The sequence below is a fragment of the Neolamprologus multifasciatus genome, chromosome 5 (genome assembly GCF_963576455.1).
Source record: "Neolamprologus multifasciatus chromosome 5, fNeoMul1.2, whole genome shotgun sequence".
NCBI classification, from domain to species: Eukaryota; Metazoa; Chordata; class Actinopteri; order Cichliformes; family Cichlidae; genus Neolamprologus; species Neolamprologus multifasciatus.
This window is the reverse complement of record NC_140443.1, coordinates 35,135,051-35,250,622: the sequence shown is the minus strand read 5'-3', so window position 1 is coordinate 35,250,622 and position 115,572 is coordinate 35,135,051. Positions and strand designations below refer to the sequence as shown.

The 115,572-nt window shown below is 40.5% G+C and overlaps 3 protein-coding genes across 5 annotated transcripts; 2 read left to right on the top strand and 1 right to left on the bottom strand.

Annotated features, from left to right (window-relative positions):
• The first annotated feature begins 22,279 nt into the window (after positions 1-22,279).
• On the top strand, positions 22,280-100,853 carry wnt7aa (wingless-type MMTV integration site family, member 7Aa). Its single transcript, XM_085161104.1, has 5 exons — positions 22,280-22,901; positions 81,053-83,865; positions 84,141-84,367; positions 87,771-88,042; positions 97,184-100,853. Exons 2-5 carry the CDS (start codon positions 83,795-83,797, stop codon positions 97,661-97,663), a joined length of 1,050 nt encoding a protein of 349 aa, XP_085017230.1. The 5' UTR covers positions 22,280-22,901; positions 81,053-83,794; the 3' UTR covers positions 97,664-100,853.
• barx1 (BARX homeobox 1) lies at positions 36,591-40,659 on the bottom strand. Its single transcript, XM_085161115.1, has 4 exons — positions 39,696-40,659; positions 38,329-38,608; positions 37,776-37,860; positions 36,591-37,540 (listed from the first exon to the last, which is right to left on the bottom strand). Exons 1-4 carry the CDS (start codon positions 39,895-39,897, stop codon positions 37,376-37,378), a joined length of 732 nt encoding a protein of 243 aa, XP_085017241.1. The 5' UTR covers positions 39,898-40,659; the 3' UTR covers positions 36,591-37,375.
• On the top strand, positions 44,130-72,865 carry ptpdc1a (protein tyrosine phosphatase domain containing 1a). 3 transcript variants are annotated; one of them, XM_085161083.1, is made up of 10 exons: positions 44,130-44,749; positions 51,988-52,083; positions 54,745-54,916; positions 55,309-55,389; positions 55,510-55,628; positions 63,643-63,780; positions 63,872-64,971; positions 66,606-66,791; positions 71,344-71,454; positions 71,536-72,865. In XM_085161083.1, exons 2-10 carry the CDS (start codon positions 51,996-51,998, stop codon positions 71,647-71,649), a joined length of 2,109 nt encoding a protein of 702 aa, XP_085017209.1. In that variant the 5' UTR covers positions 44,130-44,749; positions 51,988-51,995; the 3' UTR covers positions 71,650-72,865. The 3 variants fall into 3 exon arrangements, with proteins under 3 accessions (XP_085017209.1, XP_085017210.1, XP_085017211.1); XM_085161084.1 differs by lacking the exon at positions 44,130-44,749 and adding an exon at positions 44,756-44,926; XM_085161085.1 differs by lacking the exon at positions 44,130-44,749 and having other exon boundaries at positions 51,988-52,079.
• Positions 100,854-115,572: the final 14,719 nt, after the last annotated feature.

Sequence of the window (115,572 nt, the reverse complement as noted above, 5' to 3'; positions counted from 1 at the left end):
CGTTAGCCAAAAGTAACTCGGCTGCTAGAGAAACCCTGGGAGGGCACACAGTGTCGTAAGGCCTATGGTGAAAATTGTTTTGTTTTTTTCCGTGGGTATCAGTAGGTTAAACATGGGTTACTACAAAAACCAAAATAAGTTTGACGAGGCACATCTCTGATGCGGGACGTAGCCGGGATTTTGGAGTGAATTTTTCTCCAGCGCAGTCTCACACCGGGCACATTTCAAGTTGTATTAATAACTCATTTAACTGCTACACTTTTACAAATGTTGTTTGCAAGAATTCTGATTATTGTGAGAATCTCAACACAGAAATTTTGCTGTTTTAATGAAGGTTACAGTGAGCTGGTTGGTCTAACTGTGCTTTCTGTCAGTTGTAATGAATGGAGTCAAATGATGGAAACATAGCGTACCATAAACATAAATACCAGTTGATATTGAGCCTGCTTCCAAACTTTCCCTGGCCACACCCTATTCTGGCTGTGTTTGGGGAAGAAAGACTGTATATAAAAGATGACACATGACATGGCTCATTGGTTTGCAAAGCTGGAGTTTTTGAGTTTTGAGTTGAAGTTATTCTTAGATTTTTAAAACTATGCCCCGCTAGCATGAGGAAGATCTGACAGTGGAGGTTGTCTCCACCCTAAATCATACCATTATTAATCATCCTTTTTTTGCTGATAGGTTCCATAATTCATAAAAATGTAACAATATTTTTAACTAGAAACTGATAAAAGACATCATAAAGTTATCAGATAGTTGCTTACGGACGCTAGATCAAGGAAGGTGAGTAGTATTTTTTTACACATAGCGACAAGAGTCGCCCCCTGTTGATCATGATGAAGAATGCAAGTTGAAGGCACTTTCATGTTGGCTTTATTTTTCAGACCCAGATACTAGCTCTTCTAGCTTTTTAGGTTTTCAGTTACAGTTCATGGTTCAGACACAAACATCTGAAGTAAACTCACTTCCTGCAGGCTGCTCATGTTGTACACACAATCTGTGTAAACAAAAATCTAATTAAAAAATTGCAATTTATAAATGGATTGGATCATTGAACCTAATATCTGTACATCCGTGCAACAATGAACCATTCAGGCCATGAGTGCATGTACTAGTCTTTAAATAGAGCTATGGAAATGGTGCAAATAAGTCAGGTAAATAACATAAATACTTAATTATTTAAATTTTTATTGCATTTATCTTGGTTTCTATTTATTAATTAAAATAAGTCAATATATAAGTTCAATATTCATATTTTTGAATGTATTTATTTGCAATTTATGATCCAAAAGTAGTTACACAATATTTAAAGTTGGTACTGGATTTGTAACCAGTACTGACAGATCCTCTAATCCTAGTGAAAATTCACACAGTTTCTGTTGCTGTTAAAATGTGTCCATACATGAAAATCAGTAAGTGTGATTTGGTACGTTTGACCACAGCTCGCTTGTTTTTGCCCCGGGTGATAACATGTGGAGAGTGGTGCAGATGTGACATTCACTGTGTCAGGCTGAAACGATCCCCATTATAAAGACAGCAACGGGCAGGATGTCATTATTGAAAAAAGCAGCAACTGGAACGTGTCGCTTCATGATGCTCGAGTCACCTTTCCTTTTGAACTTTACCTGGACAACATATTTTCATGTCAAGTTTTCAGCCATTTAAAATGAATTTAACAGTTGATAGCGGGCTGCTGATTCTGATCCAGTTCAAGGCTAAAGCTGCTGGGAGTAGATCCTCAGGTACTCAGTCCAAAAGTGGACTTCTACACCCACTCTTGCTGTCACTTTAAGTGCACTTGAAGCCACATTTATTGCAGAGTAATTGTAAACATTCACATTTCCCAATTTTAAAAAAGAAAAAAGACGAGGATGTTAAGTGTAGTTTTCCATTTATCACCAGCTGGGGAGCAGTCAAGCAGATGTACGAGAGAGCGCTCCCATCCCTGAGAATTTCAGCGATGCGGTTAATTGCTAATCTGCTTACCATTTCCAATGATTCTGCCTTGGGATGGTTCCGGATTTTGAGCATTTTACGTAAACCTCCGGAAACAAGTGGAGCATGCAGGAGAAGGCTAAGCTCAGCGACAACCTAAAAATGTGATAAAGACCACATTATTCCTAAAATATCATCGCACGGCTTTGGCTTTCACTTTGAGGGCATATAACCACAGGTTTCCAGTGTTGTGACGATCAACATCGCCGACCGTTTTCCCAAGAATTAGCATTGTAGGTTACGTTTGATTTAAATACCTGTGGTTAGCCGTAATGAAGTGCTAGCAGATAGGTGAGAGGGACAGGGCGAGGCGAGAGAAGCACATAGTCCCTCCTTTCAGGGAGAGAGAACACATGGATTTGCGTCTGCTATATGTCAACACGAGTAAGTCATGTATCACTTTGTTTCCATGATTTCTGCACAATTAAATCATTAAGTGTCATTAAGGGACTTGTGTAATAGCCCCTGCGGTACAGGCGGAGGGCTGGAGAGAGACGGAGCTCAGTCTGCTGCAGGCAAACTCTGCCAAAGTTTAACCTGCAGATTACTACAACATATTATCTCTATATAAATGCATTAAAGCTGCATGCTCACTTCCACCAAGAGAGAATCTGACCTTGATGCAGTCACTTGGGAAGTATGAAGTTTTACTGTAAATGTTGTGACGAGCGGGGGGAGGGAAAAGGAGTTTAATGTTCTGCATCCACTTTGGCAAAAAAAAAAGCTCGACTGCTGCCGAGCCAGGTCAACGTTCTGGAAAATGAAAGAGTCATTATGAGTGGAAACAGTTGTATTTAGATCATTACTTCACACAGTAATTATTACATAAAGAGCGTAATGAGTCATTGCGAGAAGATTAGCTTGTTAATCTCCAGGAAACAAAGGGCCTGGAGGGCACCTAGCGTGCAGAACAACATCCAGAATTATCAAATAATGTTTCTTTCTTGCTTTTGTAAACACGCAGTAACCGATACCTGTTTTCTTTAGAGAGCACAAAGCGTTGTGGAGACGAAGGCCTCGCCCTGACTGTGCCAAAGCTCTGGAGAGTATTCGCTTTAGAGGAAATATAAGCTGTGTTACGTTCCTAGCTCATTTTGACATTAAAGACACTAACTGGAACCATTACAAGCTGAGCAACACACTGGAGTGTTACCCCTCAAACCTCTCTAATGAATAGATGCACAATAACTGCAACGCTGAGTTTTGAGTTACATCCGACTGGAAACAAACGGCCTTTATTCCTTGAAATACCACTTCGCCATTATACATCTCCATGCAAATACCTTGTGTACTTGCTGCTTGGGTAACAAATTGCCATATCATGTGTTACAATTACCTCTTCACTTTGGCCAGCCAATACATCTTCCCAATGAAATGGCTTGAAAGCTATGAATTATGGCCATATTTCAGTCTAAAAGAAACAAACCACTAATTGCGAAGTGGCCTCTCGGTAATTTCAACAGAGAACCCAGAAAGGCACTCCAGCATTGGGGAAATCATTTACTGCTGCTCCTGCTTTATTTTGGTTTCAAATAACAGACACTACTAATTTGGTGTGGGCCTGACCCCTGCCACCACCGCCCCCACCCCGCCATCGTCCTCCCTCCACCCCCTTCCTCACGCCCCTTGGGGAAAACTCCAATCAGTCCACATCTCTACCGACTTTTTTCCCCCTTCCCTCCCTGCTTTTTTGCGAGCCCTCTCCACTACCAGCGAACTGGAGACCGCCTTTCTGAAATGTTTCTGCTAATTCCCATTTCCTTTATAATCACAAGCTTTCATGTGAGTGGCTGGCCGGGGCCGGGTGGGGAGGGGAGTGGTAATTACTTTGGGGTCCTGGGCATTAACCCGACCAGGTGTCACTGGATGGCCTGTTTACCTCAGTGATTAATGAATGGACTGCTGGTCTCTCGCTGCCCCCACTCACTGCTCTTTTTATTCAGCGCGGAGCGTGCCACTGAATCAATTTGCTGAGCAGCGCAGGTTTGAGCCACATCACGTCTCTGAGGGCAGCCGGTCCATCCGGGGCCTTCTCCTCTTACCGGCCCAGTTCGTCTGCTAGTGGTGCTAAGCTAATTAGCGTATCATGAATGGCAATCCAGGCAGTGCGTGTGGCTGAGATCACATTTGTGCAGCAGTTTGCTGCACTGACACATGACCTACTGATTCTTTCTGATAGGAATGACTACTTTCAGAGTATGCTAGAAGAATCTTTTTATCTTTATGCTATGAATACGTCACAAGCTTGCTAAATACATTGTCATAACACAATGCTATTAGTGGATATCACAGAGTATTATAATGTCCACTCCTTACCAGTGTTGGTCAAGTTACTTTTAAATAGTAATTAGTTACTAATTACTGATTACTTCACCAAGAAAGTAATCCAGTTACTTTACTGATTACTTATTTTCAAAAGTAATTACTTACTTTTTAAAAACATGATACACAACCTGAATACATGCAAAGCAAAAGACCTTTCAGCCCAATTATATTTTTTCTGCATAATCCATCATATAAAATTCGATCAAATGAAAAAGTCTGTTTTAAAAACTTGTTTTATTAGTTTTAATCTTTTAACTTTATGCACATTGGATCAACTAAAAATTAGATTATATGCAAGAAGAAATGTGTTTAACCCTTTAAAGCCCGTCGGAGCGGGCACGCTCCTTTTTACGTAACTATTTTTAAATCCCTGTAGAACTGCAACCACGTAAGCTAGCGCAATATTTTTTTTTGCATATGAAACTGGAGGAGTTACATCTTAGGTCACCGTTTCCTTCCACATATGGCTTTGCAAAAATTACATAAAAGCACTTGCAGCGACAAAACATAATATTCCAGAAACACGCTTTGCCGATCCGATCAGCTGTCCGTAACGCTTCCTACATTGCAATAGACGTCAGCACGAACTATCGCATGTCCACCATTACCTGCCCGAAACAGGAAGTGATGTAATTTTCACGGAAAATGTAGTTTGTTTGTTTTTTTTACCTTTAGGGCCTTATAAGCCTACCGTTAGTATAAGCCTACTGTTTTTAAAAGTCATGTTTGACGTCATGCTTTTCTATATTGTTTCTGGGATGTTTAGAACTCAAGTTGCACTGCTGGAAAAAGTTTATTTTGATGCACATGCTGTTTTTTTGCAAACTTGTATTATAATATTTTCCATGGTTGGAAACTATTTTGTGCAACTTTTTTGTATTTACAGTTTTGAGGGATAAGCCTCTGAAGTTTCTCTAACTAGAAATATATGTAAAAAAATAACTAAAATTTGTAATTTATTACACTTTTTTGCAATTTGTGTGGTTACTATGGACTTAATGCATACATATTATAAAAAATTGGGCTATAATGGTTGTATTGATGTATAGCAACTTGAAATACTCCCAAAAATGGCTCCACAGCATGTAAAAATATAAAGATAAGCTCTGGCGCACTTGGTTCTATGGTAGGTCTTAAAGGGTAAACATTTAAACCTATTTTCTGCAGATTCCAGCTTATAAAATAAAATAAAGTTTTGTGTTTACACTCTTTCAAATAGATGCAAGTAAAACACAGCAAAAAATAAATAAAAGCAAAGATTCAGCAGCACTGAGTCCTGTGACTCTTAAATCTGTTGTCACCTGTTTAGCAGGAGTGGGGCGGGTGGAGGTTTGCCCGGTGCCACAGCGGTCATGTCTGTGGGAGGATCCGGGGGTTTCTCTGTGAATGTCACATTCCCGTGGCAGCGTGCTCAGAGCTCGCTCAGATTTGAAGTTTAAGTTTTCGCTGTAGAAAGATGTTTTCTTCCCACACAAAGTGAACAGCAGACGCTAATGTTTTTGTAATTTTTTACAGAATCAAACTCAAATGCGAGTACTTCCAAGCTTTAAACGCTGCACGGTCGTACTCTGTCCTGCACTCCATATTATCCATTGTTGATCTGCACACGTCTGTTGCTGCCACGGACGTCGCACACTCGTATGTCATCGTCATGAGACACTCTTGCAAACAAAATCATGGTTTAGTAACGCAGTAATGCAGCGTGCTTACGGGAAAGTAACAGTAATATAATTACTTTTTTGCCATAGTAATCCCTTACTTTACTCGTTATTTGAAAAAGTAATTGGATTACAGCACGTTGCTGCCCATCTCTGCTCCTTACATTGTAATTACACATTATTTTTAACTGGTGGCTGTTATATATATTACAGAGCTTTGGTGTGGCCTTTAGTTCACAGGACACTACACAAAACACACATTTGTTTAAGACCTGAAAATGTTTGTGTAGTCATGTCTTGGCGTTTCTTTAACATACCCTAAAGGTTCTCATTACCTGTCTTTTTGGCTTGGTTGACTTGTTATTTGTCTACTTTCTTTTAAAATCTTCAGTTTCACTATGTATTTCTTCACTAAATACTGGAAAATACACTCAAAATAAACAAAAATTACATGGTTAATATTGGGAAACGTTACCACATAAGTTGAAGGCTGCATTATGAAAGGACTAACCAGAAAACATCTTCATAAAATATAATAACCTGCTTTGTAGCAACAGAGGTAAGCCAATAATTAGCTTCTCTGTGGCCTACATTAAAAGATTAACTTTTCATCATTTCCTTTATTCCCCACGCACGGACAATGGGCCAGGCCAGACCTCACCTGGTGGGTCTCTGTTCAGACAGTAAATATGTTTTACCATCTAGCAGGCTGCAGCCAAGCTGTTATCTGCGCTGTGATGAAAAGGGGTGTGAAAGCAGAACTGTGTCGTCCCTTCATGCCTGTCAAAGAGGATATGGAGGGAAAGGAGTACGCGGGCTTTGTGTACACAGGTGATTACCTAATCAGCATGTCCTCTTTAAGAGGGGCCAGCAAAGGTTCACGTCACTCAGCCACCATGACTGAACCACCCAAAGCCAAATACAGCCTCATTGCTATGATACTGGCAAAAAAAAAAACCCACACATGGGAGGGCAAGCATGATGAGCGCTTCTCAAACAAGCACACATCAGTGGAAGCAACAAATTAAACTGTGTTCACCCTTATTACTTCAACATGGTCAGTGATGTCACTCATTTTCATATATCTATAACTCCTGCTAAGCATAGAGCAGAGGTGGTCAGCATTAATGAAGATATACCACAATAGAAAAATACTTTAATTATCAGAGAAGCATAAAATTATTGGATTACTGTTGCCCAGAGGTGTACATGGCTAATTTGAACCATCATATAGCATTGTTCATTTAGTGCTTAACAGTGATGGGAAAGGCCAGCAGAGACGATTTGCCTTCATACTGACTGTGCTGTCGGCGTTGCTTCCACTCTCCATCATCGTCACAGCTTTTCTTGCTAATATATTAAAGGATTAATTAACACAAGACTTTTAACTGGTACAAATAAGAGGTCACACATTACTCCAGTTTTGGCTTCTCTTCATTGGTTGCCTGTAAATTTTAGGGTTCATTTTAAAATTTTAGTTGTAACTTTTAGAGCTCTGCACGGTGAAGCTCCCCAGTATATCTCTGACCTGTTGAAACCTCATGCTTCATCCCGAGCACTTAGGTCTTCAGGTCAGAGGCTACTGGTGGTCCCACGTAGGTTTAAAACACGTGGGGATCGAGCTTTTCAGGCACCGAGGCTGTGGGACTCTCTGCTGTTGTCTTTACGCTGTCTAGACTCTACTGACTCCTTTAAAAAGCAGCTGAAGACATTTTTATACAAACGGGCTTTTAATTAATTAATTTTAACTTGTATGTCTGATCTTATTGTGAAGCACTTTGTGATTTTTATCTGTGAAATGTGCTATATAAATAAATTTTACTTACTTACATTTTTCCAGTTTCTTCTTTTCTGCATCACACGTGTTGGTTAAGGTGGATAACACGATGAAACTTCTATCACGATGCTGAATCACTGAAGCTTGTTTTCTCGCTAATGCTAGATGTGTTTCCATACAAAGTATAGATTGTAAACGATCTGCGAGCAGTGAAAGCAGACCAGCTCGCCTCTCACTCTGGTCTCCTCTCAGTTTACCGTCAAAGACCAGAGATTCATCCACGAGCAACAGATCAAAGCTGCTGGCCTCTTAACAGGAGACAGAAACAGCCTCAGAGACAGAGAGCACTACTTTGCTATGAGATTGAAATAACCACAGCTGACTATGGCCACAACGTTGCAGTAACAAGAAGGCAGATGTTTAATATATTTCTTCAGCTGCTATAAACAAACAGTTCCCACTGACCTTAGACTTGCAGGTTTGGCAAACAATGGATTATAGTTATAGTTAGCTTGGATGTTTCTGATGTCACAGCAAGGCAGAAACAACTGAACTATGTAGAAGAACAGGGAATACAGCAGCTGACTGACTGCGTTTTATGGACATGTACAAGAGGAAGATATACTGCTGCACCTGTAGTTTTATTTAAAGATGCTAAATTGGTTAATAGATTGATATAAATATAAATATATTAATATCAAGCATTCTTTATTGTTATGCTAATGTTTGTAGTATTGTAACAGACTATGAAGATGTGTAAGGATTTACAACACTGCTTCAGTTCATTGAGGTTTGCAGATATTTGTTTATGCACAGCTCTCCTAAGGTTTGAATCAGCGTTTGAATCAGGCTGAGGTCTGGACTGGGCTGTGTCCCTGCAACACTTTGATTCTTTTTCCAGCCTTTCTGTTGTAGATTTGTTGGTAAGCTTGCAGCAGTTTTCCTGTTGTTGTTGATCTGTCTGTTGGACAGATGGCCTCAGATTTGCTTCTATAAGAAGGAGCTGTGACTTCAAACGCTCAGGTCCTGTGGCTGCAAAGCAATGCAAATCAGCAGCCCTCCACCACCTTACTTCACAGTCAGTATATGGTGTTTGTGCTGACATGTGACATATACGGCAGAGACAGACGAGACAAGAGGCTTTCTTCTTGCAACCCTTTGTATCGTCATGAACTTCAACATTTAACAGATTAAGACCTGTAGAGTCTGATGTAGCTTTGGTTTGAGCTTGGAATGAATTTGCTGTGACATCCTGAAAAGATTGTAGCACTATGTAAACACACACCTGAATCCTCCAGATCAGGAAACTGCCACTTGTGTTTTATTAGGCGTGCTCACACTTGCTGATGAACAGTTAATCAAATGTGTTTGATTAGCAGCACCTTGCTTATCCTCTTAATTTCTATGGAAGCAGTAAGGGTATCATTTGACACAGGGCTGCGTAGAAACAAACTGGGTTCATGTCATGCATGAGAAAGTGACAAAAGGTAAGTTATAGGTAGCCTACCTACTGCTAAGACAAAGATTAGCAAACTCTTTACTTCAAAGGACGCAGAAGTGATCAGTAATAGTTAAGTAACTAAGTTGTGGATACTTTAAAACACAAACTGCATGATTCAGTGATCAGTGTTGGGGAATACATGTACGCCGTTACGTATTTAAAATACAAAATATGAGTAACTGTATTCCGTTACAGTTACCGTTTAAAAAGGTGGTATTTAGAATACAGTTACTTTAAAATGGTTAAAATAAATGGATTACACGGCGGTACTTCCCTGTTTCATATTGTGGCGGGTCAGGCCTGTTTGGGTTTTGTTTGACAGCTACGTTCTGTTGTTCCAGGCGGCAGCAGTGTTGCCAACTCCTCAGTAAGGAAAATCGCTATTGGTTGTCCTAAAAGTCGCTAGAAGTCGCTAAATGACGTCATCACCTAATTTGCATAATTGGTCATGCTAATGTAATTGTAACCTACGCTGCTGGAGAGAGAAATAACATCGTGGACGAGACATAAAGTGAGCAAAAAACGTCCTAAATGCATTTAGAATTTATTTAGAACTACGAATTAAATTTCTTTTAGCAATTATTGTTTTTTGTAATGTCTTTCACATCTTTTTTTAGTCTGAAAACTCGCTAAATATAGCGACAAAGTCGCTAAGTTGGCAACACTGGGCGGCAGCGTTACGGTTGCCATGGTTACAGGGTGACGTTCTCTCTCTCTCTGCGTGTTTCCTGGGTGAGAGAGGCCTTTTTGTTGTTATTGTGCTAAGCTAATAGGCAGAATGCTCTAAAGAATGTAGCATCATGGGCAGTGTAGTCCGTGCTGCAGGGAGAATGGACTGCCATACCCGTTATGTGTCTGTGAGCGAGGAGGGAGAAAAAGGAAAACGAGCTGTCATCGAGCAGAAACGGGAGCTGGAAGCATGTAAATATAATAATAACCACTGCAGCCAAGAAGAGAGCCTGACGAGCCCAGTTGTAAGTAAGCTATTAAGACTCGACTGTACACCGTGTTCGTGTTTTCCTCCAAAAACAATAAGTTCCGTTGGAGCAGCCTTTCAACGCCTCTCTCTGTCTCTCGCTAGCAAAGTGACCCAGACAACAAAGTAAAGCTAGTTTTCAGCTACGAGCCGACACAGAACCCACCGTATTAGTCAGAGGTCCCTTTACTACGGTTCGGAGCCGCGGACCTTCAGTAACAGTAATAAATCACAGCAATAGTACATTCATGTAGTTGTAAACAGCATGATAATATATTAAGTAATCCAAAGTATTCAGAATATGTTACTCTCATTGAGTAACGTAACGGAATACGTTACAGAATACATTTTGGGGCATGTATTCTGTAATCTGTAATGGAATACATTTTAAAAGTAACCTTCCCAACACTGTCAGTGATATCGTGAGGCCATGTGGTGGTTTAGAAACCTCTAGTATTACTGGATTGCATGTAACCTGTAGCTTAGCAAGCTAGACTTATAACTGGAAACGTTTAGGACTTGTCGATATTTTCTGTTTTGCTATGTCAAAGAATGAATAATGAGTTACATTTCAATTTTTTTTTATAAAATTCAGCAAAAACCCTTGTGGTTTCATATTCCTTTTCCTCATCCTCAATCACCTGGCCACAAATCTGAATCAGAGACAACCTTCTGCTTTTTCAATTGCATTTTTTTTCTGTGCATATTTCATATTTTCTTTTTAGTTAGTAGAGTAATTAAATATCTTAGAGTGCCTACACTAGAAGCACCTCCTGTTTATCCAGATTGTCACTTCACACCTCGAGGCACCTTCGAGTGAGTCACTGAGACATGATCATAAAACGATCCCGTTCGCTGTAAGTGCTGCGTGTCACGACAGAACACATTCCGACTTATGTATTCAGACTCGACTGGCGTGCCATGACATCAGCTAACAGTGAACATTAAGACAGGCCATTAACAAAGCTGATGAGTTACAAACTGCTGCTGCTATCATCCCCGAGCTCTTAATGGATTGCAATTTGATTGTGTCAGCCAACATTCAGGCGACCTCTTACATGATGCTTGACACGTTGAGCTACGCCTCCAGCAGCTGTCTTTTAAACACAGTCTGTCAAAACAACATCTCTGGGAGATTGGTGTTGGGATGGAGAAACGTGTGTGTGTCTGAGGGGTACATTGTTGTGACTACCACAGGTGGGGACATGGAGAAAGAGCGCCGTGACATGTCAAGCTGTCACTGAAGAATGCCGTAGTATTGAGGGAAATCTCTCTGTTCACAGTGCAGGTGTACTGGACGCTCAGATGAATTAATACAGCGTTAATGAAACAAAAACATGTCAAAATTACCCGCTGCTCAATGGAGTGTTTTAACACCTGCGGCTTGCTCGGCTGTTTGCATCTGTATGTCAGTTTATGCTGTGTTTCACATGCTGAGGGGCAGACCCAGGGAATTAGGCTATCATAACAGTATGGTGAAATAATACATTTGTTTCCCGATGACTGCAAAGCACAGAATTACAACTACAATGGGATCATAGTGATTAGAATGGAAGACAAAACATATTGTCCCAGGCACTGGGTGAGCATCATATCTGTGTGTGGTCTCATTGTTTGTTTAATAAACCATTTATTTTATTACTAAATGCCAGTGTGATTAACAATGAGGCATGCTGAAAAAAACTACCCATGCATGAGCATTGTCTTGATTAAATATAAATCAAATGGACATTATAATAAATGTTCTTCCAGAGTCCAGACTTCACCATAAGCCTGAAGCGTTCCTGTCATCTCTTTAGGTAGTCTTCAGAAATACTTCTCCAGGCTTTGCAAAGGACATTTCAAAAAGCTCCCGGCTGCCTTTTATTCTGTTCTCAGTCAAGATCCCACACCACCTGGGGCATCCTTCCTTCAATCGATCAATTTAGGACCCTGTGCCAGCAGTCGTAGTGTGATGGATAGTGTGGCCAATTTAAAATCAGCAGTTCTGGATTGTCTTTGGAAGCCAGTGTGCAAAGTGAGACCCAACGCATTCAGCCTCCACACAGAAAGGCCTCAGCCAGCCTGGTAGGTTCAAAGCCAGGGTCCTCTTGTCGTGAGCCAATGGTGCTACCCGCTGCAGTCACAAGTCACTAAATGAGAATTTAGTGACTTTGGACATCGTAAGATTAGCAATAGTTTGGCAATGGTATTGGACTGGTGTGGCAATCACATATAGTGGAGTTCGTGTGCTAGCCTAACCCCCTGCCTCTACAGGCTGGGGGGCTAATGTTCTATAAAATAGCCATAGACTCTGCAAAGTCTTAATCTCCGATACAAAAGTTTACAGTAGCGGTTGTAAGTTGTAAGCTCGGTTTTGTACTGCAGTAGATTACATTTGTTTAAATGGCCTGCTTTATTCGAGCAAACTAGCGTTAATGTTCATCCATGAGGTGGTCAGGCTGAAGACATGGAAAATGGCTCAGTCTATGACTTTGACAGATGGTGACAAATGTCTTATTGAAAGGTATGAATTCATGATGAATTATGGCGCGATCCATTCAAACCTGAAACCTCATGACTCCGATCCGAGGCTGACTGGATTTATTCATCTCATGGAGTTGCTGCTTTGGCATCTTGAAGAAACATTAACAACTTTTAACAATGACGTGAACGCTGCCGTCTTCCTGCAGTGGGTATAGTACAGGCACAAAGATGTCTTCTGGTGTCTTTAGTGATTCTCCTGATTCACAGATGAATGAAGCACAAAAATTGACTGACTGTATCAGCAGGCTGTTTCTTGTCAACACAAAACAGAACTGCTCTGTCTGCAGTGACTGAGAAGCAGTCGAGCATTAAATACGAATCAGCAGTTATTAATTCCAGCATGACGGGAGGTGTGGAATGTTTTCAGAGCTGTCCAAACGTGTGAGATTACACTGATAGCTAACTGTCACTGCTATTCTTCAAAGGTGTGGAGAGCAAATGCAATATCAGAGATATAGTCTTCAAATTCAAAGTTATTATTCAGTAAGTGTAACAGTATGTGCTTCGGCCTACAACCAGGTAAATGTTCTTTCTAAAGTACAATGAAAATAAGTAGCTGGTCATGATGAATATATCATAATAGTGGTTTGCAGTGCATGTAGCAAGCTTTAATAATGGCTAACTGGCGTTATTGTGGCTGAAACATTCAACAGTGGTCCACTCCTCTCAGTTTAGTATGAGCGATGTTTTTAAAAATTGCTTGTTTGAAAAATTAAGAAGGTTGCTGGTTGAAACGCTGGCTGTGCTTACATAGGCTTCCTCCTACATCCATGGATGTGAGGTGAGAACAAAGCGTGGGCAATGTGGCTGTTAGTGTAACGCACTGGGAGTGGATTGCGCTCACTTGAGTCAAACTCTGGCGGCGCACTTAACTGTTTTGCTCTTCGTTACTTTGATCTGGGGAAAAAATGGCCAAAGTTTTTATCACAAATGAGTTTTGTCTTTCTTATTGTCGTCGTTTTACAACCTAAAAACATTATGAAAAATGTTCCTGTTTTCAGAGACGTCACAGCATGTTGCGTCCATCAGCTGTAAGCTAACATTAGTGAAACGCGCAGGTGAACTGATGCTAAGTTATGCTAACTAACGAAAGATGCTTAATACAATACTGTGTTATGTGTCTTATATTTACATCTGTGTGAAACCATGAGGAAAATTCAACAGGACGTGTAACTATCACACGACACTGTAGTGATGTAATTAAAAACAGATTTGTAAAGCCACTTCCTGCTCGGTTGTTATGAAGGAGAAGAAGATGTTATTGCACCAGGCTAAAAACAGGGCTTGACATTATAGCACAGGAGCCTGTGATGACCGGCAATCTCAGGTCCTTGTTTAAAGAACTTTTTAAAGCACTTCCACCCAGGCTAGTGTTTGTGAAACTGACCAACCACAAGACTGCACATGTAACACCAAGCTTTGTTACTAAATGCAGTAATTAATATCTACTAATTAATAACATATTTTTTACTTCTTTATTTTTTCTATGTATCACTTTATGTTGCTAAAGGAACAGGAAATTTAAAACTTTGATATAACGTTAACATGCAGTTGAACTGGTGTACCTAACAAATATCTCATGCATGTGCATTTAGACATATAGACACGATCAAGAAGTTCAAACCTTGCATCATAAAGTGGAAGAAAGCTGCCCTCCTGAAATCCTCAGAGAATGGTCTGAAAAAGAAAATATTCAGCGAGCAGCAGATCTTCAGATGTTTCTTTATGTCAAAGGTCAAAGAAGAATGGACAGACTGTTTGAGCTGATAAGGAGGGGGTAGTAATTTACAAAACTACTCGTTACAACCAAGGTATTCAGAAGAGCATGTCTGGATGCACAACAGGAACCAGAAAACCACACTGGGTGCTTCTTCTGTCAGCTAACAACAGCAAACTGAGCCTGCTGTTCACACAGGCTCACAAACACTGGACAACAGAAGATTAGAAAAAAGTTGCCTGATCAGACAAGTCTCGATTTCTGCTGAAATGCATTTGGGGTAAACAAATTCATGCATGGATGCATGCTGCCTTGTGATGATTAAGGCCTGTTAGTACTAGCTGAGGACTGCTGCTGACCATGCCCATCCCCTTTTGTCCAGTGTGCCCATCTTCTGACGGCTACCTCAAGGAGGATAACATGCCATATTTCAAAACTCAAAAATGAGCTCACTGCACTCAAATGGTCTCCACAGTCCCCTGATCTCAATCCAGTAGAGTACCTCGGATGTGGTGTAATGATTCACATCATGGATGTGCAGCCACTGTGTGACGTCATCATGCCAATGTGAAAGAAACATCCCTGAGGAATGTTTCCAGCACCTTAAATAAAAACAAATCAGGAAGCTCTGAAAGCAAAAGGACATCCAGCCTGGTGTACTTAACAAACCTGTAGCTGAGTGTATATTCAGTCCCATAACATTAAGTAGGCTAGTGTGTTACCACCATGTTGGTATAGCTCTATCAGCAGTAATAAAATCTACAAGAGAAAAGAGTTCAAATCTTTTTTTTTAATTTGAAATGTACTTTACGCTAACTGTGTAAAAAAATTGTAAAAGCAGTAAAAGCACACGTCATCAACGTTCTTTTAACTTCAGTGGTTGAAAAATGGATGCCCTTAAAACCCTAAGAAGGAAGTTGCTGTATACTGAGGAGACAAGAAGTGCTGGGAAATGACTATTCTTATATACAAACATGCAAAAAGAGTAATCTCGAACTGCCATCCATCAGAGGCTTCCTTTGTAGGTGCAGCATGTCTGGCAGGAGGGTCATCGGTCAGCATCTGGTTTACACCTCTCTCCCTCTCGCTCTGTTCCAGGCAGACTGCTGGGGTCACAGTATTGATCAGAGCCACGGATGGGAGCCCTTGACCTGCACCTCGATTTAAGAACTATAAAGGAAGCCCTGCCCCAATCTAATGTTTTCCACCGAGTTGCCAGAGGAGGCTGCGGACACCTGCACTTTGTCAGAGTGTTTAGATTGGGAGCCGAGGCTGATACCGCCAACCAGGCCTCTCTATCATTAGATCCAGTAACGCTTACAATAACAGAGAAGAAGGCAACAGAGAAACACATTAGGTTTCACCTTATTTATGGCCTTTGATGACAAGAGTACAGCTCAAGATCCAACTTGGACATTACAAGGCTAAATTGATGCAAGGCACTTACGGAGCTCATCCACGCAGTCTAGTGTCTAGTGTGAAGATGCTTGTCTGCTGTAAATATTATGTTTGAGGAATATTTCAGCTTGTCAAAACAAAGGCTCGCAATTGCTTTTAACGTCCTTAATCTTTGGATGATTGTTCAAAACAGATTCCTGAGTCACTCTGCCTTACATCTGTTCAAACAGCTGCACTCACGGTTGTCTAAAATGGCACGGCGCTAGCAGCTAGCTTCAGTTAGCGTTTTCTTGCCTTTTTTAGTGCAAAAACACAACAAGCGTGTCCTCCGAAGGAAAATACAGAGTTTAGTGAGCCTTTATGAGCTTGTTTCTGACAGTCTTCTGGGGAAAGTCGACTCCTAAACGCCGCATGCAAAGTAAAAACATCACGTGACTGAGGTTTCTAAGGATGATTTTTCCTTCTTTGCATTTCCTGAAACAATTGACTTGTTAACATCTTAATTTCACTGTAGGACCTCCAAAATTGTCTGATGAGTGATCCTAATGATGAGCATAATTATAGAGCTTTAGATAAATGCAGGGGCAGGACATTTTTAGGCAACGTTCACCATCATTTTGGCCTGCACTGAAAAAGCGTCCAATTATTACAAATAATTTTAGTACTGAAAGAGTTTAACCAAACAGCACAGACTTCACATATTTGCTGACTATGTGAGATTAGATGTTTTCTGAGGTTGCCATTAATGCTGTATAGAAATTCACCTAAAGACTGGTTAAATTATACTTATTACTAATATTTACTTATTTTCCTTTTGTCGGCAAATCCTCCCAGGACTAAGAACGTTTGAAGATTGATTATTAATCTGCATTTCAATGTCTTACTATTATTATTATTAAACTATCCTAATAGTATCAGATCTGTTCTTGTGGTTATGCGATAATAAATTGTTTTATTGAGTGTATTATCTGCATATTTTTCTTTTATTTCACATGTTTCTTTTTTTAAGGACCCCCTAGTTGTATTCAGTTCAGCTTTTTTGTATAGTACCATTTTCACAGCAACAGTTGCCTGTTAGGCCGAATCCCCCTGTGAGGAAGAATAGCCTCTAACTAAACCAGTTTCAGGGAGGGCAGCTTTAAGCTTTGTCAAAAATAAACTTTTTAGCTTAATCTTAAATGCCGGTAATGTCTGTGTCCCAAATCCAAACTGGGAGCTAGATCCATATCAGAGGGACCTGAAAGCCGAAGGCTCTGTAGTAGCTCAGCTGTAGTAACCACAAGTGAGCCAGCAGTCTGATAGTGAAATGTTTGTTAGGAGAATAAAGTCTGTAAGTGTCATGATCGCCTGGTCTTGGATATCTGGGGTTTTCTGATTTTGTATTTTTGATAATCGTGCGTTTTGGGTTTGCATTCTGTATTATTTAGTATTGTGGTTATAGTGTTATATTTATGTTCCTGGGCTTATGATGATCCTGTTGTCTGTGCTGTTAGTATCCCTATTGCTTAGTTGACAGGTTTATTAATCCTGTTCTGTTTTTCCAGTCTAGTCTTTGTATTTATTTTCTGTCTTTGTCTCAAGTTCATATGTATTAGTCCTGGTCTCAGTGTTAGTGATTTCCTGCTTTTTTTTCCTGCTAATTTCGGCTTTATTTTGATAGTCGCTTGTCCAGCTTTACTTTCCCTGTCTAATTAGTTAGATTCTGTTCAGCTGTGTTCCCCGGGTGGCCTTTATGTCTTTAAGACATGCATGTAGGTTGACCAGTTGATTTGCATAAACTGGCTTCAAACTTGGGTAGCATCTGCATAGCAATGAAAATGTATGCAGTGTTATCTATAATATTGCCTACGGGAAGCATGTATAAAGTAAAAAGTACTGGTCCCAGCACCGAACCCCAGTGGAACTCCATGAATAACTTCTGTGTGAAGAAGACTCACAAATTGGAATCTGTCAGATACAGTCAAGGAAAAAATATTTGAACCTCAGCTGATTTTGTAAGTTTGACCACAAACAGAGAAATAATCAGTCTCTAATTTCAAGGTTTATTTGAGCAGTGAGAGAACAATAACAACAAAATCCAGAAAGATGCATTTCAAAAAAGTTAATTAATTAAATTAATTCACATTTTCATGAAGGAAATAAGTATTTGATCCCCTATCAGTCAGCAAGATTTCTGGCTCCCAGATGTATTTATACAGGTAACGACCTGACATTATAAAAGACAGCTGTCCATCAAAACAATCAATCTATGCAGATTCCAAACTCTGCACCACGGCCCAGACCAGAGCTTTCCGGGATGTCAGGGAGAAGATTGTGGACCTCCAAAAGGCTGGACTGGTCTACAAGACCATCTGCAAGCCATCAGGTGAGACGGTGACAACATAGAAGAACCATAAAATAACTCCCTTGGTCTGCAGCTCCACGCCAGATCTAACCTCGAGTTTCAATGACAATGAGAACGGTGAGGAACAGCCCAGAACTTCTCAGGAGGAACTTGTCAGTGATCTCAAGGCAGCTGGGACCATAGTCACCATCACTTCTTTGCAATGCATTTTTCTGGATTTTTTGTTCTGTCTGTTGTTCTCTCACTGCTCAAAATATTACCATTGAAATTATAGACCGATTATTTCTTTGTTGGTGGGCGAACTTACAAAATCAACAGGGGTTTGAATAATTTTTCCATTAATGTAGATATGATTCAAACCACTGCAACACAGTTCCTTTAATAGCACCAGTGTTTTCTAATCGCTAAAGTAAAATATTGTGGTCAAGGATATCAAAAGCTAGGCTGTGGTCTAACACTTGCCTCAAGGCACTATAGTCGTACTGTAAACCTTATAATATTAGAGAGCGAATCCCAATGATTATGGCCTTTTAAGTATGCCTTGGCAATTGAGAGGGAGACCTCTTTTTAAATTGTGGGCTGCTGTGGCTCAAGAACAAGAGACGATTGTCTACTAAGCAAAGGGTCAGTGGTTCAGTCCCTGGTTCTCTCAACCTACATGTCAAAATATCCTTTGGGGATGATACTGAACTCTGAGTTCAGTATCGTTAGCCTAACACTGAGTATTAGCAGAGGAAAAAAGCACACGTATCAACAAGTGAATGAGGATTTGAATTGAGTAGAGAAGAGCAAGTAGAACAAAATGCACATATATCACAATGTGATTATGTGAGAAATAAAGTTTTCAAAGAGTCCTCTGAATAACTAAGTACACCCGATGACACCACCATAGTAGGAATAACTTAACTGATTTCATTCAGGTTGAGTTCTGGACACTGGTCTATACCAGCAGTCCCACGGACCGGTTTATGTCCGACAATATTTTCATGGACCGACCTTTAACCTCCTAGGACCTGGCGTCCACATATGTGGACATCACATTTTGGGTTATTTAGACCAAAATACTCAATTTTGCTCTACAAGGGCCTGATATCCTTTTACGAGGACATTATACTACTACTACTATAATACTACTGTTCTATCAAAATTTTAAACGAATTATTTTTATTTTTCTTAAAAACAAAAATAAGGTAAAAAAAATCTCGTAATTCTTTGTTTTTACATTCATTGGGCCCCAATATGCCCAAATATCAAAGATAAATTAAAAATGCATGTCGTGGAAGAGTTGGGGTCTTAGGAGGTTAAGGTGTCGCGGGTAAGTACAACAAAATAATGATAAAAACCCCTGGAAACCATAAATTTCACACCCGAGCCTCAACGCTCGCAGCCCAGTACCAAATGACCCAAGGACCAGTAGCGGTCCGTGGCCCGGGGGTTGGGGGCCGCTGGTCTATACCACTGCAACACCTCGACTCTTTGTTTTTTTTTAAGCCATTCTGCTGTTGATTTTCTGGGGTGCTTTGGGTCATTATACCATTGAACAACACAGTTTTTTGGAGTGTTTTAGCTGCCAAACAGGTCTCATGTCTGACTGTAGAATACTTTGGTATACAGAAGTGCTCGAGGTTGAAACGAGCCCAGATCATAACCCCTCCATCGCTGTGCTTTAGAGTGATTATGTGCTGGACTTGCTCTGTTTGTTTTTGCCAAACATCACATTGTCCATAATGGTTTTGTCTGTCCAAAGGACAGATGACAATCTGCAAATTTAACCTGTGCTGCATTGTTCTGTTTAGAGAGAAGAGAACAGGAAGTAATCATGCAAGTAATACTTTGCATGATGTGACCTTGGGGAGACTTTGCTTGTAAATCCATGGCATTGTGTTAACACACACCTAAATGCTCCAGAAGCTGCCAAAACTTCAGCTTTCATGGTCAAACTTGCTGGAAATCAGTTAATTGAGTACATTTGAATTGCAGCAGGCTGAGAGGGGAGGGGGGTGTGTGTCAAGATCTCTGTCTAAATAAATAAATAAATCTGGGTAAATTCCCAGATGATTAAACATGGAACTATTTTGCTGGTAATACCTGAAATGAGTAAAGAAAATCAACAGCCTATGTTGCAAGATAATTCATAATTTTTATTGGGGGTCTGATTATTGGGGGGGGGGGCATAACGCCCCTGGAAATTACGCCTCTGGACTGCCAGTTGCCAATGCAACATTTGAAATACATTTGAGAATTCACCTCACCGTTCACTCTTCACCTACACTTGATTGTGTAGGTTTATAGCAGGACAACGTGCTTGCACGATTGATGCACGTTTCCTGTAACCAGACGTTTGCTGTGTTGTCTTGTCAGCTTCTCTGCAGCTATCACGGGGGGACCTAAACCTTCGCATGTAGGCAGCATACGCTTCCATTTAAAAGGAAATTTGAGTCAGCATAGTGTTTTTGTGCTCTGGATGCAGGAGAGAAGTTGTGCGGCTGAACAGCCTTGGGCAGGGTTAGCAGAAAGGCACCCATCTGGGGCTGTGAGGTTTGACTGGCATATGGTTAAACAGTGATGCAGTCTGACAAATTTCAAACAAAGCTTATGAAAAGATAACATAAACACAATAGTCACTCTGGGCTCAGCGTCCACCTGTGTGTATGTCATCCTGGAGTGTGAGTTAAAGGCCACTACTAATGAGCAGAGCTGCTCTGTGCTCTTGGATTAAGGTCTTTATAAAGTAAATCCCCGTCAGATAAAGGCACAGTGTTTATAAGGGACCATTAATATTTTGATCAGTATGTTTAAGAGAACCAGCTCCTTAATGCACACCCTGCCTGGGTTTAATAGGATGCACTGGCATATCGGACTGTGCCCCCCACTGTGTTAACAGGTCATGAATCTTTTGCGAGTTTAAGCACCGTATCATTTTAATCTATTTTTTCCCTTTACAGACATGTCCGTGTAAGACTTAAAGGTGAAGGTGGTAAAGCAGCAGGGACACAGGCTTGACTAAGAATCCATGCTGATTTAACAGCAACAATAAAATTGTCTCAATGTTAGCCTGTGTCGCAGGCTGCCTTAAAGCTATTCAAATGTGCTTTAACCCATAATTTTCAACCTCAGTCTACCAGAAGCAGGAAGTTTCTTCAGGAGTCACCCTGGAGCTAGAACCACTCGAACTATTCATGGCTGGTTTCTATTTAAAATATTTAAAAAGGTCTATATGTAGATCAAAACCAATAAAAAGGTTTTATTGCCACCATAAACTGCTTGAGCACAGTGTGATAATGATAATTCCAATTTATTATATCTTGTGTTTATAATTTCAATTGGTTATTTTTATTTGTTAGGACCTGTAAATGTGTTCACAAAACATCAACACGAGCAGTGAGACATCAGCTCAGCCCGTTTTCAAAATAAAGTTTGAAGAAGAAAAAATGTTGCTAGTCTCATAATTTCACATGAAAACTGAACAGCTGTAACATCTGTGATAACTGTAAACTGTGATGTATGTTTTGGATATTAATATTAACAATAAGAGTTGGTATGTTGTGACCAGAATATTGATTCAAGCTGAACTTGCTGCATGTATTACTCCTGAAAAAGTGCCGTTTGTTACCCAAATGTTTTATTTCTGTTTACCGAAATTTTGTGGTAGTTAATTGCGCTGAACTACAAGTCGCTTACCGGTCAAATATTATATTATAATACTACTATTATGGTTATTGTGACATCTGAAAATTCAACATTAGTCTTCCCAGTCTTGCAGTGTAATCTTTTTTGAGAGTTGCATATTTGAACAAGAGGTTGGAATGCTAAGTTATCTACAAATACCAGCACGCTTGTTTAGCAAGCTGTCACATTGATTATGTGGGGGTGGGAGGGGTGGGGGGCTCCCAATTATGTGACATGAGCTACAATGAAGAGCCAGTGAAGGGGGTGACCATCCATAAAGAAAAAAAAACTTTTTTGTATTTGTCTGTAAATATTCTTTTGGGTATTTCAACATAAAAGCCTGTGGAGACTGAGTCACTTCTAATGCCCCACTGTGGCTGTGCTCAGTGGGGCATTAGAACAACTGCAGGTTTGCTTGGAAGTTCAATTCAATTCAATTTTATTTATATAGCGCCAAATCACAACAAAAGTCGCCTCAAGGCGCTTCATAGATACAGAGAAAAACCCAACAATCATATGACCCCCTATGAGCAAGCACTTTGGCGACAGTGGGAAGGAAAAACTCCCTTTTAACAGGAAGAAACCTCCGACAGAACCAGGCTCAGGGAGGGGCGGGGCCATCTGCTGCAACCGGTTGGGGTGAGAGAAGGAAGACAGGATAAAGACATGCTGTGGAAGAGAGACAGAGGTTAATAACAGATATGATTCAATGCAGAGAGGTCTGTTAATACATAGTGAGTGAGAAAGGTGACTGGAAAGGAAAAACTCAATGCATCATGGGAATCACCCGGCAGCCTACGTCTATTGCAGCATAACTAAGGGAGGATTCAGGGTCACCTGGTCCAGCCCTAACTATATGCTTTAGCAAAAAGGAAAGTTTGAAGCCTAATCTTGAAAGTAGAGATAGTGTCTGTCTCCTGAATCCAAACTGGAAGCTGGTTCCACAGAAGAGGGGCCTGAAAACTGAAGGCTCTCCCTCCCATTCTACTTTTAAATACTCTAGGAACAACAAGTAGGCCTGCAGAGCGAGAGCGAAGTGCTCTAATAGGGTGATATGGTACTACAAGGTCAAGTTGCTGCTCGGAAAGGAGTTGTGGGTCCAAATAGGTCTACTAGCCTGTAATGTATCTACTGCATATTATTTACATGAGCATATCCCATTAGTAGGAAAATTAACAAGCTTCAGCCTTCTAATGATTAGAAAACTAGAGAAGCGAGTGAGTGCAACCATGAGTCCAAACCGACATGTTACCAACTGTCTCACCTGTTACTAAACAGATATGCAAACATATCTACAATATGTACAGCTGGTTAGACTGCACCACAAAATACTTGGTCATGATGGTTTCACTGGTTACCACAGAGTTAGAACAGGGAATAACCAGACTGCGATAAATACAATAAACCAGCACAGATTATAGTGCAACGTTTTACCGACCCTCCATCTACCCCAACCTCCTCCTTTGTTGTTGTGCTACATCACACTATTCTCCTTTATCCTTTCAACAAAAAGACAAGGCTTGTAATTACTGAGGTCATTAAAGGGCTTTTTAATATGAACATAAACAGATGTCGTTTTGAAGGGTAGTTGTTTCAAATTAGAAGCACTGATGAACAGATCATAAAGCCATGCCTGGAGATTAGATCCATCACTTATATTCAAGTCATATCTAACATGTTTTCCATACAGCTCTTCTACATCTATGTTAAGGAATCTCTTTCACGTATCTCGCCACTAGTCACGGCTATACAATGCTGATTATAACTGTCACCTCTCGTTACCGTCTCCAAGGCCATCATTGAATTACTTACAGTTCCTGTGCCAGGAGTTTCTGATTGTTTTCTCTGAAATCCAAAAAAGGCCTGCAAGGAAACTTCCCCACTGATTCCAGAGCCATGTGAGGCACATCTGGAAGATTACTACGGTTGTGTCTTCCAGTCGACAACCACCCAAGCCCCTCTGCTATTTTAATCTGTGCTGAATATTCCAACAGGCTGCAATCAAACCAAATAAAAGAGGATTGGACACAGAACAGAAGGCTGGAAAATTAAAAACAATTGCCGGATATTGGAGAATAAGATTGTTTTGTGCATGTTTTTTTTTCAACTTCTTGTAGCGCTGTGGAAACCATTTAATGTTCAGAAACCAGTTGTTGTGACATGTTGTAATGCTGCAGCCTGAAAGCCTTAACAATAAATCTTGATTGTGACCAATGCCAGATCTGCATTTTCTTCCTTATATCTTTGACATTAGTTTACAGAATTACTCATAATTGCAATAATAAGATGCAGCTGCAGTCAAGCTGTCAGTATTGTACATTATGCATTTCTTGCACTTATAATAGGTGTAAAGGGAGTAATTTGTTCACTCACAGACATGTTTGCACCCATGTATAAATCATCACTGTCTTCCTGTCAGAAAGGAAAAACATGTTTCATGTTGATTTCACTGTTAAAGTCTTTCAGAGGACTTTTCTCTGAATGTTGAGCCATTTTGGTCCACATAAGATAGTATATCAGCTTTAATCTGTGTTGTTATTAGTGTTGCCTTTAGTTATTATTAGCATGCATTCAAACAAAAAGCGTAAGCAGCAGTAGCCAGTGGTTCTCCAAGTGGTTTATCAGATTTTATTTTGTCACTGTGGGTTTCAGACTCAGGACCATTTCTGCTTTTAAAGTCAAAAATATGCTTTTCCAAAGGCACACATTCATATACTTTGTAATATTTCATTGCAGTTATTTAAAGCTCTTGGCAGCAAAGAAACTTTTGCGACAGAAGGCACAATAAGGAGTTTCTGCTCATAATGTAGGATTTGATTTACTGTAAATGACTAAAAGCAAGAAAAAAACATGAATTCTTTCTTACTACTGAAGTTAATGTTGGATAAGCAACTTCAATTTTAATATAATTGTTGTACACGTTCTTGTTGTTGTTGCTTTTATGTTGCGAGGAAATTATATCAGCAAAATCATGAAAAACAGCTTTTAAACTTCCCGAAGAAACAAAATCACCTCATGAGTTGTCAACAGCTCTTTTCTGTCATTTTTCCTCTTTATTCAATGTAAATAAACAAATAAATAAATGTCCCAATTATTATAAAAATGGAAATGTTACATACACGTGGTTGCTGTTAAATGTAGTAAACCAATATGCCAAATACAGTTTGGTTCTTGGAATGTAGCATGGTCATTGTTATCAAATTTTTCATAAAATTAAACCAACTGCGATGTTTTGTTTCAGTGTTCTGTCAAATGCCATTTTATATTCCTGAATATGAATTTTCTGCCCTCAGTTTTATATAGATAGATAGATAGATGCTGGGCAAAGGCTTACTATTCCCATTAGTCCATCCTCACTTCCTACTTTGCTCCAATCATAATTAATGCAGGTGTTAAGCAGGTGAATTTGAATCATTTGTGTGGTCTGTAAGTGAAGCAGGTCTGTAACGTTACCTATGAACCAATGTGTTTTGAATACATATAATAACTGCATAAAGGTGATTATACATTTAAAACAGTTGTGATGACTTTAAAGTTGAGACTCCAATATGTTGACAGTTTTGGAGACAGTGTTGGACGCACACAGATGGTTTTTACTCCACAAGAAAACAACCCATCAGAGAATGAAGTGTTCAGAGGAGCTTCTTCTTCAGACCCACCTGTTTGCACTGAGTACACGAACCTCGACTAAACTACTTAAGATAACAATATAACTCAAGATAATACTTTCTCAGCTGAACACATTGTGCTCAGCTTTGCCACCACTACAGTTCTACTGAATGATAAGAATCAAAAGTCTAAAGCGCAGTAGTGTTAGAGGCTCTAATGTTTTCTCACAGTGTTTCTTTGCTATTCAAACTAAGTTTCCGCTTCTTGGGTTTCATCTGTTTTCATAATCTGTATTACTTAAGTCACAGAGGGCTTTTGCACGGCCGCTGCTTTCAGCCTGAGAAGAAATTCTTAAGACTATCAGCTTCATCTAAATGAAGCTCACCATATGAACACACGACATATAATGAATTATTGAAAGCTTTAATGAGGAGTGAAGCTGTTTCCACACAGCCATGCTGTGATAATATGCTCGCAGTGAAGAATCTGTCCAAACAGCTCTTGGGAAGAAATGACAAACTTCCAGGGCATTTGTAATTTGTATACTTTATGGGGGAGAGGGCCTCAAAAGGAAAACAGTCCAACCTTTGAAACCATTAAACATTTAACTATTTATCATTTAACGAGTGCAGATATTTGAGGAAAAAGATAAAAGATGTGGTGATTGTGAAGGACAAACGTATTAGGAGGCTCAGCCCCTTCCGTGTCTGTAAGTCTTGAAGCTGTACCAAAGTTAAATTGCTGCCCTGTCATGTCTTACTTTTGGAAAGTGGGATTGACTTTCAAGCTGGATTTTAAAAGGAAAGGGGGTTTTGTGCTGTAATTGCTATATAATGAGGGTTTCACTGACCTTCTGCCACAACTCGGACATGTTTTTTTATTTACTCATCTCGCAAAAGGCATTGACTCCATTAAACAGATGGAAAATTCCTCCAGCTCCTGCAGGAATTTGATTTCTCCCAACAGCTGTCTTGCTTTATACAAGCATGAAGTCAGGGAATCGCCCATCTCCAATCAATCACGCCGGCTGACGTTTCCTACAAACTGTGCTCGCAGAGCTGAGAGCAGGAGGGGCAGCGTGGGCTGAGAACGGAGCATCGTCATGGCGGGTGAGACGGCGCGCTGATGGGGTCTTGTTTATGTCCTTTAATGCCTCCTCGCCTTAGCTGCGTGGCTGAGCTGCGAGCTGAGCCACAGGAAATCACCTGACACCTGCAGGAGGAAGCTATACTTTAGCACATCGCCATTAGTTCTGAAATATACTGTGGGTGGTGGTGATGACATTACACTTGGCTCTTTTTAAGCATATCTGAACGGCCCTTTATCAACATAGCGTAGTTTTTTCCCCCCAAGAAGAGCACAGATTTAAAGTCATGCATTAAAAATAACAGCCAGAATCTATTTATAGAAGTTTGCCCATTAGTCCTTTGCTCCTTTTCTAATTACTACCTAGTGGTAATGATGACAGGAGAAAATGTGAGTTATTATTTATGGAAGGACCGACAAGTCAAAATGTGATTAAATGATCTTTGGACTCTCAGCTGCAGTCGGGTGTAAACGCTTTGACTTGTTTCAATGAGTTTTCTTGGATCTGAAATTGAACTGAACCAATTATTCCAATAAATCCAGTCACACGCACAACACCATAAACTCTGTTAGACGAGCATATGGTGATACTAACACAGCCGCGATTAACTCACACCGGCCAGTAAGAGCTCTATAAAATATTCCGCACTGTTGCTTACTTGCTTATTAGTTATATTATTACTTCTCATCCGCATTTTCTGATTGAGTGGAAGTAAAATAAATGATATTCCCAGAAAAATAATTTCCCCTCTGATGGATGTGGAAGCCAGAATGTTCCGAGTGGTCATTCTGAATTATGGGAACGTGACTCTGAAGTCTGGGTGCGCACAGAAAATAGCATTTATTTTTGCCTGCAGCCCTGAGTGAGTGCCTGTTCACTGGCACGAGTCGAATACTGGAGGGCGGAACACTGACGACTTTATTCCCCCGTCACTTTAAACTGCAAATGTTGCCCCACAGTTCTCTTCATGTTCCCGCCTCAGAGTGTTGACAGTTCAGCTTCATAATGAATGGAGGTCTCTGAGCTATTTTGTACAGCTGAGAGTCTGTGAGCGCACCATGTGTTAATGTGACTGCAGCTCGTCGCCAGGATAAGTGAGAACAGCGTAGGAAATAAATCATCAAATTATTATTATTTTTTTTAATTTACAGTGTATGTTTACACTGTGACGGCTGGATCAGTCACGTTACTAAGAGAAATGCAGGTAAATAATACCTTTCTGTGACATATGAGGAATCTAATTGCTGGAAAGCTAAGCCATCGTCTGTAATACTTACAGTTTCTTCACCTCAACCAGAGATGGGCAGTAACGCGCTACTTGTAACGCGTTACTGTAATCTGATTACTTTTTTCAAGTAACGAGTAAAGTAAGGGATTACTATTGCAAAAACGGTAATTAGATTACTGTTACTTTCCCGTAGGAACGCTGCGTTACTGCGTTACTAAAACCGTGATTTTTTTGCGAGAATGTCTCATGACAGTGACGTAAGCGAGTGCGACGTTCGTGACAACAGCTGTGTGCAGATCAACAATGGATCATATATGGAGTGCGGGAGAGAGTATGAGCGTGCAGCGTTTAAAGCGTGGAAGTACTGACCTTACTTTGAGTTTGATTCCATAAAAAGTGACAAAAACATTAGTGTCCGTTGTGCGTGGGAAGAAAACTTCTTTTTACAGCGAAAAAAACCCCTAAACTTCCGAGCAAGCACCGAGTAGCTACGACGTAATGGGAAACTCACAGAGAAACTCGCGGATTCTTCCACTGACCGCAGCACACCTGCACCAGGGTAAACCTCCGCCTACCCCACTCCTGCTTTACAGGTGAAAATAGAGCAACAGGACCGCTAGTCTTTGACTTTATTTATTTTCTGCTGTGTTTTACTTGCATCTATTTGAAAGACTGAGTGTAAACACACAAAAAAATTATTTCATGTGCTGGAATGTGCAGAAAATAGGTTTAAATATTAAACTAATTTCTTCCAGTCAGAGAATGTTGCATATAATTTAATTTTTGCTTGATGCATAAAATTAAAAGATTAAAACTAATAAAACAAGTTTAAAAAAGAGACTTTTCCATTTGATTACATTTTGTATGATGATTATGCAGAAAAAGTAGAATTGGGCTGAAAGATCTATCACTTTATCACCTATTCAGGTTGTAAATCGGGTTTTTAAAAAGTAACTAAGTAACTAAGTAATTAATTACTTTTGAAAATAAGTAATCAGTAAAGTAACGGGATTACTTTTTGGGGGAAGTAATCAGTAATTAGTTACTGTTTACTTTTTTCAAGTAACTTGACCAACACTGCTCTCAACATCCAACTAGTTACCAGCAGCCTGTCTAACATTAGGCTTAAACTTTAAAAATAAATTTGTGGACATTAATTTCGTCGTCACAGTTTTTCTGTTAAATTGATTTAAATTGTATAAAAGTGGGGGACATTGCAACCCTATTTGGGCTGCCGGTGACGTTGGTTCAGAGGTTAATGGAGAGGAAATTATAAAGCGATGTGACTTCTTACCTGTTTCTAGTGGGATTAGCTCTGATTTCTCTTAAGTGAATTTAACATAAACGGTATTTACAAAAGGGTAATCCAGCTACGTGGGAATACTGTTTCTGACGCAGGATTTTTACAAGTTAAAAGGATATTTGGGTAAAACAGCCATGATCACAGGGTACAACGTTCATCACAGCACCGACAAAATATCACTATATAAGGTGGGAAACTTAACCATCAGAAACTATATATAACAGATATACAGAATATAACAGAAATAACATCATTTGGAGTCTTCTGACCATCCTTTTAGCTCGGTTTTGAGCTCCTGCTAAATGCTTGTTTTTTATAGGGTCAAGCAAACCAACAATTCTCCCATAAGTCAGCACAAGGAAGGAATAACTCTGGACAGAAGCAGGCATGGGGTGGGCTGCCACCTGCCTCCACCCACTGGGATTAGAGGAAAACTTTGGCTGTCATTTGCAGTTGGACAGTCAAGTTTTAGAGCTTTTCCACCAAAAATAGCTGCCGTGTGCTGCAGTAAATGAGGCTGATGAGAGAGGTGAGACTGATCCAAAGCAGTGAAGTTACGGGTCGAGGTGGAAAACTTGGCCCGTCAATAAAAACGGGCGAGGGAAACAGACTAAATAACAATACACCTTAAGAATGAGACTTCAGGGTCTACTGAAAATGAAAAATAGCAGTGGACCAAAAAATCAGATGTGTGTGCAGTGATGACAACAACAGCCGTCCTCAAACTAAGACATGGAAAAAACAGAAATAGAAACATTGTGTTTCATTGTTACATTGTTCACTTCACTTACATCACTTACACAACCTCTTCTTCTGTGGTTTTATGGCAGATGACAGGAGAGTTAGCTCCACCACCAAGCACCAACATACAATGTGGACGGAAGAAAAAGGTTCTTCTTGCTGGAAGGAAACTTAGCTACGACTCGAAGGTAAGGTAGTGTGTATCCTGATAGCAGACATAGCCTTCAACTCATGTCTGGAATCAGCGAAGCGGAAAAAGGGAAGGAGACTCATAGTGACATAAAGGAGAAGATTAAGAGTGAGAACAGTTATTTCAAAGCATTGCAGAACGGCAGAATGAAGACATTCCTTTGCAGGGAAGGACCCGCACATGCTCAAATGAACCTACATCTATGCTACACATTATTTATTAACCAAAACCTTCGAAAGCTTTCTAATCACTATTTCTGCTTTCCAGATAATCTTCGTAGATTCAATTCAATTCAATTTTATTTATATAGCGCCAAATCACAACAAAAGTCGCCTCAAGGCGCTTCATAGATACAGAGAAAAACCCAACAATCATATGAACCCCTATGAGCAGCACTTTGGCGACAGTGGGAAGGAAAAACTCCCTTTTAACAGGAAGAAACCTCCAGCAGAACCAGGCTCAGGGAGGGGCGGGGCCATCTGCTGTGATTGGTTGGGGTGAGAGAAGCAAGAGAGGATAAAAGACATGCTGTGGAAGAGAGACAGAGGTTAATAACAGATATGATTCAATACAGAGAGGTCTGTTAATACATAGTGAGTGAGAAAGGTGACTGGAAAGGAAAAACTCAATGCATCATGGGAATCCCCCGGCAGCCTACATCTATTGCAGCATAACTAAGGGAGGATTCAGGGTCACCTGGTCCAGCCCTAACTATATGCTTTAGCAAAAAGGAAAGTTTGAAGCCTAATCTTAAAAGTAGAGATAGTGTCTGTCTCCTGAATCCAAACTGGAAGCTGGTTCCACAGAAGAGGGGCCTGAAAACTGAAGGCTCTGCCTCCCATTCTACTTTTAAATACTCTAGGAACAACAAGTAGGCCTGCAGAGCGAGAGCGAAGTGCTCTAATAGGATGGTTTGAAAATAATAATTAACCCCTTGGTCAATTATTATGACTTAATGTCACTGTTAGACAGAGAAGAGCTATTAAAGCGTATCATTTACTGTTGTTAAATCACGCTTGGGCCTGCTGGTGAGGACACCAAATTCTTCCCAGAAGGTTGTTTATTTTGACTTCACCACTATCTAACCAAGCGGTTAAGAGGTAAAAACCTCTGTATCAACTGATGCTGTACTTCTGCAGTGCACGTCTAGATTCTCAACACAGAAAACTGAGAGGAAAAAAAACAAACAATTTAATTTGCTTCCACTGTGGTCGTGGTGTTATCTTACAAACTTTTTCAATTTGCCTTTTTTAATTTACTAATCATTTCCAAGTGTAATTTGAATGCTGGCTCGTTAACTGTCAGATCCTCTGGCGACCGACAGCAGCATGTTGCAATTACTTCATTTCATATTTAGGACATTATGCCTAATGACTATGAGAGTATCTGTAAAAAATGGCAGTCCTGTCACAGAGTGGAGTCATGTTGGCTTCTTCACTGTTTACCATCCGCTCGCATTTCTATCAGTCCATATATTGACTGATACAACAACATATCTTGCCATCAATATCAACATCCTTCGGTTAGAATTGTCTCAGCAGATGTAATGTGGAACAGGCATGTTGTCAGGGAGCGTCCAGTGAAAACAAAGAGAAGAATGGCAGAGCTAATGTGGAGCTGGGCCTGCACAGAGTTGGGTTTCAGGCTAATTGGGATCATACGCCGCATGTGCAGTTTTGGCACATACGTTAGATTAATCAGGGGCTCTTTAATCGTGGAGAATTTCTCCTGTGCGTGGTTGGGGCGGCTACTTCCCCCTACCCCCTCGGTCCAAGACCCCCAAGCCTGTGCTGCGTCTAAGCACGGACCTTTTGACTCCATAAACACCCGCTCGATAAAAATTGGGGTCAACCTCTCATTGCTTGCATCGGAGCGTTATCGTGCCACCACAAAGGGTCCCTTTAATGATTAAATTATATGGATGTTCCGAATTTGCAGATTCTTGGCACCCGACTCTTCCTCCTGATTGTAATTTATGTCGGAAGTCATTGCTGTCCAACGCTCGGCCCCCTCTCAAAGCCCAGGAGAGAGGAACGTGCACGTGGACGAGGCCTGCGTCGTCCAGCCCGCTCTGGGTCTTATCTGCACCGTGGAGCCGAGGCGACCTCACACATTCACCTTGCAGCGTGTGCAAATTAACAAATGCATTTCTAAAATGTGCTTTTGTTTTTCTTTCCTTTTTTTTCTGGGACCTTTTTGCCAACCTCAGCTCTGCTGTTTAGGTTAACCTGTCATTAATCTGCATATGATTAGGCCCTGACATAAATTTGACATCCCGGGTAAGGACTGATTAGCCATTTGCTTTGGTGATGATGATGACTGTGGTGGCGGTGTGTGTGTGTGTGTCTGTGCGATGGCGGAGGGGGGATTGCAGATGTCCATGTCAGCTGTGGATCTTTGGGTGAAACTGAAAACTGAGACTACAGTGTAAAGGAAAGGTGCCCTTTGGAAAAAAAAACATCCCAGATGATTAGCAGGATTCCCGAGAATCTGGATTCCATCTCTTTCAAAGAAAAACGAATAAAGAGAGTTTATTAAGCCTTAGAGGCATCAACTGAGTGAAACTAATACACTAACTAATAATATTAAGAACAAGCTTTCATAGGTTACACTTGCACAGTTATTTCATCCATCCATAAATTCAGTATTTTTCAATGTAATGAGACTCCCATAGAAATGGGCTTGCCTACATAACAATGGCACTTGGGTTACTGATTAATATATCCTCTCATTAATAACACAAGGCCTTTGAAATGTAAAGCAATGGCAAGTTTATATTGAAGGGAGGATTCAAAAAATTCCTCACTGTGAGAGTGAGAGCTCCACAGCGAACAAGTCTGCACTCTGTGAATAAAAGCCCTCACAATAAGTCTTCCTCCTCCTCGTCACCAGGCCAGCGGAGATTTGAAAAGTTTGACTTTCTTGCTCTACGTTGTCACATCGATGAGTTACAGAGTAAATAAATGTGTCTGTAAACAGTGGCACCCTTCTAAAAATTCTCCACTGCAACTCCAGGAGGACCGACGGCTGCGCCACGCTGCGTAAACTTACAGAAACAAAGGCAGGCTCGGAGGGGTGGCCAGGAGAGCGTTAAGTGTAATGTGTGTTGATATGAGCTCTGGGGATTCTGCTAAACATGTTCGTGTTTTTTATCTTAACTGGGAGATTCAGACCTTTAATTTTCACATTGACGACAGGGTGTAAGACACATTTGCTTTGAAGTAAACGAGCTCGACTTTTGGGCTTTGTTCTTCTGTTTACAGCAATTTCTACACACACACACACACACACACACACACACGAACACTGGTGTTTGCAACATTATGATCCAGCTGCTTATTGATCCCACGCTCTTCCAAGGGCAACATTTCAAGGTCATCAGGCCCAGAGAGTTTTTGTGGAAGTTGGCTTCAAAACAGGAGCAGGTATATAAAAATAGGTCAAATTGCAAACTTGACCTATTTTTATACATTTTTATAAATATTTGTATAAATGTTTATAAATTGAACTTTTATTCCGGTTGTTTGAACTGCTTTTGTTGTTGTTGCTTTTTGTTTTTTAACTGTTTGATCAAGTTGCAGTTTTGCTTTCTGATGCAAGCCACACTTTTAGACAGTGGTTTAAACTGTCCATGTGGGGGCTGATGAGTTGTGATTGGCTGATTTTGATCTGTATTTGTATTAAAAAAACATTTTTTTTTCAAATGGTGTCAGTGTCTCTCTAATATACCTTATTTTAAAAATATATGTTGCTACAGTACATTGTGTGTTGTCTTTGCTTAATGAGTTTCAAAAGAAGGAAAAGTGTTGCACGTCCAGGCGCACTGACACTGCTTCATCATGACAGTAATTTATCTCACTGCATTTGATTCTTGACAAATGTCTTAAACTCAAGACTGGAGAACAAACAGATGTGCATCTAATCTAATGAAATAAAACACTTACCCAGCATAAAATATTATTGTGCTGTGGAGTGACTTGTTAGGCACCAGTAAAACCTGCAGCTGTATCTATTTTGCTCATTTACACACTCAATTGACCGTTTTATAGCCTAATAAAAAGCATGAATAAAAGCGTAATAAATTCAGCTAAAGTGTGAGCTGTTGTCCCATCAAATTCATGCCATCTATTATTTTTAATGTTATTTTAGACCTCTTTTAGTGCGCACGGTATTATTTGCTTTTACCATAAAAATAAATGCTACCGTTTATGCTCCAATGATAAGCCACGTCGACAAATATTTCTTCTACTTCTTTGTTTTAAAGTTTTGAATAGAATTGAAAAACAGACACCTTATAAACGCACACTTTCACTATCTGTGTCTCAGATCTGTCCCTCTGGCAAAAGATGTGAGACCCAGAATATGTAAAATACTAAAAGTTTTAAAAGTCATTTTCCAGCATTTTCAGTGTAAATGCTGGAAAGCATTTACACTGAAAATGTAAACGCATGAAACGCACACACACTTTCAAGAGTGTGTGTGCGTTTCATGTCTGTAATGTATGTTTATATAAAGTGCTAAAAGTGTATTCTTCTATTTAAGTCATTAACTACTGTTTTGTGATAATTACATGGGAAGTTGTTAAGCAAATTAAAATGAGTTAAAAAAAGATATTGTAGCTGCAATGGTCTCTGAAGAAACCAGACATTTTATCCTGTTTAATGGTATTGTTTAAATAACTGGGCCTGGAGTATTCCTGCTGCATACTAATGGAATTATGAGTGTGAGTCTAGACAGTGCTGGATTTTCCAAGGATAAATGTGAGCTTCCCTGTGAGATACTATTAGAATATTTCCAGAAACTAAAAATATGATACACCCTAACAGCGTTATCATAACACTCACAAACACAGATCAAATAAAGTACCCTTTCATCCACGCTATCAGGCAAATCTGAATAGGATTTTTTAAAATCCATTTAATAACATCAGAGCAAACAGTGTTGTGTATTTTTCCATTCCAGAGTAGATTATTTAATATCCACTGTTTATGGTGCAAAAGAAGTTACAATTATTTATGCAGATATATAGATATGGATATAGATACACAGATATAAGCTTACTGTAGGATTTATTCAGTAGTATTTATATATTTAACTCCTAAACCAGTAATGTTTGTTATTTCTATTTGCTATTTCAGCTAGGCCACATTTCTACCACTCTTCTTTGTTTCTTTATCCATTACTTTTACCTGTTCATCTACTACATTTAGCTGTTTCCTACAGTATTTAAATGTTATTTGGTCTATTACAGTTAGCCATTTTTATGCTATTTGACTGGTTGCTTAACTATTAAACGTTGCTTAGCTGCTTTTGTATCGATTTTAGCTTTTTATCCACTTATTGTAGTTTGTTACAGGATATGCTTTTGTAAAAATATTTTTGTCTTTTGACTACTTTTAGTTATTTTAGATCTATGTGAACTGCATATTTCATCAATAACCAATTTCGCTATCTCACCCTTCACTGCTTTGGTTAGTTCAACTTTTTATCTGTTATTTTACACTGATTACTTTTAGCTAACCACCCAGCTAATAGTATTACTTAAATGTGCCTGTTGTGCTTTTTTCCACATTCGCTTTTCATTTTAAATTAGTCTTTTTTCTATTTAGGAAACCTTTGAACTATAACTTTGAGTCAAAAAAAATTGAACCTGATTTATTATTAATAATAATATGAAAATACTGTTTTTTATACTCATGTAGCATTTGTAGCTTTGAGCGCGCAGACTCCACAGTTCTAATGATGAGAGTGATGACAGAGCCCGTGTTTGTGATGATGCACCGATGCTTGAGTGTTTAATGCGAGGAGCCCGACGGATTTCCGGCGGAATTCTCAATTCCAACTCACCATTTATTTTTTATTAAAGACGCGATTCAGCGTTTGTTTTTCTCAACTTGATCAGCTGAAAAAGCTAGAAATGCATAGAAATGTATGGCTTTAATGAACAGGGAGCCCATTTAGAAAATACGGGATTAGGCGACGTGACAGCAACACAACAAAGAAGAAAAGAAGAAAAACGTATTCGAAATAGTTCGCCGATCAGCTACGCGCTAAAGTAATAATGTGTTCAGCAGGACAGCTTTTTAATGAAAGCTATCCTCATATATATATATATATATATATATATATATATATATATATATATATATATATATATATATATATATATATATATATATATATATATATATATATATATAGATAGATAGATAGATAGATAGATAGATATAGATATATAGATATATATGAGGTCTGCGAGTAAAGAGAGTAACAGAAGACATATTCCGGCATTTTTATTTGATGTATTTACTTTTTACTTGTAGTAAACCTTTATCTCTTCAGTGTTATCGTTCAGCTTTGGTTTACTGAGATCAGAATTTCGTTTTATTGCCACAGAGGCGTTAAGGGAAAACTGTCTTTAATAACAAGCTAAAGAAATAATCTTCTCACCTCAGGTTTTCATTATTATTATAATTATTATTATAATTATTATTATAACTATTATAATTATTATTGTTGTTATTATTTCGCAGTGGTTCTTCCTGTGCAGTCCAGATCTGTCAAGTTATTACCTTTTATATATTCTGATTAACATGTTCACGATAAATTCAAGCTAACGATACTGTAACATATTCTCCTGCATTCGCATTCACCTAAATGGCCCTGATACTCTTCATGTGAAAGGAGACCTATTTTGTATTCTCACCCCCCAAAAACTCCTCATTAAATAAATCCATATTTTTATTTCGATTACGAAAGAGAAGCCCCGATGCTGCTACATGGAATCGTGACATTACCACAGCAGGACACGCAGGTCAAGAGCAACTAGTCCTAAACCTGAGCGCCTTTACGCGCCCGTGTCTCTGTTATCTTTGAGGAATCGCTGCGAACTTGTGTGCAGATGTGTATCCATGTTAGGCGCGTGTGAACAGGGCCGCGCGGGGCCGGTGACGACACGCTTATCTTTAACCATGCCCCCTTTGCAATAAACGGAGAAGAGCCTTAGTGAAAATATATTTAATAATTAATCAAATGCAAAGTTACACAAAGGGAATGCAGGACAGATAAGTGAGAGCTGATCCTTAGAATATAAAGAGTTAGACCTACTGCAAATATTTGAGTCCCCTCCTCAACAGCAGCATCACGAGGGAATGCCACAAAAACGCCGGAGGATGTCGCCTCGTGCACGTTACGTTTCTGTAGGGCTTTTTTTTCTTTTGCTTTTTTTCTTTGCTTTTTTTGCACCAGGAGGCCGTACGGTCCAGCAAAAAATCCCCCTTTTTTCAGGCACTCTGAGCGTCCCACAGGTTCATAGATAAAGAGGCCGGTCATTCCTCCTGAGCGCTCTCTAAGTGGGAGCTGGAGCCATCGGGCCGGTCAGCCTCTGCGGTGGATCGCTCCTGCTCAGAGAGCTGCTCGCTGCTGGGGATGGAGTTCTTCTTAGGGCGACCTTTGGGCTTGGTCGGGGACTCCAGGCCGCCGCCCTGCAGCACCTGCGGGAGAAGCTCGGTTTTAGCCTCAGAGTACAGACGGTGACTCATACCTGTGATTTGGCGTCCTTAACAAAGTTGCACACCAACATATTCAATACCCCCCAAAAATACTGCTGAACTTATTCCGCTGAACTGCATTTCCCATGAGGATAAGTTGAAAGAATGGAAAGCAGAAGTATCTCTTTACTTTTGCCTTGAGCTTGCATGTTAAACAGACTCTCGCCAGCCAACTTACAATTTTCTTCCATTTCATCCTCCTGTTCTGGTACCATGTTTTCACTTGGAGCTGACTCAGACCGAGAGACTCTGCGAGATCTATTCTGTAAGACACAAAATCAAACATATCATTAGAAGAAGAAAAAAGCAGCGTGGACCACACTTCCAAAGACCTCATCAAGTCACCACAGAAGGATAATAATGAGGTTTTATTGCTACCTGTTGCAGCTTGTAATTGCCTCATTTCGCTTTAGCTTTCTAAAGGTGGAACGACCCAGATCAAATGGAAGCTCTCACCACTACCGGCCACCGTGAAAGCGCTCAGGTGTGGTTTGAGCAGCCAGGTTAACGCAGCAGTTTAGGATTAAAAACTGGACGAGGTTCGTTTAAACACTAAATCAGTGTTTCAATGCAAATAGCAAACAGATAATAAAGGCATGAATTAGTGATTTGAGAGAGGTTTTGCAGTGCTGTGAAGCAGTCTGCAGGTTACAGGCTGGAATAAATCCTACAGTGAGTCCCGGGAAAGCAGCTGTCTTTATCTCCATTATCCTCGGCGGTTTCCTGCGCACCTGTCGGGTGTAGAAAGGTACTTCTGCTTCTCGAATCGTTTCTCCAGGCCCATCAGCTGCAGCTCGGTGAACACGGTGCGGCTGCGGCGGCCCTTCTTGGTCTTGCTGCCTGCGTCGGCTCCGTGCTCCAGCTTCCCGCGGAGGTGGAGGTCCAGCGGCAGGTGGTGGGACGCCGCGCCTACCTGCAGGCCCGGGGCCGCGGACAGGAGCGGGGAGCCCAGCGAGCAGGACAGCGGGGACATGGGGAACTTTAGGAGGCTCGTCTGGTCGGCTTTAAGCACTGTGAACATGCCGGGGAAAGGAAACAACATATTACCCACGGCAATGAGGAGCAGATTTCAAAACGAGTTGGTTTTATTTACTCGATGTTTTCGAGGAGTGGGGACCCAAGGGGAACGACGGCGTAAACTACAAATGGACCTTTAAAATCCCTGATCGTTTAAGATGGGCAGCTCTCGGAGGCTAAACGAGTTCCCCGCAAACGAAAAGTCGTTTTAATATTGTGTGTTTTCTGCAGAGGACGCGTGTGACAGCACGCACACGCTGGAGCAGATTTCAAAGCGCTGCCGCCACACGGACAGAAAAGCATGAATGACGTAGATACGATTAAGTTCTACTTATTTCTGATGCCAAACATTATAAGCGTGGAAGGTTAGAATAAGGCGTCAGTATTATTGTGTTATTGTCGTTAGACATGTTTGGCCGGCCCCCTTAAAACTATATTCTTTTTCAAAGGTTAAAGGTCACATGATGTGAACATTAAACTAAACAAAGCACAGCTTCAAGCTTTAAAAATTGGAGTAGCTCCTGTGAATATTAAAGAGGCCTGAAATTATTATTAATAATCGGGGAAGGAAATTAGTCTTTCTCGTTCTGGGACTCGAATAGGAAAAAAGACAAAAGCAGTTCTACCCTAAACTATTATTATTATTATTATTATTATTATTATTATTATTATTATTATTATTATTATTATTATTATTATTATTATTTTAGATACCGTCACCGAGCGCTCATCAAAAGAAGAGCGAAGATTAACATGAATCTCATCAGGTAATCCACACTTTAACTAATTTAAGCTTCTAATATGTTTTTGTTTCTTATGTTATATTCTGTTTCTTAATCAGATAAAATCCATTATTTAAAAACGTTACAGTAATTCATTTTCATAATGCGCCTGCCCTTTTTCTTGTTTACAGTGTTACTTAAAAAGATAGGAAAGGAAACATTTCCCCCATGCCTACATTTGTAATTAAATGTGAAATCCCCTTTGAATATTTCGTTATTGTATAAAATATTAATGCGTGTATTATCCCGGTGTGTTTTTTCCACACCGCTATGAAAGACTCGTCCATCTTTTGCCTTACCCAGTTGGTTATGGAAAGGCCGCGCGGAGAGTAGCGCTTGTACTCCGAATTTAAGCAGCTCCCCGGCCGGAGCCGAAACTTTGTGCTCCGGGTGATCTGTGAGGATCTCCTCTATCATGAAACTCCTGTAGCGATGAGTTCTGTGGTCTGCATGAACATCCGGAGGATAGTAATGCGCCCCCATGTCCAAAGGATGCTGCATAATCTGGCTGTCGGTCACCGGAGCGCGTTTAGCGATTATCACTCCCTTTCAGTGGCCCAAGCCGGAACTCATATTCCCTCTGTTGCGCTGCTGTAGTCCGAAGATCAACGCTGTGGGCAAAGTTATCCTCAGATTTAGGATCAAGGCAAGTATTGTTACAGGTTGCCGACTTTTTCTGCGCGCCTGCGGCTCCTGGTTTCTTTTTCCTCTTTTCTTTCTTTGTGTTTGTTTGTTTGTTTTTTCTTACGCTCTACTTCTGTCCAGATTTGATCCCATGTGGAGCAGAAATCTGGAATCGAAAGCAAACGTTTGACCCAAAACTCCCAAATCCTGCCGCGTTCATGCCCGGTCCCTGCGTGTGAAGCGCGGAGCTCGGAGCTATTTGTCAGGAGCGGAGCTCGTCACCTTGGCAGTGAGTTGAGGAATAAGCTTCGGATTTTAAGAGTCTCGTCATAGCTCCACCTCTTCTCGGGGTTTGTGTGCTGTCTGCCTTCGCTGACCCAAAGTTACATGCAAAGCCACACTTGTCCTGCATGGATTTATGCAAAAGGGAAGAAAATAAGGAGCTGAGAGGACAGGCCTGCAAGTGACTTTTATGTCATTAAAGTCACGAGCCTGAGACTTGGAGCAGTTAGTGTGATGCTGCAAAATGGAACACAGGGAACTCTCAAATGTTTGATATGTGATGCTTTTTCAGAATGTGATATACGTTTTTATTCATAAGCAATCTGTCGTTGGTTATTACCCATATTAGGCCATTGCATTAAAATGCATTCATTTCGCCAATAAATAATCAATAAATGAAACCCATCCCCTTCTCTACTGCTGTGTTCCTTAATATGGTGCAATGAATGTAAAAAAAAAAAATATTACGCACATATGATTCAAAAGCATTGCTGTCTCACCACTGAGGTAGTTCCCTGCTTTAGGTGAAACATCTCCGGCATCTTCACTTTTCACTATTTTTTCTCTGAAATTGTGAAAACCCTCACAGCACAGCTTCAGCGGCTTTTAAAGGCGCTTGGTCGCACTGTGTTTTAATCTATAGAGCGGTAGAAGTAAAGGACAGTGTTTCACACAATATTTGTTTTGAGTTAAAGAGCAGTGGATAGTAGCTAATGGATCGTACCACTGTGAGGCATGGGAAGGGGAGTTTTCCAAAACGTAAAAATGTGTTTTTATTATTATTATTATTAATAATAATAATAATTCATTTATATTTATTATATATTTTAACATGATATAATTCTATTTACTCTGATGCCTAAAGATGAGGAGAACAAAAGGATGATTTTTATATCTGGAAAGTTTTTAAGTGAAACGGCTATGAAAATTATTTTTACAGATTTTATTTCTCTCTCTCTTTAAAAAAATACGTAAACAGCTCTAAACAGAAAATCTAAACATCCACCACAACAAAAGAAATGATCAGGAAGTAACAATAAGTGCAGGTTGAATATCCAATAATCTGCAAAAGGTTTTAACCACTTGTTGGTTTCAGTTCGCATTCTTAAATCCACAGTCAATTGCATTAAGCACTTTGTGCAGCCACATGGCTGTGAATGATAATTCCTGAGAGCTCTGCTCGATGTGCAAGAAGACACCGGGTCAGAAGAATAGCGCTCTGTGTTCTCACAGATCCTTGTACCTGTTAAATAGACTCTGTGTGGCAGCGTACAGATGAGAGCTGATGCTATTTCAAAGGTGAAGTATGATAATGATTCAGCTCTGGTTGTTGGGTAACAACCTCCCCCTGGTGGTCATTTTGGAGATTGCAGATTATGCTCCCTGATAACGTTTCTGCAGTAAAAATCAAGAAAAAATACATATACGTGCCTTTAGATGCTTCTACTGCTGCCCTCCATAGTCACGTACACAGGTTTTGCTTTCCTCACCTTGTATGTTTTCTTAACATACATATTTCTCACCAAAAATAACAAAACAAAAAAACAAACAAACAGAATGTGAATATTTTGTTCTTTTCTGATGCATAGTTTTCACTGTTTTTCATTTTCAGAGAACGACACAGTCAACGGTCATTTATTAAAGGAAAAACTAAATACAGATTATGTTTTCTGAACAATATTAGTTACAGTGCACAAAGTAATCTAAACCATATTGTTCTGGCTCATTATTTACAACGTGAAGATACGAGTGTTTCTTGAATCTTTACAGAGTCAAACTAATAAATTGTATTTAGGAAAAACAAGGCGAGTTCCAACAAACAATATGCTACCACTAAATGAGAAGAAACATTAACATTTTTTGAGACAAAAACATTTAATAATGTCACTCATCTCAGACAATGAAGCAGTTTCTTCACAGTTGATCACACTGACCTTGATTTTCTATACACAAAACTTAAAAGAACATCAGAATACAGTCGCTATTCAGTATACACACCTTATCCTATGTATTGTACCAAAACAATGTCGATTTATTTTTCAAATATAGAAAGAGCATCATCATCTTTTTCAAATTTTTCCTTCGCTGACACTGATACAAAACCCAACGTCTTACAGGGTATAAGTGAGTTCAGCTACAGAAATGTTCAGATTGATGTGTGTGGTAGCTCATAGTCACTGTCAAATATCACTCATGACAACTTTTTGCTGGTTTGTATGCTTGTGTTTGCTGTTCTTACCTTCCTTTACCATGCAGCCTACCTGCACCACTATAATAAACAGCCACTAGGAAGCACCAGTGGATCAGCTTTCTGTTATCCCGCAGAAGCAGCAGTGTGGCCTGTCGAATGAGCTCTGTACAAAGAAAAGAAATCTGACTTCTGCTCTCCTAACCTTTACCATATCATTTTTCTGAATTCAGGGGGTCATTTCAACAGCTAAAAACAATCGTTGGTACCCAGTGGTGCTTTACATTGTAGGTATAGTGGAACAGGGGAGTAAAAAATAGACAAAAGCAGTTAAGCACTACAGCTAAATATTGTTTTGTGTTTGTTTTTTTCTCTTCTTCTCTTTTGCCTACATTTTAAGCACCATTAGTTGCTAAGTTCTTTATATCAAGGGCGTAGATTTGGTTTAGGCATTGGTGGGGACGGATGATTCAACCACCGAACGCTGCCCTGTTTCTTTTTTTATTTCTTTTTGTCTTTGCTTCTTGATAAAAGCAGAAATATACTTGCCTACATATGCTATTCTACCTGCTTTTAAACCATTTAAAATTACAATTCGTTTCGTACAATAGTTTTATATGTGAATTATATAAAGTTAAATTACTATTAAGCAAATGACTGACTAAGTATTTTAGGCTTTAGTTTACTTCAGCCATATTCCATATAAATCAGGTATCATACAAAAATAAAAATAGCTTCAAATACAGTTAAGACAATAAATAATATGACTTCAAGGACTTCACAACATTAGTTCAGTTATAGTACACCAACATCTCTTATACATTAGCACTAAGGGAACACTGAATGACCTGGTGGCTTTTGTCCATAAAACTACTCGTCTAAGATTACCACAAAATTATCAATTTCACCTGTGATCTTGCATCACGATTGACCTCTGAGCTTTGTGTTGGTTCTTCTGTCACCTGACAAATAGGACAAACATGACAATAAGAATAAAATGTGCAGCTGCTTCAGTGTTTCTGTCAGTTTGTGCAGATCTTGACTCATCAGTAATGTTTGTAGTGTGAGTGCATTTTAAAAACAATTTGTGCAAACTGCACTACAAGGTGGAATATTTGCAAAATCATGACTACCTCATGATATTTTGTCTCAAAAATTAACCCTATGAAAATATCATTACCATTAGGATGAAATTATTGTGTCTCCAACATTTTAACGTTAGACATATAATTTTAACAGCCTCTGTAAACTAATATCCTGGCTTACTCGAGGCTGCCGTTTTCTCTGACACTTTCAATCAAAATTAGAAATGCTGCTCTGAGACTGAGAGAACTAATAGTGCTGCATGTTGTGCAGTTAGTTTCCAAAACACGTTATTCGTGGTTACATACAATTTTAGACTGATGTGGGCCAAAGCCTAGCATAGCCTGTAACGTTATTGTGACGGACACATTTTATGAGTGAGCTTGACTTTAAGTGACTTACAGGTTTCTTTGAAAAACACTTTCTTATATCCAGGTTCTTCCTTTTTGCTGCCATCCTCCTCTCCTCCTTGCAGCGCAGGCTTACCGCTACTAAAACTAAACAGAGCTCCCTGAGAGGCACAGCCAATCACATTGGCCATATTTGTCACATGAGGTAGGGCTCCAGTAGAGGACGTAATTTAACTCTTTCTGCACCGCTGGGTGAATGAGACGTTGACAGATCGTTTTTTTTACTTTCTATCCGGTTTGATTTTCTTTACTCGAAGAGATCAAATTATTGGTGGGGACATGTCCCTTCTGTCCATGCCAAATCTACGCCCTTGCTTTATATACTGAAAATGATATCTTAAATTTAGATGAATAATTGTGAAATTACACCACAGGTGAAATTCTTTACAGCTTTACATCGGTTGTACAGTTCCATTGTTTTGTTTTGTTTTTTAAATTCTATCGCAATAGAGCCCAAATGCCTTTGTTTTCACTTTGGGGACAGTGGCTCTGTAGCTTCTGGATAAACAAACGACCAGACTTCAAAATGCAAATTGAGGGGTGCTCGTGGTCACGTGACGCAATTGGACCGTTCCCCACGACCAACGGGTCAGGTTGCAAAGTTAGCTAGTAAGCTAGCTGCACTTAGCTGACCAAATGATGTGGCTCGAAGAAGAAGATGCCGCTTTGCGACGTGCCAGCGACAAGACTGTTAGCTGGAAGAGATGAATCGACTATGTCAAAAATTGTAAAGACAGCTACGTACTCGGACGACAGGCAAACAACGGTAAGCTGGGCCTTTTCTAGTCACTGTGCTGGCTTCAGCTAATACAGCAGAGTAAGCTAATCAGCTAGCGGTAAGTCCTCATCTTGCATCATCAGCACCACCGGGCCAGCGTTACCCAACGCTCCGGAGTCCGTCCTGGCCAAAACAACAGTGTGTCTCACACAAATTCTGATACATGTAAGATAGTGCTTGTGATGTTTAAGCCAATCGCATCGTTCATAACTATAATATTAATGTAACCATTAAGACTTTTAGCCAAGTGTTAATTGTTAACGCTGATTGCGGGACCGAGGAAATCAGAGCTATAACCTCAGCAACCGCTGACAGCACGCTGTTTGTACAGGGACAAATCTGCGTTTTATATCAGGGTGCTAACAGCAATGGGGGCAGGAGGTAGATGATGAGCTCTGCAGGTCAGCGTAAAGATTCTCTTGAAAGCTTAGGAAGGCAACATGTTCACGTTGGTGTGAAAAAAGAAACTTGTCAGTGTGCTGCTGTGTTTGCTCAGACGGTTATTATTATTACAGAATGTAGTTCTCTGTTTAAATGTGCTCACTCCGGTAACTCTTTCTTCATTTTAATGCCAGGCTCATCTAATAGCCGGTATTTCTTCAGTGTTAAAAGAGTGAAATGTATGTTATTATTATAATATATTTAATATTGTAAGAATTTGACCGGCCACTTATCGCACATGACGATTTGAAAGCTTACTCAAAATGCAGTTTGATGATATGACAGCCAAAGCTTCCTGAAGAAACATTACTCTACAGACATGTGACATTGCCCACTTATTCTTCCAAACAATATAATTTGAACACAGATATTATGTGCACCTTACTGAGGCAAATGTGGGAGTTAATGATATTGATACTACTGAATTGTTTTGCCTGATTCTGTTTTTTTTAAGCAAGAAATAGTCACTTCCTATTGTGCACATCAAATACGTGAATGTTATGAGGCTCAGTGCTTAATCTGACCAAGCAGCACCTTCAAAGGTGGTGTTTTTGGGATCTGATGATCATTGTTTTCCCATTATGCCACATTTGTTTATTTAAAAAACAAACAAAAAAACAAGCAGAATAATCAGCAGTGGAAATGCTAGTACATCGCCTTACTAATTGTTGCTCAGAACATTTAAGACCTCACTGTTTTTAGAGGTGGGAATCACCATACATCCCACGATACAATATTATCACAATACTTAACGCACGATACGATGTTATTGCAATTTTTTAAAATATTTTGCGATATTCAGATTCTGTACATAAAGGTAAACTTTATCAATATTCATTTTATCTAATATCAAAGTCTCACACTCAGTCTTTCTCTCATTTCAGTTTTATTGTTGACAAACTGAACGGTTTGTATTACAGTCTAGTCCAACTTAACTGAATCAACCATCTGGTACAATTATAGCTATTCTGAACTATGCAGTTTATGAAAACTATGCAGCCCCTTCAGCAACTGAAGAATTTGAAAGTAAATTAAAACAAAATATAATTTTACATTAAATAAAAAAGGTTTAAACTTAATTAAAATAAAACATGTCTTAAATTAAAATAAGTAAACTGTCATGTTTATTGCTGCCAAAAAAAAAGTTAAACACATTTGGACAGTGAAGGAATGTCAGGATTCTTGCTCAGAAAAAGGATCAACATGCTCTGAAGTCAGAGCACAAAAACATTTTTTGTAACAAAATATCGATTTCTGCTGTCCCTGTATCGATACATTATTAGCAAACAAAATATCACCATACTACACAGTATCCATTTTTCCCCCACCCCTAACTGTTTTACAGACTTGCCCTCAAGAAAGATCATCCCATGGCTCTAATTGTGTTATTTATGACTCTCACTCATAAGGGTTGTCGGTGGTTAGGGGTCATTCATAATTCTCCTGTCAGACTTTTCCCTGTGTTGTGTGATTCTGCCAGACAGAAGAGACTGGGTGTGTGAAGTGATTAGTAAAATGTCCCACTGGGGTTCTGTTGCTCTCTGGTTTAGCTCGTTAATGAGTGACAGGTGAAAAAGGATGAACACCGGCTCTTAGCCTGACAGTAAATTGAGCATTGTGCTCTTTGGCACATCATCCAGGTTTGTGATCACACAGTCCAAAAACATTGGTCTCTTGTTTTTCCCTAATCACTTTTCTTGACTTTGATGGAAAATTTTATGAGGTGAAGGAAAAGAGTATAACTCACACACACTAGTCTACCTAATAATGTGACAGTGGATGTTGTTGACATAGATCTGCTCTGTTGAAACGAATGTCCTGAAGGTGGATTACGAAAAGCTTATCTTAGGTACTTAAGTGTCATGCTATGTTCTTAGTGTGTTTTTCATGCAGGTTATTTAAATGAAAAATCTCACTTATCAGGTTGTATTTTCTTAAAGGAATGTATACAAAGTGAATTGAGATGTTTGTCATCCTGAGGTTAGTTGTGCACTCTGTTTACTCGTATGTTCTCTTCCTGTTGGAGAGAGATGAGAGATGATTTCATTAAACAAAGGTCTGAAATATCATCGAACCTCGTGCATTTTAATTCAGTGAAATGGATTTTGAAGTAGCCGTAACAGTTGTATTAGTGTCTGTAAATAATGGCTGTCAAATAACAGAAAGTACAATTTAACAGTATTTCAACAATGCTTATAATTATTTTTTTTAAATGAACTGGAGGAACTCTAATAATTGGGTGGCTGTAGCTCAGGAGGTGGAGTAGGTGGTGGTTCGGTCCTTGGCTCCCCCAGTCTGCATGCCAAATATCCTTGGGCAAGATACTAACTCAAGTTGCCCTGTGATGCGTCTATCGGAGTATGAATGTATGTGAATGTTAGCTAGAAAGCACTTAAGTTGTTTTAAGTTAACTGTTACTTTAGGAGTGTTTGCATTCATAAATAATAAAACAAAAATAGAGCTTTTGAAAAGGTTTCCCGGTTTCTTCTTTTTCCTTACCTACATCTTACATATAAACCATCTCAGCAGGAGATTTTTGACCATTCTTCCCAAAGCACATCTGTGAGGTCTGACAGTGATTTTGGATGAGAAGGTCACCTCTGTAGTTCATGCCAAAGGTGTCCTGTGTGGTTGAGGTAGGGCTCTGTGCAGGCCAGTTCAGTTGTTCCACACCAAACTAACCTATCATGTCTTTATGGCCCTTGTTTTGTTCACTGGTGCACAGGAAAAGGAAAAGTTTCACATGTTAAAATATAAATGGTCATTCAAAATCTAGCGATAGGTCTGGGTCGCTAAAGAATGACATCTGGTCCACATCTGGATCTGGAACAATGTCTGCCTACTCTAGAGTTGGCCTGTGTTCTAAAGTAACATCTGTGACTAAAATTAATAAATGATAATAATAATAATAATTCATAATAAGTCAAAGGAGCTTGCAAAGAAAAGCGTCTGGACTTCTTTAAGTTGCTTGAAGATGTTTCACCTTCATCCGAGAACCTTCTTCAGTTCTAAGGTCAAATGGTGGAGAGGTGAAACGTCTTCAAGCAACTTAAAGAAGTCCAGACGCTTTTCTTTGCAAGCTCCTTTGACTACGATGACCTGGATGACTGAGAACCTTCACAGACAATTCATAATAATCCTTAAAACAGATAATACAGCAGCACTTAAGTTGAGGCTACAAAAATTGCAAACTGGATAATAGCAAACCATCGATTTACTCTGCTCATTTACTTTATTGAAGATCTTTTTCTAAATCTGTGCCACATAATGGTTCATTCCTGTGAACAACTTTATAACAAGCACATTCACATCAGCAGCGTGGTGCTGAGCTGTAATTTCATGCATGATATGGTCCATCCTATCACAGCTGACAGGGTAAAATGCAGGTTACACCCTTGCCAGTCAGTCGCGTGGCTAACAGATGGGCAGCCATTCACATTCACACTCACACCTACAGACAGTTTCAAATCACCAGTTAGCCTACATTATAATGCCAAAAGTATTCACTTGTCTGCCTTCACACAGATATGAGCTTGACTGCCATCCCACTCTTAATCCATAGGGTTTAATATGTGTTGGTCCGCCCATTGCAGCTGTAACAACTGGTAAGGCATTCCTCACCAGAAGAGTTGAAGCTGTGTTTACGTGTGCGTTTATGGGAATTTTTGACTATTGTTCCCGAAGCACATTTGTGAGGTCTGACAGTGACTTTAGATGAGAAAGTCACCTCTGTAGTTCATGCCAAAGGTGTCCTGTCGGCTCTGTGCAGGCCAGTTTAGTTGTTCCACACCAAACTAACCTATCATGTCTTTATGGCCCTTGTTTTGTTCACTGGTGCACAGTAATGTTGGAACAAGAAGGAGCCATTCCCAAACTGCTCTCACAAATATCATCCAAAATGTCTTGCTACAGCATTAATAGATTATTTTCACTAGAACTAAGCTGAGCCCAACTTCTGAAAAACACCGTAATCCCCCTTCCAAACTTAGCACTTGGCTGTCAGACAAGTACTGTTCTCCTGGCAACCATCAAATCCAGATTCATCCATTGAATTTGTTACTCCAGAGAAAACATCCCCACTCTTCTAGAGTCCAGCTTGGTGTACACCACAGCATCTGATGCTTTGCATCGTGGTTGGTGATGTAAAGCATGGATGCAGCTGCTCAGCCATGGAAACCTATTCCATGAAGCCCTCTAAGCACTGTTCTCGAGCTAATCTGAAGGCCACATAAAGTTTGGAGGTCTTAGGTCTATTGACTCAGCAGAAGGCTGTGGACCCGTGCACACTATGTGACTCAGCATCTGCTGACCCCACGCTGTGATTTTACATGGCCTACTGCTTTGTGGCTGGGTTGTTGTCGTTCCCAGTCACTTCCATAATGCCAATAACAGCAGACTGTAGACTATTTAGTAGTGAGGAAATTTCAAAGCTGGTTCATCCTGTCACAGTACCATGCTGAAGTTCACTGAGCTCATGAGAGTGACATATTCTTTCACAAATGTTTGTAGAAGCAGCCTGCATCCATAGATGCTTGATTTTATGCGCCTGTGGACATGGAAGTGATTGGAACACCTAAATGTAATGATTTAGGTTGAGTGAATACATTTCACAATACAGTGTAGCATGCTTGTCCTTGGACTGTGAGAGGAAGCAGGAGACAACCCAACATGCATGGAGAGCACACTCAAACTTCACATTTAAACTAGGATCTCAGCACAGTGATGAGAGAGAGGGGGCCAGGCTATGCTTTGTTAATCACCAGTTGTTAGCCAGCGCACTAGAAAAGACGAATATATGAACTGAGACACAGAGTTGTGCTATATTCTTATGGAGGCTGTTTACTCTGCTGGCTGACTTGTCTCCAGATTAGTCACATTACCATAACTGAAACATGGTGTGAGGAAAACCATTTAGTGGGCCGTGTTTCTTTATTAGCACTCAGTGGAAGCGACTGTCACATCCCACACTCATTAGCTGGTAACGCTCAGCTTTCACACACTGGGTCATGTCCACCAACACACCAGCTTCCCAGAGGAGCTTATGGATACGGCACAAATGCGCGAGGCGTTTTGGCTGATTTGTGTCTAATACTCTGTTGAGTGAAGAGATTTATTCACAGTGGCTTCGTTAGATCAGTTTCACATAACTGTTAATATTTGATACACATGCGTCACGTTGGTCATGAAGAACAGCTTCTCACTCACCAGCTTGTTATCGAGAGCTTCCTATAAACAAAGCCAAGCGGTGTCAGGCTCCAGCCCAGCAGAGTCTTGAACTGATTGGATAGGCTTCTTACCTATCCAAAACACAGGCTGAAGGTGGAAGCACTTCAGCCTGTGTCATACACAAGACAGGCTATAACTTTACACTGTCAATTATTCAGAGACATTAGGAGTCTGAACAATAGTCTCCTAAACATGGAATGCTTTCAATTGTGTTAAAAAAACCCCTGAAGGGATTGAAATCTCTTAAATGACAGAAGCGGCTGCCTGAATGTTTGCTCTTTCTGTTTGCAGTACTAGTCAAATACTTATTTTTAGGCCTCACAAACACAGACAGCTGGATGCACCAGAGTTTTTACACTTTCAGTCTGCCTGTAGGGTGCATGTGTATTTGGTACCAGACATGAGTCCACGTGTTCACAAAGAATTGGTGGATGAGTCTCGTGCTCAGTGACTGAGACTAGACTGGTTAGATCACTCCTCAGTACCTTGTGATTTATTTTGCTGGAAAAATAAGAGCAAAATTTTCAGCTATTTCTGAAAAAAACAGACAGGTTAGAATGATTTGAACATTTTGTTGGTGCACATTATGTTTATTATTATTATTTTTTATTATGTGTTCAAAGCTGAGCTTGTGTTTTACAGCTTAGCACAGACTTGGTTGTTATCGTGCAGCCATCATTAGTACACACTTGTTGAGCTATTCACTCTTCTTTTATATAGATAGATAGATGGATATATAGGTGTGTGTGTGTGTGTGTGGCAAAAAAGCAGGCCATTAAGGCCATTAGTAAATCTGGCCTGCAGCCTCGTTGCTCTTTGATTAAGCTCTCTGCATTAACTTCAGGGAGGAAGGAAAAGTCAAAGGTCAGGGAATCGTTTGCCCATCAAAAAGTCAGCATGTGCGATACAGTGACCCTGCTCAATTTTTGATGGGTCTCACTGAGGCAGACAGCTTTGAAGGTGCAGAGTTTCACTCCTCCAGCAGTAGTTAGCACACGATGCTGAAGGCCTATTAGAGCTCTGGGTGTAACGTGAGAGTAATGGTTGGTCCCCAAAGTTAAAGCGACACTCAGGAAGTTTGGTGTGGCACAACTGTTATATCAGGCTACATGTTCAAGTAAGGTATTGGTGCTCTGAAAGAGGATGTGGTCGCCTGAATAATTGATAAATGTGTCATCAGTCTTGTAAAACAGGAGAAATCGGAACTTATTGAAGTGGATTTGGAACAAATGATCATGCAGCGATTTTACTGCGTGCTCGTCTTGTAGTCTTTGTGATTCTCATACTGTGTAATGCAGCAGCTGCTGCTGTTGTCCCCAGGCTGTATGCACCTGCTCCCAGAGGTGCAGTGGTCAGACCCACACACAATCTGCTGACACGGTGGCTCAGTTTGCACATTTCCCTCTCTCCCCTGGGCTCTCCTGCCAGGCAACGCTCTTATATCTCATCCGTGTGCACACCTTGTCACTGTTTGTGTTATCGGCACGAGAAAAGCTCCTGCTATTTTTTTTTTCCTCCTCCCACCTGCGTTTGACACAATGTTTATTCCCACCTTTCAGCCCGTGCCATGGCAGCAGGTGTCAGCATACTGAGTGACCTGCCTAACTCCATCGGTGGAGCCCGCAGTGGAGAGACCAGCACAGAGATGGAGGCAGGTAGGAGAGCTCTGCACCACACAAACAACACCTGCTTTTTATTTGGCAAGGAGATGGCACAGGACTGAGTTAGGAATGAATTTCACGTCTGGTTGGGTTTTCTTTAATGTAGGTTTACGGAGCACTAAGATAATCCTTATTTTATTCTCAGCTCTTATACACAAAACAGATGAATGAAAATGTGTGTGGTGTACTGTATGTAACAGGCGGATGAAGTGAGAGTGTTGTCTGGCTATTCCAAAACTTGTTGAATGATTAGAGAGCCACTCAAAAAACAAATATGGTGGTCGAAAACCTATGTTGGAGTCCAAAATCAGAGGCTGGTTCCATCTTTTTAATACTGTCACTGTTGATAATGGGTTGGGAGTATGTAGAGGCAAATATATTGGGAAGTGAAGTTACGTTCCTGTCTCATTGTGTGTCAAACTGTGAGTTTACAAGCCTGGGGATTTTCACAGTGTGTACCAGCAATCTTTTTTCCAATATACACTATGTGAAGTGAAGTACTGGACAAGCAACAGGTTACATCTACAGGAGCTGCTCTGCCAGCCATGAAGCTCCCAGCATGCTGATGTTAATGTCAGAGGAGGTTTGGAACTTTGCATTTACCGAGTGTTGGCAACTTTCATGCACTATGCACCTCAGCATTTGGTGAGACTGCTCTTTAAACTTTACGTGATTTTTCACTGCAAAGTTGAGCAGCTGTGGGTCGTAAACAATTAAGTTCTGCAATAAAACCACTTGGAATACCTAGAAGAGAAGACATTTCACAGACTGACTTGTTCCAACTGCGACATCCTTTTTATACGACTGTGCTTGAATTTAGTGAGCTCTTTAGAAGAAACCATTCTCCACAGATGTTTGTAAAGACAGACTGCATGTCTAGGTGTTTGATTTCACACACCTGTGGTCCTGGGACTGTGGGCCAAACTCTTGTCCATGTCATGTAAGTTGGTGGTGTGTGATTTCTGAGCTCAGTGAGTAAGGAGGCAGTGTTAGTAATGTCAGGGCTGCAGACGTGCAGACCCCAAATCATCGTCAGATTTATAACACGTGTTACCTGGAGAGGCACGTTTTCACTGAGCCAAGAAAGAAGAAGAAAGTTATATAGTGTCCGAGTGAGAAGGCACAAGACGGACAGCTTTCCAAAGCGATTCCACTGCTGTGACAACCATTTAATAAATATCTAAAAAGTGATGCTCAGGCTGAAAAAACAGAGGTTCCTAATAGTGAATCACGAACTCAATCACTCAAGTCAAAGTTTGTCTAAAATTCTCCAGTATCCATATGATAGTACCAAGAAATATAAATGCAATTTATATATTGATTAATATGAATGTTTGTCTGAATGTTTTTGGCTTTCTGTGATAGTTTATTAGTGCTGTCAGATGTCTGCCTGGTTGCACTGACTGAAAGACTGTAAGACTGATCTGTGAAATATTACAGTAGGAAGTATGAAGGTGGCAGATTTTTCAGCCGGTGTTGTTGAGGCTCTGTCTCTTGTAGCTAGTGAAAGCAGCTCTCACTTTTTTGTCAGCCAGCCGTCCTGCTGCTCCCACACACTCACAGAGCCCACAGGATCACTTCACCTTTTGGATGCAGTTTAGTGGTAGACTAGCTGATGGACTGTAGCGCAGCCTTCAACCACAGCTCGTCTTCATTTTAACCAGTGCATTCACGTTGTTACAGCAGTTGAGTTTGTGTTTGATTTGTTGATGCAAAGACATAATTGCTCTTGTATGTGTGTTACATGTGTGTTATATATGCAAGAGACATACATGTATATGTCTCTTGCTTTGCTTTAGATTAATATAATGTGGGAAATATGATTTGGGCCAATAACAAGGATTTCATTTAAGCTATCCTGTGTATAATTGACGATTACATTACGTTAATATGAATAGGAACTCACCTGGCCCTCCAGTACAGTTTTCTGCTGAATATATTTGGATCCGGTGCACTTGGTTAATAATGATCCAGTCAGAAGCAGAAAAAGGTGTGCCATTGTACCTGCTGACCAGTGCCGTGCGTTCGTGGCTACTGTAGATGTACAGCTTTAAAAACCAAACAAGTGTGACATTTTACAAGCAGCCTGCCTGCCGCAGATCTGTGACACGGTGTGTGCGCACTGTGTGAGAACAACATAAGCCCCTGTCCCACCTCCCATTGCCGACTTTGGAGATGGTTGTCATGGTGACACTTCAAATGCTACTGATGAACTGATCAGCAGTGGGTGATTGTTGAGCCATGATTCATCATGGGCACAGAAGTGCTGAGCCAGGAGCCTTTGTTAGCACAGAGGCGCTGGCTGTGGTGTGCAGGCAGCAGCACTACAGGATGCAGCAGCATCAAGGACGCCGCTCCTTCGCCGGTGAGATGTTGGCCAGAGTGAAGTGGCATGACCGCAGGCGCTCTGCCTCGGACATCCTGCTGATGAGGGTTCTGCAGCGGCAGTGCAGATCTGCCCTGCAGTTCCTCTCCTCCTCCTCCTCCTCCTCCCACACGGTCATGGTGGCTGTCAGCATGAACCAGCCTCAGTCCGTCACCCAGTGCAAGACCAGCAGATGTAACCACACTGAAGAAAATGAGAAATGTTGCAATTTCTATGATATCTTCTTCTGCAAACGAAGAATTTCCTTATGTTTCTTTTTGTACCATTAGCCAATACAAGGGTCCCTACTGCAAAGTACACCAAGATGGGTGAGACCCTGAGGCATGTCATCCCCGGTCACATGCAGTGCTCCATGGCCTGTGGAGGGAAAGCCTGCAAATATGAGAACCCCTCTCGCTGGAGTGATGAGGAGCAAGCCATCAAGGGACTCTACTCATCCTGGTATGTCGATATCTTAGAGTGTCCATGTAGTTTAAAGTGGGCAGATGTACAGATGTACTGTTCCTCTAGTGGAATATTAAATAGCCGCATTTAATAGCCATATTAAATGGCCATTAACATGGCCACAATTTCAAATAATGAGGGCAGTGTATGTTTAAGTAAACCCTGTGAGGGTTGTCATCCTCGCCACACAGCTCTGACTCTGAGCAGGGCAACCAATCAAAAGGAAGTAGAGTTAAAGGGAGAAGAAGCTAAAGCAACTTGTGTCAGGCATAGAATAAACTGAGGGACTGCACCAAACGTTCAGTATTAGATACTGAATAGTTTTTAGTATTGATATTGACCATCTTGCTGTTTTTACTTGTTCAACCTTTCATTTTCTCTTATTACAGGATTACTGACAACTTGCTAGCTATGGCAAGGCCTTCCACTGAGATCATAGAGAAATATAACATAATTGAACAATTTCAAAGGTCCATTCTATTTCTTTCACATCTCATTTAAAATGAACATCGTTATAAACAGAAGAACTGTGAGACATAGAACAGCTCTGCGTGTCTGTGTTGACTTGTTTTGTGGACTGCTGTGCTCAGGTGTGGTTTGAAAACCGTTATTAACCTGCAGCGACCTGGAGAACACGCCAGCTGCGGAAACCCACTGGAGCAAGAGAGCGGCTTCACTTACCGACCTGAAACTTTCATGGAGGCAGGCAGTAAGTTCTCATATCTACTTACTGCTTATACACTGAACTGCCCCAAACATGGCCCAAAACGGTGTGCACGAGTAGTTGTGTGACTAGGTAATATTTATAATCATGGTGGAATAGCTTGTTTGACGGCCTCATTTCTAAAACTCTTAATGTCCACCACACTTAACTTTGCAGCTGGGCTTCATTCATGAGGTTAGCAAGGTTTGGCTAAACAAGTTGCAAATATAAATCCCATTCCTTCAGCAGATAATGTATAGTTCAGTTAAAACATGTGCAAAAAAACTGTACAAAAGCACAAAAAAAGAACAATTACACAGTTATTCACTGTTATCATACAACACTTTGAAAAAAGTTTTTTAAGCAGTCTTTAGCAATTATTATATAGTTTTTTGTGCTAAGCACATGTGCACCTTTATAGAGCTGTTGTAATCTTGTTATACTGTGTATAATGACAATGAAGGCTTTCAGTTCAGTTCAATTCAATTCAGTGGTCGATCAGACCTGCTGAAGGTCTTTTAAAGACTTTTCAATTTCCGTCCAGTGCTTGTACCTCATCATTTATTTGTTAAGCCACTCAACACTGACTTATGAACGTTAACTTTGTATTATTGTACGGGCTTTACCTTGCAATATAAAGCACCTTAAGGCAACTGTTGTTGTGATTTGGTGCTACATTATATAAATAAAATTGAATTGAGTTGAATCAATTTTTCAAGCATAAAAAGCCACCAAACTCAAGGGATGTGTATTGTGTCTACACATAATAGACAACTTGGCAAAGAAATAATCTTTTTTAAACTTTAATGTTTAGGTACGTTGTTACTAGTCTGAAAAATTTCAAAGGTATTATGTTTGACAGTCATCAGATAGTATTTTACAACCAACAAATTGCTTCCCAAAGATCGACTGGCTGAAAACTTGGCATATCTCAGCATAGTGTGCAGTGTGTTTTTAAGAAACTGGATAAGTGGAGGACAAAGGAGAACATGTCGGGATTAAAAAAAATAAGTATACAGCAGATGAACAGTGTGTGAGTGTCACGGTCTGTGGGGCAGACCGTGGGGATGAGGGGAATGAGGACCCAAGATGCAGGACTTTGTGATGAAGGCAGTGCGTTTATTTACAGTGGTGTAAATAGTTCACAGAATAAACCCCATGTTTTCCCCTTGACTTCCGTGTCGTGTCTTCACCCACAAGTTCGTGCTCCGTGCTCTTCGCTCCAGTGTGTCCCCGCACCCCGTGCTCGCTGCTCTTGTCTTCCCTGCTCCTTCCTGGAGAAAAATAACAAAGAAGCAACTTGTCAGGACACTCGACTACCGCGGGCATGTACTCACTGGACTTGGTACTAATGACACTAACGTGGAGTCAAACTCAATAATCCAGCGTCGGTGGAAGCTCCATCACTCTTCTAAATAGCTCCACCGACGAGCCCAGATGAGGAGCAGGTGTGCGGCAAGGACTTCGGGTGTGGCCAGCCCTCAAGTCAGGCCACGCCCCCAGGGCTGAAGGTGCCTGTAACTTGGCCCCAGAAGACAGGCAACACAGCCACCTGCCTACATACAGATGTGCACAGGGGCAGTGCAGACAACACACCAAATAATAATGATAACGATAATAATAATAATAATAACAACAATCCTAGTCCCCACTGCCCACGGACCCCGAGTCCCCAGAGCCAGGTCCGTGACAGTGAGAGTCATGCCTTTAAACAATAGGAAAAAATCTAGAAACCTGAGAGATTGGTCTGTTTGCAGAAGACCCAAAAGAACTGGCCTCAGTGGAAGGGTAGCCATGTTTTTTTTCAAGAAGTCATTTTATGGAACGGCACAAGTTGAGGTTAAAGCATGCCAAATTACAAGAAAATTATACATGAACCAAAAATGGAAATTTTGTTTGAAATGATTGTCAACAGACAGAGGAGGTCAGGACGAAGGTATAACAATGATTATCTACAGCACGGTGGAGGCTCAGTCATGGTTTTTTAGGGCTGCAATTTAGCCTGTGGTGTTGGGGATCATAAATGAATGTAGAAGACTACAGTCATATTTTGATCCACCATGCAAAAGTGTCTGATTGGGAACAGCTTTATTTTTCAACATGACAGTGATTCCAAAGACCTGCCAATGCAGTAAAAGTGTAACTGGATAGAAAAACACACAGCTATCAGTCGTGGATTGGCCCGATGTGTTAAAGGCCTTTCAAGCTCAGAATTGTTCAGACTTTGGGCTGCAACGATTCTTCGAGTAATTTGAATGATTCCATTATAAAAAAAACCTCGACACAAGGTCTGTGCTTTCATGTGTTGTTTAGTGCACGGCTCTGTAGCGTGTTGATGTGTTAGACGGTGTAAACGCAAGTATTTTATTAGCTAAAAACAGACCTGCAATACAAACGTATTTAGGAGCAGCGTGTGGGCAAGAAGTCTGACATGAAGTTAGGGGTATACGGTAGAAACGATGTGAATTTGGCCAATGGTAGAGATTTTGACACTACCGCGATAGCCCATGTTGATGGTGACATCAAGCTGCGCCTGTTTCGATCAAAAGCATCGCAGCAGCTGCAAGCAATATCATCTGCAAATTAGGCCGTGCGACAGTAATAGCGAAGAGACGAAACACGTTTTGGAATATGAGAAAAGCCAAAAACTGCACTTCCTCTTCTCTCGCAGCTTCTCTATTCCCACGTTGTTGCAGTATATTAATGACTAACTAACTGGATTTCTCAGTTGTTCTCTTGACTGAAGTTTGATCCGTTTACAGCATCCTGCCATGCGATTGCATTTGTCCCTAACCATCGGGAACCCTCACGTTAACTTTCATCGAGTGGAAAAAAGTTAGTGTTCATCCTCCAGCTTCACTGTGGTTATATTATGCTAACATAGCTGTGTAGCTAGTGAATTTAGACAGTTTTTAAATCTTAGTGATGCCACAGTGTTCGTTTGACTTTGGGACCTGAAGCGTACGGAGTTTTGGACCCAGATTCCTCCGCAAGGCTCCTGACTATGGTAGCCATAATGCTCCGACAATCCATCAAGCGGTGTGGCTTTGTAGCTTACCAAAATCGTATTTTGAGCGCCGTGTACCACATAAAATGGGTTTGAAGGTCAGTAAGCACAATCAGAATTCATAAATAAGGCGCACTGTCGATTTTTGAGAAAATTAAAGGATTTTAAGTGTGCCTTATAGTGCGGAAAATATGGTATACACAAGAAAAGAATATATTGAGATATATATTGTTACCGCACATTTCAGGCCATATCGCCCAGCCCTACGTTAAGCCCACTCAGGGCCCAGTTTGAAACAAAGGCAGCAGTGACGATGACGCTGGCACAGTTTACACAAGAGCGAAGAGGCGGAGCGGTTACCGAGACGGTTTGGTTTTTTTATGATGTTGTACGCAGTCAAACAATTTCTAGAATGGAAGCCAAAGAGAAGTTCATTCTGAAAGACCTTTTGATTAATAAGACAAAAGTATTTCTTATCTGATTAATTGATAGATTACTCGATAACTAAAATTATTGTTAGCTGCAGCCTTAATAAATAAATATATACTGTATTTCAATATGATACTAATACTGTTTGTTCTCAGTTTAATAAGTTTCTGCACCTTGAAGGGGTGGCTCAAGACGTGGTAAATGGACTGGTTCTTAATTAGAGCTTTTATCGCCCAGTTGCACTTTTTTCTGTATAAGTGCTTTCAGTCTAACATTCACAGTCCAACGGTGCATCGAAGAGCAGCTTGGCGTTAGTGTCTAGCCCAAGGATATTTGGCATGCAGACTGGAGCACAAAGGAATTGAACCACCAACCTTCTGATTAGTAGGTGACCTGTTCTGCCTCCTGAGCTGCAGTGATCAGATAGACCAGGGGTGTCAAACTCAAATACACAGTGGGCCAAAATTCAAAACTGGAACAAAGTCGCGGGCTAACATTAATATTTATTGAGCTATATTTATTCCTCCAGATATAAGAATGAATCTTTTCTTATGGACTCAAACACGTTTTGCTGAAAAACTGAATATGGAACAAGCAAAGCTTAATACTAAACAATATATATATTAGCTGTATAATACCAGTAGGCCAGCTTTAATAGTAATTTGGTATGGCTTCGCGGGCCAAATGTAATTAGGCTGCGGGCCAAATTTGGCCCCGCGGGCCAGAGTTTGACACCTATGAGATGGACTATTGCAACATTGCATGATGCTATTGTGTCACTGACAGTTTAATATACTCCTGGTTCTGTTTAAACCGTCCGTCTTTTAAAGAGCTGTTTCTCATACACCACTGATTTGTGTATCAGTAGCTTTTTGATTGGATCCTTCTGGAAGTGGCCTAACAGCAGATGTACTTGGCACCAACAGCTATTGAAAACGTTGTGAGGATGCAGAATGAAAAGTGACAGATGTGGGGTTTTTCTTAATGAATCAATGGTTCGGCCCTGATTAGGTCGATTTGTAGATTCTTAAGAGGGGAGACCATTCTTAACATAGAAGATCATGTGACCAGATGGTAATAATGGAAAAAGTATACATTTAGTTTTCTTGAGCCTGAGTTACGGTACAAGGTATGCAGTTAGTGGAGCAGGTGACAGGCTAAGGTAGATTTAACATTTCCCTCAATACCATCTGTGTTGTGTTTTGCCTACATGCAGTCCCTAGTAACCAAGTAATTGCAAAGGGATTTATTTCATTCCTTCTTCTTCCTAATAGGCTCTCCTGGGATTCTGACAATGTCACCTCATCAAAACGTGCATTTTGCGTACTCCAATGTTTTATTTGACAGTCTGTAAAAAAGTCTCAAGTCTAAACACTTGGCCTTAATCTTAATATTGGTCTTTGTCGTGCAACGTTTTTCACTCCTTGAGAAGCAAATCTTATGAAAAGTGCCAAAGCAACAATCTTATGAGTCTGTTAATCACCTGATCACGTATCATGTTAACATTTTCCCTTTGTGTCAAAGTCAAAGATCTTTACAGAGATGTTGGAAGTGACGGCTGTAAACTAGTCTTTGAGGTGTGTTTCTAAAATGATTGATAGTTCCTGTATTTTGTATAGAAAATATGCGTCATTCAGTGTAAGACCAAAGCTCCTTTATGTGTTTTGAATCACTTTTCAGTAACAACTAGTTCAAGTTCAACAAGTTATTAAAAATCCACCAAGCTTTAATCAGTGGTTTATATTTAACCAAATAATAATGGAAGGAGGGCGATTCCATAGAATGGATTGATCCTCTAACAACACATTATTCTGGGAGTTGAATTTAAATGGTAGCAGTATATTTTCAAGGAAACAGTTTTATCTTGAGGTAATAAAATGTGCTTAATGTATTACAAAACTGTAAAACTGTATTACACCGTCAATATTTATTTATCAAACAAAACCCAAGCACAAAAGCTGAAGCAGTGGTACACAAACTTGAGTACACCATGAATCAGTAGCTTAGAAACACCTTTACCAACAGTAATAGTTTCGTGTAGGGCTTCATTAGTCTTTCATGTCTTTTTTTTTTTTAGCTCACTTTTCTTTACAACATTGCTTCACTTCAATATGTGGCTTTCTTCATGTCTTATTGCAGCATCTCAATTGGGTTCTGGTGTGGACTTTGACTGGGCCATTGCAACACTTGAATTCTTGGGAATTCTTGAGTCTAAAACGCTGATATACACAGCAGTTCATAATTGGTTCAATGCCTTCAAGATTCAAGATGTCTTGTGGTTGCAAAATCAGCTAAAGTGCTGGAAGTTTGTGCCAAACATGTTTATGGTCAAACATGTCCACTCAAGACATTTCCTGAAAAAGGTGTCAAAACTATTACAGCATTCCGCTTTTAGAGTTTACGCTTCAACCCAGGTAGCTCTGGAGGAATGTTAGGGAAAAATCACGCTCTGCTTTGGTGCAGAAAATGCAACAATGACTGAGGAAGTTATTCTGAACTAATTATATTCATCCTAAACACAAGTAGCAAAATAATTTATTCATCTAACAAATAATTTCTATAATACAGTGCTGTTTATAACACTTACAATCTTATTCATGCACAAGATTGATTAATTCCAAGTTACTTCAAGTTGTATGTTTTACAACCCTATTATTGAACCTGGCTGACTGCGCCAGTCACACTAGACTGGAGACCAGTTGGTAAATACTTGGGAACCACTAGTTGTAAGAGAAAAATATCTGTTTCTCGAGCAGTTGGCAGTTGCTGGCAGTTGCTGGGAAATGGATTGTTGAAGTCCCATTCACACAAACCTGAAGACCAGGCTGTGACCCCTCTGATAACCAACAGTTGCTAGGGTGTGTATTCTGTGAATGGTGTCTGGAGTTTGCTGGAAGAGGTTTACAGTGCTGGATCTTGTTTTCCGATAATTTGAATGGAAGATGCCTACTAGCTTGCAAACACTCACAAACTACCAAGTGGTAGTGTGAAAGTCGAGATTTAGAAGTTTTGTAAGATCACAAAAGACGCAGGAATAAGTAGTAGGATTTAAGAGTGTAATAACGGACTAAAACAGAAGATGGCAGCACTGCATGTACAAGGATGCCAGCTGCCGTTAAACCCCGAAGAAGAAGAAGCTGTGTCCCAGAATTCATAGCGCAGCCCAGCTCAGTTTCCAACAATGGCGGCAGCTAGTTAGTTTTAATATTACTCTTATTATTCTTTCTGGGTCACAAAATAAACGTTTAACATATTTTCAGGCGAGAATGTAGCTGTGTAAACCTCAAATATCTGCTCACTTTATCAAGACACCACATATTTTCAAAAGCGCTCCGACGTTTTCGGAGACGTCTGTCACCCACTAGCTCGATAGCTAGCCGGGGGCTAGGCTCACTAGAGCCGTGAGAACACCGGACTCCCGGCAAGTCGTTTTCAAACCCACCGCTTTCTTTCGCTACTCAGGTTAAACATATATAAGTCACTTAGATAACTTAAAAATGTTATTGTTTGGCTTTTTTCAGTATTTTATTTGTTCCTGAGTAAATCGGTTTTACTGAGATTAAAGTTATAGTTTTTACACAGCTGAACAAACGTCAAGCAGACAGCTGGTTATCAGAAGTGTGAGATGCTCGAGAATTTACTCCGGTGTCCTGTTTTATTTTAGATAGCAAGGAGTTTATTAAACTTCACCGAAACAATCTGAAGATGACATTAAAATTTAATAAACTATCATCTTGTCTTTATTTTTAGTTTGCACATACCTTAAACACTAATTAATGATAGTTATATAAGAGCAGATGCTGCTGGTGCAATAAGCTGTACGTTTTACGTCCAATGGATGATGATCTGATTAGTCGACTAATCGCAAAAATAATCGGTGACTAGTCGACTATCAAAATAATCATTTGTGGCAGCCCTAATATGCACCTTTTAAAATGTATTGGTTGCAGTGGTACAATACTTTACTTTGAAGGTGAACATTCTTCGTTTTTTGTTTGTCATACTGTTTCTCTACTGCTCGGAGAGAAAATTGCGTTTGCAGACGAGTCAGTGGCTTTGTTGCGACTCATGGTGACGACAGTAGTCTGCTAGCAACCAAAGCAATCACAAGGTTTTTGGTGCAGTACCTACTAGGAAGTGCAGGAAACCTCCAGCAACCACTTAAGAACCAGTCAGAGAATTCACATTTCTTCCTGGAGACGAGAAATTGCCAGGGGATTGCTGGCTAATCTCTAGGCCTGTGGGACTGAGACCTTGTTTAATTAGCACGCTAGTTTTGGAGGGAAGGAAAAAACAAGTGAAACTACCACCAACTTGTCATTGCTGCTCTTGTTTATTAGATTATCTCAACTGATTTAGGGTGCAATGTTTGCATCTCTCGGCTGGTCTGGGAACACCTTGGTGTTGCTCCGGACAAGCTGGAGGAGGTGAGTGGGGAGAGGGAGGTCTGGGCTTCTCTGCTTAGGCTGGTGCCCCCGTGACCCGGCCCCGGATAAGCAGAAGAAGATGGATGTTTGTGACCATGTACTGCACAAACAATTAAAAACTCCTTTTGATTCTAATCTCTGGCCTTTTATCTTTCAGTATATTATTACAATTTTGGATGGAAAGATTATGGTGTGGCATCTCTGACTACAATCCTTGACATGGTAAAAGTCATGTCATTTGCTGTCCAAGAAGGGAAGATGGCTGTCCACTGCCATGCTGGCCTTGGAAGAACAGGTTTGCAACACGAGCAGTTTGGAATCGCTCAAGTCTGCATTTGTACTTTATAAATATATCAGTTTTTTAATTTGTATTTTGCATCATTTAGGTGTGTTGTTGGCTTGTTATTTGGTCTTTACAACTCGTATGAACGCTGACCAAGCCATCCTGTTTGTGCGAGCCAAAAGACCCAACTCCATCCAAACCAGAGGCCAGCTTCTCTGTGTCAGGGAGTTTGCCCAGTTCCTGGTTCCTCTTCGAAGTGTCTTCTCCTGCGCTGAACCCAAAGCAGGTGCCGTTACTTTGTCCCAGTATCTCACCCGTCAACGACACCTGCTACATGGCTACGAGGCTCGGCAGATGAAGAACGTGCCAAAGATTGTCCAGCTGGTGTGCAGGCTGCTAATTGACATCGCAGCCAACAGACAGGTGGTGATTGAGGAGGAATGGTTGGAGATTCCCGACCTCACGGCTGAGGTAGAGAAGACTGTGTCCCAGCAGGCCCTTCAACAGCTTGGGAAGGAAATGAAAGGGAAAGGGATTCCTCTTCTATGTAGTTCATCCCATCCTCTTAGTCCAGCACTGATACAGCCTAGACTTGCTAACGATCAGCCTCTAATTAGTGACAATGAGCTTGACCCCTTGTGGAGACAGCAGAATGGAGAGAGCCCCCAGAGATCTTTTCTGTGCGAAAACAGGAGCTACAGCGATTCTGTTCTTCACAAGCTGGGGCAACGCCAGCATCCTTTAGGAAATCTGAAGAACAACCAACCAATCAACTGCCTGATCAAACATTCCTTGTCTCACAGCAGCCTTACTGCCTGTAACCCTTCCAGATTTTGCAACCTCTCTACTCAGAACATTTTTAAGAACAATCAGAACTCCAGTACAGAAACAAAGGAAGACCTTGGATCTCCCATTTTAAAAAGACCGCTCCGTGAAGGCCATCAGAGTTTGCCTTTATATTTCTCTGAGGACAGTAGAAGATCCCACTGCAATGCCACACTGCCGGCCTTAGCAGTCAAGAGCAAACTGGTAGCTGGTAAGGAGAATGTGTCAATGGGTGGAAGTGCAGGTGACTTCTCAGAGGTTCCTTTTATCACCCTCCAGTCTGAGTTCTCACCAGAGAGCAGGTGCCTCATGGTGGCAAAAGCTCTGGCCCTGGAACTGACAGACAAGGATCTCACCTCCAAGGTGTCATTGTGGCAGGTGAGCCCCACCTAACTTGTGCAGGGATTATTACACTTACTTTCCAGCCAGATTTCCAACCCGCTTAACCAGATTTTCTAAACATTACAATCTCAAATTGTAAATTGCACCACCTTAAGTGCAACTTTGGACTGTCTCATAGTCGATACGCTAAATTCTTACTTTTCTGGCAATTGCATGAAAAGTTTCTATGACTCTTCATAAGGGAAGGATGATAGATTAGCAACCTTCCAGGATTAGCCTGTTATTTTTAGCAGCGGGAGGAAGAGAGTACCTTTGACCAATAGGGTTTTGAAAAGAGTGCTCTGTCTTTACAGCTTTGGGCTTACCCATCTTTGTGTTGACTGCTAGGTCTACTGTGTGACCTCAAACCATAATTGTTTTTAATGACGTCCACAGCTGGTTGCTTTTTGTTTGAACAGAGGTCTTGCTAGGATTAGCCAAAACAGTGATACTACATACATGTGACCGACTAGATTCCAGGACCTCGAGGCACCAGTGCTAACCATTGCACTACTGTGCTGCTCTAATTTTGTCATGCTAGCAAACAGGATCTTCCATTCATGTGATTTTTGTCAGTAATAATGTTAGCAAGCAAGATAAAGGTAGCTAGCTAGTAGAGGTGGGAATCACCATACATCCCACGATACGATATTATCACAATACTTAACGCACGATACGATATTATTGCAATTTTTTAAAAATATTTTGCGATATTCAGATTCTGTACATAAAGGTAAACTTTATCAATATTCATTTTCTCTAATATCAAAGTCTCACACTCAGTCTTTCTCTCATTTCAGTTTTATTGTTGACAAACTGAACGGTTTGTATTACAGTCTAGTCCAAATTAACTGAATCAACCATCTGGTACAATTATAGCTATTCTGAACTATGCAGTTTATGAAAACTATGCAGCCCCTTCAGCAACTGGAGAATTTGAAAGTAAATTAAAACAAAATATAATTTTACATTAAATAAAAAAGTTTTAAACTTAATTAAAATAAAACATGTCTTAAATTAAAATAAGTAAACTGTCATGTTTATTGCTGCCATAAAAAAGTTAAACACATTTGGACAGTGAAGGAATGTCAGGATTCTTGCTCAGAAAAAGGATCAACATGCTCTGAAGTCAGAGCACAAAAACTTTTTTGTAACAAAATATTGATTTCTGCTGTCCCTGTATCGATGCATTATTAGCAAACAAAATATCACAATACTACACAGTATCCATTTTTCCCCCACCCCTACTAGCTAGGTATAGCTTAGCTGTGCTCCCAGAATCTAGCTAATAAACTAAATTAAAAATGGGCAGCTCAGTTAAATAATCAGATTAAGATCACAGTGGTATTTGCTCCACGTGTAGTTTTAATGTGTTAGCAGACCTACCAGTTTTAGCTTACATTTGCCAAAAAAAGACAGCTCTGGGTCTCATGTATCATAGATTGTCTTGAAGTGTATTTAGAATCACACTGTCGTTACCATAGGAGATGTGTGTTGAGTTAATCTAGTTCTCTTTTTTTTTTTTTTACAAAAAAACTGTGTTGTACATAGTTTGACTTGAACCTGGAACTGTGTTCTTACTGGCACTTCATTTCAGTCATTTCATTGTCAGTCTGTTTTGTGTTGTGCAGATGGAGCTGAACTCCAGAGAGGGAACATGGGAGAGGCTGTGCAAGGAGAGAGACCCTCTGGTCCTATCTAGTCTGATGTGGTCATGGGTGGAGCAGCTTAAGGATCCAGTCATCAGCAGTGAGGATATAAAAGCCCTCACTGAAAGGAATGTAAACCCACAGAACGCCCTCGATTCACTGGAAAAGGTAGACTGTGTCAAATATCTTCCAAGCATTGCTGTCTAAACCAAACAGGGAGAGCAGACTTTGTTAAACAGCTGAATGAAGTGAAAGGTTGCACCGTATATTAAAAGAAAATATTTCTTTTAACTTTGAAAAATCAAAGCTACTGTAGTGAAATGTACACAAGAAAACATGGAGCATGAAATTGGCTTAATTAGTTTTTTTAATGTCTTCAAATCCCAACAAAGAAAGTTCTGAATTGGTTTTAAAAAATGGCCCAGTCTGTTAATGGAACTATTGTCCTTCTGTTCAAGGCCCTTTGACTCAGTAATGGGCTTGAAGAATTAGTCCCATGATGCCTTTAATTAATCTGATAATGTAATTTTGCTTAACATCAATACTAGATATTCAAAAAAGTCTGCAGTAAGGCTCAGGAGTAGTATTCGACCTCCACTGGGTGGTGTTGGTCAATAAGTCAGTAAGTGAGGAGGACAATGAAAATGTATTGTTTGTCTAACTTGTTTAAATTGTGAGGCTGGTTGGAACAAGTGTAACCCAAGTTATTTTGTTATAGCAACATTTATAGCTACAATTTACAGATGTCCCCTAAACCCATCACGTGTAAGCAATCGTTAAGTTGTTGCTCTCAAATGGCGACACCTACAAGAAGAGTGCCAAGTTAGTTCATCTTAACTTGCATTCATAAAACTGCTTAACTACAAACACGGTTGAAGCTACTAGAATTTCATTCACAAAAGTGAAGCACAGACTTGTGGTGACAAAGGTCTGTACAACTAAAAATACTCATAGTATTTTTCAGATAACTGCGTTGGACGTGCTCCATGAGGCACCAACAACACAAAGTTGTGTCTCCCTGTTTGCTGAGTCTTGAACTTTCGTTCACTTCCCCGAGTCGTGACCATAGGTGAGGGTTGGGGCGTAGATCATCAAGTAAATCGAGAGCTTCGCTTTTAGACTCTCTTTTCACCACGACAGACCGGTACAGCGTCCGCACCACTGCAGCCGCAGCACCAGTTCTTCTATCGATCTCCTCTTCCCTTCCCTCTCACTCGTGAACAAGACCCCGAGGAAACTTAAACTCCTCGACTCGGGGCATTAACTTGTCCCTGACCCGGAGTGAGCACTCCACACTTTTCCGTCTGAGCACCATTGCCTCAAGCTTGGAGGTGCTGATTCTCATTCCTGCCACTTCACACCCGGCTGTGAAGCGCTCCAGTGTGAGTAGGAGGTCGTCCTTCTAGAACCACATCGTCTGCGAAAAGCAGAGACGAATTTCTGAGACCACCCAAGTGGAAACATTCTGCCACGAGGCTATGCATAGAAATTCTGTCCATAAAAATTAGTAACAGAATCAGTGACAAAGGGCAGCCCTGGCAGAGTCCAACCCCCAGCCAGTCCGACTTATTACCAGTGTTCTGACAAACCATCCTACTTTGGCAAAACGTCCTACCGTAAGTAGTTTATGAATGAATGAATGAAAGCCTTTATTGTCACATACAGGTTGCCCTGCTGCGAAATGGAGACCCCCCCCGACCTTACACACAAGACACAAACATTACATGGGGTTACAAGTCGGAGATAGGTAGCGTTACAGAAAAACACCGAAATGTCCACACAATGGGAAGGTACAAGAGGAAAAAAAGAGACCTCCACTCATGCTGTGCTTCCATGGTAGGACAGCACGAGAACAGGAAACAAAAAAAACTCCTCTGCACAAAAAAGCACATGAATGTCCACGTCACAACATTAATAAGACATAACAAGCCACAGGGTTGGGTAGGGGATAAGGAGTAGCCCCAGGCAACACAGCAGCAATCCTTCCACAGCGCCGTCTCTTTTACAGCGCGGGCCCAGACCCGCCTCGTGTTCCCGGGGGACAAGAAGCATCGAAGGCGTTGGAAAAGGGGGGGGAGATGAGTGAGTGCTTATCAGTGTAAGTGTGTGTGTGTGCGTGTCCATAGTTCAGCTGAGACAGTGTCCTTCGCCCTATCAGGCTAAGTAAACAGTCCTCCAGCCAATCCAGGTGTCCTTGCATGGGATGGGGAGAATAGTCATCACACAGTCGTTATCAGGGAGTGTTTGTCCGGCTTCAGCCTTGGGCCTACAGCTGGCGCCGTGGTGGTGTCTGCATTTTTATCCCGAATTTGTTGATTTTCTTTCCAAACGAGCAGCTCACGAGAATTTTCAAGCTGATCTTAACACACTGATGCTGGTCTCTCGATCTCCCGTTGGAGAGCCGCGAGCCTCCCCATGATGGTATCAAACTTCTGATCCGTGGTGTTGTCATTCTTTTGATTCTGAGACCCCACAACTGCAGTGATCCGTTCTGTGATGTGATCCAACTTTCGCTCAAGGTTGTCATTTTGAGCAGGGCCCTCTCTGATGTATCCCACCATACGCTCAATGGTGTTGTTTTGAGCCTTCACAGCAGCTGTAAGCGTCTCCAAGGTGTTAACCATGCTGCGTTCGTTGTGAGAGGTCGCGCCTCGTCCCGTCGCTTCGATTCCAGCGGGCAGCTTTGGGGGGGTTTGAACAGCCGGTTCCGCTCTCTTATTTCTCCGATAAGTCAGGGCCATGCCAGCTCCGATCAGCAAGAACGGAGCTGATCGGAGCTGGCTATTCGGAACCCATTATCATGGTTCCGAATAGGTAAATATCTTCAGCGTCCTCGATCGACAGTCCCGCCAGGCACACGAGCCTCCATTTCTGCCACCCGTCCATCGTGTAACCGGCAGGGAAAGTCCCTCCGGGGCACTCGGGCTCTCCCGAGCCCAGACTTCTCGTTGAGAAGAGGGTGTCAATAGCATTCAGAGACCAGTTGATCAAATCCATAATTCTCTTTTAGGTTTTAGAGAACGACAGTGAGAGACTGTTCCAGGGAAAGTAATGAACATAAGACAGACTAGGACACAGAGGCTAAGCAGGGAAGATAAGGGTAAGGAGGAGAGGAGAAAAGTGCGACCGCCTTCGCTGAGAGCCAAGAGAGTTTATGCACATTTCTGCTGTCACAGAGTAATTCCAGCACCAATTTAAGTAGGTATGACGGTTTGCCACTTAACTTTGCTCATCAGATTATGCTTGTAGCTCATTTTCATACAGCCAGGATGGTTTGGCACTTCATTTTACCCGTCAGAGTATGTTTCTAGTTCTTATTAACAAAGGTAGGACGATTTGCCACTGAATTTTAGCTGTTAAAGTATGTTTCTAGGTCAAGGTCAAATTTATTTATATATTTCAAACAGCCGATGCTGCACAAAGTGCTTAACAATATAAAAATGGCATTAAAAAACAACAATGTAATACAATAATAACAATAAAAAACAATAATAGGACAATAGGAGAATTAAAACAATAACTAAACTAATTCAAATAAGACCAAAATGCTTGGGTCATAGTGTGTTAAAAGCCAGGGCATAGAAATGTGTCTTTGGTAATGATTTAAATTGTTCAAGTGTTTGTGCAGATCTAATATTTAAGGGGAGACTATTCCAAAGTCTGGGACCTGCCACAGAGAAGGATGTATCGGGATTTGAGGTTAGTCCGTGGGATGGACAGCATTAGTTTTGAGCTAGACCTCGTGGTTTTTCCTGGAGCATAGGCAGAGAGGAGCTCAGACAGGGAAGGAGGGGCTCGGGCATTAAGTGACTTAAAAACAAAAAGTAAAAGTTTAAATTGGATCCTGTAGGAGACAGGAAGCCAGTGTAAAGAAGCTTCTAGCTCATATTCACAAAGGTAGGACGGTTCGCCACTTAATTTTGTGTTGTGCGCATGCACAGAAACAACGGGTACGATGGTTTGCCAGGTTGATGGATTCCCAGAACACCGGCTGTGTGAACCAAGGTCTTGCCATGGTTGTTTAACGACGAAGGCTTGTAACAACGGGCCAGACACCCCATACTCCTGAAGAAGAATACTCCACAGAATACTCTGAGAGACATAGTTGAACACCTCGAAGTCCACAAAATACATGTAGACTGGTGCCGGTTTAGCTCAGTTGGATGAGCAGGCGACCATATGCCACATGGATGAGAGCGGCCGATCTGGGTTCGAGTCTGACCCCCGGCCCTTTGCCGCATGTCTTCCCCTATCTCTTTCCTGTCAGTCTTCACTTTATCTGTCTAATAAAGCCAGAAAGAGGCCAAATAAAAAGGATGTTAAAATGCCATTAAATAGCAAATTAAAAAAAACAAACAGTGTTGACATCTATGGATAGTTTCCACCTTAGTAACAAGATGGTGGGTTTTTTATAACTCACCATTCATAGATGCTTCATCTCAGCTAGTTCAGTTACTGAACAGGGCCGCTCCACTATATTATAGTCTCTAATGGAATGAACGGACTGGTAAGGTCATTGCAGGGAATAATTAGGTATTAGCAGATATGTGTGTCTGTACATTGCACTTGGTTTTTGTTGCTAACCAATCTTGCTAAGATTCAGATTCATCTCTCGCAGATTAGCGACAATTTAACTGCTATCCTGACACATCCAGTGTCTCAGCCAGCACTATGTGATCCTGTAGTGTGACTTACAGTACGGTCTCCTTCCTTTTGATAGGGTCACCGGCTCACTTTGCTGTGCATCCTCGACTGTGCTGCTCATCTCCTGCCAGTGCTTAAAGAATTGGAGACCAGTTTTCTTAACCAAACCATTAAAGTGTTTACTAAGGTGAGCGTTAACAAACAGCATGTATTGAACATGTTTACTTAAGTTCTTACTGGGCATGATGCAGTGCAGTTTGCTTTGCAGATGGACCCTGCCTCAGAGGAGAACAAGTCTCTGTATGCAACACTGAAAGCAATCCTGACTCCCATTCTTCACGAGCTGCGTGACAAAGCTGTTCAGGAGAATGAAGCCTCCTGATTGGCATTGCCCCAATCAGCCTGCCGAGAAGAAGACTCCCAAACGAGGTTCCACTTTTATTTGTGGGCATTACTGCGTTAGAAGCCACCTCTCGCACCCGACGCTGCTGAGATCTGCCAGTCATGTAGTGTTTGAAGTGTTTTTTCATTCTGTTTCCTTTGAAGCTTGTAATTGACTCTGTGTTAATGTGCCACTGTGCTCACTCTGAACTTTTTGTTGGTTACCTGTTCTTTGTCTGAGACTAGATCTTGCTTTATTATCTAACTCATAGCTGTTAGCGACATGATGAAGAAGCATTTCATTACGTGAATGTAATGTTATTTAAATGTGTGACTCAGCTCTCTGGGTTCTTGGTGGGGAGGGGTTATTTAAACCAAAATATGTTTTACACTGTGCACATGCTGCAATGTGTCTTATTTATTCAGATATGTGGGGATAGGTTAATTGGATAATCCAAATTGTCACTAGGTGTGAATGTGCGAATGAATGTGAGTGCGAATGGTTGTCTGTCTCTGTGTGTTGGCCCTGTGACAGACTGCCGACCTGTCCAGGGTGTACCCTGCCTCTCGCCCTATGACAGCTGGGATATGCTCCAGCGCCCCCCGCGACCCTGAAAAGGATAAGCGGAAGTGAATGGATGGATGTTCTTTTTTGAAATGCACAAGTCGATAGAGTTGCTATAACCTGATAAGTTGCTTTGTTGCTGTAGAATGTAAGGTGTTCTCTTAGTGTTAAACTGTGGCTGTTACAGCAGTGCAAACTCACCAGGCCACAGTGCGTTTTCTTTTTCAATCAATTTTATGTACTTAATACTGTTTACCAAAAAAATCCTCCGTGTATTGTTGTGTCATTCATTCATTTGTAAAACATCAATCTGCCTCAACTCCTGCATTTAGCAATCTGCCTCGACTCACATGGCCTCTGTTTGGACTCATTTTGTGTACTTTTGACTCGCCTGTGTGTGTGTGTGTGTGTGTGTGTGTGTGTGTGTGTGTGTGTGTGTGTGTGTGTGTGTGTGGCTATTGACAAAAATCTTCCACCTCACCTCATCGCTTACGGACAAAATTCAGTGTAGATGCAAGCTGAGTGTGATATACTAATGGTACTGTAGTAATACGAAGAACATGACACGTTGGGCTGTGGAGGATTTTCAACAAGCACTATTTTTTCATTGTTCCAACGGGTTACTTAGAGAAATAAACATAACTGACTGAGTTTTGTTTGAGTGTTTGTTTGTTTTTTACTGGGGGTGGGTGTTGTGTTCCCCAAATGGCTCCTGGGCTGGGTTTTGACTTACTGGAAGAGGCTGCTGCCTGTGGGGAGTACTTTTACAATGGCAAGTGAGCTTGGTTTTCCAGCAAGAAGTTGCTCTGTTATTCGCTACACCAATAAATCGTTTAATGTTGAGGCTAAACATGTACAACATTTTAAAAAATTATACTATAAATCAGAAAAAAACCCTCAAAGTTAAATTTGTTAGTGGCAAGCAGAAGATTAGTCAGCCTTGATTTAAAGCAAGTGTCGGAGCATCTGGGAGGGTGAGACGTTGTAGGAGTTAAGAAACTCCTAAAGATGGCAGTAATGTAACATTAAGGATACTACTGTTAAACCCTCGAAGAAGAAGTAGCAGCTTCACGAACCACGAAGAAGAAGCAGTCAGAGGGTGGAGGATTCTTTCGACATGGCAGGTAGGTGGGTATACTTTGTTAATTATACATTTTGGATACACATTTCTTAGTAGTTGGGGTAGTATTCTTTCAAGCATACATGTAAAGACTCGGTAGTGTTGTAGTGCTGCAGAGGCCGCTGCCGCACTTTAGCCTGACGTTTGCCTTTTGGGACTTCCATGCTGGAACGTGCTGCTAGCTGCTAGCCCGACAGGGTTAGCTAGCCATTAGTAAGGAGTGGTTATTATCGGGCGCAGAATGAAGAGTCCGGGGGCGACTGGAGCACTTCACGCGTCTCTTCTTATTAAGCACTGAGCGGGACTTTACCAGCGAGGGAAATGGGCATATGGGATCTTGTGCTTCTTCTGTTTCTGCTAAACATTAAGCCTCTACACTGGGCAGCTTTGACTGTATTTTAAGAGCAAACACTGGGCAGGGTTGGGGTACTTCCTTTCTAATGGACACGTTAAGCTCTTCAGGGTTAAAGGGTTTTTGCGTGTAAAATCATTTGACTGTAGTAGTCAATGCCCTCATTTATGAGGCTATTCCTTCTTCAAGCAAACAAGAGTTTAAAAAAGACCCTTATTGCGTTTTCCTAGCTGTCTTTAATCATATTTAATATGGGTATTTCAGTTTACATCATAGTGTAATATGTGCAAGTAAGCCCTCTAAACAAAAGCTAGGGCTTTGGACTGATCTAACTGCTCAGGTTCAGTTTTCTCGTTGGATCTTTATCATGTCGCTGAGCTTGGAGCTCTCTAATATGGTCATCTCAGGCACGTGCTTGCCCCACCCACCTGCTGCAGATGAGGTGAGGTGCTGCACCAAGGCCTGAACAGTGTGTGGGACAGACACAGCTGTCTGGAAAATTATGAGTGCTGTTTATCTGACTTCTAATTTTATTTTTTCCCCCTGGCTCAAGTCTTTGGGAGGCAGATGTAAGCAGGGTTGGCCTAAATGTAGTTAATGCCATGAGTCTGTGATGATGAAACAATTCTAAGTATTCATTTCTGAAGGCCAGAACCTCATTCATCATATTTATGGAGCACGCGTTCACAATAGCCATCTCAAATTGCTTTATATTTTAAGATCTACAAGCCTATTGTAAGCCTACAATATGGGGGAGAGCCCCATCGACCAGGAGATCCCCTATGAACAAGAACCTGATGACCGAGGAAAGAAAAACGCCCTTTGAACAGGAAGAGACCTCTGACAGAACCAGTCTCAGAGGGGAAGCCCTCTGCTCTGACTGCTTGTGAGGTTTGGGGAAAGATGTGATTTCTCTTTGTAGCTGCTAATCACCTATTAAAATGCTAACTGTCTGTCAGGATTGAAATAGTTTGAATTGAAGCTGATTATTATTAACTGATATTATTCTAAGACAAACTTCATTTAGCTTCCTGAGTTTAAAAAGTGGTAAATCTATTGTTTTGCGTTTGCATTACTTTACATGATTGGATTGACTTCAGCATACCATGAATGACAATGGATGAGTTGGTCACATTACAACTACTCTGCTGTTGGATTCAGCAATATTAACAGAACTGTCAGAATTTGTCATAAAACAGACACAAATTCCTGTTCTGAAAAGCAAAACCGATACGGAGGTGCCTTAAACCTGGAATGTCTTACATAACCAACAGGAGTCCTGACTTGTTTGGTTGCAAACATTCACTTCAGTCCAGTTTAAATTATATAGCATCAGTTCATAACAACAGTCACCTCAACATTCTTTATATTGGAAAGTAACAATATCAGAGAGAAATCCTGACAATCACAAGACAGTGGGAAGGAAAAACTCCCTTTCAACAGTAGGGGTGGGGGAAAAATCGATACTGTGTAGTATCGTGATATTTTGTTTGCTAATAATGTATCGATACAGGGACAGCAGAAATCGATATTTTGTTACAAACAATTTTTTCGTGGATTGGAACATGACTCTGACTTCAGAGCATGTTGATTCTTTTTCTGAGCAAGAATCCTGACATTCCTTCACTGTCCAAATGTGTTTAACTTTTTTTTTTGGGGCAGCAATAAACATGACAGTTTACTTATTTTAATTTAAGACATGTTTTATTTTAATTAAGTTTAAAACTTTTTTATTTAATGTAAAATTATATTTTGTTTTAATTTACTTTCAAATTCTTCAGTTGCTGAAGGGGCTGCATAGTTTTCATAAACTGCATAGTTCAGAATAGCTATAATTGTACCAGATGGTTGTTCAGTTAAGTTGGACTAGACTGTAATACAAACCGTTCAGTTTGTCAACAATAAAACTGAAATGAGAGAAAGACTGAGTGTGAGACTTTGATATTAGAGAAAATGAATATTGATAAAGTTTACCTTTATGTACAGAATCTGAATATCGCAAAATATTTTAAAAAATTGCAATAATATCGTATCGTGCGTTAAGTATTGTGATAATATCGTATCGTGAGTTGTATGGTGATTCCCACCTCTATTCAACAGGAAGAAACCTCCGGCATAAAGAGGACATTGACTTTGCTGATGGGTGTCGATCTTTTCCTGCTGTAAGGTTGAGAAAATTGAGAAACTCAGACTCTGGTCATTCATTGGCTAAAGACATGTGAGCAAACTCTCGCCTACTTGTCGACGTGGAAACTATAAGGCTGGAGCTATAATGGCTTGCTTAGACGCATGCATTCAGTTGTAAATGGTAAATGGCCTGTATTTGTATAGCGCTTTACTAGTCCCTAAGGACCCCAAAGCGCTTTACATATCCAGTCATCCACCCATTCACACACACATTCACACACTGGTGATGGCAGCTACATTGTAGCCACAGCCACCCTGGGGCGCACTGACAGAGGCGAGGCTGCCGGACACTGGCGCCACCGGGCCCTCTGACCACCACTAGTAGGCAACGGGTGAAGTGTATTGCCCAAGGACACAACGAACGAGACTGTCCAAGCCGGGGCTCGAACCGGCAACCTTCCGATTACAAGACGAACACCCAACTCTTGAGCCACGATCGCCCGTAGTTGTGCATACCTGGAATTAGTCCTTCCCATTTCTCTTTGTTCAAGTCTGTTTGGAGTGGCCTAAAGGACACATGATTAGTCAGTGTGTTGAAACGCAGTGCGTCATGCGTGTCACTCAGATAGTTGTGAACACAGAAACTGTAACCTCTGGGGAACTCTGCTGTTAGAGTCGTCGTACTGTAGGAACACAGTGTCCCTCAGTTTCTTAGTCATATCCATCATCCTGTCCCCTCCCATTCTCCTTGGGTGATGTCATGGTACCGGTATCCAACTTTCATGTACTGTCAACGTGTCTGTGGGCTGTAAAATGCTCTCCACCTTACAGGCGCTGCCTGTTTGTGATGAGGTTGATCAACACGCACAGTAAAGCGATGCAAGTCATTGGTAAAGATGTTTGTAATCCCAAGCAGTTGCTGAAGGTTTGTTGTTGTTTTTGCAGTTTAAGATACAATGGCCCCAAAACTCTGTCATAATATCCACAACCTTCACTTTAATCAGCTGTGCACACACAGTTTGATAGGCTGGCACAGGACATGTGGTTCAGGGTGTCTTTAGGATGTCAGAGAAAACAAAGCGCAGTAAAGAACATTTGTAATCTCTCTTTGAAAAATGTAATTAGATTGTGACTAATTTTTCTTACAGTTGTTGGTTAATCTGAACCTGCAATAATGTATAATACCAGCAGTGTTTCACTGTGAGGCAGTGTAAACTAAATAAATCCCAGAAGTGTAATAAACTAGGAAAAACAGTTAAAGACAGCTGTGCATTTTCAGCATTAAAAATTTCCTCAGAGTAAAACTGCTCGTCTCCTTTTTTGTCAGCACTCACCTCGCTGTTTAACTTTATTGGAATTGTCATGAAAGAAGCTGACTGGGGTCTTGCATCGGGATAACACAGTGGCATTTGTATCTACTGATTACCCAGTTCTAACCCAGTACCAGTGTTGGTGAAGCTGCAGTCCTCGCTCTGCAGCAGAGACTCAGAATCTTATTTGCAGAGGTCCACAGAAAGGTTATTGTCACAGGTGTAACATGAACGTTTGCTGTTAGCTTTCTGTGTTAGCTCTTCCACTAACAACTGGTCTGCTGCTGCTGAAGAAAAACAGAAATGAATTAAACAGGTCAGCCTGTCGGTGTCGATACCTCATCAGCTTTTTGTCTCTTTCAAATTAACTCGTGCATCCTCAGCCCTGCATTCAGTGTGAGCTCTGTGTGGTGGCTGGTCAGTTGAAATGTACAGTGAGAGCAAGTTGAGAACTCTTGTCCGTTTACTCAGAGTTCAGGCTCCCCCTGGAATGTTGTGGCAACATCCCATAATGAACAGTTGATTGTTATTATTCTAATCTCTAGATTTTGTGTGTGTAGACATGATCCAGCTTCGACTTTGGCAGATTAGTGTCTGTGTGGCTGCAGGAATCTGTCACCGACCCAGAGAATCATGAGCGAGTCCCCATCGGCTCCATCTAAGCTGTGCACTGGGTAAAACTCATGGGAGTTGATTCAGACTTCCTGTATTAGGGTGCTGGTTTCACAGATCAATATTCTTAAAGACTTAAAAGCCTGAATTACCTCTAATTTCCTGCTTCTAAATTCAAATAAAACTGAAGTGATTGTCTTCTGCCCTAATCTCAGAAACATGGGTTCCAATGAGACACTTACTCTGGATGGCCTTACCTTGGCCTCCAGTTCTGTGGAACCACAACACCCTCTCTACTTAAAACTCTCCTAAGAATCAGACTTAAAACTTTACATTTTGAAAGAATTCATAATCAGGGAGTTATTGCATGACTCTGAACCCTCAGTTATGCTGGAATAGACCTAGGCCAGGGGTGGGCAACTCCAGGCCTCGAGGGCCGGTGTCCCTGCAGGTTTTAGATGTGTCCTCGAACCAACACAGCTGATTTAAATTACTAAATTAGCTCCTCAACATGTCTTCAGTTCTCCAGAGGCCTGGTAACGAACTAATCGTGTGATTCAGGTGTGTTGACCCAGGGTGAGATCTAAAACCTGCAGGACACCGGCCCTCGTGGACTGAGATTGCCCACCCCTGATCTACATGAAGTGTTCTGAATAGGCTACAGCAGGGGTGGGCAATCTCAGTCCACGAGGGCTGGTGTCCTGCAGGTTTTAGATCTCACCCTGGGTCAACACACCTGAATCACACGATTAGTTCATTAACAGGCCTCTGGAGAACTTCAATAGATGTGGAGGAGGTCATTTAGTCATTTAAATCAGCTGTGTCGGATCAAGGATGCATCTAAAGCCTGCAGGGACACCGGCCCTCGTGGACTGAGATTGCCCACCCCTGGGCTACAGTGTGACCTCAGTTTTTGGTCCAGTGTAATGATGGAATGGTTCACTCTGTGTGTTTTGTTATCTTTATCAGTCTGTTGGTGACTGTCATTGTTCACAAAACTCTGATTTTGGAGTCTGTTGGTTGGCTCGGTGGACTTGGCCTGCGGGTGGATGTCCTGCAAGTGTTCACACTGATGCCAATTCAGCACTCAGCTCGAGGGAAGGTACTGAAACATTACCTTCTGTTAAAGGTTACTAAGCTGTGCATTTGAATCCAATCTGAACGTTTTGATGTGGTCACATGTGGCACCATGAACAGGTAGGCAGATGTAGATCCACCGTCCAGCTGCGCGGGACACTTGGAATTTAAGGCATCAGTTCAGCTGCTCTACAAACTGAAGAGTGGGCAGCTATACTCGGCTTTCTCTCACTGCAGCCTCAGGTGTTTGTCTCCTCACCTGCTCTCTGTCTCCACAGGCTTCACTGCTTCACATCTCTGGGATCAGTCGGGTCCTTGTTAAAGCCCACAGCATGTGCACAGTGGGATGAGGTAGTAGGTTGTATAGTTTTAGGGTCATACCCACACTGGGAGATAACTATTCAACCTACTGTCTTTCCCAAAGTGCCAAACAGACATCTCAATGGCCCCTGTGTGGATTCCCGAGGTCTTCTCCCTCAGCGGTGTGTTCGTGGATTCAGATGTTGCTCTGCGTTCTGCTGCTCGTCCAGTGTGAGGTAGTAGATTGTATAGTTTTAGGGTAGTGATTTTGCCCTCTTTAGGAGATAACTATACAATCTATTGCCTTCCCTGAAGAGTGGAAGCTCTCAAGCTCTCCTTCATCTGTGGAATAATTTTCATAATGTAAGAGTTTTGGTGTTATCGTATTTATGAGGTGTTAACATATATACTCATATTTATATGTTAACACCTCATATTCCTTATGTTCTTATAACTCTGTTTTTATTCTTGATTCGTTTCTTGTTGCAGACTGCAGTTTGGCTTCTGTCCTGTGTGTGTCCTTAATGTATTGCAGAGCTGACAAAACTGACTTTAAAAAAATAATAATAATGTTGTGTATCTGTATTGTTTGTGACCTGAGCAGCAGGATGATGAACTTGGACTGTATTTCCACACCTATAAAAGGGATGTTTACCGGATACGTTGTTTTTCTGTTGCTTCTTTTTAATACGCTCTGATATGTTGGACACTTGATGTATAAATTCGTAACTTTGTGTTTTGTTTGTGTTTCTTGAGCTTCCCAATAAAATCTGACCCAGTAATTAAAACAGAAGTGGACTGCTGTGCTATGAATGTACATGAAGGAACTAATCTAAAGGTCCTTAAGGTAATATTTAAAAGACAAAAGGGGGAAAAACATTTCACCTGCAGTTTCAGTGACAGAGAGGGCCTCGAGCCTATCCCACCTACCACAGGACGAGAGGCGCTACACTTTGGACAGGTTGCCAGTCTGTCGCAGGGCTAACACAGACAGACAACCATTCACACTCACATTGACACCTAAGAGCAATTTAGATTTGCCAGTTAACCTACCCTTCTATTACACTTTGTGCAAATTCCTGCTGAAGCGTTTCCCCCGTCCTATCTTTTCCCCAGTTTTGCAGTGATGTGCTGACTCCAGCTTCTTTTAATGGAAATCCAAGGATCTCTTTTAGATTTGGGGATAGGGTGCATCACGGCATCATTATTCCAAAATATTTCTGCTATTTGGAGTTGTGATGATGGAGAATTCTGTGCAAAATGTCCATAATTCTTCAGCTCGGTTAAGATCTGGTGACTTGGGAGCCCAAACAATCTGATTAGAATGATTGTTGTACTGTTCAAACCATTTAATTCAATTCAATTTTATTTATATAACGCCAAATCACAACAAAAGTCGCCTCAAGGCGCTTCATAGATACAGAGAAAAACCCAACAATCATATGACCCCCTATGAGCAGCACTTTGGCGACAGTGGGAAGGAAAAACTCCCTTTTAACAGGAAGAAACCTCCGTCAGAACCAGGCTCAGGGAGGGGCGGGGCCATCTGCTGTGATTGGTTGGGGTGAGAGAAGGAAGACAGGATAAAGACATGCTGTGGAAGAGAGACAGAGATTAATAACAGATATGATTCAATACAGAGAGGTCTGTTAACACATAGTGAGTGAGAAAGGTGACTGGAAAGGAAAAACTCAATGCATCATGGGAATCCCCCGGCAGCCTACGTCTATTGCAGCATAACTAAGGGAGGATTCAGGGTCACCTGGTCCAGCCCTAACTATATGCTTTAGCAAAAAGGAAAGTTTGAAGCCTAATCTTAAAAGTAGAGATAGTGTCTGTCTCCTGAATCCAAACTGGAAGCTGGTTCCACAGAAGAGGGGCCTGAAAACTGAAGGCTCTGCCTCCCATTCTACTTTTAAATACTCTAGGAACAACAAGTAGGCCTGCAGAGCGAGAGTGAAGTGCTCTAATAGGGTGATATGGTACTACAAGGTCATTAAGATAAGATGGGGCCTGATTATTTAAGACCTTGTATGTGAGGAGCAGGATTTTGAATTCAATTCTGGATTTAACAGGAAGCCAAAACAGGAGAAATCTGCTCTCTCTTTCTAGTCCCTGTCAGGACTCTTGCTGCAGCATTTTGGATTAACTGAAGGCTTTTCAGTGAGTTTTTAGGACTTCCTGATAATAATGAATTGCAGTCGTCCAGCCTGGAAGTAGTGAGCACTACTGCCCTAAAAATATAAATACACACACACATACAGCCACAGGTTCTGTTTACTGTACAGTCAATAAAAAATCTCATCTGGTCAGATGATACTTAGTTGATTGATGCACATTCAGTTTATAGCAAACAGGTTTCCTTAATGATTAATTATCTGAATAAATAAATATTTGATTTTAGAATTTTGCACATTTCAGTTGAATTTTACTCAGTTATCTCTTCAAGTTTCTTGAGGGTGTAGGGCAGTGTTTTGGGTTTTCCTTTGTTACGTGTTTGTACTTAGGAAATCTCTACACACTAACAATGAAGGCAGCATTTCCCACCATTGTGTGTGCTGATGTTAACTTGGAGGTAGAAGTGCGAAAACAGCTTTTTGTTCAATGGTAGGTTCACAGGTGTTCCAGCAGATGGCGCTAGAGCGCTTTGACGGCTCCACACAACGATCACTGTGGATCATTTACTGGACATGAGGAAAAAGTCTGATCTTGTCTTTACTAATGTTTCTGCAGCTGTTGCACAATAAACCAATTACAGTTGGACCAGATGTGCTTGTAATGACCGTTTTTAAACAAATAAAACATTTTATGACTTAAGTTGTGTTTCTAGACTTGTTTTCCCCCCATGACACAGAAACTGCACGACAAGCCAAAGATTTCTTATTTAAATCTTTTTTTCCCAGTTATGAAGTTTGAATTTCCAATTGAATTTGTTTTTTAACTGTTTCAAAATATTTAGTTTGACGATCAGACTTCAACTCAGATGCTCTATTATTCTCTGCTGGGTAAAATTCTCTGCTTATTTACTAAGTAAAAGCAGCCTCGAAAACACATAATATAAATGCGCTGTTACAAGCATCCAAAATGACAAACGTTCAAATATGAAGTTCCTCGGTACTCAGAAAAGTGTTCTTGATGTTTGAACCTTACTGTGCAGAACGTTACATGCTCACAGTTTAACAATCTCACGTTAACACCTCAGACTCATATTTACATTGTATCCACTACTTATCCACTTGTGCAATGAAAATACTTGAAGGTTTAACTGATGGAACAGATATGTGTGCCATTAATGAATTTCTGCCTTTGTATGGATTTCCCCCCCAAAGAAATCCAGTACTTATAGTACGACAAATTTTAAAACTGGGGGAAAAATAACATCCTAAAACCACTGTTATACTGGTTGAGCCCAAGCACTTAATTCAAGTAAATAACTAAAGTAGTGAAATTCATTCGGGGGTCCTTGGCTGTGTAGCACTGACTCAAGGGGAACTGATAGGAACTGACTGCTCTTTAGCAGTCTCTATTAATGACCAATGTTAAATCATGTTCAGTCAAAATATTTACCTTTCAGCTTTAATGAATTAAAAGTTGCATAAGGACCTGAAATACTCATTTGCCGTAAAACTGTTCAGAATGTAATAAAGACACTGACAGCTGACTGACTGAGAATTGGGGTCTAAAAAACGCAAAACTAGCTCAACAAAATGTGACCAACGACAAAGAACAACGTGAGAAACTGCAAAAAAAGACACAACGAAAACAGATGAAAATAAATTCAAACACGCAAAACGGCTACAAAATACAAACATAATTTCACATCGTTTTCAATCGTTCATATTCATATTATGATTGTAAGATGATGCCGTTTGACTTCAGATAAAGACGCAAAAAAAAAAAAAAAAACCTACAAAATGACTCAAAATGAGCACAAAGACACAAATGACATCACAAGTGTAAAATGACTGTACACACAAAACAACTACAACTAGATACAGCATCTTGGAAAACACACAACATGACTACAAATAGCTCCAAAACAAGACAAACAAACAAACAAAGTCTGACAGAGTGAGCCCCGTAATCCTTCCATTTGGGCTGAGGTGTGTGTGTGTGTGTGTGTGTGTGTGTCGGTGGGAGGGGCTTTTATTTGACTGCTAAATAAAAAGTAACGGTGCCCGGCTGGCTGCCAGTCTGCGGTGTCGCGGGTGACCTGTGGTTTAGGATGAGCCGCCGCGTGTGAGTGTAAGGACGTGACGGCTCCGCGTTTTTACCACACGGGTCTGCGGGAGCCGCAGCGTGTACCTGCAGGCTGTGTGAGAGCGTGTGTGAGCTGCTCGGAGGCAGATCTTCCACAGAACACGCCCTAGTAGAAAAGGTAGACACACACACTCACGGCGAGAGAGAGACACACACAAACACACTCACACTGAGCCCGATCACCGAGGAGCCGAGCTGCCTTACCTGTACACAACAGCCCCAATGCTCCCCTGCAGGCTGCCACCTCCAGCGCACGGTCACCAGATGAGAGCAGGGCGCGTTTACTTCCACACACTCTGGACTTATCGTATATTTACGCGCGGGGCTCTGAACACCTGGAGAGCCTGCGGGACTCGGCAGGAGGAGTAAAGCTGGGTGTTGTTGCAACAGCGGAGCGTTCATCCACCGGCAGGGCTGAGTACCATGAACAGGAATACGCGGCGCTGGATTTTCCATTTTTTCCTGTGCCTCGGGATAGTGTATCTGAAAATCGGGTGAGTGCTCAGGTGTATTTGTTCTGTTGTTGGTGTCTCAGATCAAATGGGAGATTCTCCACACACACACACACGCACACACACACGCACACACACACCGGGGTCTGCTGGGTGCTGGGGTCTTTTATGGTTTCAGTTTGTACATGTGTTGTTACAGAATCCCACGCACCTGCCCCCCCCCCCCCCCCCCCCCCTGCATCCACTCACACGTGGTATTCTCAGAAAGAGCCGCAGAAGGGAAACGCCACATTTCTAACCTGTCACCTTCATCGCAGGGGGCTGTCGTCGGTGGTGGCGCTGGGAGCGAGCATCATCTGTAACAAGATCCCCGGCTTGGCCCCGCGTCAGAGGACTATCTGTCAGAGTCGACCCGACGCGATCATAGTGATCGGGGAAGGAGTTCAGATGGGAATCAATGAGTGTCAGTTTCAGTTCAGGCACGGCCGCTGGAACTGCTCAGCCCTGGGGGAGAGGACCGTGTTCGGGAAAGAACTCAGAGTGGGTATGTAGTTGTACACGCTGTACCTCAGTGACGCGCTTAGTTTGGGAGTAGAGGCTGATTCAGGGGGGCGGTTGGCTTTTATCTTTCAGTGGCATATAAATAGAATAATACTCCTAAATATAATTATAATGCCATCATAACACTACTGAATGTTGTATCTATATCTGAGTAATACTCATATTCTCATTTCCTAAAGCACTTCTGTAAAAATAATCTTTGCCTGCTTTAAAGGGTTCCATCTCTCTTGTCACCTGGTTCAGGTGGAGTCTTAAATAGTTTGTCAACAAAAACAAAATCATCACATTAATGTTAAGATTTTCTGCAGATATTGAAATAAACGTTTGTGTCTCTGAGCTCCACCTTTGTCTTCTCTTTCCCCTCTGTCGATCAAGACAGGTGGCTGCCTCTCGCTCACAAGTGTCTTTCTGTCAAAAGGGAGTTCTTCCTCCCTACTGTCACCAAGTGCTTCTCACAGGGCGATCAAGTTGGGGTTTTCTCTCTTTCTATTCATTCCCCCTCACCTCCCCCTCAGGCCCCCCCTCTGTGAGCCTGGTTCTACTGTGAGCCTGGTTCTACTGGAGTTCTTCCTCACAGGGAATTGCTTGAATGTTGAGCTTCTCTCTCTGGTATTGTAGAGACTTACCTGAACATTTAAAGTGCCTGGAGACTGTTGCTGTTGTGAACTTGCACCAGAGTTTTTAGCATGATAATTAAACAACAAGTTTACATGTCTGTAAGCTTTGTTCTTTTGTGGTCGGCTTTAGCGCAGGAGCAGGTCATCTGCTGTTTAGAAGGTTGGTGGTTCGATTCCTGGCTCCTCCTGTCTGTGTGTTAAAGTATCCACAAGTTGCTCCTGATGTCTCCATCTGAGTGTGAATGTCATTTATAGAGTGCACAATATAAGAACCAGACCATTTACATAGTGAGAACCCTTTAAAACATATGTGAATGTATGTCAACTAATAAAATAATTATTACACAATATTTTCTTTAGCTTGTGTGTTATCTTTAGTACATTTCCAGTATCATTCTAGCAGATACAGGGGAAGTAAGCTGGACACTGATTGTTCAAAATTGCTTTTAATTCTCCAAAAACATTTGGAGGAGACATTCCTCCGAGGTACTCGAACTCTGACACTTGGACAGATGTCTGTAAGTTTGAAGCCCAGGCGCGCTGCATCTGCTCTCAGTGGGAAAATAAGCCCCTGATTTGATCCTGTGTGTGGAACAAAGCTGGAGGCGATGCTCGCTCCAGAGACAGCGCTGTGGATAAATGAGTTTTTAACAGGCCGGTATTCTGCTGTCCTGTCCTTTAACTTCAGCCTGTCATCTCAGACGGAGAGCTGAGGGTGTCGTTTTTCATGTTGTGTATTATAGCTCACGCTGAGCTTTGATTGCTGCGTTGTGCACGACATACTAGTTTGAATGAGTGCACCAACCCACTTTCTTTTACCACTTATTTAATGTGATGCATTTGACAGCTGCAAGATACACATACCTACATGCTCTCTTCTTCTTTTTTTATCCGCTGTCAGTGCGACTGCCTTCATGTATGTTCATAAAATACACCCCTCTCCCCCACCCACACCTCCCAAAGCTTCAAGTTCAGACAAGTACTCGCTTCTAGGTTTACAAATTTACCTCCCGGTTGTGCAGCTTTGGCAAAAGACGCTGTATGTAGAATGATTTTTAGTTCAGTGCTTCAGGGCAGAGCAGCACTCTTTATCATCAGATTAAAGTCAGCGAGTAAAGATGAGTGCAGATCTTTTCAGAAAAGCACAACTGCAAAAGGCTGCTTGGGTCCGGCTGCCCAACACCTCGTCTATGTGAATCTATTGTTTTGTTTCAGTGAGCTGGAATGCTGATAACTGACAGAATGCACCAATTTGGGATCATTGTTGGCAGCAATGCAGGAGGGTACAGTAGTTTGGCATTAGATTCAAGCATCCTCCCCACCCACCAAGTTGGCTGCTTGATGTAGAGAGTGAGTACGGGCTTCTCCTTTCCTGGCTGCACGGGCAAGCGATTGGACAGAAGAAAATATCTCTAGATCACAAATGCAAAGCCAGGATGTTGCTTTGTGTGATGTCCCATCTACTTTGAGATGGTCCTAGACTGATAGTGAGAATCAGGACTCGGTGTGCATGTGCTCCAGCAAGGTTCAACAGCTGCACAGAAGTGTGTGTGTGTGTATAAAGACAAGCTGTGCAATGTCGGAAAAGTCTCTGTGGCAGTTCAATCTCTTAACATCCACTAGCTCAGTTGGGACAGGTCCAGGGGGACAAGTATGTGGTTTGGAAAATCAACCGAGTTAAACCTGGAGTAGAGTCAATGACAACGAATGTGCTGGCAAATGTCGCTCAGGGCTTGAGTGGAAAGAAAACAAACCAGGAACCCTGAAATGAACATCAGAACGAGGCAGACGAGATCTACTGCACAGTTTTATTTACATGAAACAAGTGACTAGGGTTAGGGCGATGAGGATCAGCTTTAAGTCGAACTACATGTTAGGGTGAGGCACTGAAACTGACTTGTTAGAGCTAGAATTAATCATTAGAACTGCAGAAAGGTATCGCAGTGGCTACAGTTAGACAAGTGTTACAATATGACAGAAGCAAAAGCCAGCTCCTGATGAGAGTTGGGTTGTTCTTCAACCACAATATGTTACCTTACAAATAAAGTCTCATACATTCAGATGCATGTAGTGATTTTCTTTTAAAGGTATCCCATCTGCTTGTCCCATATAGGTCAAAATGCCTCTAAATAATACCCCTAACCTGGGACGGGTCACCTGGCAGAGGTTGAGAAGTTAGTAGTTGAATATGATGACTTTATTGGCCATTTCTGGATGCTTTCCCATGTGCTCAGAAACGATCTCCACCTTTAATTAAAAAACTACAGCTGAAGAACTTGGATTTATGGAGTGGAAATCCATCCACGTAGGGAGGTTGTGCATGCCTCTCAGATTCCCCTCCGCAGGGTGGATCCTGGAGAGATGGCGGCTGGGACAAGGGCCAAAGCTGATGCCCGAGCTTTTAATCTCTGATCTGCCTCTACTGTTTCATTATGCTCATCTGATCAGTGAAATAGTGTGATTACTCTCCTGCACTTACAGTAGTATCCCACCTAACCATACTTCATTACACATTCAATACAAGTTGCTTGAAAATACCTTCCTTTGTTAAAGGTGTTCACTATTAGAGCTGTTAGAGGTACGCTTCCTGCTGAGGTTTATCTGCTTAAAGAGAGCTTGATTAATGAAGGGGACTTGGCTCGGCTTGTGTATTTCGTGATTTGGTTTGAGGCAACTATGAAAGGTATGTAAGGAGGCTTGACAGTGCCTGAAATAGTGAATCCTGTTGTCTGTGATAGTGATTAGAAATGTCTTTCCTCTTTATCGCAGGCAGTAAGGAGGCTGCTTTCACCTACGCTATCATAGCCGCAGGGGTCGCCCATGCAGTCACAGCGGCCTGCACCCAGGGGAGCCTGAGCGGCTGCGGTTGTGACAAGGAGAAACAGGGTTTCTACAACCAGCAGGAGGGCTGGAAGTGGGGTGGCTGTTCTGCGGACATCCACTACGGACTGAGTTTCTCCAAGGTGTTTGTGGATGCGCGGGAGATCAAGCAGAGCGCCAGGACACTCATGAATTTACACAACAATGAAGTGGGACGCAAGGTAGGTTTATACATCGTCACCACCTGCATTCTGACAGAGCTTCATGCACGGTTGTAATAAAGCCATGCAATCGGTATATCACAATGTGCAAGACAATGCAGGCAAATCAGAAATGACATACACACCGTCTCACATGCTGTTAACGGGCTACAGCCTGGACATGACAGCAGTCTGCAGGCAATCCAGTTTCAAACAGCCCACATTTGCTCCCCTAATACCTCAGGCCAACTGATGTTAAGTTTAAAGTTTGTGTCACTCTGCATGGATCTCATGGGGTTCAGCAACCTGAGATCAGTGTCGACTGCAGCACTGAAACCTGATTCAGCAGCGTGGCTTGATTGTAATGTAACTACTAACAGTTGTAATGTGGATTGCTCACACTATAACTGATATCAGCTCCAGCACTCTTTACAACCAACACATGTAATTAGGCAAACACTTCCATATCCGCACATACAGGCAGTTCAGAGTTTGTAGTTCTTTGTTAAAAAGACAAAAATCTGGAAATGCTAACATGGTGTTGTAGTGTGTACAGAGAAAATGTAACTTAAACAAGAAGAAACAACAATGTGGGCTTTATTAGGGAAACTGAGACTTTTTTGACTTTTTTCTCTGATTAAACTGGAGAAAAGAAATCAGAGTGGTCCACTTATCTGAAAGTGATGAAAGTCAAACAACAGTTAAAATAGCACACAGAGTGGTGGGTGAGGTAAATGTTAGAGTTTGTTATACCCACAGCAGCGAGAGCAGCAAGTCTGAGTTGTTTGAGTATACTTGAGTCAAAGATAGCACCCACTCAGTTTAATAATGATTGCTCAACAAGGCACATACCTGTCTTCTTTTTGCATGTTCTACATTCTTCATGTGTCTTTTCCAATATAATGTCTATGGAGAAAATGCTGTTTTGCCCACATTTTGATTTCTATTACCTTCATTTGTGTTACCTGCAAGCGGCACACAGAGGTCTCCCAACAACTGTGAAAGCAGTTTGACATCTGCTTAAAACTGAAATCTGTTGTGTTTTTAACACCGTGTCCAAAACACCAGAATGTTCTCATGGAAACAAGGGTTTTAATTATTATTTCTTTAATCTTTATTGGTTTTCTGTCATAAGCTTCAGTGAGCTCTACAAACACATTCATCTTAGAAATAGAATTAACAGTTTGGCATTAAAAATGGTGAACCTCATCCCCTCATTTACCCATATATTCATACAGTACTTTCCTTCCATGCATACACAAATTTATCTGTCACACACATCTGCATCGAGGGTAATTTCTATCTTGGACACTTTCACATGCAAAGTGTCCATGAATGGACAACCTGGCCCACAGCCACATAAAGTATATAGATACACTGACAAAAAAATACCTGCAGGTTTGTACAGGTTGTATCAGAAAAAATTGGGTAGTAAAATGTAGTTCTGGTTCCTACTGTTTAGTCTTTGTTAAAATCTTAATGGCTCATATCAACATGAAGGTAAAAAACAGTTGTTTTTTTACATAGAAATTTCATTATCAGGAGCCTGTGAGGGCATCGTGTGGTCATCGCAAAACTAGTGCAAAAATCATTTCGAGAACACGAACTCATGAAGTAATAGTGTTTCCAAAGAAACAAATTAGGGTAAACCCAAGACGACCTTATTATTATTATTATTATTATTATTATTATTATTATTATTATTATTATTGTTGTTGTTGTTGTTGTTGTTGTTGTTGTTAATTTATTTCAAACATGTAAACAATATACAGGTACATTTAGTAAAGAAAATAAGAGAGAGAGAAAAAAATACTATACAAAAGTCAGTACATTTCAATATAGCTACTGTCCTGATTCATTTACATGTTGAAAGGGAAGAAGTACACACTTATTTAATCCCACCCCTTTGCCATAAGTTATCAGTTAATATTTTGTCATCTTTCTTACTGATATAATCTGTAATAAAAACAGTGAACAGATTTCTGATATAAAATCACATCATGAAATTTTTTAATAGAGACATTCACTTTCTTTATAGTTCGAGAAGATCATATTTTTTTTTAAACTCTTTTTGAACTGTTTTATGTTTGGACGTTGCTTTAATTGCGTATTCAAACTGTTCCACAGTTTCACTCCATGCACAGAAACATGTAGTACGTACCTTCCCTGTTTTGAAGTTAATTAAATTATAACTTCCTTCTTGCAAAAAAACATACTCTGAATATTACCTGGCAGTTCTTTATTTTTTGCTTTGAATAGAATTTGTGCTGTTTGGAATTTCACTAGTTCGGCAATTTTCAATATTTCAGGCTGCAAAAATAGTGAGTTTGTTTGTTCCCTATAACCTGCATCGTGGAAGATTCAAACTGCTTTTTTGGAAGAGCATTACCCCGGCGCTGATGTCATTAGCAGCAGACAGCAGTAAGGAGCCAGACGACCGACTGATCAATAGAAAAGATTGTCCTCAAAACTGAACCACAAGAAAACAGCCCATTGAAAAAGCACTGGAAGGCATCGAAGGCACATCCTGCTCCTACTATTAAAGTGGACATGAATGTCTGCATGCTTTAACCTTAATTTACACCACAGAGTCCAACTCTAAAAACAATGTCACAGATTTAACACTGTCCATGAAGCTAGATTTAAAAGATTTTATGGTGTTTAGAGCATGTGTAGTGCCATCTTGTCAAGTACGGACAATTCAATTCAATTTTCAATATTTATACAGTGCAAATAACAACAACAGTCACTTCAAGGTGCTTTATATTGTAAGGCAGACCTTACAATAATACATACAGAGAAAACCCAACAATCATATGAGCCCCTATGAGCAAGCACTTTGGCGACAGTGGGAAGGAAAAACACCCCTTTAACAGGAAGAAACCTCCAACAGAACCAGGCTCAGGGAGGGGCGGGGCCATCTGCTGCGACCGGTTAGGGAGAGAGAAAGAAGACAAGATAAAGAAATGCTGTGGAAGAGAGACAGAGATTAACAACAAGTATCTAGAAAACAAGAAATTGATGTCAGTAGGTTGGTTGGTTACTACTAATACTGCTACACCAGTTTATGTTAGCTAACTAGTGACAGAAACAATTATTAATTGGAAAACAAGTAAGTAAGTAAGCTTCTTCACTGTTGGCTGCACTGAAATGGGAGAATCCTGCTGGGCTTTGTTGAGCACTTTATAAATCAGGGTCTTTGATTATTTCTTGTTGGGCCAGACAAATATAGAAAACCATTACATCATGTCAGACCTGAAATCTGATTTTAAAAAACTTTACTTGTAAGCTTAATATTTCCATTTTTATCAAATGCCACTGAGGAATCCTTACCTTTAAACATAACCTTAGTTTCTTCCTCCATCTCTGAGTGAAGTTATCTTGCACTGTATTCTTTTCCTTGGAAATAAAGCAGCCATACTTTTAGCTAGCAGATGCACTGTGGGACAACCTGCACACAACATTTTGTGTGTTCGTTGAGGTGATGGAAACATTGTATTTGATGTTAATGTTTCTCCCTTTATGCTCACACCTATTCAGTAGCACTTGCTAGATGCTACACCATGAATTGTGTTCATCTGCACCAAAAGCACTTTTCTATAGCACCATAAATGATGAATAAATTAAAGGTTTTTGGCTCTTTTCTCTGTTGGTATGTGTTCTTCTATGTGTTATTGTTCCCCCAGTTAGGCTCAAATTGGTATGAAATAAACACTTCCCTCAAATGTGTTAAGTCTAAAGTAATAATAATAATAGTAATAATAATAATAATAAGTAACAAGGTACAAATATTTTTGTTACAATGTGGGGAATAAAGGCGAAAGATTGTCAGATAAATAAAAGCCAGCTGAAAATTCTACTTATAATTGGTAATGTGTACGTCATACCTCCCACCTCTGAAACTCACAGAACAACTACACACAAAAATAACTCTTTGAATGAACATAAAAAAATCATGGAAAGAATTTCCACGTAATTAAATTGCTTTATTTTAGCATTATGCAATTCTGTTATTCCAACTTAATGTACTTGAGTTGGACTAACTTGATTAATTAATGATGAATCAACTGTTTTACTACAGTTGAGTCCAACTTAATTTAATTGATTTAATCCAACCCATGCAAATTACATTAGTGCAACAAAACATGCTTATTCGTAATAGAAATCCATTTATTTTAAGTTCATTTAAAGAGTTATTTTTTTTGGAATGTTCAACAAAGTCTAGAGTCTGGTTAACATAAAATGTTAATGGATTTATAATAACTTGCACTCCATCCATCCTCTTATCTTTACCAGGGTTGCAGTGAGGCTGGGACAGGGTGGGGTGTGAGACAGAATACTGGACAGCTCACCAGTCTATCACAGAGAGACAGACAACCATTTGCCCTCATGTTCACAGATATTTTAGGAACACCTGTGGCAGGAAACCAGAGTACCCAGAGAGAACCCACTGCAAACTTGGCCAGATTGCAGATTTGAACCCAAGACCTTCTTGCTGCGAGGCAACAGTGCTAACCACTGTGCCACCGAGCTGTCAATCTAGACTTCAAAAACATAGGGAAACTATGATTACAAGGCTTTATATAGAATTTTAAAAACCACAATAAATAGCTGAGGCATATACGTAGTGTATGTATGGTTGTCTGTCTCTTTTAACTCCAGTGATTTTCCTGTGGTTTGAACTCTTGTGTGATCTTGTGAATTTTGTGAATCCAGGCAACTAACCACTCTTACTAGATTGATTCCTCCTCTCACCCCAACCGGTCGCAGCAGATGGCCCCGCCCCTCCCTGAGCCTGGTTCTGTTGGAGGTTTCTTCCTGTTAAAAGGGAGTTTTTCCTTCCCACTGTCGCCAAAGTGCTTGCTCATAGGGGGTCATATGATTGTTGAGTTTTTCTCTGTATCTATGAAGCGCCTTGAGGCGACTTTTGTTGTGATTTGGCGCTATATAAATAAAATTGAATTGAATTGAATTGAATTGAATTGATTGTATCCTGTCATCTCAACAAGAATAAATTAAGTTGCTGGATTTCATGCAGATCCTTTAGATTTAATTACGTTCACCACAGAAACATGAAGTTATTTTGTTCACATTACAAGTTTGAATTTTGTAAATTTAACAACCACCCAATTTCATTTTTTTGAGTGCACCCATTCATGGGGTTCCCACCTGCTGAGTGCCTGTTTAAATGAAACTTATACTTAAAATTGTCTCCAGTACAGCGCTTATGAAGTAAATTAGTAAATAATAGTTATAGAGTAAGATAAATGTTTTTGTTTAAGGTTGTGAGCATGCTTATTTCAATTAAATTCAATTTTACTGTATTGATTACACATTCAGATGACCCCCTATGACACTGCACTTGGAGACAGCGGGAAAGAAAAACCCCTTTCAACACAAAGAAACCTCCTGTAGAACTAGGCTAAGGGAGGCGAGCCTTCTGGTGTGTTGGGGGAGAAGATAGCACAAAAGACACACTGTGGAAGAGAGCCAGATAACTAATGATTAAACACAATAGTTGCGTAGAAGCACATTGAGAGTGTTTATACAGCTAAGCAACAGCAACTAAGGGGTGGTTCAGGGTCTAGCCCTAACTATAAGCTTTATTCAAAAGGAACGTTTTAGCCTAATCTTAAAAGTAGAGGGGGTGCCTGTCTCCAAAATGCAAATTGGGAGCTGGTTTCACAGAAGGGCCTGAAAGCTGGAGGCTCTGCCTCCCACTCTATTTAGGAAAACTCTAGAAACCACAATTAAACCAGCGATCTGAAGCAAGGAGCTCTATTGATACTATAGGTACTATGAGGGCTTTAAGATGGAATAATGCCAGATTATTCAAGACCTTTCTTTTGAGGAAGGGGATTTTAAATTCAGTTTTGCAAGTGAACAGATCCTAATATTGGAGAAACATCAGTGTCAGTATTCTCACTGCAGCATGCTGTAACCAGTCCTAAATATTTGCACAAAGGAGGACATAGTCTGGTCAAAAATGACTCAGAGATTCCTCACAGTGTTACTGGAGCCCAGGGTAATGCCATCAGAATATGTATCTGTTTAGACAATATGTTTCTGAGATTTTTAATGCCAAGCACAATAACTTCCGTTTATATTTAGATGCAAGAAATTAGAGGTCATCCAGGTCTTTATGTTTTTAAGACATGTCTGTAGTTTAACTCGATGGGTAGATAAAGCCGGGCATCATCTGCATAACAATGAAAAAGTAGCTATGCTGTTCTAATAACACTGCCTAAGGGAAGCATGTATAATGTAAACTGAATGAGCCCTAGCACAGAACCCTGTGGAACTCCATAATTAAGTTAATGTATGAAGAAGACTCCACATTTATATGAAGAAATTGTAGTCTATTAGATAGACATTATTCAAACCACTGCATCACAGTACTTTTGATACCTATGTTTATGCTCTAATCGCTCTAATACAATATTGTGGTCAGTGTTATTGAAGGCTGACACGTCAAACATAGAAATGAGTGGATATTAGTATACTATTAGCTAAGACAGCTGTTTAAAGTGATGGCTTTAAAGCCTGCACTACATAGTCCATTAAGACAGATAAAGACTGAAGCATGAATAAATGGTAGAGCTTCTTTGAATAGTAGTAATGGGATCTAATAGACAGTCGATGGTTTGGGGGATGTAATTATTCTGTTGAAAATTTGGGTCAAGTCTTTGGAGACTGATTGACCTTTGAAGAATTTCAAGGAACATTAGTTCAACGCTGGCCTTACTATTCAGCCTGAGAGGTTGCTGCTTGCTCTGGTATCTCAACTGTTGAATAGCCTGCATTCATTTTTTATATAAATACTGATGGTTCAGCCAGAATAAATCCTACTGAATTTTGTTATGCCCTGACTATGTCCACACATGGATGGTCATTGAAATTTTGTCAAGATAAAATATATGCTCCTTTATTTAATCTCTAACTTTTCTGAAACTGGTGATACGAACTCCCAGATGTTTAGGAAATATTTGCATTTTCAACAAGCTAAAGTTTTATAATGACCACAACATTGTGCAAATGCATCATTATGGAGGATGCGCTTGAGATTTCTCTAGTGTAGTTGATTTTAGACCTGTGGTTGGACACACAGGCAAATTTTATTATTATTATTATTATTATTAACCTTTATTTAACCAGGAAAATCCCATTGAGATTAAAAACCTCTTTTTCAAGGGAGACCTGGCCAAGATAGGCAGCAGCAGGTGTCTCACAGTTACAGAAATTACTCAAACACAGGCAGCAACAACACACATGCAACAATAAGTGAAAGAATACAAATAAAATAAAATAAAATTCAATGAAATTCAAATAAAAATAAATAAATAAATAAAAAATCAGTTAAAATGACAATCAATCTAATTGAAACAGTTGCATGTTATGGACTTGGCCTCAAGGATTCGTAGTTTAGATTTAAAAGCACTTAATGAAATGAATTCAGTCATTTTCCTTCTGCAGTTTGTTCCAAGCCGAGGGTGCTAAATGGACAAAAGCTCTTTTACCAAGTTCAGTTCGGGCAAATGGAACAGAAAGCAACAAGTAACCATGCGGACGAAGAGAATACCGACCAGCATGTTTCATTACAAGCAGGGAACATAGATAAGAAGGCAGCAACCCAAGTATCGCCTTATATATAAAACTGTATAAATGAGAGTTCCTCCGACTTACCAAAGCAGGTCGTCCTACCTGAGAGTATAACTCACAGTGGTGAGTCTGAAATTTACGGTTAGTGATGAACCTCAGAGAAGAAGAAGACATTGAGCACAAGCATTCATATATAGAATATCACATAATAAAAATAAATTAAAAATGCATCAGGACCTATTGAGCTTCAAACTTTTTTTTTCTTGCAGTTTAATGGCATTTTGGTACTAGAATAGTATTAAAAGCTAATAGATGAAGAGATATGAAGAAAGTTAATTGTAGTCAAACAAAAGTAAAAAGGAAATCCTGCTCAGTCTTTTATGCAGTTCAACTGAATCAAATATTCGTTTCTGTTCAATGACAGGCATCAGATCATGTAACTGACCATGAGATGAGATTATTTTGTGTATAGAGTTGATGAAAACCTAATTCTATGTATTAGAGACAGAAATAGCAGTTCCTGCAGACGCTTACCGTACATGCATCAAATGAAAAATCTAAGCAAATCTTTGTCAAAATTTCTCTGTGTGCACAGCTTTACTTTAGAGGAATGCATCTAAAATGTTGTTTGCAGAAGGCTGTGCGAAGTCTCTCGGGATGAGGCTTCATATTTCAGGCCTGACATCAGTCACAATGCGATACAGTGCGTGGATCTCTTAATATACACTTACTAAACTGATACCTCTGTAATTATTGTAGGAAAGCTTTCATGTTTAATTGGAGATAATGTCAGTCTGTGTGACTTGAGTGCCAACCTTCCAATTTCTTGAGAAGAATAAACAAGAGTGTAAAAGGTGCCACAGGAGGCTTACGGGGCTTCTGTTAGACAAACAATGGCATCTTCACTGGGATTTCACTTCACTGAACTCCATGAATTAAATGTTTGCCGGGTCTCGGGGGCATGACCACACTAAGCTGTATGCATCCAAGGCTTTTGACAATTACCCCACGAGACTCCAGAAAGTCTGAGGCCACATCAGAGTAGAATAATTAAAAAGCAGGGTGAGGCTGCTCTAATGCGTGCAAGGGTTCCCGCTCAGTGAGGAGGAAGAAGGGTAAGTTGATGTCATTCAGCCAGAAGCGCAGACAGAGACCCCTGGCTGTAGTAACAAATACACTGAAAGATTCCACTCCGAAACTGTAATTCAATTCATTTCAACGACTACGGATACTCAAGATTGTCTTTTGAAGCTCATCCTGACTCGTAAAAATGGCACATGTATTGCTGGTAGCTATAGACTGACATACTGTAGCAGCTCTGAGATCCCTGGAATGCTTGTATTCATTTGGAATGCTAGAAAATGTTTGTCTCAACCTGTTGAAGTGTTAGACTCCCCCCCCCACCGACTCATTATGGAAATACAGCAACAAACAGTCTACCGAAATTGTATAAGATGACAAAAATTGTAATTGTGCACACTTCTTTTATCAGGAGGCATGCATTTGTTTTTTTCAATGGCTTAAGTTTGAAAAGATTGCTTCATCTGAGCTTTTCCTCTATAGGTCCTGGAGAAGAGCATGCACCTAGAGTGCAAGTGTCACGGGGTTTCTGGATCCTGCACCACGAAGACATGTTGGACGACACTCCCCAAATTCCGTCAGCTGGGATACATGCTCAAAGACAAGTACAACCACGCTGTTCACGTGGAGCCTGTGCGCGCCAGGCGGAACAAGCGCCCCGCCTTCCTGAAGATCAAGAAACCACACTCCTACCGCAAGCCCAAGGACATGGAGCTAGTCTACATCGAGAGGTCTCCCAACTACTGCGAGGCTGACCCTCTGACCGGAAGCATGGGGACGCAGGGCCGTCTGTGTAACAAAACAGCTCAGCAGCCCAACAGCTGTGACCTGATGTGCTGCGGTCGGGGATACAACACACATCAGTACTCGCGTGTTTGGCAGTGCAACTGCAAGTTCCTGTGGTGCTGCTATGTCAAGTGCAACACGTGCAGTGAGAGGACAGAGGTGTATACCTGTAAATAGACAGATTTACTGGACATTCCTTTAGCGTGTTGTTCGTGGGTTTCAGTATCTGTGGAGAGACTGCCTTGCTGCCCTTGTGTTACAGCAATCACAGCTTTTTCATTCAACTTTGTCGATTATAATGATGCCAATGGACATCTGCCACGACACTGGACCTGAGCTGTCAGCTTCACAAATGTTCTTTTTGTGTTTTAAATTGATTGACATTTTGTGCTGCATGCTTAATGTTTTTACAGGCCGTACTGGTCTACTGGCATGACTCACCTTAAACAGTAGGCCTAACAGGTTTTTATTTTATTTTTCTTTTGTTAATCGACTAATAATTTATTTGATGAGAAAACTACTGATCATTTTGAAGATTCACTGCAACTAAATCTAGTAAAGGTTTGGTGGTGTAGATTCCGGTTTTTAGAAAAGAAAAAAGAAACGGGCACTTTTTCTTTGTTACTTTTTTTTTGAAGACTTAAACACTGGATATAAAAACTCAAACAGTCTGAACTAACCAATAGTGAATATTTGGGAAACTACAGCAGAACATTAAACTACTGATTATGGGTCAAGTATGATAGTATTGTTTTCTACTTGTTCTCTGTCCCATTTCCTCTTCACTTTGCTGCTAGTTGTCTGGAAAGGTGGTCGAGCAGCCACATTTTTAGTTAACCCCAGGAGCAAATGCAAGCTCCCAGATCTAAATCCCCATGTTGCTGGTTAATAGAAAATATTTTGTAAGAGTTTATTTTTATATAAATATTTCTTTATTTATTTCCCATCTTTGTTTAAGATGTGTTTTCCCTTTACGTTAGTAATTGTGTGTGTTACTGATTTCAGGAAATGACCCACTACAATTTAAATATAAGTCCTGCACACTTGCTAACACGTTTATTAAGTCACAACATTTTGGTCTGACTGACCTTCAAGAGGTACACACACACACACACACACACACACACACACACACACACACACACACACACTGTGTGTGTATTCATAGCCTTGTGGGGACATCTCATTGACATAATGCTTTCCCTGGCCGCTTACCTTAACCATCAAAAATGAATGCCTAACCCTAACCTTTACCCTAAACCTAACCATAACCTCACTGTAACCCTGACACTAAAACCACATTTTGAGTCTCAAAAATGCCTTCAATCCTGTGGGGATGGGCATTTTGGTCCCCAAGTATACAAGTATAGTAAACTTCCAATTTCTGGTCCCCACAAAGACATCTAAACAGGTATACACACACACACACTGCTGTGAAAAAGTATTTGTCCACTTTCAGATTTTGTTTCGGGTCAGCTAACAAATTGTAATCTTAGACAAAGAAAAATTATAATTTGATTTATTATGGCTAAAAAAAAAATCTGACTCTGTGTGAAAAGTCAGTGTTAATGATTTAACAATAAGAAAGAGACTGCACAAGGCACGTCTCAGATTTGCCAAAAAGGCCCTGATGATCTCCAAGACTTGGGTTAGGGTAGGGAAAATATCCTGTGGAATATTACTCTGTTTGAGCTCTGTTACATTTTGTGTAAAAAAAAATGTAGCATCATCTCAGCTGACAGACAGGGTGGTGGTGTGATGGTCTGGAACAGTGTGAATTCTGCTCTCTACCAGAAAATCCTGAAGGTCATGCCCTGAAGTGCCAGCACATTTGAGTTATGAAGCAGGACAATGACAAAGAGGGGCCCAAAATTCCTCCCCAGTAATGCGAAAGACTCATTGGCAGTTATCGCAAACGCTTGATTGCAGTTCTTACAGCCAAGGGTGGCACAACCAGTTATTAGGTTCAGGGGGCAATTACCTTGTCACACCAGGTAAGGTCGGTTTAGATAACCTTTTCTTTCCCTCAATCAATTAAAACATAACTTAAAAATTGTTTTTAATAATTTCCTTGAGTCATCTTTGTCTAATATTGTTTAATGTATGAAACATTTAAATGTGACAAATATGCAGAAAACTAAGAAGTCAAGAAAGAGGCAAATACTTTTTTCACCCCACTGCATATAATAATCACTTAATGGATGACACTTCCCATGTGTATATGCCATTATTCAGATAAAAAACATTAGTCTGACATTTTTCAAAGCTAATCATAACACATATACAACTACTCTCCTCTACAGAAGCATCCGCACAGATGGAAATGGTACAATGGCTAATCGTTGTTGAATGAGTTATCTTTAAATTGTTGTGGCATTTTTCCCTCGATGCACCTGTTAACCATTCAAATGTACAGAGGTTTTTTGAACTATGAAATCATTCACTGAAACACTGTTTTAAAGATGTGCCTTTATCCTTGTTAGCACAATATAATTCTTTTACACTGAAATGTGTGTTCAGGAAAATGCTAATATTACCTTCAGGATAGGTGTTCCATGAATGTTTCTTTTGTCTGTATTATTAAAAAAATACCATTACAGTTTCATCTTATCTGAACTTTACAAGCTTCTTTATTCCTTAATTAAGCAGGCCTAGATAAGGGTCGCTGATTCCCTGGCTGGTCGTTAGGGGAAAATGCGTACACTGCAACCAGTTGTGAATGGATGCTAGAGGTTGCTGGCAGTCACTAAGGTGAACGTGATCAAAAAGCCTCCTCACCATTGCTTTGGTCGCTAGCAGGTTGCTATGGTCACTAGTAGTCACATGGAAGACTAACTTGTCTTCAAACACTCATCATTTACTCTAGAAAAAGTGTGACACAGACCTCCAATGGAGGCTAAAGTAAAAGCTCTCGACGTTTTTGTATTAGCGCAACCTTTTCCACTTCAAGTTTTAGCTATACTTTCTCAATTGTTTAAAATTTTGTAAGTGCTTGCAGACAAATCATGCAAACTATGGGAGACCATGGCAGTCTACTAGTGACCAAAGCAATCACAAGGAAGTTTTTGGTGCAGCACTTTCTTTGCAACTGATTTCACATGGTGATAGCAAGCAACCTCGGGCAACCATTCACCACTCAGTTGGCTAATAGACTTTTTCCGCTTGCAGCTAGAAGTTGTCAGGGGGTTACTGGCCCCAAGACCTGTGTGACTGAGGCCTTAGCCACCTAGCTAGGTAGCTTGTTTAGCTAACCCTTTAGCTAAATAAATCAAACACAGATTTTGTTAGCATGCAACATCAATCAACTATGAAATGCCCGTGGCACAGATTCTAGTTTTGTGTTATCATTCAGCTTAATTATAAGTTTTATTATAACTTATTATTATTACTTATTATTCCTATAACTTAATATAAGTTATATAAGTTATATAACTTATATTATAAATTCCTATTCATTTTCTCCATTGAAGTTTCAGAAACTCCGTATTAAATCCGTTTTGAACGTACCCAGCCAACTATCAGGTGAATCATGACCATAAAAAGAATTTTGATCTGCATCAAAAAGAAAAATAAAAAGGTCAAAGGTACAAAAGTTTTTCAAAGTAAAGAAATTACAACTACTGCCAGTCCCAAATGCCACAGCTTCCAGCCTTCCTAAATCAGCCTTCTTGAATTTAATTATATTTAGTTACTATAGTGTTGCATAACAATATTTTATACTAATAAGTTTTAAATATTTATAGTTTTATAGTGAAGTGCAGTCTATGTACTGGTATAGTGCAGTGCTACATTCATGACTGTACACCGTTTCTGAACCTGATTGTGACAAGTTTAAACATCTATGGTAATAGTAACTCCACCAATCAGAGACACTGAGTTTAGAATATACGATTATAGATAAAATGGTTCTTTTCCAAAGCATCGCCAATAAAACAAGTCTTTGTTAAAACAAGGCCTCTGCATACACAATTGTTTCACAATGTCACAGCTTGTATTATGTTTAGTTTGGATGGTAACAACATAATTACAACACGCAACCATAATAAATCTTTACTTGAGGAAAATCACTCTTGAGCTCAATATGTCATACTCCCGTCTTTTTATGAGAAATTGCAAAACAATTTAAAATACAATTTGGCTTCTGGAAATTGTGTAATTAGATTTGTTGAAGTTTCATCACATGAGATTTGATTCAGTTACAAAAATCGCATGTTATCAAAATGATCTGTATCAGAGTTCATGGGTGACTTACTTCGTGTAAAACCGTGCTTCTCAGCTCTTGTCGTGGTTTATTTGGGTAAACTAATGTCTCAGAATTATCAGCAGGAATTCATTTTATGTTTAATGCACATATTTCAAGCTTTGCGGTGACTGTGAGGATAGTTTGGAGCAAAGTGGGTGTTACTGACAGCCGTGGTGCCGTGCAGAGGGTGTCACAGCAGCGTTGTTCCTCAGTGAGCAGTGGGAGTGTGGAGCTGCTGGCTGATAGATCACTCTGACATCTGCTTCATTCAGCCCTCAACAACGTTGCTACAACAACCAAACCGTGCCCCACAAAAATGTTCCTCCTCTCATCGAGAGGCCAGGCTGCCATTAACAAAATGGTAACCATGAAAATCCCAGATAAAATCTGCATGCTGTTTATTTTCTGGAAATGGCAAAAGGGGAAGAAAGTGGGGAGGGGGCTTTACAATTGGCAAGAGGATGATGTCAAGAAGGATTTCAATCCGAGCAACAGAAAAGATCTTAACTCCGTGAATAATTGGCACAAAACATTCCTCAGCTAAACATTGCCTCAATAGTGTGACGCTTTCAAAAGGCAGCTGGCCAAACAGCCTTGGTTAGAGTAACACCGAGGCTCGGTCACTGAGAGCTCAACAACACTGTCCAAGTGTCTCACACAGCACAGCCTTGTTCAGATTTCAGTTTTGATAATAACACGACTTCCATGTAATTCTGTGAACACACAGCAGACACAAAAGAGGAGTTGAGGAACTGAAACCGAAGTATAGTTATTGTGTTTACATCTGTGAAAGGAGTTTGACTATTCCTCCCTTTCCTTCAGATTTTACGTGTATCCCTTAAATATTTGTTTCTACTTCTGTTAATGCCACTTGCACTTTGTCTCATGACATGGTCTTAATTGAGGAACTGTGCTAACTATTGTGGTAACGTGTAGCATCCTGACCAACTAGCAAGAAGCCAGTAACTACACTTTTATTGTCACTCTACTATAAATAGCACCAAGCCAAAACGGGCAAACGATAAAAGGTTTGATCTTCAAATCACAGGGAATATGGACCATTTAGAGCAGCGGTCCCCAACCCCCGGGCCTCGGACCGGTACTGGTCTGTGAGTCGTTTGGTACCGGGCCGCGAGAGTTGAGGCTCAGGTGTGAAATGTATAGTTTTCAGGGTTTTTATCGGTTTTCAGCGTTATTTTGTTATCGTTTTTATCGTTTACTCGGTTTTCCTGGGTCTTTTCACGTGTGTTATGAATAAATCTTCTTTTTTCGGTACCGGTACTAGTTTTATTTTGTTGTATTTATCCGCGACACCTTAAAGGCCGGTGTGCTGCATACAATTTTTACTGGAGGTTTGAGGTGTCAACTAATGAGAAAAATGTTAAATATGAGGATTTATTAACTTCTATAACTAGAAAATTTGCTTAAAGGCTCAGCAGACTGCACTGTTTGCGTGTGGCTGTATGGTATGTTCGGTAAGTTTTCTGTGAACTGTGCAGGGAAAGAAAATCACAGAAAAATCTACAACTTCAAAAACATGAACTTGTTTTTAAGGTCAGCTGTTGCAATGCCAGCTTTTCTAGCACAGCACAGCTTTTGGGTGTTGAGATGATTTTACACTTTACTATGTGGCAAATGAACAAATTCAGCTCTAAATGGAAGATAAAGAGCTGCTAATGGAAGTTTTGAGCCGTGTTGTGCTTGAATTGAAGATTCCCACAAAGCATCTTACAATCACCTCCTCAACAGACTATTGAAAGATACTTGTTATTACTCATTAGCAGAGATGGGCTGTGATCCCATTACTTTTTTTCAAGCAACGAGTAATGTCTATTGCAAAAAAGTAATTAGATTACTGTTACTTTCCTATAAGCACGTTACTAAACCGTGATTTTGTTTGCAAGAGTGTCTCATGACAATGACGTACGAGTGTGTGACGTCCGCGGCAGCAACAGACATGTGCAGATCAACAAAGGATAATATGGAGAGCAGGAGAGAGTACGACCATGCAGCGTTTAAAGCTTGGAAGTACTCGCATTACTTTAAGTTTGAGTCTGTAAAAAATTCTGTGTGGGAAGAAAACATCTTTTTACAGCGAAAAATTAAACTTCAAATCTGAGCAAATACCGAGCACGCTGCCACGGGAATGTGACATTCACAGAGAAACCCCCGGATCCTCCCACTGACATGAACGCTGTGGCACCGGGCAAACCTCCACCCGCCCCACTCCTGCTAAACAGGTGACAACAGATTTAAGAGTGACAGGACTCAGTGCTGCTGAATCTTTGATTTATTTTATTTTTTGCTGTATTTTACTTGCATCTATTTGAAAGAGTGTAAACACAAAACTTTATTTTATTTTATAAGCTGGAATCTGCAGAAAAGGTTTAAATGTTAAAGAATTTCTTCTTGCATATAATTAAATTTTTTGTTGATGCAATGTGCATGAAGTTAAAAGATTAAAACTAATAAAACAAGTTTTAAAAAGAGACTTTTTCATTTGATTCAGTTTTATATGATGGATTACACAGAAAAAATAGAATTGGGCTGAAAGATCTGTTGCTTATTCAGGTTGTGCATCAAGTTTTTAAAAAGTAACTAAGTAATTACTTGCTTTTGAAAATAAGTAATCCGTAAAGTAACGGAATTACTTTTTGGAGAAGTAACCAGTATTTAGTAACTAATTACTTTTTTCAAGTAACTTCACTAACAGTGCTCCTATTTGTATGACCTCATTATTTAATGTTTAATACGACAGTTCAAAGTTCAGTAAATACAGAACTTTATTTTATTTTATAAGCTGGAATCTGCAGAAAAGGTTTAAATGTTAAACACATTTCTTCCAGTCAGAAACTGCTGCATATAATTAAATTTTTGCTTGATGCAATGTGCATGAAACTAAAGATTAAAACTAATAAAACAAGTTTTAAAAACAGACTTTTTCATTTGATTCAGTTTTATATGATGGATTACGCAGAAAAAATAGAATTGGGCTGATCTATTGCTTTATTACTTATTCAGTTTGTGTATCAAGTTTTTAGAAAGTAACTAAGTAACTAATTACCTTTGAAAATAAGTAATCAGTAAAGTAACATGATTACTGTCTTAAGGAAGTAATCAGTAATTAATAATTAATTACTATTTTCAAGTAAAGTGACAAACACTTATTAGTCATTACTAACATCATTTCTAAACTGATTTGCTTGTGAAAAATGATCAAACAAAAGCAGAATACGTCCACATCAATGAGCTCCGTTTTTCACATTTTTGGGAAACATTTTAACCAAGTAGCATCTCTGGTTCCTCACGTGACCACCTGAAGAGTGAGTCAGTTCCAACTACAGTCTCATATTAATTTCATCTGCAGGCTGAACGTTAGCAGTGTGTTGATTGACAACGATGCTGACTCTGGCAGCCGTCATCTCTCCTTTTCTATTAGTCTCTTCTATCAGCCAGCTCTAATTAACTCTGTGCACTGCAGCCTTACTGTTTATGGATGTACTTTTTAACTGAGCTTGTTAGCCTCAGCTGATAGCATAGCATGCTACTGTCTCTTGTAAATATGCCCATACTTACATATGGCAGTATTTACAAACTGTTAGGTGTTGCCTTTCTATTATTTTTGCTTCAAACGTTTTTGCAGCCAGGATAATGGGATTTTGGGATTATAACATTTACCTATAGCAGATGGCGTGTATTAGCAGAATGCACAATACAAAATGATTTCATGCTGTTTATTGGCTTCAGTTTTCACTTTACGTGACATATTCTCGAAACTAACCTTAAATCAAACGATGCATATTCAAAGAGAAAATGCTCCACGGCCCGTTTCAACCTTTACAAGCCAAGAGCAGCTCACAGATCACTGGAGCATTAACGAACTGTTTCATGGTGTTGTTCCTATAAACAGTGTTACGTCACTGCCACGGTTCCAGGTATTTAATGCCTGTGCTTGTTAAAGGGGTCTGTGTCTTGCTGTGTGCAGTGCACCTGTGAACACCTGCACTGTGATCGTCTGAGATTTACGACTGCCTTTCTAAACTGGTTGTCATTCTGCCCCTGCCTCCATTCGGTGCCTGTTCCTGGATCTCCTCGTCTCCTCAGAGATTCTCAGAGCTGTAACCCAGAATTTATATTTATATTTTCAATAAAGGTCTTTCTGCATGACAAGCTCGCACTTAATAGCAGGCGGTTATGCCTGACTTGTGCAGGAGTCTTTGTCAGAATGTTGATTATTTAAGACGGGGGCTGCTTAATAACTATCATTACAGCAATGCCTTGAGAGCGAGGGCCAATCAGGGTCCAAACAGCAAGCTCTTCTGCCAACAATGACGTTGACGTTGAGGAATGAAGAAACAAGGTACACATACTTTGGAAAATCAAAGGGTGTTAGGAAATTTTTAATTTTAGGATGCATAAATCAAACACTTCACTTTAAACGCTGCATCTATAATAAATCAGAACCTGTCTTAGAAGAGATCAAATAATGAATGATGTGTTATTTGTTGGTTAAAGCGGTCCACAGTTGAATCATGCCGTTTAATGATAACTGTATAGCCCTGAGCTAAAACTTTATGGTGTGGCTGTAAAATGTTTTTATTGTTAAAATGTCTTCATCATTCCAGCAAACTCAACAAAACGGCTTCGAAAACATATCACGTTTCATTCTTGGTCATTTGAATATCAAATCAAACTCAACTTTGTCTGTTTTTCTCTGATGCAGGCTGTGATAAGACCACGACTGTCATGTTGGAGGGTGTAGGTGAGATCCCAAATGCAGTCACGCAGAGGCAGACTTCAACTAATAAAAAGTGAGCAGTTTTAAAGTCCACAAAGCAAACTCCAACAAAGAGACAGAACACACACGTCGAAACACAAAAGTGATAAAAACTGTGGAGTTTAACCAGGAACAACAACAAAGCAGAGACGGGTCGGCGTATGACGTGACAAAGGACAGAGGCTGACAGAAGGTAATCAGGGAATGACACACAAGGGGGTGATGAGGATTAAGTGAAAGGGATTACACAGGTGAGCTCAATCAGGGTAAACACGAGGTAGAAGTAAGTGAAATTACGGGGAACAAGGCTTCAAAGTAAAGTTGAAAATAACCGAAAGACGCTTGTAAACAGAGAGGCGAGAACTCACAGTGAAAGTGAAGAGGGACAAGGGAACATGAGCAAAGATAAGGGAGGAAATCCAAAAAGCATGATTTTGATTTATGTCAAAAGTTGGAACTGGGAGTGAGTGTTCCAATACCAAAGTTGGAAAAACAGGATTTGTTTTGCTCCTTAGCAAGATTCAATAATAGAACTGTGGGGATATTACTATTAATACTTCAGTTTTTCACTTAAGTAGCACCAAATCACTGAAGGCACTTTATAAAGATTTAGAATCCCAAAAATCAGATGAACCCCTATGAACAAGCACTTGGCGACAGTGGGAAGGAAAAACTCCCTTTTAACAGGAAGAAACCTCCAACAGAACCAGCCTCAGGGAGGGGCGGGGCCATCTGCTGCGACCGGTTGAGGTCCCATGCTGTGGGAGAGAGCCAAATATTCATAGTAATGAATGATTAAATGCAGAGAGGTGTATAAACACACATAGTGGACGCTCCAAGTAGCCTCGGCCCTGTTGCAGTGTAACTAAGGGAGAATTCACCTGATCCAGCCCTAACTATATGTTTGATCAAAAGGGAAAGGGTTAAGCCTGATTTTGAAACTAGAGGGTGTCTGTCTTCTCAATCCAAATTGGGAACTGGTTCCAGAGTAGAGGGGCCTCAAAGCTGAAGGCTCTGCCTCCCATCCCACTGGAATTTAAAATAAGCCACAGTCTGAGAGCAAAGTGCTGTATTGGGGTGATGTGGTACCATGAGGCCTGTAAGAGAAGATGATAATAATAATAATGGATTGGATTTATATAGCGCTTTTCAAGGCACCCAAAGCGCTTTACAATTCCACTATTAATTCACTCTCGCATTCACACACTGGTGGAGGCAGCTACAGTTGTAGCCACAGCTGCCCTGGGGCAGACTGACAGAAGCGAGGCTGCCATATCGCACCATCGGCCCCTCTGGGGCCAGTAGGCGGTAGGTGAAGTGTCTTGCCCAAGGACACAACGACCAGGACAGAGAGTCCGGGGATCGAATCGGTGACCTTCCGGTTACAGATACACTTCCCAACCCCCTGAGCCACGGTCGCCCATGAGGCCTGAGACAAAGAAGAGAACTGAGAGAAGAGAACGTCTTTGTGGTGCCTCTCACATATACCGTACATATACAGCACAATAACTTGTTGCTCTGTGTCTAAAAACACCAACTGCAGCATATTAATGGATGGAGCCTGGTAAACAACAGTGGCAGTACAGATTAAACGTTTGACAGGCTTACTTGTGTTTATATTGACGGCCACCATCTTGGATTGTGTGTGTGTGTGTGTGTGTGTGTGTGTGTGTGTGTGTGTGTGTGTGTGTGTACATATTTGGAGCAAAGTTATGCCAACATTTTCAGCTTTTTCCAGTCCAAACAAAAATCAGAGTGTGGCAGAGGTAAAGATCTCCTGCCATCAGCACTCAGACCTCCTGCTATTATACTATGGTTTCGCACATGAAGCCATGCTTGAGGTCCCAGGCCTCCCTTTGTCTCCTTCAGTTATCGACAGGCAGCTTAATCCCACAGCCAAAGGAAATAACATCAAGATGCAGTTAATTGCATTTTTTCTCTCCTGCAGGCCTTTCTACCCCATGTGTGGCGTATACCTAAAATTACACTCCATGTATGAAGAGGATTATAAATGATTGTCATGCTTGTGTTAGCTTGCAGTTCATACCAATTTGTGCAGTGTATAGAAGAGTATCGTGCTGTTATTAGAGCTTTCAGCATGAAGGGGTGGGGGGGGGACTAAATTATGAGTTGTCCATACAAAGGTTTACATCAGACGCTGCACCCTGGGCTCCTTTGACTGTAAAGATGTGCGAGGAATGTAGTAATAATACATGGTGAGCACCTCATGCACTGACAGTACACGGGAGGTACTGTATGTCCCTGTGGCCATGCTTACATGAAAACCAAATAAGCAAGCCTCAGCTACACAAACGACTTCCTGCTTCACACCCATCGGGCTATAATTTTTCCCAAATAAGAGGATGTAAAAACTTCTCAGAGCATACTGAGGCATGAAATTATGAGAAAACTCTGATGTTTAAAGCCTGAAGGAGGTGGAGGTTGAACTGAGAACTAAGGCAAACGCTGCAGCTTTAGTTTACTCCAAAAGCACGTCTGATTAAGCAGAGGAAAATCATTCTTTGCAGAGGCAGTGGGTACGCTTTAGGTGGCACATAAATTCCTGTGTAGAATCTGCTCGTTTGCGATGGTTTCATCACCTCGCGCAATTCACAGGTGATTTGGACTAAGGAATGTGGCGGTGATCCTGCACTGAGAGGGCGGCTGGGGAAAGCTGAAAACAGTTGTGACAGTCATGCTAAAATAAGTTTGAGTAATGAACAACCTGATGACAGACTAACACTGTATCAGTATACGCAAAACAACGGAGTCCTCGTTAAATGACTTGAGAGATGAATGAGAGGGATTTCTGGAAACATTTACACCACAATAACAGAGCTGGTAGTGAAGCTAAAACCAGTGGTGTTTTCTCTGTACGCGTCCAAGTTACTGTTCTTGACCGCTGACTGGTAGATTTGATCATACTTGTAAGTTTGTTGATGTTTAAGCATCTAGTAGTTACATATTCTAGTTGGATTAATCTTACCCTATTCTGAGGTCAGTGACTTTAATAAACTTGGCAGTTAGCAGTTTCACCTTTAGTATTTTAAGTTATGTAAGCAGTTTGAGTTGACATTTAATCTAAAATCTGTTATGATTTACACCTCATAGCTTTTTATTCTATATAGCTTTGATACATCTATGTACATTTTTAGCACTAAACTGCAATGTATTGTAAATAGAGTATAGGAGTTTATAAAAATAACAGTATGTGTTTTTTGTCACGAGCTGGTGGAGACCAAAACAGTGCTTTAACGATAAAATACCAGACTTATTGTGTCGACAGATATATCTATCTATCTATATATATATATATATATATAGATAGATATATCTGTATATATATATATATATATAGATATAGATATAGATAGATAGATAGATATAGATAGATATATATCTATCTATCTATCTATATATATATATATATATAGATAGATAGATATATCTATATATATATATATATAGATATATCTATCTATCTATATATATATATATAGATATATCTATCTATCTATATATATATATATATATATATAGATAGATATATCTATATCTATCTATCTATCTATCTATCTATCTATCTATCTATATCTATATCTATATATATATATATAGATAGATAGATATATATCTATCTATATCTATCTATCTATCTATATCTATATCTATATCTATATATATATATATATATATATATATATATATATATATATATATATATAAATTATATATAATTTTTTTTCACTTATATATATTATTTATATATTTTCACCACCTTCTATAACTTATAGTTTCTCCTTCATGTGTGGATGTTTTTGCTTTAACAAACCACAACTGTGAAGTAAAAAGGCGTACTCATCCTACCATAGTCCGCAGCTGTCTGTGGTCACCACCTCTCACATCATCAGCAGAGGAGCAGCTGTACCTGACACACAGGTGCACCTTAGGCTCCTGTATCAGACATCATTATATTGCCTAGCAACCGTCTAGCAATAGGCTAAAACGATCCATTGTCACACTTAATTTTTCCACATTAACATCTCCGAGACGTTAGTTACATGTGATATATTATGGCACCATCAGGTTGCTTGGCAACAGTTTTTTAGCCTTTATATTTTGCAGCCTTTTTGCACTCTATTACACCTAAAAAAAAAAGCATCCTGTCATTTTAATTTAATGTCATGAGAATAACATGTCATTCATAACCACAAAAGCTGAATTATGCATAACTAGCGCTTTTGTTTATTTTGACAGCAAATGTTGAATTAACTTTAGTCAGTCTTTTAACTAGAAGTAAATTTAGTTTTAGTCATAATAATTCTTTTAGTCATTCCCTCCTCCTCTTCCGCTGCCTTGAAGCCTTGAAATATGCAATTGTTCTAAAAAAAAACAACAACTCATTTTTGTAGACTGACTAAAGCTAAATCAAGCTTTCCTGACAGTCATCCATATCATCCGTAAGATTCGCTAGTAACACTTTCCGAGCACAAACACTAGACCGGACTCCGCTATGACAGATCAAATTCTTCAGGCCTCTCGAAAATCAGGAACAGTTAAGAAATCTGAGCTTTGTTTTCCTCTGAGTGCTGAGTGTGCTTACACTACCTGTGCAGGACCTCGCCACATGTTATCTTTATGTCCAATCACCTGTCTGTTTTCGTCTGTGCATTGCTTCAGTTAGGAAACTATTCTGCTCACATTCATCAAGCACATATCTTTATGAGCTTCATGAGGAATTACTGAGATAAGACATGCTCATATTGTAAATGCGCAAGACTCTGGAGTTTGCACCAAACCTTCATGCTTCAGCTGCCTCAGAGATACAGTTCTTAATCACAGGAATCTTTTTCACATGCAGAACAGAAACTCCATTAAAAAAAGTCTTTTGATTTGTCAGTTGTCAGGTTCACGGTAAGGTCATTATGATGGCACAGGCATATAGGCTGTGGAAACTAGGAGATTAGTATAATAATGATGACTGCAAAGCTTAGTCATTTGTGCTGGCAACATTAGCCCTGGATTGGATCATTGAGCGCTCGACTGTGTTGCTTTAAAACAACAAGTTTCAACAAGCGACAAGACATGGGTTCTACAAAGGGAAAAATACCCTCGGCTCTCGTCTGAGCCAAACGTCACGTTTGGGAAGCCAAGACAGCCTTGACTACTAGTTGTCTGTGCACATTCTGCAGTTTCATTGTGCATCTGGGTAACATATAAAAAGCCAGATTAAATGTCAGCTGTCAGGGTAATGATACTGTGGAGAAAACAATATCTGCAACATTACTGTACCTGTGAGTTCGGTGACCTTTCATCTCGCTGCAACCTCTGATGTTCAGACAAAGCTGGCACAGATAAAAAGGGAGACAGAGATCAAAAACATCTGAAGATCTATAATGCAATTATACTCTCTATACACGTTTTTTCCAAGTTGAAAGAGATTCCGTCATAGTTTCTACAGGCCTGTGTCCTTGGCACCCGCCGCACTGGTGGGATGGGTCCACAGCGAGTTATTGTTTAAAGAGCAATTACATAAATCTTTTAAGAAGAGTAGGAACCTGAGGCACTCTCGCTATTCAGCCCAGCAGGAGGGTTTCTTTAAGGGGTGAATTTTTATTCTGCACCTGACAGAAAGCTGAAGTGTCAGTGCAAGAACATAATGAGTACCACTGACATTCATGCACTTTTGATCCAAAATCTATAGGAAATATTCTGGGGGGGGGGGGGGGGTTTCAACTCTAGAGCAGATATTCTGATTATTCCAAAAATATCCTTCTGTTATTTTAGCAGTGTCAGATGACAGATCAGTGCAGCTCAAATGTGTTTGCAGCTACTTCGCTTTGACAGAGATGGCTTAAAGTTCCAGGTGTATATTTTTATTCTGAGGTAAAAACCTAATTATTGTTCTTTAGGCATCATGCACTCAGTTTAGCCTCTGTCAAAATCAGGACCAACAGGCGTCACTTAAAATTATGTCCTCTGAGCTCAAAGCAGACCATGATAGAAGTAAACGGGTGATCAAAATCAAAACAAATCTATAAGAGTGATGACAGGAACACAAGGAGAAGCCAAATCAACAGTTCGATACAGTCTCGGGGACCAAAGAACACATTGGTTACCTTGGCAACGTTAAAAAATGACATCTGGAGAAGATGTGAATGATCACATGATCTTTTTAGTGGTTAAGAAAAAACTGCCAAATATAACAACACTGATTGGACTGTGACCCAAAACTACTACGAAAGCAAACCAGATGTGATGGGAAACAGCCCCCTTTGAGCAAGCATCTGGTGAAAGTAGAAAAGAAAAAATTCCTTTTAACAGGAAGAAACCTTTGGTGGAAGACGGCTCAGGGCTGAGCAGTCGGGGGTAGCTGAAGGCGTGTTTCCACTGCTCCCTTATTCACACTGTGTTGCTGCAGCAGATGGATCTGTTGTAGCTGACCAGATGAAGCAGGTCACCGGTACCTCTCTAGGGTTAGTATTAGGGTTGGGTTTTGTTTTAGATGTATGTTACACGGATGATCTGATATCGTCGTGTTGGTGTTGTTCCCAGATCATCATGAAAATGTTGTTCCAGGTTCAACATTGCAAGTGACCAATCACATTATTGTGACGTTATTCTTTTGCGCACCAACCCATTCGTGCATTTATGAAATTCCAATGTTGCAAGGACAATATCAATTCTGCTTAGCGTTTATTAAAGGGTTAGGGTCAAGGTTAGGGTCAGGGTTAGGGTTCGTTGATCGGCGGACAAAGGCGGTTTCTCGCAGCTTAAGTACAGTTTTTTGTTTTACGCCGGTTTTTCCCGAAGTCGCAAAAGTCTGACATCACAACATTCTGATTGGTCACTTGCAATGTTGATCCTGGCAGGCTTTATTTAAGTGGAAAACTTCCACAACATCCTGGAACAACCTTTAGTATGATGATCTGGGAACAACACCAACACGAGGATATCAGATCGTGCATGTTACACCAAGAAACTAAAATATGTTACTTTTCAAATGAAGACTCATATATTCACTGTGGAATTACTATTTTTATGACTTACGTTTCCATTTGGAATAAAAAAAACAATCCCTAACCCTGAATGTGTTGCTGGTGACCTGGTCATGGTTAAGAAGTTAACCATAGTTTATTTGTTGCACCCAGAATCTTCTCACAAACATTGGTATTTGTCAAAGGAAAATTGTTTTTATATAATGTGATCAGCTTCATGAAACGTGCTTTTTATTGATCACTGAGCGATCTACATGTCTACGTGACTTTTCACCTAATAGCTTTTGTGATGAACTTATTCAGCTACTAACCGCTTCCTGTCTTCAGAGAACAGTCAGATGTAGAGAAGAGAAACCTCAGCTCTTTTCCGAGAACATACAGATGTAGAAAAGGGAAAAACCCGTTGCTCTGAGTGACGTTGTTATTTTTGTACACACACACACACAGAAAAGTATAAATAAAGAACGCAGACAGTGATGAGACGCAGGTCGTGCGTCCATGACTGCCCTCGCGAGTAAAAGACAACTGCAGTGTTTGCGTTTTCTAACTCAGGTGTCTTAGCTGAAGAACTACGGGGTGATTCTTAGAAATCCTCTGTCAGTATTGCACCTAAGAAAATTGAACAATGAACGTGATATGAGGTTTTGCAGAATTGTTTCCAAGTTCTTGCCTGGTCATGAAGTTGTGTATTTTAAAAAGAGAAGGTCACATTTATCTTATAATTTAAGGTAACATATAAACGTGGCACTCGGGCAACCAACACTCGTGCTTTTTAAAAACAATAACTCTCATAAGGTTTTAATTAATGTTAGCTGCTGACTTACCTGCAGTGCTGACAGAATCATAACACTTCAAATGCTCAGATTCTTGCTTTTACCCTGGCAGCTGTCAGCATCTCAGTGTCTAAATTCTCATGTGGTTTATGACTGTGTATATGTAAATAACATCACGTCTGGAATCAGTGAAGCTCTGCACCTGGTGGCTCTAAAAGTTCAAACAAACATGTGGGATCTAAGTACATATTTCTCAGAATAAAAAAAAATAAAGGCTATTTCTTCCTCCTGCTTCCTGAGATGTGCATTCTGCTTTCCCATGGCTGCCTCATGTTGCTTGTTGCTGTCCCCCTTCTGTCATTGTTTAGACAGCTTGAGGCCTCCTCAAGAAGGGAAAGTTCATATTTATGTTAAGGCTTTCAGACTGACCGTAAGCAGGAGCAGCTTTCGCGCAGACTCAGGCAGTCTGACACTGATACGAAATGTTACTCAGAACTAGTAGGCAGGCTGTGTCGTCAAATGCTCCGATTCTTCTGAAAAAGATGTTCCATCTGTATTTATGTCTTGAATTTGTTCCAATGATGGCTAACTGTGAGAGTGGATCCCTGCTGCTGCCTGATTGGCTGAGAGCGTAGTTCAACATGAGGTCGGAGGCATCTGTTGGTGTCATCCTCCGCCCAGAAAAACACAGCTGGCCTGACCAGTGATGTCAGGCTGAGGATGGTAATTAAATAACTGATGTTGGCTGGGCTGATTGACAAGGAGCTAATATGCTGTGTGGAGACGCAGGATGAGCCTGAAGAAAAGGCAAGATAACTGCACTGGACAGCACTGGCTACTCAGCGTTTCTAATTATAAGCTGCAGTGACCTCTTAGGACTACGAGTGGAAAGTTTGGACACTTACTTATTTTTCTTTCTTTGTGTTTCTAAAACCATAAGCTGAAAAAGTCACATTTTAGATTCTCAAAGTAGCCACTGTTTCTGTTAATGGTAGCATGTGCACAATATACTATCGGGAGCTTTATACCCCTCCTGTAACTTCTGTTGAACCTCTGCCTCTGCAGCACATCTTTCAGTGCTATCAAAATGATTTCCATTGTTTCCACATGCCGTTCTCCCTCAGGCATTATTGTAGAACTCACCAATAACCATAAAAGTTATGAAAACAAACAAATACAATTCTCTTTGATCTTTGAGCTTTTGAACTTTGATCACACCTCATATGAACCTGTATATTTTCACCACCTTCTACATATCATCACTCATTAAACCCTTAGATAAAACTGGCTCTCAG

Excerpts from the sequence above, each read along its gene's own strand:
- barx1 (XM_085161115.1), bottom strand. The coding sequence starts at position 39,897 with ATGCAGCATCCTTTGGACATGGGGGCGCATTACTATCCTCCGGATGTT. Across the intron at positions 38,609-39,695 it reads GCCTTTCCATAACCAACTGG|TGCTTAAAGCCGACCAGACG; the intron begins GTAAGGCAAAAG and ends GCATGTTCACAG. Across the intron at positions 37,861-38,328 it reads TACCTTTCTACACCCGACAG|AATAGATCTCGCAGAGTCTC; the intron begins GTGCGCAGGAAA and ends TGTGTCTTACAG.
- ptpdc1a (XM_085161083.1), top strand. The coding sequence starts at position 51,996 with ATGGCAGCAGGTGTCAGCATACTGAGTGACCTGCCTAACTCCATCGGT. Across the intron at positions 52,084-54,744 it reads CAGCACAGAGATGGAGGCAG|CCAATACAAGGGTCCCTACT; the intron begins GTAGGAGAGCTC and ends TTGTACCATTAG. Across the intron at positions 63,781-63,871 it reads TGCTGGCCTTGGAAGAACAG|GTGTGTTGTTGGCTTGTTAT; the intron begins GTTTGCAACACG and ends TGCATCATTTAG.
- wnt7aa (XM_085161104.1), top strand. The coding sequence starts at position 83,795 with ATGAACAGGAATACGCGGCGCTGGATTTTCCATTTTTTCCTGTGCCTC. Across the intron at positions 83,866-84,140 it reads ATAGTGTATCTGAAAATCGG|GGGGCTGTCGTCGGTGGTGG; the intron begins GTGAGTGCTCAG and ends CCTTCATCGCAG. Across the intron at positions 84,368-87,770 it reads CGGGAAAGAACTCAGAGTGG|GCAGTAAGGAGGCTGCTTTC; the intron begins GTATGTAGTTGT and ends TCTTTATCGCAG.